This window comes from Phyllostomus hastatus, unplaced genomic scaffold (genome assembly GCF_019186645.2).
Source record: "Phyllostomus hastatus isolate PE091 unplaced genomic scaffold, TTU_PhHast_1.1 phas_contig_86, whole genome shotgun sequence".
Lineage (NCBI taxonomy): Eukaryota > Metazoa > Chordata > Mammalia > Chiroptera > Phyllostomidae > Phyllostomus > Phyllostomus hastatus.
The window spans coordinates 44,728,197-44,872,375 of NW_025333977.1; the positions used below are offsets into that span (position 1 = coordinate 44,728,197).

At 37.7% G+C, this 144,179-nt stretch overlaps 1 protein-coding gene, 3 non-coding genes and 1 pseudogene across 6 annotated transcripts; 3 read left to right on the plus strand and 2 right to left on the minus strand.

The window, feature by feature from the left end:
- Positions 1-19,056: 19,056 nt before the first annotated feature.
- On the minus strand, positions 19,057-109,612 carry PLOD2 (procollagen-lysine,2-oxoglutarate 5-dioxygenase 2). 3 transcript variants are annotated; one of them, XM_045851779.1, is made up of 21 exons: positions 109,310-109,612; positions 74,794-74,885; positions 71,367-71,503; positions 60,937-61,100; positions 56,195-56,307; positions 52,268-52,331; positions 50,751-50,848; positions 42,678-42,779; positions 38,254-38,379; positions 36,409-36,530; positions 34,873-34,977; positions 31,659-31,784; positions 29,046-29,187; positions 27,898-27,960; positions 27,137-27,187; positions 26,798-26,911; positions 23,930-23,995; positions 22,552-22,656; positions 20,859-21,005; positions 20,627-20,752; positions 19,057-20,463 (listed from the first exon to the last, which is right to left on the minus strand). In XM_045851779.1, exons 1-21 carry the CDS (start codon positions 109,416-109,418, stop codon positions 20,308-20,310), a joined length of 2,328 nt encoding a protein of 775 aa, XP_045707735.1. In that variant the 5' UTR covers positions 109,419-109,612; the 3' UTR covers positions 19,057-20,307. The 3 variants fall into 3 exon arrangements, with proteins under 3 accessions (XP_045707735.1, XP_045707736.1, XP_045707737.1); XM_045851780.1 differs by lacking the exon at positions 27,137-27,187; XM_045851781.1 differs by lacking the exons at positions 27,137-27,187; positions 27,898-27,960 and having other exon boundaries at positions 109,310-109,611.
- Positions 100,927-101,445, plus strand: LOC123826893 (annotated as a pseudogene).
- LOC123827602 lies at positions 104,626-104,727 on the plus strand. Its single transcript, XR_006787262.1, has one exon. It is a non-coding gene; the product is annotated as a U6 spliceosomal RNA (small nuclear RNA).
- Positions 109,613-118,826: 9,214 nt separating the features above from the next.
- LOC123827623 lies at positions 118,827-118,952 on the plus strand. Its single transcript, XR_006787281.1, has one exon. It is a non-coding gene; the product is annotated as a small nucleolar RNA SNORA31 (small nucleolar RNA).
- Positions 118,953-119,083: 131 nt separating this feature from the next.
- On the minus strand, positions 119,084-119,187 carry LOC123827579. Its single transcript, XR_006787243.1, has one exon. It is a non-coding gene; the product is annotated as a U6 spliceosomal RNA (small nuclear RNA).
- Positions 119,188-144,179: the final 24,992 nt, after the last annotated feature.

Genomic DNA, 144,179 nt, shown 5'->3' on the forward strand with positions numbered 1-144,179 from the left:
TCTCTGCCCTGTCCCTTAGAGGGATGAGAAGGCAGGATGGAGAAGGAAGAGGCAGACAGTGCTTAGGAAGGAACAGAGATGTGGAGAAGGGGCAGACATTAGTGGGGATAAGATGAAGGAAGAAGAAGAAGAAAAGGAAGAGGCAGAGAAGGGTGTATTGGGGTGAAAACTGAGGGAGGAGGCAGGTAGAGGAGAGATAGGAGGTAAGGATGGAGTAAGGAAAAGGTTGTTGATCTCTATTATTTCACTAAAGTATAAGATATCATTTTAAGAGTATTTGAGCTGGAGTTGGATAGATTTTCAAGCTATGGAACTGTGAGTTTTAAAGTTGCATACTTTGAGTGAAAAAAAAATAATTAGTTCTAAAGGCAGGAGGCCAAAATTTTTTTAAGTACATCATCTGATTATGAGTATATATGATGGTAAAAAGAAAGTCAGTGCCTTCAAAGGAAAATGTGGAAAGATACATGGTATAGAAAGTTGGCCACCTACAAGAAAATCTGGAGAAAACATTTCTGGTTATGTTAATTAAGGCTGGTCTTGTACTAAGGTTTTCCAGATTATTTGCCAGGCTGCTAAAATGGCAGTATATATAAGACGTAATTATTGGTTTGCCCATTGAGAATTACAGACCTTTGAGATAAAAGGAAACCATCAGAGAGATCACAGGTCTAAAATTCCTTAGTTCACAAACCCAAGTGCCTTCTGAGGTCAGGGACATGACTACATGCACAGCCCGGTGGGTACTGTGGCAACCAGGGGAGTGTGGGCGCCATGTGACGGGCACAGGGAGCACCCTTAGCTCCAGCTGGTTTTGTCATGCAAGACTCCAGGCACTGTATTGCCAGATCTTCTGATTTTTCATGAAAAATTAGAAACACAAATTTATACATAAAATAACCTAGTTTTGTGTTTAATTTGTTTTCATTACTTATTTTTAATAGGCTTTATTTTCAGCTTAGTTTTAGGTTCATGGTAAAACCGAATAGACGTTACGGAGAGGTCCCACATACTCCCTGGCCTCACACATGCAGATTCAAATAATGTCTGTCTAACTCCAAGCTCCATGTTATTTGCAGTGTTTCAAATGGCTTCTCAACTCTCACCCATGAACAATTATTTTAAATTAACAAACTTTACTTTTTAAAGCAATTTTAGATTTGTGGCAAAACTGAGCAGAAACAGAGTTCCCACATATACTCCCTACCCCTGCACATGAACAACCTACCCCACTATCAACGTCACCCACCAGAGCAGCACACTTCTTACAATAGGTAAATAAATCTACATGAATACATTGTTATTCCCCACACTCCACAGTTTACATTAAGGTTCACTCTTGGTGTTGCATTCTATGGGTTTGGACAAATGTATAATGAAATACAATTATAGGCAGAGAATATTTTCACTGCCCTAAAAATGCTCTGTGCTCTACTTATTCATCCCTCCTTCCCCACTAAACCTGGACAACCACTGATCTTTAAACTGTCCCCATAGTTTATCTTTTCAGAATGTAATATGGTTGGAATCATAGAATATGCAGTCTTTTCAGATTGTCTTCTTTCACTTAGTAATATGCAGTTAAGATTCCTCCGTGTTTTTCATGGCTAGATAGCTCATTTATTTTCGTACTGAATAATATTCCTTTTATAGATGTACCAGTTTATTTATTCATTCAACTATTGAAGGACATCTTGGTTGCTTCAATGTTTTGGAAATTGTGAATAAAGCTCCTATAAACATCCATGTACAGGTTTTTTGTGTGGACATAAGTTTTTATTTGGGGTAAACACCAAGGAGTATAATGACAAGAATGTGTTAAGTTTTGTAAAAAACCATCAAACTATCTTCCAAAGTGGTGGTACCATTTTGCAATCCCACCAATAATAAATGAGAGTTCCTGTTGTTCCAAATCCTCATCAGCATTTAGTATTGTCAGTATTCGAGATTTTGACCATTCTAATAGGTGCGTAGTGGTATCTTGTTGTTATTAGGAGCTCAAGACACTTTGATTAAAAGACCAAAAATACATTACTCAAAAGTCTGGCTTAATATAATTGAGAGAGAGAGAGAGAGAGAGAGAGAGAGAGAGAGGGAAGTGAGGAAGGAAGGAAAAAAGGAGGGAAGGAAGGAAGGAAGGGAGAGAGAGAGGGAGGGAGGGAGGGAGGGAAAAAGGGAGGAAGGAGAGAAAAGATGGAAAATGTGGTACTCACTTCCTCCCACAACCACACCAAAATTACAACTAAAATTATAGAACAACCATTACTCAGAATTGCCTGAAATCTGGTTGAATGGAAGTCCTAAAACCAATGATTTAAAGAATTAGCCACATCAAGACTGGTAGGAGGGGCAGAAATGTGGAAAAATCTTATCCCACAACCATTTGTGGCAGATAAAAATAGGGAGGGACATCTAGGCTACAGGGATCCTCCTAAGGAACAGGGTCACAGCACCACAGCAGGCCCCCAGCCCAGGATTCCAGTGCATGAAAGCGAAGTCCCCATAACTCTAGCTGTTAAATACCAGCCATCAGGAGATTGTTTGGCAGCTAATGCCAGGTGCAGTGGGTCCAAACACAGGCAGTTGCTGATCAGGAGACCTGCCTGGGTAGCTGAGTTGGTTGCAGCATTGTCCTGAAATGCCAAGGTTGCAGGTTTGATACCTGGTTAGGGCAATTACAAGAATCAACCAATAAATCATAAATAAGTGGAACAACAAATCCCTCTCCCTCTCTTTTCCTCTCTTTCTAAAAATATCCATTAAAAATTTTTTAAAAACCAGCAAGAATTGAAGTTGAGGGAGACAGAGCATTACTGGGGTCCCAGGCAATTCTTCTTAAGGGGCCATGCGAGAACTTCCTCGGACTCACTCCATATGAGCTTCAGCATTGGGCCAGTAGCTGGAAAGGCACCAGGGACATATGGGAAGAAACTGAATAGTTTGGTATCAGAACCAGAGCTGGAGGGATGGCTTTCTCCCAGACAGAAGTGTTGGTAGAAGCCATTGTTCCTTTAATAAACTCTTCCCCCACAGAGCTGATAGGCAGAAACCATATCTGAGACTCATTCAACTCTGCTCACATTTTTTGCCATACCCTGGTGATTCCCTGAGGCCCTGCCCCACCCCATTTTTGGATTCCTCCAACCTGTTTTCAGTGGCTTTTCCATGTGAATTTCCTGTCTGGACTCATGCTTCATATTTTCCTAAAATCCCTCTAGTAAAGATCATCTGACCTTGGTGTGCCCCATTCATTTTGCTAAGTGGCCCAAGCCTGGTATTAAGTGGCAGCTGACCTTGATTCAAAGCTTAACCTCACCTTGGCACCTCCAAGCCTAGCACAAGCAGCAGGCATCAGCAGATTGCTTCGTAGCCAATGCCAGGTGCAACGGGTCTGAACACAGGCGATTGTTGACTTTGACCTGCACCTCCTGGAGGCCCCAGAGTGAGTGCACCCACTGGGCAGTTTCAGACTACATTGAATCGCCACCAGCCAACCACCTGCACAAGTGACACTCGACAGGAGGACTCAGTGGGCACAAGAAACTCATTGAGGTAAATCCTGCTCTGTGGGATGGGCCGCTGCACAGCTGATCCTCCACAATGGTAAGACATTGGTGGTTGGTGGTTTCAGCCAGTCCTTGAAGCTGATCAGCCTGGGAGTAAATCAATCACAGTGACATACCAATAGCAATCAAAGCTCAACTATAAGAGGAGGGTGTATGCAGTCCACACGGTGGGCATATCTCCAAGGCCAAGCTTGGGTGATAGGGGAAGTTGTGCCATTGTACCCCACAAAACACCTAGTACATTAGGCCACTCTACCAAACCTAGGAGAGTTATAGCAGCTATACTTAATACACTGAAACAAACACAGGGAGGCTGCCAAAATGAGGAGACAAAAAAAAACTTGGTCCAAATGCAAGGACAGAGCAAAACTTCAGAAAAAGAATTAAACAAAATGGAGACAAGCAATCTACGAGATGCAGACTTCAAAACACTGGTTATAAGAATGTTCAATGAACTTAGTGAGGACCTCAACAGCATAAGAAAGATCCAGTCATAGATGGATCTTTCCATAGAATAGATCTATTCTATTTACAGTAGAATAGATGAAGCCAAATATCAAATCAGTGATCTGGAATATAAGGAAGAAAAACAAACAAATAAATAAATAAACACTCAATCAGAACAGTAAGAAGAAAAAGGAATCAAAAAATTAAGAATAGTAGAAGGAGCCTCTGGGACAACTCCAAATGTACCACCAACATTTGTATCATGGGGGTGCCCCGGAAGGAGAAAAGAGAGAGCAAGAAATTCAAAGCCCATTTGAAAAAATGATGAAAAAATTTCCTAACCCGAGGAAGGAAGTAGAGATATAAGGCCAGGAAATGCAGAGAGGCTCAAACAAGATAAACCCAAAATGGCCCACACCAAGATACATTATAATAAAAACGTCAAAATTTAAAGAAAAAAGGAGAATCTTAAAAGCAGCAAGAGGAAAATAGGTAGTTACCTACAAGGATGCTCCCAAAACAATGTCAGTTACTTTCTCAACAGAAACTCTGCATGCCAGAAAGGATTGGCAAGAAATATTTAAAGCGATGAAAATCAAGGACCTACCTACAGCCAAGATTACTCCACAAAACAAAGCCAAAGCTTCGATTCAAAATCAAAGGACATATAAATAGCCTCCCAGACAAGAAAACCTTAAGGAGTTTATCACCACAAAACCAGTATTATATGAAGTGTTAAAGGGTCTTCAAGAAGAAGAAAAAAAGATCAAAAGTATGAACAACAATTTGTTATTGATAAACAGAAATAATTTATTCCTCACAGTTCTGAAATCTGGGAAGTCCAGGATCAGAGTGCCAGCAGACTCAGTGTTTGGTGAAAGCCTACCTCCTGGTTCACAGAGACCATATGTTCGACGTCCTCACATGATGGAAGAGGATAACTACGATCTCTTCAGCCCCTAAGAGCTCCAGTCTCATTCATGAGGGCACCGTCTTCATGCCTAGTCATCTCCTAAAGCCTCAACTCCTCTTGCTATCACATTGTTAGATTTCCACAAATTAATTTGGGGGACAGAAAATTATTCAGTTTATGAAACATAATTAGAATTTCCTGAGATTTGCTGCTGTTTTATAAAATGGACATAGTCTTCCTCAGCCTCAGATTTCTGATTTCTTGGGAAGCTTCTGAAGTAAACTAAACCTGAAATGCAATAGTACTGTTCATCTGCTGCCCTAAAGAGTGAATTTAACACCCTGTACTCCTAGCTTCCTTTCTGATGCAGGCACTTACAAAAAATGTTATTGTTGTTCAATTACAGCTGTCCCCATTTCCCCCCTGTTGTTCTCCCCTACCCTGCCCACCCCTCCACATCTAATCCCCCCCACCGTTGTCCTTGTGCATGGGTCCTTTATGTACATGTTCCTTGACTTGACCCAGGTACTTTTTAAAATAGTTCATGTTCCATATCACAAGTGGTTACATTTTGGACAACTGTGTCTAATCAAAACTATATGAGATTTTAAAAACAGATGTAAAGTGGTTTTGTAAAAATTATGTATATTGATATATTGACTATCCCCCCAAAAATACAAACTTTTCTTGCTTACTTTAATGCAGAGTCTAAAACCCATACATTTTGTGCCGTAATACAGAAAAGCACAATTTTACTGGAATCCAAGGCAGCTCCACAATCTTTTAAAATTCCATTTTTCCAAAATATAGAGTTTCCATCCAGGAGCTAGTAATTTAGTTTTGATGTGAGGGCCCGCCCAGAGAAGGCTGCGAAATTGAATATTTCCACTTTCCAGTCTTGATAGTGGAAGGAGATGAGAACTTTGAATGGTTCATAGTGGCCAAAGTTCACATCTGCCCATAAGCACATTCTGAATGACTTGGGGAGGAAACAAATAAGGCAACAAAACTTAGTATCTAGAAATGAAATTCTTCTGCCCAGTGTGGAGTATAATAGCCTTTGTAACAGCCTTTACAAAATGTTGGCCCTGCTTAAAAACAACAAAACAAACAAACAAAAAAAACAGATGAACTATGTAAACTCTTTAAATAAAAATAAACTGAAGTGTTTGCAGAGTGCATTAAAATAGTGTCCATAAAATGTTGTTCTTTAGAGGACAGTTGATCTTTCAATAATGTAAGCCAGATGTTGACCAGATGCTGCATATATTGACTTCATCTCAAATGGGACTTTGTTGTTACTGTGGGTAAGCTCCAATAACTGCTCTCTATGCTTTATTTAACCTAGGCTTGTACACTTTCAAGTAATGTGCTCTCAAAAATGTATGTATGAAAACCTCAGGACTGTCTGCGTGGCACAGAGTACAAGCACGTGGGGCTGGTACGTTTCCCCAGGGACAGCCGTGGTGAACGAGGGCCATAATTAGAACCCAGTTACAATGTGATAAAATGCATAATGATTATCTTTTTAAATGTTTATTCTTGACCAAAGTTCAGGAATTTGTGAATGAAAATTATTGTATGTACTACTTTTTAAAGTACACATCAATAAAAAATAATAGATTGGCAATTCAATGACCCTTTTCTAGAATTATTTTTTTGTGCAATGAGTTTGAGATTCTAAACTGACTTTATCTTTCAATGAATATAAATTCTGCTTGCACTTTTTGTTTATATACAGACACAAAAAATTTATGCAAAAAAACCTAAATTGGAAGACAGAAATGATTATGAATTATGTCCAATTTTAACCTTTAAACATAGGAAACAATTTGGAGTTCAACAAGGAAAAGTAGGTTACATACATTAAGCTTATTATTTGGTTATGTTTCTAAATTCTAAAAATTATTTTTTAACTAAAAGCAGGAGATATAAACATATTAAGATTTAGGTAACATATTCTCTACCAGTTTCTCCTCCTAAAGGTTCCAAGTATATTACTCCAGCCCTCAATTTAGGTTCACCCAGATGACGTGCTTTGGCATAAGGATCAAGTGGAAGTGCTGATGGTCAGTTCCAGGCGTAGACTCCCAAGAGGCCTTCTGTGTTGCCACTTGCCTTCTTCTGCCCACATCTTTGCCAGTAAAACATGCTGGGGTTAGCCTATGAGGCCTGGCAGGGAAAGGGGAGGTTTGTAACAGAGAAAATCTCAATAAGCTGCCCCCAGGCAATTCATAGATACAGGAGATTAAATTAGTGTTATTTTAAGGCACTTGGTTTGGGAGTAGTTTGCTATGTAGCTTTTTGTGTGACAAAGGCTAACTGGTATCTGTGTACAGAGAAACTGCTCTCTAGCCCTGGCAGGACTCCAGTCTTGGGTAATAGCAATGACAGTCAAGATGTCTAGGAAGGTGTTCAGACAAAAGAAACAAGACAAATCCAGTTTTAGTCAATGGTGCATACAATTTCCCCATGGACTCAAAAGCAAACAAGCTTCAATACTATTTTGTTACTTGATGTACTTGGGACCCTTAAGCACAGAGAGGATTAGAACTGAGTGGAAAGCAAACAGGACTGAATCTCTAGATGAAGGTCTAATATATCCAGAAGTGGAAATAAATGATGGGCAGCTGGTAGTGAGAAGAATGCCTTAGTGGAGACTTAGAGAGGACGCTGCACAGTAGCCCAGGTGTCTCCTTTTGACTTGGCTCTCAAGAGAGTTTAGTGATAGTTTTGTGTGCAGTTACAACCGTCCTTATCTTCATTTAATGTTATTGGATTATCTCTAACTCATTTTAATGTCATTTGGACTACCTCTAACTCATTTTAAGTGGGCATGACACATACTATGAAACCTATGAACTAGTACCTTGAAAACTGTACATTATAATCAGCAGCAATGTACTTAATATACTAAGAATAATGGGGGATACTACATGAAGGGTCTCCTTGCATTTAAATAAAGGGCCAATAACATTTTTTAATGAAATTCTAATTTACTATAATACAACACTAGAACAATCTAACAGTTTTGAAAAAAATGCCTTTGCCAAATGACCCTGAGATGCAAGTTTAAGTAATTATAGTTATTCTAATTAACCCCTAATCAGGACCTGTGATTAATTTCAGAAGTGCTTGAATGAAAGTTTTTCTGCTAGCAAACTTTTTAAAACAACACTCTTTCCAATAACTGGAAGATAGCAAAAGTCAAGGAATAAAAAGTAGTTTAATTTGAATATGCTTTAAGACCCAGTATACCCTGGCTGGCATAGCTCAGTGGATTGAGCGCGGGCTGAGAAACAAAGTGTCGCAGGTTCGATTCCCAGTTAGGGTACATGCCTGGGTTGCAGGCCATGACCCCCAGCAACCACACATTGATGTTTCTCTCTCTCTCTCTCCCTCTCTCCCTCCCTTCCCTCTCTAAAAATAAATTTTAAAACTCTTTAAAAAATAAATAAATAAACTTATTAAAAGAAAAAAAAAGACCCAGTATATTAAATAAAAAGACAGCCACTAGCATAGGATTAATGCATATTTTATTTGGATAAACCTTGAATTTTGAAAGCCATGCTTCTGTATCCCAGTAAGCTGTATCCCATGCTTACTGAGCTAAGTCATTTGATATTGAGTACCATCCAAGTTTATTCATAGTATGATTTTAGGGTGCTTTTATATATAGTACATGTCAACCAAGTTATATTATGCATAAATCCAATATAAGACATGTTAAATTGAAATTAAACTTTATAATGTTTAAATATCCTTTTCAAAGTTTTCTAAACATTTTATAAAAATTAGTAGTAAATTCAATGTTTTTGTTGAAGATTGGCTTTTAAAAAATTACATTTGGAAATTCTGAAAATAATATTATCAGAGATAATTAAACTGGAACACAGAAAAAGTCTGATATTTGCATTCAGATTTTTTTAAAACTATATTTACATACAGTTCAGGAAAACTTCATTTAAGATCAAAGCTCATTTTATTAATTAGAATCACTGAGGCACTTAAAAATGTACCTTACCTGGGCCTTACCCCAGAGCTTCTGGGTTACTCGGTCAGGGATAGAACATGGGCAATAGTATTTTTTTAAAAATTCCCCAGGCGATTTTAATGTGCAGCCTGGTTTGAAAACCACTGATCTAGTGTATTTTTCTGGATCACTATGGTATGACTCCTATAAAAGGTGATGAAATCTTAAGTTTAATTTCTAGAAGTACAGTGGACCAAGCTGAAGAAGGAAAACAGAACCTGCAGTCATTGGGGAGTTGTGTCCTATTCCAGGGGACAAAGAAGAGAGAAGCAGGGAGTCACAGAGGACAGGATGATGAGATGGTGGTGAAAACCTGCAATGGTTGTCTTGGAGAACAGATGTAGAAAAGTTACAATCCACTTGCATTGCTAGCAGCACACTGAAAAAGGCATTCAGTTCAGTCTGTGCTCCTCCAAAAGGCAGAACTAGAGGCAACTGGGAGAAGTTAGGGAGTCACCTGACATCAGCTCAATATAAGGAAAAGCATTCTGATAACAAGAGCTTTTCAAACACAGATGAGCAATCTCCGAAATGCCCAACCAGAGGCCAGTCAGTGGTCTGTCATGGACATGGGAAGGAAGTTGGGCTATAGTATGATCTTTTTTTCACTTGTACAAATAACATGAATGAACATCTTGAAGCTTCATAAAATTTCTTAAAACTGTGCTAGTGTTTTTGGAGCTAAAGCAGAAGATATGCCTGACTGAGGAAATTCAAACTATTGGCTGGAACTAAGGCCGTCTACCATGAGCTGTTTCTTCATGTGATTGATTGTACTAGGTTTAACACTACTGCCTTAGCACTGGTCAAATCTGGATGTAGCATACCCTAGGGAGAAAATAGTTTTGTCTTTCAGTATAAACATTTTACGTGTAGATTTCACTTTGATTGCCATTAATGCTTGATCAGACATTTTCATTTAATATGGTTCCATTACTAGCAAAAAATTTTCATGCAATAAACTATGTTAAAAGTATTGTGTAGTGATAAAAAATAATCACTTCTCTGTTTAAAAAATTATTCAGTGACATGTGTTAAAGCTCAATAAAGCAAACTTTATCCAGGGCCATTGCAATAGGTATAGGAACCATTGTTGTGGAATTTTGCAGTAGGAGAGACTGGACTCAGAATACAGCATGGGCAAGTGAGAATTTACAGCCAAGGAGCAGGGTGGGGGCAGGATATCAAAATGCCTAAGAGAAAACATCTGTAGAAAGGAAGGATTCTAGGTGGACAGACCTAAGAGGATTCCTACTAAAGACAGACCACAGTGATCAGACATCACCTGGGGAATGTTGGAGGATGATGACCCCAATCATGTATCAAGCGTGGTCAGATGTTGAGGGCAGGGGTGTTCCTGGTAACCTGCCCAGAAATGGGCCTGGGAGAAGGTTCAGGAGCCTAACATTTGGCCAAGCAAAGAATCTTTGTCGCATTTAAAGGCTGAGCAAAGTCTGATCTTTCCAACTGTTGCTTCTTATTGGAAGCATTTAGGGGGCTTTTAAAAATAATTGATGACCTGGCCTCACTCCCAAAGCATGGAATTTAATAGGTCCATTAGAGGGTCACAGCGTTAAATGCTTTTAGAAACTCCCAAGTGATTCTAAGAGAAGGCCAAGGCTGAGAACCCCTAAAATATACAATCTCTAAGGAAATTCTCTAAAATTTCAGGATTCTATGTTTATTTTCATTTAACTGTAGATAAGAACATTGTTTGTTTAAAAAAGTAAAGTAAGAAATTCATGCCCATAATCAGCACTCTGACTAGCAAGTTCAACAGAGCTTAGTAGGCCATTTCAGTGTGGGCAGGACTCTCTACAGTGTCTTGTAAATTACCACGACCCAGTTGCTGAAGGTTTGCTCAACATTGGGGTGTCATGAATCAGGAGGAGAATGACAATATTATGTCAAGTGGAGAGAGTCAGCTTTCACACAGATTGCAACAAGCTAACACTGTAATTTCAAACTAATAAATGAAATTGCATTGAATAGCATTCTATACTTGAATCAATGAAAACAAAAAAGTCCCATAAAGTGAAGTCATGGCTCAATAGCTTCCCATGTGAAGGAAAATGAACTTTTACCTGATTGTAAATTGTGAGCAGTACAACACAGTGGCCCACTCCCACCAAAAGCAATTTGATATTAAACTGTATTAACAAAACTCTGAAGTGTGAGTATCCCTTTGTTTATATGCAACTTATATTTACTTAGCATATTGAATTTACATCTGACCACCACCATGAACATAGTGATAAATCACTCCAAGTGTCAGGGCAGTGCCTGAAGTGCTGAACTCTTTGTAAAATCGGCAAGCTGTGCTCAGCATGGTGGACCTTTCAAAGATGGTCATACAAGGACTAGTGACGAACCTGATATTTTAGGTGTGGAAATGATAATAGGGTGAGAGGCACAGGGGTGTGGAGGGAATGGTTATGATTAATGCTCTTACATATTTGAAAGATAGGCCCATGGCATTAATGTTTTCATATTATTCACAAGTATATAAGTAAAAATTTTAATAGAAGTTACAAAAGACAGATTTTTGCACAATTAAGGAAAAGCCTCACTGTCTCTAGGTCAGGATTCAGTGAACAGCTGTCCCCTGGATTATAATGAAGGATGATGTCTAAGTCATGACTGCAATTTCAGGTACAGGGATGGGCATGTAACAGATACTGAATAAGCATTCACAAAATGAAGTTTTCAGGCACAGTCTGGATGATCAATGACCAGAGAAGCTTGAAAAGGACTTGTTTAGGGTGGGAGTAGGACAGAGACTGGACAACCTAGCTTTTAGGACCACTTCCAATCTTGAAATTCTATTGTTGGGTGATGTAAATGAAATTGCTAAACCCTAAAATAACTATAGGTTTTTATTATCTTTAAAATCAATTCATACCTAAATCCAAATTGAATATATATTTTTTATCACGCACAATGATTTTTGCATTAGCTAAAAATAAGCTATCTTGCAACCTTTGAGACAGTGTCTTCGCTTGGCCTTGTGGTTATGTTTCAAGTGGGTGAACAATCCACATCACTTCTCTTAGGCCACTGGCCTAAAGGAGTTACACAACCCACCAAGCTGTGAGTGGGTGGGAAATCTGGGAAGCACATGGATACTCAGTGAAAACTCCATGAAACCTTCACAACAGTAAACCATTGCTAAAGACTGAGATCCTGGGCTACAAGCATCTCAGAGTAGATGGCAATGCATTATGTGACACAGACAAGAACATCTGCACTTCTTGCTCTGACCTCATTGCAGATCTTAAACAACAGTGTAACATCGGACTAACATTTGCAAGAAAGTCTGTGGGAAGATGAAACTGTGTAAACACCATGCCCACAACATGCCTCCTAAAAACAATGGAATCTTACATCTTAATGTCAAGACAAATGTCCCAGATTAGTAAATCTAACCCCTCTAATCAATGCCAAGTTTATGTCCATTTTTGGAACGTGGATTTGTATCCATTTTTTGAAATCTTACTTTAAAATATAATTAGTTTGATTATAACTTTCGAATCTCATACTCGGTCCCAAGTCATTACTACTTTTCATACTGGAGCTTACTTTGTTACCTTTTATATGTTTAAGATCTGCCAAATCTGTGACCAGTTTTAAACAGTTAATATAGCCTCTGTATTTACATTAAAATATTACTTCCCAAGTCGGTTCATTCAAACTCTTACATGCAGACAAAAAGATTCTAAGTTCTGAAGGATTTTTTGTTTGTTTTTCCTGACATCACCCCAGTTACAGCTCTCTTAAAGAATTCAGTTTTTGAACAGATTCACAAAGGTCCATGCTTTTGAAATTATAAAATTTTAATTCCATTACTTATCACATCTCTAGGACCATACTGAATAGATACTAAAACGATGTTTGGTTAAAAGTAACAAAGCACACCCAAAAAGCGGGGCCATCTGTAACCAGAGTAACAATAGTTCCAAAGAAAATACACACTGACGCCACACTCTCCACAACATTTGGAAATCCAGTTTTCACATTTCTAGTTTAAAATTGTTTTTAAGTTTAAAAATGGGATGATAAAATATACTTTTTAGTCAGTATATTGACATGATGCTTTTTAAAGCATTTTTTCTAAAAGCTGTTTTAAGATGCATAAAACCAAATCCATTCAATTCAAAAAACTTATTGAAAGTCTAATAAATATAGGGCCCTAACCCTAGCTGGCATAGCTCAGTGGATTGAGCGCGGGCTGAGAAACAAAGTGTCGCAGGTTCGATTCCCAGTTAGGGTGCATGCCTGGGTTGCAGGCCATGACCCCCAGCAACCACACATTGATGTTTCTCTCTCTCTATCTCCCTCTCTAAAAATAAATAAATAAATAAAATCTTAAAAAAAAAAATAGGGCCCTAAGTGAGTTACTCCCAAACTGACCAATCTTTGTCCCAGTCCTTCATCCCAGAATGTTGAGGGTTAACAGTGATATCAGTTTCTTTTCATAACATCTTAGCACATCATTCTATTCAGCTCAAGGCCACCTACACATACCTCTACTCAGGAATAAATGTATAAAATGTCTTAAGTAGTTACTTTATACATCATAACCAAAATACACATTGATTTATTTTTATTTTTGGTCCATATGCTAAACTCAAAACTCCTATTCCCTCCAGGCTATATACTAGGCTCTGAAATGGTACAGACTAAATAAGTTCCAGTGGCCCTACTGAGGAAAGGTAAATAAACAATCCACTCTGCTAAACGCTGAGAAAAGCAGACACAGTTAAAGAGGCAATATAGGCAACTCACCCTGTTTTAGGTATCTGTCTCAGAGTAACAAACTATGCAGAACTTCACGACTTAAAATGATGGTATCTTTATCTGTCATGGCTCTGTGGACTGACTGGGCTCAGCTAAGTGGTTCTCTTGGGGATTCACATGTGATTGCAGACAGAAGTCAACTGTGAGGACAACAGTCATCTGTAGGTTTGACTGGTTTGATGCCCAAATAATTCACTCACATCACAGGGTGACCAAGGAGACCAGGAGCTCACCTTCAGCTGTGCCAGAGGGCCTGTCCATGTGGCATGGGCTTTCCAGAGAAAGCGCCTTGGATTCTAGAGGGAGTGCTTTAACAGTGAACGCTCCAAGAGATGGAAGACACAAGGTCTCTCATGACTCAACCTGGAAGTTACTCAGAGTCACTTAACCAGCACTCTCTTGGTTATAGAAGGCCCACCCGGAATAAGCATGGGAGGGAGCAGTACAAGCATTCAACTCCTGGGAGGCATGGTTCATTGATGGCTATCTTTGGATACTTGCTATAGCAGGCACCCAGTCATTTAGGTCTCAGCAACACATACTTTTTAAAAATGTTCTCTCTTCTTGCCTCACAGATGGTCAATAGGGAAGCTGCCTTGAAACAATATAAAGTCGGTAAAGTCACTCCAGCGTTAGATGAGGGGCACCTGAATCCGTTCCAGCAGCCACGGCTCAAGGTGAACCACATGAGGGGAAGGTCCCAAGAAGGACATGTTGCCAACATTTGAATGTGCTAGAGGTGAAGTAAATTACAACTACTTAGTACACCTCCCTTCAGCAACTTCAGCAGGAACAAATTTTTTAAATCTTCAAAATGCCAAAACACAGGTTATTAATTTCACTGTGTGACTCAACTTTTTTATCACAGGAATCCTATCTTCATGACCATACTGACTAGTTCTGTGCTGATTATGAAGAAAAAAAATTACTGTGATTTACCTTTCCCAAAGAAATTTTTTAAAATATATTTGTTTTCACAAACGAATTCTCTGGAACTGCTCCAGTGTTACATAAATTATCTTGTTTACTTAAAACTAATTACTGAATCTGTTGTAATTGAGTCTGGCCACTTCTACACTAACTTTAGTACGAGTCCAGGCCCACATTCCCTAGTGAATATAAACTAGTTTACAAAGTACATAAAAAGCAGTAAACAAATTACTTCAGCGGTATGAAATGTAAACACACCAGCTATCTCTTATTTCAGAGTAAGGTGTCCCAATTCCTCCTTTCAAAATTATGTATTGGATACCACAAAAAAAAATTCTGAAAAAAATTATCCAATCTAATCATTTTCATTTATATTAGCCTTTAAGGAAAATTTTGAAAGCATACAGTTTTTAAAAAAAATATAAAGCTCTTGCTTTTTGCTGAAAATTTAGAACGTAGTAGTCACCTACATGAACCATAAAGTTAGACAATGATGGCACAATTTGGCAAGATTTGTAAAATACATCAACCATGTAAACACAGATGAAATGACTTAATAAAGATTAATAAGATAATGTCATTTTCCAAATATGTACTTTTTAAAATTAATCTATTATCTAATCATTAATGCTCAGAAGAAGAAAAAATATACTTTAATTTATCCATTTCTCACTTGGAAGACATTGAGCTTTGTCAAATGTAAAATTCCCCTGAGTAGGTGCAGAATTATACAACACAGTGTGATTATCTTAAAGATTCTTTCTACCATGTACAATAACATTCCTGAAGAAAAAGTTACTGAACATAAATTATTGTTAAGAATAATGTCTTTTAAAATTAATTTTAAAAATTATTTTATAATTAAACAGAGTTCACTCATTACAAATCAACATAAAAAATTTTCTCCTTCTCCATTCCTTAATTCCTTTTTCTTTGGTAGACTAATATTTTCTTTGGTTGAGGATGTTTTCAAAGAACAGCATTTTCTTATTTATGGCATGCATAATCTGTTCCATTTCATTTATTAAAACTATTACTTAAGTTGATTACTTGTGTTTTGTATTATTAAATAGGCAGAAATTCCTTTCTAACTTTCAGAAGAGCATACATATTCATATTTTTTAGTCAACCATTTCTCAGGAAAGACAAAATAGCATGCAAAAATAATGACTGTTACTTGATTTATCAAAATAATAAAAATTAAACACCACTACCTGAAAAAGCAACAAAACATACTTTTCCAAATGAATATTTTCTAATCTACTTTAATATATTAAGAGTAAAGACAAAATTTAATTTAAAATTAATCTTTAATTTTTTAAAACCTCTCAGGAAGATGTAAGATTTATAAAATCCACAAATCCCTAGTATGTATATTTACCTATCCAATTTTTCTAATTCCTTTTATTAGAATATTTTTTCTGCATAGTTCTTGCATTTTTAAAGCATGTACACATGTATTTTTCTACTGCCTTCATTACTTATTTTTTAGCATATTTCTCTTAAAATTTAATCCAAAATTTGTTGCTTTCATTAAATAACTTTATACATATCCCCGTTTTTCCTTACCTTTGGCTTTTTCTTAACAAAGTGTTTTTCTAAAAGAAGTCAGTTATTCTTAAAAAAAAAAAAAAAAGTCTTGCTATTCTAAAAGACCACAGGTAAACAGTCTTATTTGACAAAGGCTGCTTTCATAAAGTCTGAAAGACTTTAATTTTCCAAAAATAGTTAACATCTAGTCAAAGAGAGGTATTTACTGAAACTGACTTCTAAACTGTGACTAAAAGTTTTATTTGGTTTTCCTGCAACTTGAAGAGAGCTTTTGGACAGACCACTCCACATTCCAAATGAATGTCAGGTCCCCCAAATGTTATACAGGATGGGCTTTAGGGCTTAACAAGCAGGAAAAGTAAGTGCATACGACAGACAGGAAGATAGTAGTAAAGGAATATATAAAGAAAGTCTGTCATTAAGATGGACTACTCAATTCACATGTTGTTTTCCATTTTTTTAAGACTTTATTTATTTACTTATTTTTAGAGAGAGGGGAAGGGCAGGAGAAAGAGAGGGAGAGATATATCGATCGATTGCCCGTCATATGCCCCCAACTGGGGGCCTGGCCAACAACCCAAGCACGTGCCCTGACTGGGAATCAAACCAGTAATCTTTTGGTTCGCAGGCCTGAACTCAATCCACTGAGCTATTGTTTTCCATATTTTTATTCTGTAGAGGGGTAAAATTTGATCTCTTATGTAAGTTACCAATAAAGGTAAATTACTAGGTTTTTTTTTATAAAGTCAAATGGAAAAAACTAATATACTAGACCGCTACTAAAGTATCCATGTGAGGGGAAAATATTTATGCTGGTTCCTATTCACATTAGTAATTTGAAAAAAACTGCTGCCATGATGAGCATTTTAAAGCCTTTGGTAATGTACGCATGCACATGCGCACATGTGCAAATATAACTGGTTATCTTTGACATTGGTATACTTAATCAAATTAAATTAGTTATGGGAATTCTCTTTCTACTCTTTTTAAGTTAAACAATAATATGCAATTTATTTCCATAGAAAAAAGAATTCGTTTTCTCAAAAATAAAAAATAGCAATGATATAATCTAGGAATTCTACTTTTGGGTACCTAAAGAAACAAAATCATTATCTCAAAAAGACATCTGCAATCCTATGTTAATTGCAGCATTATTTATAATAACCAAGACATGGCAACAACCTAAAGTCACTGACAGGTGACTTGATAAAGAAGTTACACCCACATAGACACACAAAATGGAATATTTGTCAACCATAATAAAGAAGAAAACACTGCCATTTGTGACAGTATGGATGAGCTTTGAGGGAGTTAAGTGAAATAAGTCAGACAAGACTAATACTGTATGCTCTCACTTTTTTAGATTCTAAAAAACATGAACTCACAGAGAAGACAGATTGATGGTTGCCAGAGCTTAGCATGTTTCAACCTACTGCTTTCTCCATCCATCCAAACCTGTCTGTTTTCCACCTTTCAACTTCTCTGACCTACTTATGGGAATTTCTCATACTTTTCCTCACTAATCATGAAATTTTTTTTTAAAAAGTACATACAACATTTCATGAAATCTGGGATAAGGACAATAGAAGCTGTGCTCAGCTGAGTGCTTCAACCCAATTTCTGGAAACATGGAACATGGTTAATATAGTTATTCTAGGTGAGCATGCATGTACACCACAACCGAAACAAACTAAGATTCTGTAGACATCATTCCTCTGAGATGACAACAAGGGACAGTGAGCAGGTTCGCACTGGTGGAACTTCGCTTTTATAATAAGAGTCTGTTCCCATTAGTGGAATCCATGACATACCAGCTGTTACATATATGGAATACCAACCCTGAAATATACTAAATATAAACCACAAGTCGTTACTGAAATGTCTTCTCTGCCAACAATTGGACAGATAGTAGGAATTTACTCTGGGTATTAAGTGCCACTGAAGAGGAGAAAAAAGGTAGAGCCCCACTTCTTTATTTCCTAAGCCCACCTCCCAGTAATTATAACTTGTTCATTACCACATCCTCAATGCCTATAACAGTGCCTGGCCCACAGAAGAAACTTGAAAATCACTATTGAATAAATAAATTTATATTGAATAAAATTATGAATAAAATCAATAACATAAATATACTTCTACTTCCTTTATAGTCACTTTAAGATTGAAGATATTAATTCTACGTATAATTCCAGTTTTCATTAAGATATGATACCAGGGCCCTGGCTGATGTGGCTCAGTGGACTATACACCAGCCTGTGACCTAAAGGGTCGCTTGTTCGATTCCCGGTCAGGGCACGTACCTAGGTTGTAGGCTGAGTCCCCAGTGGGGGGCATGTGAGAGGCAACCACACATTGATGTTTCTCTCCCTTTCTTTCTCCCTCTCTTTCCCTCTGTCTAAAAATAAATAAATAAAATCTTTAAAAAAAAAACAAAAATAAAGATATGATACCAGGAAATATACCAAGCAAAATGAAAAAAGTATAACTTATTTTATCCAGATATTCAGCCTATTCCATTATAACTCCCTTATTTTTTTTAATCCTCACCTGAGGATATGTTTATTGATTTTAGAGAGAGAGGAATGGGTGGAGAGAGAGAGAAACATTGATGTGAGAGAGAAACATTGACTGGTTGCCTCTCATTCGCATGCAGACCGAGGATCAAACCCACCCAGGTATGTGTCCCAATCAGGAATCGAACCTGCAATCCTTTGTTGTATGAGACAACACTCCAACCAAATGAGCCACCTGGCTAGGGCTAATCCTCTTTTTAAGATAAATCACCAATAAGAGATCACCAATAAGAGAACAACACAAACTTATTTTAAATTATTTTATTTTTCATAATATTCTAACACATGGTGTTAGAAATATGAATTTTGGCACCATGACTCAGAACTTTTTTCAAGTTTAACCTATAAATTAAAAACAGTAGCTACAATAAGGATATTCAAACCTCACTGAGAGAATTGGTGAAAATCAAGGCACAAATTGTTTTGTGTAGGGAAATTATTTCCAAGTGGGATTTTAAAACATAATAAAAAGAGTAAGAAAGATAAAATGGAGACTATGCTGGGAAGACAAAAAAAAGTGAATAACCCTCCCTAAAAACAGTGTAAGGAGGGAGGCAAAGGGAAAAGGGGAAGAGAGGCTTGCCAACTTATTTTCCTGATAAAAAATTCAAGTACTTAAAAAAACTTTTTTAAATCATAAAATGCTGCTACTCATCTCCAAGAAAAATTAATCCTCATAATTTTCTAGAATTAAAGAAAAAACAACCACCTTCTTTGACATCTTAATGATCTTAGTCAATACTTAAGGAATTGAAAGTTTGAAAGCTTTTCTAAACCTAGTATCTACTTAATAGAATCTACCTTAGAAAATTCATCTGAAGGAATGAACACAGGGCTTTATTCCTAATACGAATGTAAAAAATCTGTCTAAAAATATAAACAAAAATGTTTTCAACTGGATATGCAACTCATTGTATTTTGCACTAAGTTCTTAACGGAAAACATTGTGTAATATTGTTCTTTGTATTCCACCAGGAACTACTAGAAAACACACCTACATAGGAGGTCAAAAAAGTACTTACACATTAACTGCACACAAATTCAGTTAGAATTGCAGGTTTCCAACATTTCAAAAATTGCCAATTTTCATTTATTTCCATTTTATCTAAATGTTGATAAATAAGATTCTTCCCAGGCTTTGTTAAATAAGAAAATATCACTAGTCTCATTTGTCACTTGTACACTTGTACCTGAATATTTCATCAACTGAAACAAAAATTCAGGAAACTGTCATTATTCTCAGAGACAATAAGGCAAAGAAATAAATATTCACTTTAGCTTTTTCTTTCTTCTTCGATCTGTGTTTTAAGGCTCAGAGCAGACATTAGGATATATCAAACAACTTTTTATGAAGTTTTTCAAATGTTTGGCCCAAAGTGAAGTTGTTCTGTTGAAGTTACTTAAATATTCCTCTCATCTTCTCAAGCACAACTTCAGACATGTTCATGCCAGTCATCCATTCCAAAAAAAACAACGATTCAAAAGAGAGTGAATAACTTAGGGGTCTATAAATGACACTGCAATGTATCTCGTTCCATTTTTAACAGGAAGTCCTTCATGCAGATGTGTGAGTCTCCCTGGATGCATGAAGCTCCAGCCTTTTCTGGGTGATTCAATAGAGCAATTGTACCTTAAAAATTTGCATCCACCTCCCTAAAAGAAATAAAACAAATCAATGCATTAGCCTACTATGTTTATTTTTTTTTATCAGTAGCAAATTCAAATTATGCCACAAAGCAGAATCTTTTTAAAAAAGGATAAAGGCCTTTTTGTAATGGCATATTTGAGAAATGTAAAAAATAAAAGCTGTAATTACCTGAAAATCTTCTCCCACGCTATTGAGCGCAATATTGATGGTAAACGTAGAAGCATCATGATGAGGACGAAGAGAACGCTGTCTATCTGGGGAGTATTTTACCACAAAATTCAATAATGCAAACCCCTAAAAGGCAAGGTAAACAAATAGATTTGTATTAATAAGAACATAAAATAGCATATTTGTATAAAAGCTAGTAGGAGGTAGGCAGGAGAAGCGGGAGAATAACTACCTTCGTATAATAGCCTGCAAAGACTTTCAGGGTAACCGGTGCAATAAACTCCCGGATAAAATGAAGCCATACGTTCTCCAGATCAACTTGCTTCATGTGGATATCATCAGTTGGGACATTTTCATAACCACCAGATATACGGCTATCCTAAAGAAAGCATTGACGACATCATAAAGTGTGGTCCACAAGCAATCCACATTTATACTACCTTGGTATTCTTTTCAGCCCTAAGACCATTATGAACAAACAAAATGAATAATGCAATTATGGTACACCATCTACTTTAACTGTAAAACTATATATAAAAAAAAACTTAGGTAACATGGCTTTGCAAGTATATCAATGAAGCAAAATACTGCAGAGTCAGTAGACTCCTTTCCAACTTATTTAATGCGTTAACCCAAAATTAAAAGGCCAAACTAAGAGGCAACAAGTATTTATGAGACGCAAAAGAATAGCTATTCAGAAAGCACTGGTGTAGGCAGAAACCCAGAGTGTTCACATTCGGAGACAAAGACAAGGGGTATTTATGGAAAAGGGAAGGGGAACAACTACTCTAAAAGACGGAAGATGCTTCTACAGGTACAGATAAGCTAGCACAGTGTTGCTAACACTAAGCAATGTTTTTAATTTTCAATGCAGGTAGACATGGTATCTTCTTTCTTGTCATCTTTGCACATAGTTTTTTGGGATACAATGCTGCTCTGGGGTCGAGTCCAAGGCCCTTTTGCCCTGTATCAACATTCTAAAGATTTGAGGAATAAGATGTGCAAGGCTCTGGGAGGGCAGCTCCAACTCCATTTTAAAGTGGCTCCATTTATTCAACGTATTATTTTTTACAAATGTGTATGTGAGGTCTGACTATAAAATAGATAAAAGTAATTTCCAAAGCCCTCCCAAGTCCCCCCCAAAATGAGTTTTTTACAGTTATCCTTCAGGCAGTCATAGCTACTCGATGGGCAAAGATCCTCTGGATTACCAACCATCAAAACCAGCCTTCCCGGCTCTGTTCCTCACATCCACTTTGCAGAGCCCAAAGTCCTTCCAAGATAGGTTCTCATTATTCTGCCTATAAACCACTGACTTCAAGTTCTTCATTGTTCTTTGAACTCCTATCTCCCTGCTCAGCTAACTTGCTGAAGTATGTAATTAGGCAGAGGCAGTAATATCCAAGAGTTTCCACTTAAATTTCTTGGTATTGTTAAGGAGCCGGCATATGTGAGTTCTCGGAGGAAAAGAAAAACACTGAACCACTGAGTAAGGCTCCCTGCCAAGTCTTTTTTACACTAACAGCATTCAAACAGGTTCTTCCTTTTTACGTTTTGTACAAAAAAAGAAATAGCTTAGACAATCAACTGGATAAACCTAGCATTTAGAACAAAAAGTAACCTTGAAGAACATCACAGAGTAAAGACATACATTAACCTTAACATTTCCAGCCTGGGGACACTGACTTTCAGGGACCATCCAGTGTAATTACATGTATAAATGAGAAACTGGGCCCCAGACAGATCAAATGTTAAACACTAATTAGTAGCAAAATTACACTTAAAAATAGCTTTCCTGACAGTCTTCCTTAGCCCATTCATTTCGGTCTACTCAGAGTTATACTCAGCTCTGAGTTCTCTAAATATCTTCCCCTCCTCCCGCCCCACAAACACATTTTAGTTTTCCATGTGAAATTCCAACTTACATGATGTTTCCCTCCAGACCACTGGCCATAATGCTCCATTTCTTCCACCAGCTCATCACAGGCTTTTTCAGAAAATATCGGAAACCAAAAGACATCTGGACAAGGCTACAAAACATGGCATCACCATTAAGAAAATAACATTTTGTGTCTTTTAACTAATAATGAGCATTTCAAAATTAACAGGACGTAATAGTCAATATTTATCTCCTGTAGATGTGCTTTTTAAGAAGTTTGTCCCATATTATTGGCTTTATTATTGTATTACAAATAATACTAGTGTGTATTGTTTTTTTAACACATTCTGAGACTTTTCAAAAAATATTTTAACATCAGTGAAATCACCATGTGTCTTAAAGCCAAGCAGCCATTGCAATGTAGTTTTAATGCCATGGTGCTTGGTCAAATAAACATTCATTCTGTCCTTACCCTGTGTGTACATGTTATGTGTATGTGTCTGTATACATACATGCATTTAGCTGGTGTTGCATTTGCTGAACTGAGTTGCCCTTTAAAATCTCTTTACATGATTTACACTATAATTTGCAACAGAAACAGAAAGTTATTGTATACACAGTACCTAGAACATGTAACATCTATGCCTTAGTAAGTCTAAAACAAGCCTTTAAACATGTATAAAATAAAAAATTCTAAATGACTAGAAAACATTGTCTCATAGTTTAATTGGCAGAGTTTTTCTTCTTTCTCACAGTAACAAAACAACACATCTCAGAATCAAAGACACCTTACACTCTCTGATATAAGGTATTAGCAATAGTGTGGAATACCACTCTAAAACAGTTCATCTGAAAAACCACCTCTGAGAAGAAAGTCTTGGGGCCCAATTTCTCTCAAAGGTAACCTGTCACTGAAGGAGATCTGCCAATGGCTCCTTATTTTGCATGGTTTGAAAAAGCTATGACATTGGGAGCGCACTTTAAAAACCCATAACCTTACATTTTTTTGTTCATCACCACATTCTACAGTTTTACAGCTATACGATGACCCTCAAGGTTATAAAATTGGGGATTAAGCCATTTGAATTTCGCCTAAATTAGGATAGTTCCTCCGCTTTCACAACATCCTCCACTAAAGCAGTACTGCAGTAATAATTTGCCTTTCTGGAAAATATATAACAAAAATACTCTATAAATCATAGTAATTATTTTTTTTACTCATTGTTTTATTTTTAGAGCAAGGGAAAGGGAGGGAGGAAGACAGGGAGGAAATACCAATCAGTTGCCTCTTGTACATGCCCCAACTGGGACTGAACCCAAAACCTAGACATGTGCCCTGACCAGAAATTGAACAAGCTTTGCTGGGCAATACTCAGCCAGCTATGCCACACCAGTCAAGGCTCATAGTAATTATTAATACGAACCTGTTCAACTATATTTTCAGTGAAAATCTTTGAATAATCACGGTTTATGTACTTTTCCTTCCAGTCCTACCAAAAAAAAAAAAAAATCAATTGCACAGATTAAAGCAAATAATTTTACAAAAACTGTAATAAAAACATAAAGTATATGCATTTTAGAAATTGCTCAAACAACTTATGAATGACTGTTTATTTTAGACAAAATAATTATCAGAAACTACATTCATGTTTTTTAATATTTGCCTGTTTCTCTGTTTGATCATATCTTTCTACAAAACACAAAAATTTTTATTTATGAAGTTTTATACCTTAGGATTTTAAAACTTAAGTAATCTACAGTGATTAGATTTATATGTTATAAATCTAACATATATATCTAACATATATATATGATATATATATGCATATATATCATATGCATATATACAGGGAAGATACATAGGTGTTTAAAAGTGAACAAAATCTATTAATAAATATTAGTAAATATTAATTAATGCATTAATTAATTCCTCTAAAATAATTCCTCTGAATAATTTCAATGTAAAATTTCCTCCTTCACTTCAATTTTTAATATTTATCGATGAATAATAATAGGGTTACTAACACTTCACTTCTTTTAGTTACTAAAATTAAGATATAGGACCATATATTAAAAAATAGGTCCTCTTCATGCTAACTCATGAAAAAGATTCTTCTCTTTAACCAATCGCACACATCAACCACACACTAAAATCTCTCAATCTTTGTCAACATCAGCTAAGGAGTCCTTTTCCTGGGTCAAGTGTTTCATTTAAAAACCCACTTATTTAAAGGATATATATAAAAATATTAAGTGATTTCTTATTCAAAAAGATCTCTTCTTAAAAGTATTTAGATAGTCGAACAAAGTTCTTAATTGTCTCTTTACACAGTACAAATTACAGGAGGCCAATGAGGAAGAATTGAGGTACGGATGTAAAGTAACTCCAATCAAAATTATGTTTCAAAAATATTTGTTTGAAGTATACCTTTTGAGACTAGGTTTCAGAGGAGTCGAGACAATTTATATCCTATTATTAGTTTTGCATATCTCTGCTTATATGTAGCTCAGATATTTTTGATAAAGAGAAGCAAAGCTATCTTCAAATTCTTTAATAAATTTTATTTGTAATACATAATTATAAGGATCAAATTATTATGTCATTATTCCTTCTAATATTGATTAGTTTTCTGATTCCCAAATATGAGAAAAAATTAGAAGTAAATAATAACTCATAACATTTCAGAATCTTTCTATATTCTTTCTTATGTATCATTACTGATTTTTAAAGTTAAAATAAAGCCCCTAAAATTTTACATTAATTTTTCACTTTAGACCACATTTCAAATCCCAGTGAACAAACTGTGACCTTACTAATTTCTAAGAAAGTCTGATAATGGGACAATCATTAAATATTTTGCTATGTATATCCCCCACAAAGCCATTAAGGCATATCCATAAGGCTAATTTCCAAAAACACCAAGTTTATAAAGCCATAGAAAGAAAAATGGTACCAAACTTCCTTGTGATATTATCATTGCATACTCTCCAAAGATTTGAATTTTTACACAAGTATCCACAATTCAGGATATAACTTGGAATATTTTTCCAGGAAGCTAATATTACCCAAGAAATCAAATAATTCTCTTTCTCAAATAACAAGACATTCAGTGCTAAAGTAAAATATGTAATTCTACCCTCACCATTTGAAAAAGCCTCTTCTCAAGTCTACTCCTGTGAAAGATGAAGATATGCAGCTAAAAGGGATTGAAAGTACTTTTACAATACAAAAATGCCGAAATACACTCTTTTTCTATTCAAGAGAGAATTCAGAGGCCATTAAATTCACTATTCACAGATGTCAACTACAAGAATACTGATTAAGATGAATTGAGTCTTTGTAATTTAAAACTTTTACTATTGGCAAGGGAAAACCATAAACAGTGGTATTACAAAGATGATTATTGAAGAAAGTACTTTCCCTTGAATAAATGTGCTGACTTGACTAAAAAGAGCAGGCCCCATTAAGACAAAAGAAAATTATTCAAAAAAGTTAATTCTGCCCTAGCTGGCGTAGCTCAGTGGATTGAGCTCGAGCTGCGAACCAAAGTGTCACAGGTTCGATTCCCATTCAGGGCACATGCCTGGGTTGCAGGCCACGGCCCCCAGCAACCGCACATTGATGTTTCTCTCTCTTTCTCCCTGCCTTCCCTCACCAAAAATAAATAAATAAAATCTTTAAAAAAAATAAAATAAAATAGATAACTTAAAAAAAAGTTAATTCCTGTATGATTTATATCTGTCTATAAAGAAATTATTTTAGACTTTAAAAGGAAATAGTTTCCTCAACTTAAGACTTTCTTTATATGCTGAATCCACTTATTCTGCATTTTTCTCTAGCTATCTTTGGTATGCATTCACAAAATTGTTATTAAAAAAAATAAAATGATAAAATAAAATGTATTTTCCCAAACTAACGAATTTTCTTCCTGAAAATCAAAATGTATTATTGTCATATGTTAGCTATTATAAGCATTGCTTATGAAATTGTGATTAAAAATTTGATAGTATTTTACAATACATAAGTAGAAATGCTGGTAGAAATTTAAAAAACTGCTAATTCCCTTCCCCAAACCCAATATATGTCTTATTTAAAAAAAAGTTCTTGGTCAGGTTTTGATCTACTCTAAAGGACATAAAATATATTTAATTGTAGCTTTTAAAAAGTCATATAATTAAAAAAACTTTTAAAGCCTCTTACCATATTTTCATATTTTTAACCCTATTTATTTTCATCCATTTAGAGTTACAGGAAAGTAAGTAATAAGTAAAGTTGAGTATGAAATACATACCACAGGATTCTCAAAAATTTGCCAAAGGTCATTGTTATAGTGGGAAGTATTGTAATTAGCAGTTGATAGTAGTCTTCCAAATTCGTGTCTGTTAGAAATGTACATAAATACACCCTATATGTCAAAAAATAAGAGTATTAACAATCTTAGAAGTACAAAAAATACAGTTAACCATACAAAATATATAACATTAATTTCAACTTTTATATTTTCATTCATGAACATGCATTTTTATTTTTCATCTAAAAACATGCATGAGTGAAAATGAGAGAAATAAAATCTTGATTCATTATGAATTCAGCCACCATACAAAACTAATTGCCAGCACTGACACTCAACTGAAAAACAGAAGCGGCAGAATGGACCGTTTGTGTCCCTTTCTCTTTGATCCTAGAGGTAGACATCGGGAAAAATATTCCTGTTTGAAAGCAGAAGTGTTTTTAAACATGCAAGTTCAATGAATTGATTGTACCTCTTTTGGCTTCTTTCCCTTTCAAAGAATATATCACATTTTTAAACAAGAATTCAAACGTTAATATTATTTCATCACTCTATTTTATTATTTTATTGTCCTAACATTTAAAAACCGGACACAGATATTGCTCATACTTATAAGGCAGCTAAAGAAAATTAGTCTTATATCCCTGTCCCAAACCAGATAAATGTGGCAACACCACTAACATAAAGTTGTTTCATTTTGTACCTGTTTTAATGGTAAAAGAGTATTAATAATACAAAAAAATGTGAAGAGTGCTTAAATCTCATTTTTATTGAGATGTATCTCATGCATACTCCTACTTCTTCTCTCCTTTAAAAAAAAAACAAAAACTAGTGAAACGGATTAATTGAGGTTTCATTTTCTCATCTGTCAACATAAAATGTAAATCAGCACAAGGAACCCAGAGCTGAACATCACGCAATGCCCACCCCCAGTACACGAAGTTTACAAGCCCATAAGCAGAGTCAGAACCAATGAATACCAAAAGTTTAACAAGCTAAATAGAAAGAAGACTCTTTAAAAAACTTTACTGTTAGGCAGTACACTATATCTTATATTAATTAAATCAACAAAAACAAATAAAAAGAAATAAAAATAACACCTTTGGGGGGCTGAGCATTTGGAATGTTTCCGGAGTAGGGGAGTCTTTTTCCCTTTGTAAAGTCTAAAATGAAGAGAAGCACTGGGTAAGTTGACCTGCACACCCACTCTCTCAGGTATTCTCAGGTAGTAAAATAGCAGCCCTTGATGAAAAGCTGACATTCTGAAATGTCCTTCATAGAAAACATGCAGAACAAGCAAAGCTTATAGTGCACACAAAGAAACCATTCCAGCCCTTTTTTTTTTTGATGAAACATAAATCCAAGCTCATTCCGTAGAATTTCCATTAGACATAAAGTCAAGACAAAGAAATAAATGTGTAAGAGAGGCCATTCCAGGATGCGCTGTTGAGTCAAATCAGCCAAACATGAGCACAAATTACAATTACAGAGACTGAGAATATTCAGTATAAACAATGCACACAGGTTTTGTAGGAGAAACAAACATATTCAAATAATACATGCCTTATTAAACTAATAAAAAATACTTGCCAACTCTTTTGATTTTTCCCAAAATTATATTTTACACAAATGTGAATAAAATAATTCAATCCTTTCTAAAACAGAAAATTGTATAAATACATTTTAAAAGATATTTATACACTTTGAAAAACAAATTCTTTTCTATAGTCATTTAAGTTATATAATGAAAGTAGAATAACAATGTATCATTAATTTTTTGGATAGATGAAATATACTCCATACCTCAAGCCTTCTCCTTGTTTAGTGGTAAGGAGTGTAGAGACATTCATTTTCAGATAAAAGTATATTCTTAACTGTGTAAATGATCATTTCACTCAGGCTCTACCTAATTAGTTTTAATTAGGTCAAGTTTTCAATACAGAATTTCAAATGGAAGGTGAATTTTTAAAAAATGAAAAGCTGATTTGTAACAAATTCATGCTGATTATTAAATTCCATTGTTGCTCATGAATTAGTGTAATCACCAGCCTAATTTTTCAAATGTCTCATAGGTAAACATTCACTAATTATTTTCCATAATTGTTCCTAATTCTTCAACACAGAACCAAAAAAATTGGCTAGTATTTACAAATCAGAAAGAAAAGGAACATCGAAAGACAACGGCACATCAACTGGGAAAGCAAGCCATTTTCTGACAGCATCCAGCAAGCCATCAGCATATCCTCACCATTTCTCTAGCATTTCGGCAAAAAGCCATGTCAGGATCCAGTCTATCCCGAACAAAATAGTTCCTTTCATTCATTTCTGATCGAAGAGTCTTTCCTTTAATTAAGTATACATTAGCCATGTATGGGACATTCCATAGCCCTCTGAAAGTAAAGAGAAGAAATTCCAAAATACTACAAATACAAAATACTTGAAGTTTTATTTTTGTTTTAAAAATAAATACCTTGTATGTTTCAAATTTTATCAAAATTATTGAAGCAAATTACATGGAAATGCAAATACATTTAATGATAGCTGACATATATACACACATGCATATAATTTATATGAGATTATTTGGCATACACTACATTTTTATGAGAGAAATCACTACCTCCCCTAAATAAATTTTACTCTAAAGTTGATATTGGCTTGACATTTTGGCTATCACCCCTCACTTAGTTGATAACAGTTAGAGTATGATATTCTATTGTACAGAAGGTGTTTCCATTTAAGATTAAGTAATTTGATAGAAAAAAATAATGACATACAACTGGTTTGCTAGAGCTAGTTTACACTGGTTCTCCAGAACTGACTTGTAACTTCACTTCGCATGTCTTATGCTATGTGACTTCACATCAGAAGCTTAAAATCAGCCATGGTAGAAGTATTTACACCATGGAAATTGGCAAACACTACAAGTCAGGACACCCTCCAACCCCAAGAACCAGCTGTTAGATATTTACCAGCACACCACTGAATACAGCCTAGAATTCTCCTAAAATACATTCTCTTGAAATTCATTAAGCCATCTCAAATTTTTATTTAAAAAGGGAAGGTATGAAGAAAGGTAGCCAGGAGAGCACGGGAGGCACATTATTTTGTCCGTCACTCTTCCCACAGACCCATCTCCTCACTCTGAACAGGCTCCCTTCCTAAGAACAGTAGAAGAAATTATTTGCCTGAAGGAATATATATGCCTGTAGCTTTTAGAGAACAGAAAGGGAGATCTTGATCAAAAAATATACATATTGACAAAAATATAATGCCATTTTGTCTTACTAGATGAGCCCCAAGATAAATGGTTATAAAAATGTATATATTGTATCATCTGAATTCATAAATTGATCACATAGTAGCATAAACAATAAATATAATTTAAAAAGAAATTAATCACTCTCAGAGTGTACAGTCTTTCAATTTTGAAAGAAAACACACAGGTCATAAGATGTCATTCCTTCAGGTAGATCAGAAACCCCTACCTTATTCTGACCCTCACATTTTAGACAATGACAGAAGGTTGGATGAAAATCACCAGTGCCTACGGCACTTAAATAAAACACGAATTCTCTATTCTACTTCTGTGAACCTTTATTTCTATTATACCCACAGTCAATATCAGCCGTATGGTCCATACAAATAATCCCAAAGACATATTATAAGTACTTTGAAACAACAGAATATATTTTGATAGTGTTTTCTCAGCTATCATGCTTCTTAGCTCCAACTAACAAAAGCCTTTATCATATTTATCTCTCTCAAATTTACTATTACTATTTTCACAAACAAAACACCTTTTTACTACTCAGCTGTGGAACAAGTGTGTGATTTTTTTTCTAAATTTAAGGGCACATATTTTAGTAATGAAAGAATGCTATCCTGTTGTTATTGGGTTGATGTATTTGAGAAACCAGGCCAAGCACTTAATGTCTCATTCACTCTGGTCTGTTATGCATATGAAAAAATGAATGGCAGTCTTCTGTGATATTACCTTAGCAAAAATCTACTACTTCAGTGGTCATTTTTTACTTTAAAAAATATCAGCTATTGTTTTTAAAATAAATATCAGTCATGCACACACTTAGTAACAAGTATATTCTTTTCTAATTCTAGAAATTGAAATCAGGCACTGATGAGGAAATTCATCTTTAAAGTAGAATATTAGTTATTTTACACAGAAAACACTTTGCAATAGAAAGTGTTGAAGGTTCTGATGCGGAGTGTTGTTTTTATTTGCTCATTTGTAAGTTTTAAAAGCTATCAAAACAACCTTCATCCTGGCCACTAACTTTTAACTACAGAATAATTACTCTGCTAATAATTGATCATAAGACTGCTACCCATGGTAACCATATATTATCTCTTAGTATGTCCTACAACAGTGAGTTTGTTCTTTTAAAGATTTAGAATTTAAAAAACTTTTTTTGTAAAATACTAGTTTATCGAGTATTTCAGGATCCCAAGTGGTCCTCAGGTTTTCAACTTGCCCTTAAACATAAAAAAAGATGCCCTGGACAGGTAGCTCAGTTGATTGAAGTGTTATCTCACGCACCAAAAGGTTGTGGGTTTGATTCCAGGTCAGGGCACATACCTAGATTATAGGTTTGATCCTTGGTCAGGGCATGTATGGGAGGCAACCACTGATGTTTCTCTCACATTGATGTTTCTATCTCTCTCTCTTTCTTCCTCCCACCCCCAAATCAACAAACATATCCTCAGGTGAGATTAAAAAAAAAGATAAATAGTAAAAAACAAAAAACAAAAAAACAAAAAAAAACCCCTCCAGTAATATTAATAAGACCCCATCTCTAGATCACAGTATGTTACATTAAAAAGATTAAATTAAGTAACTTACACTCTATTCCCTTGAACAATATCCACATAATCTTCAGATCGAGCATAATATCCATCAGGACTAAGTGCTCCCCAGAAGTTGGACCACAGCTTTCCATGGCGAGTTACAAGAGGAGCAATGATCTTTCTAAGGTGAAAGAAAAAAAAAATCCAGGTAACTATTTTTTCTTAAATGATCACACAATTATGTGTCTGGACTTCGCATGACACACAAAACAATAAAGTTCATTTAACACACATGCAGTTAGACCAAAAAACTAAAATAGAGAAATTTCTTCCCAACATTTTTTCTTAAGCACACTGCTGATTTTCAATGATATTTCTTTAAAAGACTACAAAACTAACTCAAAATGTGAATGAAAATATAAAAAGGTCTTTTAAAAGTCCTTTTTATACTTATGTCCAAAAAGTGAAACTACCTTAATTATTTCAAAAACTGTACTATATAAAATCAAATATTTTCACTGCCATTAGAGAAACATAATAATCCCTGGTGCATTCAGTTATCCAATAAATATCTGTTGAATAAAGACAGGAATGCTGATGGCCTACAATATCTGTAAATGAGCCAGTTTTCCTAAAGTCTCACTTTAGCATTTGTTTCCATTTTGTACAACTCTGAAAATGGGTTGTGCTAACCCTGGCAACACGGAACATCTGTCTGGTCCTCTAACTATTTCAGAAGACAAAAGAGACGATAACTGCCATAGCACGCCACCTCCCAGGAAATAGTCTGCTTGATATAATCACATGAGACAAGTCCAAAACATGTCATACATACTTCTTCTCAGGAAAATCTAATCTATAATGTGTCAACATTTTACAAATAAGGTAGCAAAATATGAAGTTCCTCTAGAATTACTTCTAAAATACAGTCCACTATAATGGTATCTCAGTTTTTAAGAAAAGCCCACAAAATTCCCCCAAGAGAAAGCTTATGGACAAACCACTCTCCACGAAAAAAACCTATTCAACAACATGCCAGTCTTGTGAAGACCAGGTGCACCCCTTCTCTTACCCGCGGAAAAGTGAGACAGTCTACAAAATGCATAACATGCAAAATAACAGTCTTGTTTTAATTTTTCCTGGTTCCTATTAAAATGAAATATTAACCAAAAACACATTTTGATTTGTTTAAGATACATAGATAACAAATTAGAATCTATATATTATGTTTAGTTAAGAAATGATAACTCAATGTCCATAATGGACAAGATTAAATATTTAATATAAAAAAATTTAAATCTCAGCTGCCTCCCAAAAATAGAAAAGTGAAAGAAATGTTGAAAATCAAAATCCATGTGTGGTGTGCCTACTGTTTCTGAGAATGAAAATATAAGAGTAACAGCTGGGGGTGATGACATGCACTAAACAATTCAAGGAGTAAAATTTGGGGCAAGGCAGGAAACAGCAGAGGTAGGAGGAGGAGAGGGAAAAGGGGACTAGATGAAATACTGGAAAGTCTCATGCCCTAAGATGTGACCCATCCCATGCTCCTCTAGCCTTCAGGCAAATCTACTGAATCTGCCAGAGTCTTGGTATATGTAAATGAGCTGCAGAAACTACATGCTTAGTTAAGTGCCACAATACGTGTAGTATCATGTGAACCTACAGGATTAGGTTCACACAATATTACAGGAGCATATCGTGTGAACCTAATCCTTTGAAAATTAACAGAAATTTATGAAACTGGAGAAAGAACCAAAGTTTTACTGAATCTTATGAAGGAAATTTTATACTTTGTAAGGTTTAAAATATTAGATTTTTAAACCTTGTAAAGGTTTGTAACCCTTTGTATGGGGGGATATACATTAAATGTAGAGTATGAATCCAGTAACAGTTCACTATAAGAATTAATGTGTCATATAATAAAACATCTAAATATTATTAGAAGATTATATATATTACAAGTATTGAATTTCAGTCAAATTAAGAGAAAATTAACATGGAAATTTCAAGAAAATATTACTGAATTCCACTGGTTTAAGAATTACAAATTGCAACTCTATTCATATGCTTTTCCTTGTACACTGATTAAAACCTTATATATATGACTTGAAAAATTACCTGAAATTTATACTTATCTTAGATAGATATGTATCTATTCATAATTATATAGTGGAGCTGTATATACAAATTAATACTGAGAAGTCTTAGATTTTGAAATAACTGAATTCTCAAATTCATTTACATATAGAGTGGGTTAGCAGAGAATAATAAATTTCTCACATATTTTATGCAGTAAAATAAAAACAGTAATATTTACTGCTAACTATTCTGTCATGAGAAATAATTGTGTTAATATATGTAAATATATTTAGAAAAACCCTGGCACTTAATAAGTACTTACTTAAAGGTGAGCCATTAGTACATGTGTTAATAATACCCTTATTAGTAGTAGCAGTAACATTAATAAGTGAAGATTTGCTATTATTATAAGCTGGTATAGATGGTGTCTTTGTCCCATTTCAATTCAGTTATATGAAAACAGGTATAGACCAGTAATAATTAGTTCAGTACTAAATAAAACCACAGATTTGGCTGTGAAAAAAATTGTACCTCTAAAATTTCAACTTCTAAGAACTACAACCCTCTTTATAACAACTTTTTAGGTCAAAAGTTTTATGAAATTCTACTTTAAAAATATCTACAGAGTAATGGCTGGTGTGGCTCAGTGGATTGAGTGCCGGCCTGCAAACCAAAGGGTCCCGAGTTTGATTCCCAGTCAGGGCACATGCCTGGGTTGTGGGACAGGTCCCCAGGGGGGGTGCCTGAGGGGTAACCACACATTGATGTTTCTCTCCCTCTCTTTCCCCTTCCTTTCTCCCCTCTAAAAATAAATAAAATCTTTAAAAAACATTATCTTAAAAAAAAGTTCTACAGAAAATTTTAAAATTCCAAATTTTACTTCTATCAGATATTTCACCTATCTTTAAACAGAAAATGTAAGGCAAATACATTCTGACAAATATCACATTTGTGATTGTAACTAATAATACTTCCAATTTTTATTAGATTATTTTCTACTTGACTTCTTTAAAAGAAAACTAATTAGAACGGAAAGTTTATAAGGTATAGAAAATACTTAGTGTGAGTTCCCTCAACTTGCTCCTTCCTGTTTGTTCCTTCCACAGATGTCTTTATAGTATGTCTACACCACGGAAGAAAAAGATCATTGTTTAAAATATAAATTGACATTGAATTTTATATAGTACCTGTTTTGTTCAATCAAAATCTTTAAAGTTCTTGGATTTGTCAAAACAACATCTGCATCCACACTAAGGTAATAATCACAGCTGTCATCCTGACGGCAAAAATCCCTGATATGGGAAAAAGAAATATGAATTAGAAAAAATAAATAGTTGCTGTTGAAAGATGTTAATATAAAGCTTATATATAAATTAAAGTTTCTCTAACATAGTTTTCTAATCAAAATAATGAGACAATATCCAAAAGGGTAAGTATTGTTTTGAATTTCAAAATGGTCAGTTTATCAACACAGATGTTCACAGGCAGATCCACACCAAAACTTTTAAACCAGATGAAATACGTTTTCAGCTAGTAAATATTTTAGAACATAAAACACATCAGAATGGCAATTTAGAATTTAGAATTAAATTCTCTCTGAAAGGGAAAAATAACTTCCCCAATGTATTTATCAACTTTTTTTTTCAAAAAATCAAAATGTTTTTGCACATGTGGACATGCACGCACACACACACACACACACACACACACACACACACGAATACACACTGCAAAATCTCGGCTATCCAGCAACTGAGGTTTCAGTGACTCTTGCAGATACAGGTCAACTCCTCTTTAGGTATTAGCTTTTTTAAAACTTGATTTGCATGCGATTTTTTCTAAGGTTGCTACTCCCTTGCATTTTACTGGGGACACTGACTGTAATGTTGCTTTTCTTGGTAAAATCTGCTGTGTTCTATCAGGACACCATGGAATGTACCACTTGAGATTCATGAAAATCTTCCCACTATCATGGTTTCTGCATTCCGGGTCCTTTCCTTCTGGGCTCCCAGTTATCTATCACTTTTAGCTATTGTCAGTTATGGAACCACTAGTAAAGACATTGGTTTGGTTTTCCAGAGACCTGTTTCCCCACATCCCCCTACCCCCCACCCCCAGCAGCATCCACCATGCTGAGCCCTCAGCTGTCACAACACAAAACAAGAAGTCACCATGACTGTTCATCCCTTATCAGCAATTAACCCACTGCCTGGAATATTCAACTACCATTTACTGAGTAAAGGACTGCTTTTACTATTACCAGAATTTTATTAGTAATCTCTCAGAAGTATTGAAAGGGTTAAACAAAGGACCTAAAATATTTCTTCTGATATCAGCAGGTAACCAGAATGCAGAAACATCCTTTTAAGCCTTAGTCTAAAACATTCATTTTTACCACACATAACCTTCACAGAGTAGACATTTAAATCACTGCTTATATATGTCATACTATACACTTGTCTGAGTAATTTTTAATCTTGATCTTAAGTTCAATTAATAGCTTGATTAAATACATGGACTCTTAGCCATTAAAATAAAAATGAAAATAACTTCTCCCCCCTTACACACAAATGCAGATAGTCTAATAGCAGAAGGTGCTCACACGTATGCACAACTCACATGCACACACAAATAACTGAGACATTCAAGGTAGGGTACAAACTTTTTTAAGGTTTTTTTCAAAGTTTCTTTAGTAGAAATTGTTTAAATTTATTAAAACATACATTCCCATGTTTCTGGCTTCGGCTTGACTTAGATCTTCTTCTGGTCCCACTATTTTTATAGTACTGATTTCATGTTTAGCTTTATCAAAAAATACCTTGATGTCCTTTTCATGATAAACTTCCTGTAAATTTTTTAAAAATAGAAAAGCAGTGAGAAAAATAAGGCAATAACATGACTGAAGGATTCATATGTGGGGACGGGTTCGCATTCACAGTGGTGAATGCCGTACTTTATTTACATCATCACACAATTACAGACAAAACAATGACCAAATTAAACTTATTTAAATATCACCTGTCATATATACAATCTAAAATAGACACATATTCATAGTTTTAAAGAGAAGATACTTTAATATTGCTGTAATATTTACTCCTAGACAGGTGATTACATAAATATTTAAATCCTGGGTGCTACGAAGTGTTTCCAAGTCGAGGTCGGGAGAAGGGTGAGGAAGTGGCTTATGGCCTGACAATAATAGACATGTGTTATCTAATAGACATATTAAATCTAATAAACATTAATCTAAGTTATAAATAATAATTTTATAAATAAATACCAGTGTTAAAGTATCTGTGACACCAGAGAGAAAACATAATGCTCATATATAAAACTGTGGTTTTACAAAAACAGTATTTAACAAAATTTTGTTGATGGGAAAACTATCAACACAAAGTCATCAAATTAGTTTCATTACACGGTGTTAAAACTTCAATTAAGATTATCTGTCTCCTTCAGAGCATTTCAGAGCTTTTTATGTATCAAGTCTCATTAAGTATTTTTAAAAACTTTTCATAGCTTATTAATATTTATCATATAAAGGCTACACAGAGCTAATTATAAATAAAAGAAGATAAAAATCTCTGCTATCAAAAGTTTTAGGTCCTATGAAAGGAAGAAAAGTACAATTAAAATACAATGCAGGCTGGGGCAAAACTAAGCTTAAGGTTGTTCATATGGAAAATAATACGATAATTAGTAATAACACAAAAATAAATTCTGTTTCGTGTACTCACAACTATAAACCTATTTTTGCCCAGCCCTGTATATAAAAAACAAAACACTTTATTGTAAGAACATACACTACAACACATTTTACAAAGCAAATAGTCAACAATTCACCCTTACTTTTGCTGCTTTTCTCTAAGTTTAAAACATTCCCTGGGAAAGGCAAATGATTAGCTGGCATGTACATTTGGAAACAAGAACAGTGGTGAAGAAAAAGTATTTGGATAGAGAGAGAAAATAGCATATTTCACAGATATGGAGTTTTTGTAGATGATGTTAAATACCAACTGTTTTAACAGGAAAGAGACAATTTCATAGCATATGTGAAAGGTGTTTGAGAGGCTCTGCATGTTTCTGAAGGAAATGATAATATCAAATCCTTTGGGGAAGAGCATGCAATTATGGGCTCTTGCATGGAATCAAACAATACTCTACCTAGAAGATATTTCAAGTGTTAATGTTATGGTATTACCATACACTAAAAACAATTAATGACAGGTTCTACAAAACAAAATGCCAGAACTAACCCAAAGGTACAGGAATATAAGACCCTCTGCCATCCCTTTATTATACATTAAGTTGATCCACAAAAAATGCCTGGTACTCAACCATTTTTGATCCACAAAAACTGTCAATTTGATGACGCTTATCCCAATATTATGATAGTAGTTTCTAGACTCTTATCCTTAAGTCTGAAAAAGGCAGGGAATTAATTACTCCAAAAATCCCCTATGTACTTTAACCCCTGGATTTTTTTCAGAAACAAATATAACAACTAGTTCCAAAGAAAATAAAAAACACATTTTACACAAAATATTCATTTATCAAATACTTACTTTGTTGTGAATAAATACTTTAAGTGCTTCCTTTGGGTAATCCAGGGTCAGTAATGTGTCCAGAAATCGAGGTAGGAAAGGGGTTGGTTGCTCAATAAAAACACCTATTGTTACATTTGGATAGACCTTTGTTTTACAACAAACATAAGAAAAAATTATCATTAGTGTGGTTTTATTTTAAATTCTATTAAAGTGTTAATCACAACAACATGAAATATATAGAATATAAATTCAATATAATCAGCTAAATTTGAATGGCCCTATGGCAATTCTCTAACATTGGAAATACATTTTTGTAGACCCCATCAAGGTGACTGACTTTACTCAATCACAACTCCTCACTGTGAATTAGGTTTGAAAGGAAATTCACTCTCATATTTATTATATGGATATAATTAAAGATACTGCCTACTCTAGCATACAACGCTCCCTTTATAGTAGTCCTTAAAGAAACATCTTTCAGATCAAAACTATTTTGATAGCTTTACCTAAAATTAGAAAGTTAATTTTGATTCCCCTTTTGTTTCCATGGCTTAAAAGTTCGGTGGTTACTTTGAAGCTCAAATAAAGAAATTAAGGAGGTCTTAAGCCTTTATTTCTATCCGTGGATGTCTCCTTTAATCTCATTTTATTATGTATAATCTAATTTTCCTATATATAATATTATAACAAAGTAAAATTAATTATTTTGGCTCATTATTTTATATATAGAAAAGCTATCTTCTTTTTAAGCATACTTTCTTTAAGTATATTTCATTATGCTATTACAATAGTCCCATATTTTTTCTCCCCTTTATTCTCCTCAGCCCTGCACACCCCTTCCCTCCAGTACTGCCCCTCTTAGTTCATGTCCATGGGTGTACATACAACTTCTTTGGTTTCTCCATTTTCTATACAATTCTGAACCTCCCCCTGTCTATTTTGTACCTGCCATTTATGGTACTTATTCCCTGTACCTTTGCTCCCTTTCTCCCCATTCCCCCTCTCCATTGATAACCCTCAATGTGATCTCCATTTCTATGATTCTGTTCCTGTTCTAGTTGTTTGCTTAGTTTGTTTTTGTTTTTTTTTAAGTTCAGTTGTTGATAGCTGTGAATTTGTTGTCATTTCACTGTTTACAGTTTTGATCTTCTTTTTCTTAGATAAGTCCCTTTAACATTTCATATGATAAGGGCTTGGTGATGATGAACTCCTTTAACTTGACCTTATCTGGGAAGTACTTTATCTGCCCTCCCATTCTAAATGATAGCTTTGCAGGATAGAATAGTCCTGGATGTAGGTCCTTGCCATTCACAATTTCAATACTTCCTTCGAGGCCTTCTTGCCTGCAAGGTTTCTTTTGAGAAATCAGCTGATAGTTTTACGGGAACTTCTTTGCAGGTAACCGTCTCCTTTTCTTTTGCTACTTTTAAGATTCTCTTATTTTTAATCTTATAATTTAATTATAATGTGCCTTGGTGTGTCCCTCCTTGAGCCCAGCTTTTTGGGGACTCTCTGGGCTTCCTGGACTCCCTGGAAATCTATTTCCTACTCCAGATTAGGGAAGTTCTCCTTCATTACTTTTTTCAAAAAGTTTTCAATTTCTTGCTCTTCCTCTTCTCCTTCTGGCACCCTTGATTCAGATGTTGGGACATTTAAAGTTGTCCCAGAGGTTCCTAAGCCTCTCCTCATTTTTTTGAATTCTTATTTCTTCATTCTGTTCCATTTGAATGTTTACTTCTTCCTTATGTTCCAAATCATTGATTTGAGTCCTAGTTTCCTTCCCTTCACTGCTGGTCCCCTGTATATTTTTCCATATTTCACTTTGCAAAGCCTTCACTTCCTCCTCTATTTTGTGACTGTACTCAATCATTTCTCTGAGTATCCTGATTACCAGTGTTTTGAACTCTGCATCTGATAGGTTGGCTATCTCCTTATCACTTAGTTCTATTTTTAGAGCTTTGATCTGTTCCTTCATTTGGGCCACATTTTTTTGTCTTGGCACACCTGTTACATAGTAAGGAGGCGGGGGCCTTAGGTATTCGCCAGGGTAGGGCAACCCACTTCACTGTGCTGTGATGCTATCTTTGGGGGAAGGGTCAGGGAAGGAACAATGCCACTAGCTTAGCTCTCACTCTACTTTCAGTAACTTTTCCCACTACCCACAAGCAAATTGGACCCCCCTGGCCCTGATTTCCCAGTGGGTGGGGTTGTGTACGTTCTAGAACCCTGTGGACCCCTCCAGTGAACTCTCCTGTGATCCTGGGAGTTTCTCCCACCACACCCCCCACAGATTTTTATAGCCAAAGGTTTTGAGGCTCTATTTCCCATGCCGGAACCCTGGGTTGTGTGGTCTGTCTCGTTCCCCAATTGTTCCTCCCGGTTTATCCACATCACATGAGAATGTGGGACTACCCAGTCCACCAGCTGCCACCTTGCTGCATGTCCTCCTTGCCCCAGCTGCCCATCTCTGCTCCTCTCTGCCCCCCTACCAGTCTGGATGATTGTTTCTTCTTTAACTCCTTGGTTGTTGGACTTCCATACAGTTCAGTTTTCTGTCAGTTCTGGTTGTTTTTTGTTTTTAAATTGGTTGTTGTCCTTCTTTTGATTGTGTGAGGAGGCAAAGTGTATCTACCTACACCTCCATCTTGGCCAAAAAAAACCCCTACTTTCTTTCACCAATACATTTTATCTTGTACCTTTTTTTATATACTTTCTCCAATACTCCAGGTATGTTTTAGAGGACAGTTTATCTTTCATTCATTGCATGTCAATTTCTGAATTATCTGTCAGTCCTTGTAATAAGCAACATTTAAAAAAAGAAATGAAACTTCCTTGCTTGAACTTTCATATGGTGATGAAGGGAGATTTTACTTTGGGTGGTAGGCACACCATGCAATATATAGATGGTGTATCATAAAATAAACCTATATAATTTTAATAGCTAATGTTACCCCCAATAAATTAAATTTAAAAAAAGAAAGCTTCTCAAGGAAGAATAAAAAATAAAGAAAATTAAAAGCTCCTAACTGTGCACAAGTTAATCTTTATTCTCGTTTCAGACAGTTATATGAACAGAATTGGGTAATATTTTACAGTGAGAGTGTTTTGTATTTGCATGGGTTCAGGAGTTACTGCAAATTTTATTTCCATCTATTCATTCTACTTATCTGGCATTCTGTAGATACTCAATAAACTTATGGTGAATGAAGGAAGGAATCAACCTCAATGACCAAAATCATCCCTAGAATCCATATACATAATAGACTTCCCAGTTACAAGAGCAATTTTTTGGAAGAAAACTAATACTATAGAATATCTTAAAACTGTGCTGGTATTGACAGAAGAATTCATAAAAATGTATTTCCAATAGATCATTTACCCTAAAGGTATAAATGATAAACTATAATATAATTCTCTATAAAATATCTACAGGGTAGGGCAAAAGTAGGTTTACAGTTGTAAGTATATGACACAGAATTTATTCTTGTACTGTTATATATGTTATTGCTTCATTTTCTTTTTTATTTTAAAGATTTTATTTAATTTTTTAGAGCGGAAGGGAAGGAGGAAGAGAGGGAAAGAAACATCAGTGTGTGGTTGCCTCTCACGCACCCCCTACTGAGGACCTTGCCTGCAACCCAGGCATGTGCCCTGACTGGAAATCAAAACAGTGACCCTTTGCTTCACAGGCCTGTGCGCAGCCCACTGAGCCACACCAGCCAGGGTTGCTTCATTTCCCATAAAAACAACTGTAAACCTACTTTTGCCTCACCCTATGTATATAAGTAACACTGTGCATGGCATATATGATGTATATAACATCCAGGCAAAATTACACAGTGATCAAGAATATAGGACCTGGAGCCAGACTGCCTAAATTTAAAGCCCACCTCCAACACAAAAATATTATATGCCCTTAAACGAGTTGCTTAATGTATATATGCTTCATTTTTCTCATCACAAAACATAGTCAATAGTACTATCTACTGAAAAAATTTTATGCAGTTTAAATAAGTTACTATATGTAAAATTCTTGAAATAGTTCTTAGTTATACAATAATATATTATTTTTAAATCAAATTTAAAATCAAACACAAATAAAATGAGTCAATAAAAATGCTGAAGCACTATAACTATTTTTTCCTCAATGCTTTTACCAGGTTAGCAGACTAATATTAAACAAGAATACCCAAACATAACAAGTTATTAAATATTAACAACCAAACCCCTTTTATTAGAGTCAATTATTACTTGGCATAGCTTTTAAAAATAGTTCAGATATACATAAATCTACCAATTTTCTTATTTATGTTTTAGCTTTATAAATCCAATACTATTTATTAAAACTATACAATAACATGACCCCCTTTTTTTTACAAATCACTATACTTCATGGCAACGTCTTTTTTCTTACTACATTTCACCAAGTTAACTCCACTTACATTTACCACAGACAAGTCAATTGTATCCAGTTCACAGAAAGTGCAGCCTTTGTCCTGTGTCCATGCATTAGGCACATAGTTCCCGAAATAATTCAGGAGAATCTAGTGAATGAAGGAGAATTGTGTTAACAAAAGTTATCCTCTGCTTTCAAGGTACTTTCATTCCATGTAGCTGGTACATGCGACTAGGTAGATTCCTTTAACAATTCTTTGAATATCTATCACTTAGAGGTCTGCACTGAACAACATTACCTCCAGAAAATGAATCATAAAGCAGGTCAAACTTTGTCTAGAAGTGCCAAAAAAATGCTTCATAAACCATAAAGGTCGTTTAATTTATTAGATAAGGAGTGATACCAGAAGAGACACAATTAAGGAAATACGTCAAACAATGAAACAACAGTTTTATTGGGCTAATAAGACTTATCAGAAAAACACCACGAATAATAGCAGTCACGTGAAGAGTAAGTTGGTATGAAGATGGATGTTTATAAGGATCAACACAGACAATTACAGAAAATGGGGGCAGTTTCAGGGTGACCTCTTACAAACCATCACCACGCAAAGCAAATGCTACAAAATGTATTACCAAAGGCACTAAAATATGCTGTCTACTATAAACTAGGCTTATGGGACACTGATATCAGTAAAAGAAAACTTGCAAATTAAAATAGATCTAAAATAAACTGCTAATTACAGCCACATCGCAGATCCTATCAACTACAAGCTCAAGTACAATACCACTTCTCCCATTTCAGACCTAGCAGAGCATCTCCTTTGTGACTCACCCTCTCCCCCACTCCTTAAGCACCTACTGGCTGGCATTCCTTTTTTCTACAAAGTCTGTGTCCTTGTGTGATCTGGATGAGGGAGCAGGTGAGAGAAGATGGATGGAAAAAACACATAAACACACTAAAATATGTGCTCAGCCCTCAGACAAATCTTGAATATCCGTAGATTTGAACATCTTAGGAAAAATTCTTCTGATTTACTTGAAAAAATTACTGTACTTTCTATTTCAATACTAATACTTACAGTGGTATGAACATCTGCAGATTTTTATTTAACTATTTCTTTTCACAAAGTACTTCACTTCAAGACAGTGGAACTGCAGCAAACTAGCTTTGGCTGTGACTTTACTTTTAACAGGAAGCACCTAAAATCCTTGTTATGCTATATAATCATTGACTTTTGACTGGAAAGGTGAGATGGACTCAAAAGAAAAAGATAGTGGTCAAAAACATACAGAACTGCCAAGTAAATTTTTCTAGCTTCCTAAGACCACAGAAAACATCTTAAGGTATAGAACAATTGAGGTAATTAGTCCAGTACCATTCTACAAAAATCCTCCAAAATATTTAAGATTCCATCCAAATATTCCTACTGAACTGCAACTGAAACATGCTGTTAAGACACACACAGTATTAATTACAGTGGGAAAATCTCTGTTAGATACGGCAGACCTAGTTACACTCAATCTGCACAGCAGACAGAGGACATGAACGGCAACTGACTCATTCACATTTCTTATGAACTGCATGGCATTTCAGGAAACGAATTACAAGGCAGGAAATATGTAGTTCTGGCATTTGTTAATGACATTTCAAGAGTCAGTGTGGTCACTTTAATGTGCCTCTGTAACAAAAAATAATTATTTGGCTGTTGTCAAAACACAGATGCAAACATTAATTTAATCATTCCTGTTCTGTACAAAATTATGGTTTTGAAGGAATAAAGCAATTCATGTGAAAATAAATTCTTTATTTAGCATTATGTGTGAAAGAGATTTTTAAGGCTAGTGGGAGATACACAGTTTTGTTTACAACATCCTGGAAAAGATTTTTTTTTTTTAGTAAGAAGAAAATCCCCCAAACAGCTGGCCATATCTAAAATTCCCATCTACATATACTTGGCTCAGAAATCTCAAAAAACATTAAATATTTATTTCATGAATTATTGATCCATCTACTAGATTCCCAATGTGAATATGAAAATGAGCCAATAGTTTCTGAAAAGGTCCGAGTATAAAAGGTGTTATCTTTAGTTCTCAAAATTTGAACTTCATAACCTTTCTACTTTTGCCTGGAAATCTCCCTCTTGGATTTCTCACCACACAGGCAGAGGTCATCCACTACTGCAGCCTTCCCTTTATGTCTGTTTTCTTCATCAAAAACCAGACATTTATGCTGGCAGCTTTGAAAAGTGCAGAAAACTGTTTATGTATTTAGGCTGTTCTGGGAAGTCCCTAGCTACTAGGTGGCAGTCCTGTCCTGATTCTCCTTTCACAATATCGAGATGTTGCCAAGTATAATGTCATTTCATTGGCAAAGAAACTTTTCCAGCTCCATCCTTTCTCTTTTTTTTTAATCATTCAATTAGTCAAGGTTATAGTAACCCAAGCATGGTAGTTTTTATGCAAAAAAATAAATTTTTATTGCAAATCTAAATAGTTTCAGAAATGACTTATCTTCATGTGTAAATTAGGTGACATGATCTAGTTCTGTTAAACTTCTGTTTATACAAAAATGCCACCACTTTTATAATGATTACTTTAAGATGTATATTATCTGATATTTAAAAGAAAAGGTTGGGCATTTCACCTTTTCTAATGGCTAAGTAGTAGTCTGTGTATATAGGGACCATATTTTAATCCAGTCATCTATCAAAGGACACGAGTTGTTGAAAACATGAATAATGATGCAGTGAACAGAAGGGTGCATATATCTTTGTGAATAAATGACTTGAAATTTTTCAGGTAGATACCAAGAAGAGTCATACGGTAACTCTATTCTTAATTTTTTGAGGAACCTCCATACTGTTTTCCATAGTGGCTACACCAGTTCACATTCCCACCAGCAGTGAATAAAGGTTCCTTTTTTCCCCATAATCTCTCCAACACTTGTTATTACTTGTCTTGTTAATAACAGACATTCTAACGGGTGTGAGGTGGTATCTTATTGTAGTTTTGATTTGCATTTCCCTAATAGCTAGTGAAGTTGAACATACCTGCAACATACCTGTTGGTCATTGTATGTCTTCTTGAGAGAAGTGCCTCTGCCCATTTTTTTAATTGGATTGTTTGTTTGTTTGGTGGTGAGGTGCATGCATTCTTTATATATTTTGGATATTAACCCTTTGTCAGAGCTGTTGCTCGCAAATATCTTCCCCCATTTGTAATAAAATAAACATCTTAGGAGCATGTGAGATCTTGCTCCCTGGCTTATGTCATCAGTTTGGCTCAAATAAACTCTTACAAAAGTTGTCCAAAAAAAGCATCTTAAAAAAAAGTGAAGCCCTGGCTGGTGTGACTCAGTGGATTCAGTTCTGGCCTGTGAACCAAAGGGTTACCAGTTCAAATCCCAGTCAGGGCATATGCCTGGGTTGCAGGCCAGGTCCCCAGTAAGGGGTGCACAAGAGGCAACCACACACTGATGTTTCTCTCCCTCTCTCTCTCCCTTTCTCTCTCTCTAAAAATAGATAAAATATAATCTTTATTAAAAAAAATATGAAAAGCAGACTGAAATGGCCTCAATAAAATAATCAAATGACTTATGTTTTTTGAAAAAGCAACTTATGATGTATTACTAATAATACATAAGCTCAAGAATAAAAAGTAAAGCTTTAAACCAGAAATCATAGTTTCTATCTAAAAACTGATCTATATTAGATTTTATCTAGATAAGGACAAAAATTACATTGAATACAGAAATCTATTTCAAATAAAATGCTACTTATAAAACACAAAACTGTTTATAAACCATTATGAAAACAAATGAAAAATAAGAATGGTCATAGATGTATACTGAAAAGACATAAAACGGAAAACAGCTATGAATGAAAACAATATGGGAGGCTAATGGGATTTTAAGTGATTTTTGTTTATAAATTGTTCTTCCTAATAATAGCATAATATTTAGAGAAAGTAACTAAGAAATAAACTCATTTTTATACACTTTAGTCTATAAACACACTACAAACAATTTATCATTTACAGCTTACACGTATACAGTAGTTCCCCATCAATCATGGCTTAACTCTCTGGGGTTTCGGTTATCCTGAACAACCTCAATCCAAAACAATAAAAGAAAAATTCCAGAATAATCAATCATAAGTTTTAAATTGTGCATTGTTCCAAGTTGCATAGCGAACTCTTGAGCTGCCCCACTCCTACCCAGGACATGAATCACCCCTTTGGTCCGGGTATCAAACCTGCTCCTGCTCCTCACCAGGCTAGTCACCTAGTGGTTGGTCATTGAGTAGCCTTCTCAGTTAGCAGGTCAGCTGTCATGGTATCACAGTAGTTGTGTTCAAGTAATTCTTATTTTACCTAATAGTGGCCCCAAAGTGCCAGAGTAGTGATGCTGACAATGTGTACGTGACAAAGAGAAGCGATAAGTGCTTCTTTAAGTAAAAAGATATATACATATAGGAAGAAACACTATATATAAGATTCTGTGTTAACTGCAGTTTCAGGCAACCATGGGTGGTCTTGGAACATATCCCCTGCAAATAAGGGTGGACACTGTATTACACAGCTTAGGTATTAGTGAGTTCAACATTATGGCACAAAAACCACTGGCATTATACTCACTCCTCACTAAATAATAACTAAAATTAACTTATAAAACCTCATATAAAAATCCTTTTAACTTTTATGATGAAGAAAAGAGTTTATATCTCAAGAGTAACCTGTTTTCTTTTCCTTTTAGCCTGGACACAGGGGAGAGTGTGATATATCCATGTACCTCTATTTAACATTAATGTAATATTATTAAATAAAGTATTAGCATTGATTGAATGCTTATTTATATAATCTTTTTTCAAATTTTTATATTGTACCAAATAACAAAAAGACTTACCATACTTTATGTTTTGTGGTCAAATAAAATTATAGAAAAATATGCTAGACAGGATCATGTCACAGAAAATATAGTACAATCATCACACTGTTTAAATTCCAGAATCAGTGATAGACCAAACTGAGAATGTTTCCCAGAAGATTTAAAATTCCTTAATGTTAGGTGAGGGCTCCATAGCTCAGGGGTTAGAGCACTGGTCTTGTAAAAATTCCCTAGTGCACATAAGTCTTTCTAAATGATTGAGGACTGGTGACCCTCTTTTGTAAGAAACCCATTAGTCACTTTGTAAAACTCGTCAGATTATCCTGGGAATTTGGAAGGAATTGTTGATCATATTAAAATCACTAAACCCGCAATAGCTAAATTCTCAGGACCAAGCTCCCTCTTTAAGGACTTTTAAATTACCAACAAGGAATAGGACACTATTTAGTTATAGGAGATGTCTGTTTATATAAACCTTTGCCTCAGGAACACTAAGACATCAGACAGAGGGCTAAAAAAGAAACTGCCACATGCCCACACACACACACACACACACACACACACACACACACAAACACACTGGAAAGGGCTGCAGAGACAAGATCTGTCTATTTATCAAATTTGCCTAAAGACGGTTATAGTGACCCACAGCAATTTTACGACTACTTTGTCCTGTCAGGAAAAAAAAGTCTTAACATCTTAAGTCTTAAAAGTCTTACTCCCAAGAATAATGCTAGATCATTAGCCTCTGTTATTCAAATCCCATTTACATAAAGGCTAATGTAGGCTACACCTGTGCTGAATGCCAGGGAAACAAAATGCAAATTCTCAGGGACAGGTGTGAGTTCTGTAATTTCTAGGCTAAAGGCCCAGTAAGTAAGAGAGACCAAAAAACAGGTAAACTCTACCACTGTCCTGTGTGTGGTATGTACTGTGAGGGACAAAGTTCCAGCTATTATAAAAGCATGCACAGGAGTAAAGATGAAGCTGACAGCTAAAAGGTGACAAGACTCAGCAGATGGGTACAGGAATGGGAATTAGGGGCAAAGGATTCTGGAATAAGTGAAATGCATGTACAAAAGACTTGAACACAGAGGAAACATGAAAACTTTTGTGAAGTTCAATGTAATTCAGTATGACAGGAGCTGAGGAAGAGAATGATTGACTACAAGAAATGGGTGAATGGATATTGTTGTGTCCAGAATTGGGGGATAGAGGATAGTAGATGGGTGGTCACTAAACAGGAGCAAAATTTAAAAAGAACCTTATGAGAAAAACTGAGAATTTGGAACTTCATACCTAAACACATGCACGGGTAAGCAATTAATAGGTTTTCTAGTTTCGTGCTACTGGTGGGAAACTGCTACTGGTGGGAGGTGGCAGGTGGTCTGAACTGAGGAAGTTGCCATGAGCACCGAGGAAATTAGATGTACCACCATACACAGCAGTTAGACAGCTCCTGGACTGGGAGTGAGAAGCAACTACAGCCAACAGAAAACTCAGGCTTTAGTTAATCAAGCAGATGGAAGAGGAAGCAGAGTTTAAGGTCCTGACCTCCAGGTCTCATATGACATGCAAATAAATCTACCAATTGGGCATTCATTCAGGCCTAGAGTTCAGGGAAGATAATAGGAGTTAGTTCAAGGATCTGAAAAATCATCAGCATTAAGAGGATTTGCTGATGTGGGAATGAAGCAGATTACCCAAGAACGTGAGTACGAGAAAAGGAAGATGTCTCAGATAGATACCTGGGGAACACTTAACTAAAACAGTACAGGATGAAGACCACTCCCCAAACACAACCCCCCAACACATACACAAAGGGTTACACTTTAAAAATATATAGGAAAAAAAAGAGAGAGAGAGCTTGAAGAGTAAAGGCCAGAAAATAGTAGACAAACCAGCAGAGCATTCATAGAAAATGGAAAGAGTATTTCAAGCAGGACCAAATGGGATCAACAATATCAAAAGTTATCTTTGAGTGAAGTAAAAATGGGGGCTGCTGAGTGTTTACTATTCAATGAAAATGCCGCAACCCACAAGACAACGGCAGGTGCACATCCTGGTGTGTGCAAAGGAGAACAATGGTGGCAGCGAGTGGCCTCTGCTTGAAGGAAGTGTGGCTGTGAAGGGAGAAGGCAGGCAAGCTGTAAGATGACTGAGGGGGATATTATAGTTTGTGTTGGTTCAGTCTTGTTTTGTTTAGAGGATGGAAGAGATTTGAGGGTCTGTAAATACTCATGAGAAGGAGAATGCTGCTAGGAACTACACAAAATACAGAAAGGAGTGTACATCATGGGAGAGCAAGAAGGGGATGAAAAGCGAAGCAGAAAGATTAACTAGAGGAGATGCAGAACCTACTTCCATCAGGATGTGGCAAATGCTGCCAACGTAGGTTTTCCCTGGAATTTCTTCCCATGCATGTGGCTTTTGTTGGAATTCAGACTACTCACTTCTCTGAAAAGCACACACCTCCCCATCTTGTTTTCCGCAATGCAAAGCTATATGTAATCTTTTCCAGATACTTGTGAGTAAACCAGTCAACTCAGTATCTCAGAACACTGTTTTAAGCATATATATACACACGTATACACTTAAATATATGTGTATATATGTATACATACATACATACACTGTGTGTGTGTGTATATATATATATACCCCCACACACAGAATTCATGTTCCATTTTAATTGGATATCAGCAACACAAACTTTACCAACTTATCTACAAATTTGCAGTCGATAAGATTTTCAGCAAGCTCAAATACATATATCTGAAAAGCATCCAAAATGTCATTAGTCAAGGTTATGTTTGTCAACTATAACCCAGATAGAAAATAAGTGCAAGAGGAAGTTTCTGTCCAATCTTAGCAGAACTGTTAATTCAGAATATGGGGATGAAGATGAAACAAATGATCCCTTAATGACCTCAAAGATTCATATTCAGAAGATATTGTATATGAAGGAAATGTGGCTCACTCTCCAGTTAGCTGTTATTACTAAATACTAAAGTGAAAGGTGTTACAAATAGAATAAAAAGTTATCACTCTGCTGAGAAAAAGTTATCAGTTAATCTGAATGAAACCATATCATACACCATGTAAAAGATAAAGCCCATAAATTGCTGGCACCAAAATAAAGCCTCTTAAAGATATTTTAAAAAGAAGATATTCTTCCTATTGCTCCATAGTCCATCTCCAAGAAGAAAACAGAAAAGCCACTGTGAATCACCTTGGTGGGTCCATTTCCATTAATCGCCACTGGTAATGTTTCATAAAATACATTCTTAGCTCTGGCTTTGCCATTTTCAAATTTCAAAACAACTTCATCTGAGTAAAAGAGAAAAATAGGTTTTAGTAATTTAAAATGTGTCTATTCATATATACATTCATACATATATTCTTGTTGTTTTAAAATTGTTCATGCATGCTATTCCATGTGCTACAACACTTTTAGTAACTTGGACTCCTCCTAGTAAGCAGACACCCAAATGACAGAATCCAATTCTGAGCACCTCACTTGCTCCAACCTGGCACCAGCAGACTGCGGTGCTGAGCCACTGAGGTGTCTGGCAGGAGGAGAGCCTTTCTGTAGTCCTGCCTCCGTCCCTTGATAGTGATGTGATCCTACAAGAGTTAAATTACAGTCTCAATTTATTCATCAGTAAAATGGGATCCTTGCCTGCTTTTCAAGATTATTATGAAGATAATATATGGACAGCAGATAGAACACTGCCAGGAACAATAACGAGTTTCCAGTTCTTGAAAATCACGCTTAATGTAAATTCCAAAAACATATACAAGTCAGATGGGAGTAGAAAGGTTTTTTGTTTGTTTGTTTGTTTGTTTTCAGGTTCCTTCCCTCACGTTTCCTGAGCATTCCACCCTAAACGCTTTCCATTCTGAGAATCCTGTTCCTCTATGTACTGCCTGGAGGAACTGTAGTGAATTGCAGTGTAGTTTTTAATTTTAAAGCATGATGCATTAACAAATTAATGTATGTTGACTTTTAACATATTGATCAATTTTAATATATTAATGTATTTTACCAGGATATATGTCTATTTAGGTAAACACACAGGTACACATGTGTGCATGCATGTAAGCACTTGCACACACACACACTCCACAGTAAAAGTGCCTAGTTACCAGGTACATTTCACCTAGGGGAAAACACTCTCATAGTCCACCATTCCAGAGTAATTCTCAATACAGAGAACTTATAATGAAACATATATAACAATAAGGTGTAATTAATTTAGAAATACATCTATAGTCCCCAGATGACGAGATACTGAATTCTAAGCTACCTAAGGCCAGAAGCTGATCCTTTTTGCATCAGTATCAGACAATGATTTTAACCAAGTGTATTTAACTATATCAATAAGCTCAAGTCCAATATTTTTTTAAAAGTTGCAGTATCTGCCCTGGCTGGCATGGCTCAGTGGATTGAGTGCTGGACTTCGAAGAAAAGTGTTGGCAGTTCAATTCCCAATCAGGACACCTGCCTGGGTTGCGGGCCAGGTCCCTGAGTAGTGGGCGCAGGAGGGGCAACCACACATTGATGTTTCTTTTCCTCTCTTTCTCCCTCCATTCCCCCTCTCTAAAAAATAAGTAAAATCTTTTTAAAAAGGTGCAATATCTACCAATAAACTTTAGTCATAGCCCGAAAATATAACAAAATGCAGACCGTTGAAAACACAGGTGTCCATTTGAATACATGAGCAACCCAGTGTTTAGGAAGCATACCTACAGCTCCATTTAAAGCCTGGAAAATTTTGCACTTGTGATCCAATGTGATGTTAAAAGCTTCCTAAAATAAGAACAAAGATGGTATTACAAATGACAACAAAAAACAATAAACAATACTATCATGTTAATGTAATTTTTTCTTTAAAATTTTTTAAAAACCTTGTGTAAATTATTCCAGCAGTATCCCTCAAAAAGACTGTGATTCTTTAGCTTATTAGAGAATAGAAAGTATGGGAAAGCATTTATGCTGTTCTCCAAGTATTTCCACTTCTCCACCCTCTGACTAATTCTAACCAGTGAAATTATTAGCAGAATTAAAATAAATCACTTCCAACCTAGAGATGTCATTACCAGTTCGAGACCCTAAGTATGCTCCCTCTGCCTGGCACATGAAGCAACAAGGTTGGAGATGGCTGCTCCATCAGCCAGGGCCCCAAAGTGACTACAATAAGCAGAAACACCCTGTGGACTGATAATGGACTTGTAGCAGAAGTAAACCTCTGTCGTGTTGAGCTACTGAGCCTGGGAGTTGTTACTACAGCATAAAACTGCCTGAATGCCACAATAGGTTGGTAATTAATCAATTCAATCATAAAGATTAATCTGCTTTACATACTTTATGATTCTCAATGCACCAGTTTTTCAGCTACATTGTTCTGTCACAATAATATTCCTAAAATTATATTTGCATGCTATTATGGACTGAATATCTGTGTCCCCTCAAAATTCATATGTGGAAGTCCTAACCCCACTGTGAAGATAGTTGTAGTGGGGGCCATTGGTAGATAATGAGGGTTAAATTCAGGTCATGAGAGTGGGGCCCTCATGGTGGAAATTTTGTCCTTATAAGAAGAAATAGGAGAGCTTGGGCACACAAGTGCTTGCTCTTTTTCACCCTCTGTTTATCTCCCCCTACGTGAGGACACAGCAGGAAGATGGACCTGTCCGAGCCAGGAAGAGAGTTCTCATCAGAAACTGACCATTCCAGCAAAGTTATCTCAGACTTCTAGACTCCAGAATTGTGAGAAATAAATTTCTATTGTTTAACAGTGTGCAGTCGGCGGTATGGTGTTGTGGCAATCACAGCATAGTAGGATATGATAACCAGATAAAAATCTTAGGTTAGAGGAAAACTAAAAACAGGATTTAGACAACCAAAAATATCACAAACCTAAAGACAACTACATAAGCCTCAAAGCACTTTCCCAGGTGGATTACACCAAGGAAAGGTGGGCAACACGTTGCCTGCACAAGCACTCTTGCCAGGCAGAGGCATCTTCTCCAGGTGAGACAGCAAGCCCTCGGGCCTGACATGTCAGGCACAAGAGGGAAAGTGAGAAACAGAGATGAAGAATATAAACAGTTTAGGAATAGGTTTCTTAAGTATCAAGGATCTATTTAAAACATTTGTCTAAGAAACAGAGACAGTTTTGGTTACAAATTCATTATAAAATGTACTTTAAAAGAATGTTTCCTAACGACAGCATCCACAAAGACCCAATTCAGTAAATTTAGAACTCTACTGGTCATATATAGTAAATTTATGAAATATTAACTTATATTATGTAAATTAAAATATTGTTGAATTAGAGTTTTTATATTTTTGTTTTAATGTTATTTTATTAATTATGTTGTTACAATTATCCCACTTTTTTACTCCCCTTTATTTCCCTCTGCCCTACACCCATCCACCCTTCAGCTTTACCCCCACTTAGTTGATGTCCATGGGTTGTACATATAAGTTCTTTGGCTTCTCCATTTCCCACACTATTCTTAATCTATCCCTGACTATTTTGTACCTACCATTTATGCTTCTTATTCCCTATACCTTTTCCTACATTCTCCCCTCTCGGTCTCCCCACTGATAACCCACCATGTAATCTCCATTTCTGTGATTCTGTTCTTGTTCCAGTTCTTCGCTTAGTTTGTTTCTGTTTTTTAAGCACTTATTATATGAAATGTTAAAGAGACTTATCTAAGAAAAAGAAGATCAAAACTATGAACAGTAAAATAACAATGAGCTCACAATTATCAACAGCTGAACCTAAAAAAATGCTTTTCATGACTTTGAATATTTCTTGCCAATCCTTTCTAGCCTGCAAAGTTTCTGTAGCAAAGCCAGCGGACAGGACAGTCTTATGGGAACTCCCCTGTAGGTAACTAACTGCTTTTCTCTTGCTTCTTTTAAGATTCTCTTTATCTTTAACTTTGGCATTTCAATTTTGATGTGTCTTGGATTTGGCCTCTTTGCATCCACCTTGTTTGGGACTCTGTGTGCTTCCTGGACTTGCATGTCTATTTCCTTCATCAAATTGGGGAAGTTTTCTTTCACTATTTTCTCAGATAGATTTCCAATTTCTTAAGCTTTCTCTTCTCCTTCTGGCACCCCTATGATGCAAATGTTGGAATTCTTGAAGTTGTCCCAGAGGCTGCTTATATTATCCTCATTTTTTTTGATTCTTGTTTCTTCTTGCTGTTCTGATTGGTTGTTTTTGCTTCCTTATGTTCCAAATTATTTGATTTGATTCTTGGCTTCATGCACTCTACTGTTGTTTCCCTGTAAATTGTTCTTTATTTCAATTAGTGAATCCTTCATTTCTGACTATATTCTTTTTTATGTAGCTGAGGTCCTCACTAAGTTCCTTGAGCATTCTTATAAGCAGGGTTTTGAACTCTGCATCTGATAGATTGCTTATCTCCATTTCGTTTACCACTCTTTCTGGAGCAAGGAAAGGTCAGCCCCCATCTGTGTTTTGCCCAGGGTTACCTGGCCTGACCTACAAAGCAACCTGAGATTGCTGCTACTTGGGTGGGCTTGGAGATTCCCAGGCAAAGCCAAGCTATGTATCTAGGCTGGCTGCTGCTAGTGCCAAGCCTGAGGATCACTAAGGACTGTTGATTGTTTGAGAGTATTTAGGAAGTTGTGAAATATCAGGGAAGTTCAGACATTCATATGGAAAACCAACTTGGGTGGGGACATAAGTTGGACAGAGCAGAGTCTCTGGTGATCTCCAAGGCAGGTCAAACAGTGTCAGCTGGGTTGATAGAGTCTCAGATTTGGCACCAGCTTGCCAGCTCTGTGGAGGGAAGGTTTAGGAACGAGACAATGGCCTCTGCTCACCTTAATGTCAGACACTTCAGGTTCTCCCTATATACCACAGGTATCTTTCAAGCTGCTACCCCAATATTGAGCTCCGAAGGAATCTGAGTAGGTGAATCCGTATGTGGGTTCTTCATGAGGAACTTTTTGGGATTTCAGAAGTTTCTTCCACAGACTCAATCCCTGCTGGTTTTTGCAGTCAGAGTTGTGGGAACTTACCTTCTTGGCACTGGAACCTGGGATGGGGACCTGATGTGGGCTGGGACTCCTCATCCCCGAGATATCCCTCCTGAAATTTTATACACTACACATGGGTGAAGGATCAGCTCATTCCATGCCAGTCTGGATGGATGTGGTTTCTTTAATCCCATAGTTGTCAGACTTCCATTCAACTCAATTTCCAACAGTTCTGAGTGTTGTAGGAAGAAGCAAGTCACATCTGTCTATGCTGCCATTTTGATCAGAAGTCCTGCTTTTATTTTTCTCCAAACTTTCATTCAAATCAATCTTAAGAGTGTTTTCTCTAGGGCCTGTGGCAGACTGGTATTGGCCCCAACATCCACGCCCCCACCTTAACTACAGGATTCAGGTTTCTAGGACATATGTACTTGAAATAAAGGACAACACTTCCTTTGCATGTTATATGTAGCCATATAAATATGTTATAGCAAAAGAAAAATGTTAGAAAGTATATTATGGGAACAAAGTTGAAAAAAATGAGACGGTCCCATAGTTACTACTTTGCTGCTAACTGCCCAGAATCTCCAGTAGCCAATAAGAAGAAGGCAGTCACAGTGCAAATGGAAGCAGGAGCCACTACATACCCTCTTCAGTGGATCAATGTAAATTTTAGTATAAAAGAGTTGATCATCATCATTATCCTGTAGATTCCACTGTTGAACTATACGGTTGATATATGGAGCATAACCAATAAATCCTGAAATACAACAGAGAACAGAGAATTTAGTATTCAAAGACCAAACTGACCTCTATGTTAATTCCATTAATTCCATTGACCCACTGCACATTGATAAACCTATTAGGTCTAATCCTTAGGCTGGAACCATCACAACTCACCATGAGAGAAATATGAGTTATTGACAGTCCTTTGGATTTTATATATAAATTACAATAGAGTGAGTTTTCATTCCAATTGCAAATCAAAGATTCTTCCAATAAACATATACCCAAAAATTAAGTAACACAAGATGGAGAACTAATAATACTTTCCAGGGCTCCTAAGGAAAATAGGTTACTAGTAAAAGAATAGAATAGTCAGAAGAATGTTCTTTCTGACCTTCTAAAATGCTCTTCTTGGCTCCTTTATAGAGGACTCTGTTTCTGAAAAAAGAAAACTTCTACTACAATGATTTGAACGTCGGTGCCAGATGCTAATGCAATCAAACGAATGTTGCATTTGTCACTGACTAAACATCCCAAAGAAATTTTATATCTAGCACATTTGGAGAATTTTCCCTTTACTTGAGCTAGTCATTATTGTACCTGCTAAACCATTTTCTGGCTAGCTTTTGTGTGTCATAGTCTGGAGAAAGGAAGTCTAAAATTGGATTGTTCCCCTTGGCCTGAGAACATAAGCATTAAGTTTGCCAACAACAGTTGTCTATAAAAAACACAGACAACAGGATCGTTTTTCCCTTGTTTGAGTCTTCCACTGAGTTTTAAAAATGAAGCCAAACTATGTTTCACTGACATGCAATACTTTTTAAAAGAGACCAATTTTACTCCTGTGAATTAAAGAGAAACCTAATGTTTTACCCTCAAAATTAAAATTCCCTTATAAAAATACAAAAATTAAAAGAAATAGGTCCAGATATATTACTGTTACATAGCAAAAATAAGACAAAATAAAAACATTGCTAAAGCCATTACCAGTTGCTCCTTTTTGTTATTTTTGCCAAATAAAAGCATCTTAAAACACTGAGAAATGAAATTTTTAATACTGTGACCAATCTACTCTGATGAAAAAAATATATGCAAGTAGACCATGACATTTTCAATGGATGTGTTGCTGTTTCTCAAAAATTACATTTCCTTATCTTTTTTATAAATCCCAAACATCCTTAAAAAAATAAAAGGAATTATAGTTCACCCTTGAATAACATGGGTTTGAACTACCTGGGTCTTCTTAGATGTGGATTTTTTTTTTCAACAAATATACAGTTAATTCTCAATACACATGGGTTTTCATTCTGTGGATTCAACCAGCTACAGGTCAAAAATGGTATTTTTGATCCAAGGTTAAGAATCCACAGATGTGGAAGGCCAACTTTACACGTTCTTTTATGCCATTTTACATGAGACTTGAGCACCCAAGGACTTTGCTATCTGCAGGGGATCCTGTAACCAATTTCTCTTGGGTACTGAGGGATACCAAAGCTTTGGGGAAGTAAAAAGTTATACATGAACTTTTGACTGCACGGGGACCAGTGCCCTTAACTCTTCATTGTCCAGTGGGCAAATATACATCTATTTTCACAGTACGTGATACATATTTTATATGATTTGTATTTTTTTATTAAACCACATTATTTCAAACCAATAAAGTTTCTTATACTCTGCAATTTTCCTTATAAGGAAACATATTCACTCTCCATATTTTTTAATTAAATGATATACCCCAAAACAAACTTATATCCCTTAAATAACTGTCAATATATCACTCATAAAATCACAAACTTTTATTGAACATAGTTAGATTTACTACCACCTCTTTAATTATTATACTACAAAAAGCATAAGCATTATGTTTTGATTTCTTGTATGATCTCTTTCTCACTTATAAATACCTTTTGCTTAACTAAACCTGCTCACAAAGGCACTCACTTGGTGTTTTTTTTTGCTATGTCTACAGTACTCTGCATTCTCTGAAATTAAATTCCTGAGTAGATATATCATGATTGAGATTAATTTACATACTTCATTATATATGCTTTGTTTGGAAAAATTAATATAAAATAAAACATACCAGAGTTGCACAGCTAAATGGTTTTTAATCTATCTAGGACTTAACGATAATTTGAAAGATTAGTCATACTGAGGGCCTGACAGTTTGAAAGCAGAAGGAGCAGCAATCTATGATTCAAGTGTTCAGACAAGAAGTCAAGAGTGGAAGTCTTCTTAGGGAGAAGCTTCGTCCATGCATGAACTGGAAATCTAAGGGAAAGGCTGCTAGCATAATGAGGACAGAATGACCAACATGACACACCCTAGATTCTGACTTGAATACAGAAGTAAGGTCCAAAGGTGGTAGGTAGAAGAAAAGAAAATGATCAAGAGATACCAGAAACCATGAAATGTCATTGTATTGAGATGGAGAGAAAAAGTGAGCTAAAGCTTGGCAGTACAAACTGCCATTTAAGGTTTTAGAAGTGTAATATTATTTACATGGCCTGGCAAAGTTTTATGGTACAACTTAACAGTGATTTACTTAGAAAAAGGTGCAGAAGAATAGAGCTGGAATTTGGGCATCTCAGATAATGTAAACCACTTGATAAGAGAGGTTTCTTTACGTAATCAGCTGAGCAAAGCCTAGAATTCAGACATGCTGCTCATTAAAGCAGCACTTATTTTTTTATCCTCACCCAAGGACATGCTTATGGATTTCTCAAGAGAACGGAAGGGAGGTAAATAGAGAGAGAGAAACATCAATGTGCAAAACACTGACTGGTTTTCTCTTGCATATGCCCCAACTGGGACTGAACCTGCAACCTAGGTATGTGCCTTGACCAGGGATCAAACCTATGACCTTTCTGTTTCCAGGACAACACTCCAACAAAGCCACACCAACCAGAGCAAAGTAGCACATATTTGAACTTGCCTGAATAGTATCAGTTGTATATATGCATGTGTAAATCACTCAAAAACATGTCCTCCCAGTGTGGTTTGCATGTCTAACATGTCCTCAGGCCCATCCTATTTGATTATAACTTATGGCCATATGTTTATATTAATCTCAGTCTAAAAAGAACATTCTAGAGTCATATTGATGACCAAAGTCAAATTTTACTTTATATTTTGAAGGGAGGGAAGAAATGTGACAATTTCTTCCTTTAATCCATGGTGGCATAACTAATGCAGCATTTGAAGTATACCAAACAGTGTATGTTGAATCTGTTTTAAAAATTTTTTATTCATTGTTTTTAGAGAGAAGGTAAGGAAGAGAGAGAAGTGGAGGGGAGGGGAAGGGGGAGGGGGAGGGGGAGGGGAGGGGGAGGGGAGGGGGAGGGGAGGGGAGGGGAGGGGAGGACACTGATGTGTTGTTCCACTTATATACACATTCACTGGTTGGTTCTTCTATGTGCCCTGACTGGGGATGGAACCCACAACCTTGGCATATGGAGACTGTGCTCTAATCAATTGCTACTAAGCCAGGGCTGCATGTTGAATCTTTTTGACAAGTGACTTCAAGACAAATTACTCATTTATTCTAGTATATTTAAAATACAGATTTTTTTTTATTTTAATCTTTGTTCAAGTACAGTTTTCTCCCTTTTACTCCCATTCCTGCCCACCCACGCAACCCTCTCCACTTCCCTCCCATTATCACCCTCCCCCTAGTTTTTGTCCATGTGTCCTTTAAATTTGTTCCTGCAAACCCTACCCATTCTCCCCTGAAATTCCCTCTTCTCTCCCCTCTGGTCACTGTCAGTCTGTCCTCTATTTCAGTGACTTTGTTTATATTTTGCTTTTTCTTTGCTTTGTTGTTTAGGTTCCTGTTAAAGGTGAGATCATATGGTATTTGTCTTTCACTGCCTGGCTTGTTTCGCTTAGCATAATGCTTTCCAGCTCCATCCAAGCTGTTGCAAAGGGCAGAAGCTCCTTCTTTCTTTCTGCTGCATAGAATTCCACTGTGTAAATGTACCATAGTTTTTTGATCCATTCATTTACTGATGGGCATCTAGGTTGCTTCCAGCATCTAGCTATTGTAAATTGTGCTGCTATGAACATCGGGGTGCAAAGGTTCTTTTGTATTGGTGTTTTGGTGTTCTGAGGATATAGTCCCAGCAATGGAATTGCTGGGTCAAAAGGCAGATCCATTTTTAGTTTTCTGGGGAAGTTCCATACTGCTTTCCATAGTGGTAAAATACACAAATAAAATTAATACCTATTTTTTTAAAGCTACATGATTACAGCTTACACTTTTTCCTAAGAGTTTACTAAATGCAATTCTGTCCTATAGCCAGAAAATTCTCAATACTATAATCAGAAGATCTGGATCCATACTGCCTTTCCTTTAACAATTGAATGTCTTCTGAAGAAATCACTTAAATTTGGGGAACATGGAATTTCTCACTCACAATTCTGAAATAATGACACACTATCTAGTGTTGTTAAGGGCATCACATGATATATAATACGTATGAGAAAATGCTCTGTCAGCTATACAATGCACTGTGGATTTTAAACTGATAAAGTTTGTTCAGAGTAATAAGATAGCAGTTATTTAAAAATACATGTCTATATTTATACATATCAAACAAGGTTGTTTCATTATTCATAATTTATTATAACTTACATTACACTTTTCTGTCGGTACCTTACCTACCTCCTGAATTCAGGTAGCGTTTCCCAATGTGCACAACGGGATACTTGTCTGCCAGTCTTTTATCTGGCCACAAAATCCCATCTGCTGCAAAGACCACTTTGTGATTTGACTTTTGGAACTTCCTTAGAACTTCTTCTGGACCACCAGCAAATATGACATCAAAGCTGTTTAGTGAGAGAGAAAAAAGTTTTAAAATACAAAAACAAAATAGACTTCTTAGAATTTAGACACACAAATCAAGAAGCAGTCTCTAATAAAAGTCAGAATTCAGAATCCAACACAAGATTAACACCAACTACTTACAGAATACACCAATATTCCCTCAATTTAAATTACATGAATTCTATTAAGTTATTAGTGTTTGTATTACATTGAAAAATGAAGTCCAAATAAAAGACAGATTTTCATTAGTACTAGTCTTACTATTTTTTTCAGTAATCACTTATTCACCTATCAAAATTCTAAAAGTCTTGAAATGTTAAAAAGTCAGTAACTTGCTATCTAATATAACAATCTAGACACAATCTTCAATAGAAGTTACCATTGTTAACTGCCTAATGTTTTGATTTAATTGGTAACCATCCATAATAATTTCTGAAGATTTCATTGCTTTAAAAAAATGTGGCCAACTACTAAGTGTCATCAATATTTGTATGTATTTCCATCACAATTTAGCCTGAAATCCTAAAATAAAGTGTATAGATAATTACATCATTTTAAAGCTCAATAAACTTAAAAAATGTAAAAATTGACACCTTAGTTTAATGTTTATAGTTCCACTGATCTTTCTGGAACCTTTATTCTTCATAGTCTATTCACAGAATCACATGACTTAACAAAATATGAAATATAAAAGCCATTATCTAATATATTTACATTCTATAATAAGTTCTATATTCTTGCTACAATGAAAGATTCTTCTGCATCATTTTTTTGGGGGGGTTGTTTTGTTTTTGTTTTTTGCATCAGAGTACCTCAAGACCAAAGGTTTTCAAATATGATAATGTAATAATTCAACACCCCAGGTAACAAACAATAAAACAAACTACTGCTCCTGAATTCAGCACCAGGTCTTCCTCACGTCAACAGTCCAGAGGTACTGCTGTGGCCTCTCATGAAAGAGTAGGGAGGCTGCTCCACAGGCCTCTCCCAGCCAGACTTGCTCTCCAGGAGCTTGTTAATACTCGAGGATAGTAGTGAAGCATTAAGCAACATTTAATAACTTTCTACATATGAACTATGTTATTAAGAAATTTACACTTTCTCATTTCCATAAGAGTAGAAACTCAATAAAATTGTTTAAAACTCCTTTAGCAAGAATAGTGTGAGTTTATATTGTATTAATACTTGTGGCAGAGATACAGGTACTCCCACCCACACCATATACATTCTCAAGCCTTTATTTTAATAACAGAATCTCTCGTGTTACCTGGGCACATGGCCATCCTGATAAAGACTACTCTGAAGCTAGCTATGGCCACATGACTATGTCTGTCCAGTGAACTATGAGTGGAACTGGTGTGCTCCCATAATCTCCACGTGCTTTAAAAAGGAAATTGCCTGCCTTCTGCTTCCTCTCTCTCTCTCCTTCCCCTTCATGGTGAACCAGACCTTACAAAATACGTGGCATACACACCCTCACCATATAGTCCACTTCTGAACTTAAAAAAAAATGAGGATAAAACGTTGTTCATGTGCAACTAAATGTAGTAATTATGCCTAGCCAATTTTTTCTTTAATAGTAAAAATAGGGCTGGGATCAGAGGCATTCACTATTCCTTTTTATTTTAAATTAAATTTCATTTAAAATTATTCTAAATGATTTAAATGTTATCATCATCTTTATTTCAGTTACAGAAAAATAGCAATTCAAAATTAAAACATATATATGTATTTATATTTTGATAAATAGTTTTTTCTTTATTCCAGGATCAACAGCCAAGAAATTATTAGTACTATTAAAACATAATCGTAAAGTGACCTGTGATATACAATTTGAAGTCTGCTGGATGAGTTTCTAATCCCAGCTCTGCCACTTGCTATCTAAGTAACCTTAGACAAGTTAGTTACTTAAATTCTTATCCTTTAGTTCTTTACGTATAAAATGGCAAAGAAAGTTGTACCTATCTTATTAAATTATTATAAAAAAATAAATAAAATTAAGAACAACATATTAAAACAATAAAGTTAACAAAAATTAATATTATTATTATTAGAAGAAAGGTACTGAAGTAAAAGGAGAAACAGGAGAAAAAGTTTCCTTTGAGTTTACACTAATCTATAATTTAAAATAATTTTATTTTTAGCCAGATACATGTTTTCAGACAAATTTTAAGTCAGTATAAATGTGTTCTAACTAAAACCTCAAACTAATTTTCCCTTTTTTTGTTTTTTTTTTTAAATCATCACCCAAGGACATGGTTCTGTTGATTTGAGAGAGACAGGAAGGGAGGGGGAAGAGAGAGAGAGAGAGAGAAACACAGATGTGAGAGAGAAACATCTATCAGCTGCCTCCTGCATGAGCCCCAATCGGGGCTGGGGCCTACAACCTAGATATGTGTCCTGACCAGGACTTGAACCTGCAACCTTTTGGTGTACAGGATGACACTCCAACCAACTGAGACACCCGACCAGGGCTTCCCTGACTGTTTACATAAAAAACTGATGAAAAAATAATATTTACATAAATATATTAAGTTTCTCTTTTTCTTAACAAGTGATTTCCTCAGCATGACCACTTCCAAATTCTCCCTAAGATAATCTTATCTTTTCTAACAAGAGAATTTTCCTCAAGACTCTAGTTGTTGACATATTTAATACTGAAGATTAGGAAACAGACCAGTTTTATGGGTAATTGAGCCGGCAGAGGCAAGGCAAACAAACCAAGCCATCTGGGACTGCGACTGCCAGATGGGCTGCAGCAGAACCCTTGACAGGTCGTCTGGAGCCAGAAAAAAAGAGCCAACTGTGTCAGAGAATCATACGATTGGAGACTGGAGCCAGCCAAACTGATTTAAAAATGTTGCAGGTAGCATCACGTTCAAAGTTATAAAAGCACATTTGAGAAATGAACGTTTTCTGTCTTTGTAACCCTAGTGAAGGACACAATATCTACACAGTCAGTATATCTCAAACTATTACCAGAAGTGAATGACCTAAAAAGGAGCAGTTGTGGCAACTTTCACAATGTAGTATTTCATAAGAATGCATTACCTGTATAACAAAAAGTGATGTTTTTAAAGCAAACCGTGAAGACAAAAATTTTCTTCACATAATTCAAGTGAGAATTTGATTTTTTAAGGTTGCTAAAATATTTCCATTTTATTATAGTGCTATTGTTATTTCTGTGTTTAGGTACTTCAGAAAATTTACTAGTATCAATTTAAAACTTTTCAAAGTTTTCCTACTTAAAGTTATTTTGAAAACAAAAACCCAAATTTTTTTTTTACACATAAAGGTCATAAAAATAATTCTCGTAGGAACTTAGTCCACCTAATATGAAGAACAAAATAAAACTTTCCACAGTTAACTGGCAAATATTCTGGGTCCTGCAAAACCCCTGAGGTTCCACCTCCTGTGGGATGTTGAGTTCTCCCCCAGATTGGTCAGTGTTCTATCTCCCACAGGTCATTGAAACTTTTGCAGCCATTTGTCATTAGGCCTTCCCTGTTTCCATAGCAACAGTAACCATGCAGTCATCCAAACTGCAAATCTTTCATGTAACCTTGATCAACCCTTTCCATGGCCTCCTCTCATCAAATCTTTAGCCAAATCATACTGATTCCATGCACTTAATCTATTTAGTATTCAACTCCTCTCCACTCCCGCTAGAAGACCCTGGACCAGCTCAATTCAGAAGGCTTCCACATTACCATCTCCTCCATCACTAGCAAGACTGCGACCTCTCCTGAAAACCATTCCGTGCCAGTCCCCAGACTGGATCAGTGGTTCTCAATGGGCTATGTGGTCTCTGTTGCAATGACTCAACTCTGCTCTTGTGACACAAAAACAGCCACAGGAAACACATAAGCAAATGGCGTAGCTGTGTTCCAGTAAAACTACTTACAAAAACAAGCACTGGGCCGGACCAGAGTTTACCCTCCCTGCCCTATAGAACAGGCTAAATGAATCAGCCTCACATTAAAAACTTCCAATTAAATGACCTGTTCAGAAGCCAAACTAAATTGTTTGATCTGTCACCATAGCTTTACTCATGTTGCTTCGTTTGCTGTACATTAGCACGTCTTTTCGAAGTCAGGTCCAAACCATTCAACCTCAGGTCAATTTGAAATGTCACCTCCTCTTCAAATCCATACTTCATCAGCATAAACGAAAAAGATCGCCTGCTTTCTCTTCATTCCCACAGCTCTTTTCCTCTCCCCTTTCATGAAACACTCTATTTTCTGCTTTTTGTGCTGAGACCAGGCCGCATGTTCTCCTTCTATACGCCAGACCCACACCTTTATTCCCCTGCGTGCCCCTCGGGCCTTGTATTTTGAAGACAGTCAATAGGTATTTGTTGAACAAGTGAATGAATAAGTGAATCCTAAGTTCCAACACTTTCTTCATCATCTCTGATATAAACTTAAGCTCATGTAAACTGTTAGTGGCTAGAGTTTAAAAGTTTATAGTCTAATGAAACTGAAGCACACAAGTAGCCACACACCCTATAATTCTGTCTTTAATCAAGTCTTCACCTTAAATACCTATCAATTGGGTTGGCCAAAAAGTTCATTTTGTTTCTTTCTGTAAAATACAATAAAAGACACATTTTTCATTTTCACCAATAATTTTATTGATTTGGATATTTTGAGAATGTCGGCTATCTTCTGCGTGGTATAATGTTGATTGTTCTCACTCAATATCTTGACTTGATCACAATCAACTTCAATTGGCCTACCCACCCCTGGAGCATAGTTCAGCGAGAAATCTCCAGCACAAAACTTCACAAACCACTTTTAACATGTTCAGATCAGTCACAGCACCATCTTCATATACTGCACAAATCTTTATTTGCATTTCAGTTGCATTTTTACCTTGCTTGAAATAATAAAACACAATATGCCAAAAACATCACTTATTTTCTTCCATCTTCAATATTAAAATGGCTACACAAAAATTCACCAATTTGGTGTTTTTTAAATGCACACTGATATGACATTTGCCACAATACATTTTAACAATATTGTTTCAATGAAGCTAAAGTCAACTAAGTGCTACAAGAGCCATCTTATGGGGAAAAAAATAAGTAAACTTTTTAGCCAACCCAATATTTCCATAAACTAATATTATGGAACTACCCCTACCCCAAAAAACAGTTGAAAATGTCCACCCAGTTGAACCTGAATAAATCACAATAAAATCACAATGGAAATGATTAGATTATTGTAGGGGTTTTGGAGGAAGCAGAAGGATATCAGCTTGTATAAAACAGCAACTATTTTTAAAATGAAATACTACTGGGAGGATTTTCCTCCAAATGGAATATAATCTTGTTTCTTGAATACAGAAGCCTTACAGGGGCCGAGAACAGGTAGAAGTTTAGGAGGACAGGGTCTAGTTGGAGGGCCATTTCCTGCAGACTGTTTTCTGAGAGTGGCCTAGTGTTGGCGTGACAGCCAGCAGAGCGGCAGCCAAGGAGAGAAGGGTGGGCAGACAGCAAACTGCAGCCCCGCTGGCTACCTGAGGGCTGTGAGTCATGTCCCCTGTTGCTGGGTTGGCCTCTTTATAAATAAATGGTTAATAGATGGTTAATTAATGAACATGTCCCCTTAGTTTTAAAATGATAGTTAAATTTAATCTCTGCAACATTAGTACTTTCAAATCTGACACATATTTAGTGCACAATAAGTATTCATTGAGTCAAGAAATCAAGAAACCTTTTTTAAATCTCCCAAATATATTATGATCTAGCCAAGCATTCCAGATAGCTCATATAGAAAGCTATGGATAGAAAAATGTATCCAGAGAGCAAGATTTCTATCTTAGTCAGCCCCCCATATTTTACACTTAATAGATACTTAATACATGTTTACTCAAAAAACTAAATTCATGGAGTAAACAATCTAGTTTTAGGGAAAAAATATATATACATATGTATGTATGTATATATACATACACACATAAAATAGACAAATTAATGTCATACAAGAGTACCCTATATCAATCTCCATATACAGAAACAACCAGTGTTTCTTGGGCATAAAATCTGTTTCTTCCTCATTTCAACATACCTACTAACACTCAATAAAATTATCAAGAACATTTGTACAATCTGAAAAGAGGCATCATTCATTTACTATATAATTTCTAAGCATATTTCACTATACTGAATGAGCCAAAAGGCAGTGCAATATATTTAAGTGACAGCTAATGACTCAATCTTTCATTCAAAAAAAATCAGTATAGAAATTGAGAACTTTGATATGTTTTGACTTTCTTTCATCCTAATATAACAAAATGTTATCCATCACCAGTGACTAGGTTCTTTAAATCTGCACACTTAAATTGCCATTACTGCCAGGATGTAGGAGTCCATCAAATAAACCTGCCACAGTTTGTTAAAATTACAGCCATCATACTTGAAAATCTCTGCTTTCAGAACATTTTTACTCTGCCTTTTGTATAGACAATGTAAAACAATATAAAATGTAGGCATACTGGGTATGTAATCTGAATTATGAAGGGCATAAAATGTTTATTTCCTAGAATAAAATAAGATAGGATTTGATTAGCTAAAGAATTAACCTATAAATTATAGTAGGACAATATCAAAATCATAAAAATATTTTCACAATTAGAAAAATGATGCAATAATCTTTCACAATATTCTACAAGTAACTCAAAAGAGATTATGCCAATATTCAAATTTTTGGAAAGCATACATCTTTCTTCTAAATTACATTTGTTCAGTTTTGTTTGCAACATTAGTACACTATGAGAATTCCTTGAGGGTGGGATCTGTGTTTACCTCATTTCCTGTAGTGTTAGGTTCAACACCTAGTTCACAGTGTGCGCTCAAGACACACACACCAAATACAAAGTGAGAAATCTGTTCCCTGGTCTCACTTCTCAAGCCAAGTAGCACTTAATTAGAAGCCAAAAGAAACAAGCATCAGCTCACATAAGAAAGAGCAGAACCAAGAGCACCATTTTCATAGTTTCTAATACAAATTCAATTTTTTAAATAACTTTAGTCTTTGAGACTTAGAAATTTTCAATGTTTTCCTGCTTTTGTGAGTCATTTCAATTCTCCAAATAAATGAAGAACAATCTTTTAAAACAGTTTCAAAGCATCCACCTTATTTCTCCCTCTTGAAAGTTCTGTTTCTCCCCCTTTTAATGCAATTTACTGTTACCTAATATTTACTGGTTCCTTGATAATTAATCTGACAACATGCAGCTTAGATATAGCTCCCAGATTCACTGTCTGAAATATACAATTATAATTCAATTTGATAAGTGAACAGAAGCTAGTAATAATGGATCCAAGTGAAAAGGCATACACACTAACAGCAAAGATTTGTGTGACTAAGATTTTCAACCAGTATTTATTTATCCTAGATCAGTCTCCCAAACTAGGGTCAACTATAAAACTACTCTAATAGTGGTTTTATTTCATAATCATGTTAATTCTACATTAACTTTTTTATTGTAATATTGACTACCATTGTAGTTTAAGTGACATTCTAGTGGTCTTTCTTACTGCTATCATTAGTTAGCAATAGCTATAAACTACAAAATCATTTTAGTCATGTTTAAATCATCTTTAAACATGTACCTAAATGTACCAGGAGTGTCTATATACCCAAATGGGTAGATGTTTTCATAAAGGAAATATGGCAACAATTTGGCTCATAGCCCGTGCTCAATCCACTGAGCTACACCAGCCAGGGCACAATAACCAAAGTTTTTATTAGACATTTATCTAATACCCAAAAGGTGTATTCCACATGTTTATTTTAGGATCTGAACTCTGCTAGTTTATATTTTTCTGTACTCATCACAGAATAAGTTTGTGGGGACATTCAGTATGCATCTGTTTACTCACAACTAGTCAAACACTGTTTGTTACACATTGGCCCACATGATTCTAAAAAAAAAAAAAAAGCTTTGTTGTTATATAATAATTAGGTCAATCAGTCATCAATGTGACTACAGTAAAAGAAATATATGTTTTGGAAGATAATTCTAAACAAATATGTATTTTAACAAATAAAATTGTGTTCAAATTAATTACAAAATCCTATGTAAATGAGTTAGAGGGATCATTCTGGGGTACTGGAAATATTTAAAAATTGAATACTGATGATAATTGCACAACTCTGTAAATTTACTAAAAATTATTAAATTTAACACTTAAGTGTATATCATGATATATAAATTATACCTCAATAAAGTTATTTTAAAGAAGCCTATGAAAGCCATTCAGTATATAAATTTTTGTATTTTTCTATATACTGAGAACCCATGCTTCCCTAAAACTATTACAGTTGACTGGTCCCTAAAAAATCACTTAAGAAATAGGAATTTGTTTGACTTATTAAAATTTATATATTCTGAATTCTAACCTTAACCAGATGTAAACTTAATTAGGAGATTAGCAATTCTGTATAGAATTCTGATAGATGGGTATCCTATTTCGAATAATTTACAAACAACCTAATTCATATCTCTATAATTTTCAATTGTATTGAACACTCTGCACATGATACTTGTTAAAAAGGGTGTTGTTTAAATAAAAAGAGGGGGGGGAATAAAGTTCTAAAGTGGCACCAGTTGTCCAACCCTCTTTTCCTTGGTTACTTTCTCGTTATCACTAGGTTTTTCCAGGACAGACAAGATGGGTGATAAAGAAAAGGTTAATGATTCGTCTAAGGAAAAGGCTTGGCAGAGGTTAGGCTGCATGTTTTCAGTTAGCTGACTGTTCTCTCAGAGGGAGTTGTCAGAAATTTTGTCTGTTTGGTTCACTGATATAGTGAACCAAACACTAACAGAGCCTGGCACATACTGGCCTACCATTAAAATTTCACCGCTGTCTTTTTTATCAAGCTGAGTCTTAAAGTATCATTTAAATACACAAATGCAACCTCAAGCAGTCTTCAGATATCTCTGTTTCTCTCTCTCCTCATTAGAAACAAATTGCCTCCTTATTAAACCAGTTTCTTCCAAGGCTAAATCTTAGATGAGGGTGTTAGGACAGGGCATGGATAAAGGTAGAGGGAAAGTTCTTCCTAAAACCATCACTGGCTAATATGCGTCAGGTAACTTTTACGAGGATAATCTGCCTCAAGGTCAAAATTAAAACCTACATGTGGTAAATTCAAACTGACCAAAATGACTGAAGTCCATAGTAATTTCAAACCTAAATGTACTTAATATTTAATCTAAACACTTCTTATAAACTTTCTACTATTTTAGCAAGGGTAAAAATATATTTAATAATAGAGCCTGTAGAAAAATTCTCAATACACAGCTAACCAGCTATACCACAACTCATATTTGCAAGAATAAGTAGCTAACTATAAGCAGAACTTACTTTTTTCTCATAGGATTTATAAGGAAAATTTTAGAGATGCAAGTATATGGACATTTTCAAAACTTTTTAAGTGTTGATGGCCCCAAGAATTTAAGTCTATTTTCATTTGAAAAGTTATGCCTTCATTATTTACAAATTTGCATAAAAAGGATTAATCTTATTTTCATCTGCAATAATGTATGGTTTTAGACTTTCAAACTGAGGGAGAGATATAAGGAAACTTTCCTACATTAGAGAAGAAAATGCAAGGGGATTTCAAATGAGCAATCAATGACCAGCACATAGAATTAAAAACGCAGAGAAATGGAAGAAGGCAGCAACCACTAGTGACTCATGACAACATGACATTATTAAAAACATGTCAGTAAAAGAGAGAAAACTGTACTTGAACAATGATTAAAAAAAATGTCAGAAGGTAAAGAAAGACAGCAGACACTCAAAGTTAAGTAGACGTAAGGTGGAGTAGTATACAAAAAGATATTTATACACTATAAAAGATATTTATATATCTTTCTTAATAAATACAGGTTTTCATATTTCTCACTTATAACTTTACATGATATATCTGCTCCTGGCTGAACAGAATCCTGAGTTACTCTCCTCAACAGGAAATCTCAACATGATCTTTACTCCATCTCTGAATCAAGATTAAAGAATTAATTTCAGAAATATATTAGTTCATGTCATGTTTTCTCATTGGTGGTTATGATAACTCATCAAAATTGATCACATTATATTACTATGTCAGAACGTGGTTTATGAGTAAAACTACTTTTAAAAATAATGATTTCTTGTGAATAATGTAATTTAATATATAACCTACATATATGAATTTCAACTCTTTTTAAAAATAATTAAATATAGATTTAAAAAGCCACAGGTTATCTCTTACCATTCAGTAAACAAGACAACCAGATCCTCTTGATTGGCATAATGTTCCATAACTTCCTTCATTAATCTCACTTTTTGGCCCCCTCCAATACTATTAATTCCATCGCCTCCTCTCCACTCTTCTCCTTGACCAAGGACCTATAAATAAAATCAACATTTCATCCCTGAGCAAAATTCAAGTGACAGTATCATAAAAACTGGAAGTCATCAGCAACTTGTAGAGTATTACACAGTAACCACCTTTAAACATTTCACTAAATCATAACACTAAAAAGAAGACAACTTGATACCTAGGTCAGGTCATAATTTTTAAATATTATCCACCCCATAAAATGCAGTTTCCAATGTTACCATTTCAAAAGTAGAGTCTAATCTGGCAGACGGCTGGGGGGAGAGGCAGTTGCAGAAAGTATTTCTCATATGTTACTTCTATTTGTTCAGATTAAAAAGAAAAGGAACAAAGTTTCCATAACACTTCCAATCTGATGGCAAATCTGTATGATGAACACTGAAAGCCCTGAAGGCTCAGTGACTCCTGATGGAGCCTTAAGCAATTTTCCTACTGAACCAAAATGGGTTGTTCAGGGAAACACAGGGAGCAGCAAGTCAAACATCACCTTCTTTACTTCATACACAACCCTCAAAAGCTTCATAGTAATTCATTCCATGCAAGAAACTGCCTAAGCACAATTAATTGGAACTAAACTTGGAGATGTTCTTATCACTGTCTACTTTCGTTCACCTCAGCATCTCCCACCTGAGTTAAAGGTATACGGTGACACACCTGCTGTGAGGGAGCAGGAAGCATATGTCCTCCACACCCAACATACAACTTGAATAACTGTTTCATCAGAAGAAAGTCTGAAGTTCCCGAAATAATGATATACTTGGAAATTTATAAAATTAAGCGACAATGAAACTAAAAATCATTAGAAATGGATAAAATAATCTTAGAAAATAAATTATTAGTTTCAATTTTTACTTAACACTGAACCAAACAGAAATCTGGCTGGCAAAGCCTACCTCTCCAGGTATCACTTCATGAAGGGTAGAAGAAAAGGCTAAGCATGGAAAGTCAAACTGATGTGAACCTGGATTCATAGTGGGGCTAGTCAGTAGGTATACTAGCTTTTGCCCTAAAAGTGGCCTCCTCTAGCCCTAGGATTTATTACACTTCCACTTCCATTTCACAACACTCCTGGACTTCTCCAATACTGCAGTAATACTGGGCCCAGGGCATCTGAGAGCCTTTCTGTACAGTGCACTATACTAGGCTCGATTCTCCATTTTCCTTGCATTTTTCTATCAGTGTGCCAAACTGGGGCTTGTATCTGAATCACACGGAGGGCTTGTTAAAACACAAGACTGCCGCATCTTGCTCCCAGAGCCTGTGATTCAGCAGGCCTGGGGTGGGGTCTGAGGATCTGCATTTCCATTTCCCAGATGATGCTGATGCATTTTGAGAGCCACTGAATTTTATAAGGGGAAGGTGGCAGGAGGATAAAAAATGCCAAGTGGTCCAATAGGACTGGGGTCCAAGAGTTCATGTTATAGCTCCGTACCCTGGGGCAAGTTTTCCTCACCGATAAACAAAGCAGCATCTTAATAGTTCATATAATGAATCAATAGTATACCATATATGAGGTCTGTCCAAAAGATATCCAGCCATATAATATGAAAAATAGAGAAATTTATTGAAGAAAGTACAAGAAACTTTATACATAGGACAATGATGCCTCAGTCTCCTTCAAAGTAGGCACCTTGGGACCTCACTCAGTTCTCTCACAGGCCTCAGCTGCCCGGCCATATCTTCCTGAATCTCATCACCAGTCTGAAATCTCTTCCCTTTCAAAGGTAATTTTAGTTTGGGGAAAACTCAGAAATCACAGAATAGTGCAAAATCTGTGCTGGAGCAGATCTGAGTCACCTGGGTGATTTGATGTTTCACCAAAAAACTGCATGAGGTGTGATGCATGAGCAGGCGTGTTGTGGCAATGAAGCTGCCTATCACCACTTGCCTATAGCTGTGGCCTTCTGAATCATTCAAATAGTTTCCGTGGAGGAATGTTCAAGGTTAATGCAAAATTTGATGCAGATTCATTGCTCTACTACCTCAGTCATTTTGTGATGACTGTGATGTGATGGCCACACAGTCCACATACTCACTCAATGGTGTCTACCACCCCCACTGACTAGTACAGCACAGTCATCATTGTTCACACATGCCCATTCCAGTCCACTCTCCTCGGCTGCCCGGTTTACATCCATGCCATGCAAACCGTTCTCATTATATTAACAAAGGCTGGACTTTTTCCAGACAGACCTCTATACCATATATAAAGTTCCTAACACAGTGACTCACACATAGGACACTCCTTGCTCTCCTCAGTCTGAACTCTAAAGACTGCCCTCATTGGATTTCAGCATTATTTTACCCTGATTTTTCTGTTACTCCCATTGTGCTTCCTGTCAGTGTATACTATTGTATTTCTCCTCTATCCTAACAAATTCATATTTTTCATTTATCCTGTATTAAACACCTAGTTGTTAACACTAGCTCTCTTTCCCAGCAAAGTTCAGCCTCTTTAATAGGTATTCTATCTTAACCTAGTCTTCCAGTGGTAGCAAATTCTACCTTCTTTCTATATTACATACTAGAACAGCTCAGTTTTTTCCTAGGCAAAGCTGCCCCCTACACCTCCACTTTGTAAGTTTTTTTTTTTTCCTGTAAATGGGTTAATTTGTGTGGTTTCCTATCTGGGATTCCTCCCTATTTTCTCTTATTTGTGGGGGGAAAAAAAACCCTTGCTGAAAGGCCCTCATTTATATTAAATAAATAAGCAAAAAAAAAAAAAAGCCTTTCACAGCTCACTTTACTAGCTCACCAAATTCCTCAGGTTTCTTCTGATCATTTACCAATGAGGTATTCCCCTAAAGATATCTTCTAAAACCTTTTTTATATTTTTGTGTTTCCAAACTCCTCTAAAACAAATAAAAAACAGGAAAAGCAATTCTCCCCAATGGGACAGAAAGACACCTCCTTCGTCACGTTTGCATTTCTCTGTAAGCAAAGTAACAGCACAGCAGACAAAAACGTTCCTGCCAAACCTCAGGTATGTTGTGCTCACACGCGACCCCCCGAAAGAAATATAAATATAAAAACACATAAATATATTTTTGTTATTTTATAAACATGTTTATACAAAGCATTAGCAAGTTTAAGAAAATATTGTCTGAGTGGCAGCATATTAATGAGGCCAAAATGTATCTTTAAAATGATCAAGTATATATAACTTGTAAAAGTAATTATGTAATCAAATTCACCTTCTTCTATGGATTGCAGATTGGGTTGCTATTGTTATTACTGTTATAAAAATGTACTTTAGGCACATATTTTAATATCTTCATGAATTAAAGATATGCCTTACCTTCACAGTATAATTGAAGTATTTGGCTGACTGCATAAACCGATGGAATCCATCACTTTCTTTTGTTGCTACAGTTATGACTAATAATTTATCTGCAAAGACAGAAGGAAATAATGCAAGATGGTTTCCCACGAAAGAAGTTAAATGCTCCCACTTTACAATCACCATGGTGATTCAAAACCTCATGCACTCATGGGAATACTCTGGTTTGTTAATATACACAAGGATAAACAAAGAGCTGCTGAAAAAACAGGCAATTCAACCTGGTGATACTACTGCCAAATGATGAACCACTGAATAAAAAATCATTTTATGGTAAGAAAATGCTTTTATGTTTTTGGAAAAGCATGCTCTCAACTAAAAGAAACACTTCCATAAAATACACAACATTTTTATCTGTAAAGATAGTCTCTCCTAGATATTATCTGATCAAGCAGCCTCGTTGCCACCTGTAAATAATCACTGATGCATTACACACATCGGTGAGGTCTGGGAGCACATTACACGTGCAAAAGAAAAGATCCAATCATGAGACTGGTCGTAGTTTTCTTAAAATAAACTATGATAAATTGGAAACAAGTATTTAAAAACACAATCCTAATTTCTTTCTCCCTATCAATGAATTGTTGTATAAGAAAAGTCTGTAAAAACAACATTTGCATCACTTCAGTGTTTTGTTTTTACTTGTAAAGAATAAAAGGAACCAAAATCCACACTGCCCTAGTAAATACACAGTTTTTGGTCACCATATTATTCTACTGGATTATTTTAAACCAACAAAATACTCCCTCTTAGTAGAGAAATAAATAGGTTTAAGGAGCCTTTTAAAAATACCTATAGAAGCTATCAAAGAGGATATTTATGAGGAAAAGACATGTTACAAACTGCATAAAAGAAACAACTGCATCAACAAATGTCAAAGATGCTAGGACTTCTTTTTTAACCTGAGGATACAGTAGGACCAGTGGACTAAGAAAGCAAAACTAACATTTTTTTTTTAATATTCTAGACACTGGCACTAAGCTACATGATTTGATTCTCATTTGCCAGTTGTAAATAAGAAAAAAGAATCCAGAAGGTCTTAAATGTCCCCTAAGCAATAGCCAATCATTGAATATAGCATTAATGGATTATAGGAATCAATTAAAAACAATTTCAAATAATCCAAAGTAATCATCAAAATTTGAAAATAATTAAAACTACAAAACATAAATATGTGCAGTACACATAGAGAAGTAATAAATTCAAACACTCATTAGTCAACCCAGAAAATGAAAACATTTCCATGAAGATAAACAACACTCTTAGATTTTTTTCTGTTAAGAGGGATTTCTTGCATAATATTCACCATTATGAAAAATATTCAAGGAAAATTAAGTCATTTTCATAAAGTTGTCAGACCCCAAGTAAGTATATTTTAAAAGTACTTTTTTCAATTAACTATTCTTTATTATTTAAAAAATTTTATTTGTAATTGGTTAATAGGGGTTAACAATTAAGAAAACCTGATGTGTTACCACTCACAAAAAAATTCAAAATAGTGAATGTCAGATTGTATTTATAAACTTAAAAACCATGCTTTATAAAGTATTTTTTTCTCTGTAATATAATGACCACTTAAAGGTAGATTTCTTATTTTTTTCTACATAAATCATAAGAATTAGCTACGAGTTTATATTTTAAGTGGATAGACTTTATGCTGACCATTTCCAGTATAAAATTAACAGCAAGGATTTCATCATCCTTAATAGGAAAAGTAATGTTGGCCAAACCCTCGGGCAGACATATACATGACCCAATCCAATGACTCAGAAGGTGGAACTAAAAATGTGTAGTCTGGCAATCTAAACAATTTTGTTAAATGAAGGTATGTTTAGTAACATTGTACTTATATAAACACCTTTTTCCTCTCATCTGCTAACCAGCATCATTTCTGTAATGAGAAATAAATCCTACTCAACTGGGGAACAAAGAAGAAGAAAACGCTGACAAGCACCACCCACGAGCTCTCTCCGACCAACTCAAGGGTCCAGCTTGCTCACCATTTATGAAGTGCTCTTATCAAATATTTAACCTACATTTGATACGTACTTTAGATTTCACTAAAATGTACACTACAAACTTACCTAAAATGAAAAGGAATGGCAACTGACCCATAGAATCAATGGCAAATAAGAAAAAAGGAACGAAAAGTGTTACACTATATTAACAGAATTAAGAAATAATTCAACCAAAGGTAAATCATGACCTCCAGTTGGATCTCGATTTGAAAAACTAATGGCAAAACAGGACATTTAGGAGAAAATCAAGCTATCTGAACACTAATTGGAAATTTGTTGATATTAAGAAATTAATAATTTTTTAACATGGTAATGACATTGTTTTTTAAAGAGTCCTTATGATTTAGAGACAGATACTAAAGTATTTTCATAATGACAGGCTAAAGGGTTTGTGATTTGTTTACAATTTATGAGGGGTTAGATATAAGGCAATGAAGGAGGAGGGGAAGGCAAATATTAAATAAGACTGGCCATGTATAATAACTATAAAAATTAGATTCCTTTTGCATGTTTAGAAATTCCTATAATTAAAAAAAGAAGTTCAACTTTATGCACAATCCCTTATCTTCCAACCAGAAAAATGACAAAAAATATTCAAAATGAAACTTCAACAGTCTAAATCACCCAAGGGAAGATGCCATAGATAGAAAACAGCAATCTTCTAAACAAACGAAGTTATAATTTAAACAGTTATGATTAGTACCTTATCTAGTGCATCCAGCTCAACTGAAATGACAAAGTGAGATGACAGGGGAATGGTTGAACAACAGGCACCCATCAAACACCACCAGCACCAATCTACAGTGGTTAGCAAACGGAAGTTCACCTGTGGCCCAATGCAACCTCCACAGCCACTGTCTGATTCTATTAGACAAGAGATTAATACAGTTTGCACAAAAAAGAAACATGCAATGCATCTAGAGTGTGGTAGATTAGAACAAACACTTACCCAAGAAAATCATGTCATAGAAAACAACAAAAAAAGACACTTCTGTGATCATCTTTACAAAGTCCCACAAAATGTCTATCAGTATAGTAAAATTTAATAAATATTGAAATGGCTAACTATTTAGCTCTCTACAAAAATTCAGATGAACTTTTCCAAAAGTCAATAAGTTAATTTATTAAGAAAGGTCAAAACATGCTATGTCTTTCATGAATGCACTCACAGATGTGGTAGGAAAATGCACTGTTAAATTCATTATTTTTTCTTCAAATATTTGTTGATATAAGAGCAGAATTTATCAGTCGATGGTGCTGATCTAACTTTTCGTTTGAAGACAAATGATGGATTTAAAACAGGAAGTTTTTCTGCTCATTTATCCTGCTAAATGCTAAATTGGCACATAAAAACCATCTGGAACTCAGTCTTAATGACAGGGATTACATTAAGTAACTCAGCCCTAGCCCAGCTGCCTTGGGTCCTGCCACTGAGGAATAAATTTCCTATCTTCCCAAGAAACATTCTCTACACAGAGTCAAACCAGTCCTTAATTATAAATTTGCAAATATCAAGAAAAATCATTCTACCACAGGAACTCTGAGTACACTGTTCTCAGTCTGCAACTCACTCATTTTACAACCAGACATGGCCTTCATCTGTAAAGATCAGTAGCTCTCAACTTTACTGAAGCACGTTTCCTTAAAATGGCCAGCAAGTACAGGGGCAGGAAACCCTTGCTGCAAAGAACGAATCGTAAATATTTTAGGCTTTGTTAGCCACATACACTTTCTGTCGCAATTCTTTTTTTCCTTTCTTCTTCTTTCAAACCCTTTAAAACTGTTTGTTTTCTTTTTCAGTTTTCTGGCTGTTTGTACAAAAAATAGCCATGGGCTGGATTCGCCCTAGTGTCATAGTGTGCCACTGTGTTTGGCTGTGTGAACATGAAGACAAACCACCCGAGTACAAACCCCAGCTCTACTACCATTTATTATTTGTCAGAAATTGGTCCATTAAACTTTGTGTCTTACCTGTTTCTCATCTTTAATATGTGTGTGTAATAATAGCACCTACCTGACAGGTTTGCTATGATAGTTAAGTTAGTTAATATATGCAATGTAACTAATACACTGTGAATTTGGTGTATTAAATAGTATCTTATCTTTCTCATTATTTCTACTCTAGATGCATGGAAAAGGGAGGTTGTAGTTGTGCAAATTTTAGCAGGTTGTATCTTTCTTTACCAGAATTATACACTCAAGAATCTAGTATCTCTTCCAACTCTCAATATTTTATGGTACTAGTAATGGTTTAAAAAAAAACCCACTATGTAAAAACAGTTCAGCTTGAAGTTGTTCATTCAAATAATTTAGCAAATAACTAAATTACACTTTCTCAAATCTTTACATCTCTCTTCAACTCCAAGCAAGTTATATAAAACTAACTCAAATTACAATCATTATTAGCCCAGGTTTCTGCAGTAGCCTCCTAAACCCACTTTCCCCACTCCAACCATATCCCTACAAAGCAGCCAGAGTGGTCTTTTCAAGAGGCTTATATATCTGATCATGTCACCCCACTGCTAAACACCCTTAAATGGCTTTCCATTGCTCTTCGGATGGTGGCTGGGATTCCTCAAAGTGGTTCTTAACTACCTGTGTCCTCTCCAGTCTCATCCATTACCTCTCTCCCTTTGCGCTCTCTGCTCCAACTGCACTGCCCCTTTTTGATTTTTCCAGCAATGCCTGCCCCATCCCACCAAATGAAAAGAGCCTGCGCAAGACCTTTACCTAATCCCTCCTGATCTCTTGATGTAGCTGCCACCTATTCAAATTTGAGAGTCTTACATATGTGCCATTTCCTCAAGACCTCCCCACACCCACTAGTATAGGTCAGTACTCATGATACATTTTTACTTCTCCTTCTACCTAGTGCACCTCCTACCTCTCTTTCAGTGCACTTGCCACAAATTGTTCATTGCTGTAACTGGATACTAATTTGCGTGGTTACTATTTGAGATTAAAGTCTCTCTCCCAAACTAAACTATAAATTGCAGAAAGGCGGAGAGTCTTTTGCTCAGCACTACGCTTCCTGGGCCTATCACAATGTTTATCATACAGTATGTTCTAAGTAAACATTTGTTTTCTATAAAACCCTTATGTAGTTAGCTTTATTATCTTCAATTCACGATGAAGAAGGTCGGATTTATAGAGGTTAAGCAATTTAGCCAAAGTCGCCCAACAAGTTAGGAGCAAAGCCAGGAATAGAACTTCCATTAATCCTCAAAGTCTACTTCTTTCCAATGTGTCATGTGGCTTTACTTGGTAGTGAGAAGCCAAGGGGCTAGGAGCAAACTCTGAGTTTCGTCACACGTGCAGAAGAGATAATGTCCCATGAAGATCTGCTTGCAGGGTGACTCCTTGGCTGGCAAATAGAAAGTTACATTTGAGGAGGGTTCCCATCATTCCCAGAGAAGAATGGTTAGCTATATCTAAATTGTACAGACAATATATGTATACTGAACACATGCTTTCCTTCTAGGAGTAGGAATTTTGGTGCAGGGGATGACTGTTTGAACAGCTCCCAATAATAACCTTGAGCACTAAGTATCTAATAAGCTTTCCTAACAAATGACATTTCATGAGCGTTGTCACTAGTTACTGAGGGAATTAAACAAATCCTGTGTAACCCTATCGGGAAGGACTGTCGAAAGCCATGTCTGGTTTCCCTCAACTTGGTCCATGGGCCCTCTCCCTTTGATGATTCTGCTTGGTATCCTTTCACTACACTAAATCCTAACCATGAATACGACTGTATGCTGAACCCTGAATCTTCCTAGTGAGTGGTTAAACCTGGGGATGGTCTGGAAAATGCCCTTCCCATTATGCTTCTAGCTACAGGCAGCAAGCGCAAGCTTTTGTCTCAAAGAGGTCATATGAGATTAATTGGTTCTGTGTCTGATAGAGGGTTGGGTATCAGGTTCTGGTCTCAAAGGCCAGGCCAGAGAGAGATCAGAAAAGCCTCCACACAGACTCCAGAAAAGAATTTTTTACATAAGGCAATGATACCCTGCTCACTACTGACGACAGTCATTTCACTTTAACATAAACTGTGGCCTCATGAACAGTCGTGCAAAGCCCGCTTCTTTTACAGAGTAGTAATCCAGGAAATAAAGGGGAAACAAGACTTGTCCAGGATCCTGCAGCGAGGTAGTGACCCACCTAGTGCTGAACTCAGGGTTCCCGATTACCAAAACTGTGGTTTCCCTAGGTCTTATGGCACAATTGTGTTGCTTTGTTAACTACTGAGTCATGTAAACACTATGACAAACTGAAGCTGGAGGACAAGAAAACAAATTTTATTTTATGGAACTGTTGAAAGAAATTCAAGACAGAAAATCCTCAAGAGCAATTCACCACCCCATTTCAATAAGGAAGTATCAAAGAGATATCAGAGGATTCTTCAGCATTTTTGCAAAGAAGGTTAAAAGGGGAATGTAACATTCAAGCACTAATGCTATATAGAGACCACTTTCACACATGTTAGCACTCAGATGGAAGCCTAAGCTTCCACAGTCCACTGTGGGCAGTCCACAGACACACAGCAAAAGATGCGCTAGGAGGCGGTGGGGAGGGGTGGTATGCAGGGTGACCAACTGCCAGTCTGCCCAGGACTAAGGAGGCTGCCAGAACACAGGCTCTTGGTTCTGAGACACGGAAAGTCCTGGGCAGACCAGGACGAGTTGGTCACCCCAGCAGTACAGGCAATAAGACAAGATAGGCGAGGATGGCCGGTTATGTATAAAAGACTGGATGAGAAACAGTCCAGGGATACAAATGGCAGAAGGGCAGTAAGTTAAGGATAAACTCTTCCAGAACCAGAATGTCACCCCCCACACCAGATATCAAATGAAGCAGGGCCAGATTAAGACCTCCAGAGGCCGTAGGCTCCTAGTACATCAAAGTGGACTGAAACCAAAGTGGAATGAAACCACCTCATAAGTACTTCAGTTCAAAATATACATTTCAAATAGAAAAAAAAATGCTGTACATGAGGTAAAATTTAATTAAATTAAATTTTTAATTAATTAAATTAAATTTTAATTTAATTTAATTTTTAATTTAATTTTTAGGTTTTCTGATTTTCTGTTTAGATACCCATGTTTTCTGATTATATATACACATGTTGAGTTTGCCTGTTGGGTAACCTAGTATTGAATGGGAGACACATTTCAAGACAGAGTCAAAGGGCTATTAATATTATGCTCAAGAATTCCTAGGAGTTAGGAATAGGTGAGGGATTAAAAATGTTTTCTATCTGAAAAAGAAAAAAAAAGATTCACCACTCCCCATCTCCTAATATTTGAAGAGAAAAAAATAGATTTCCTTTATCTTATTTCACAAGAAATAACTGGGGAAGAATAAATAGGGGAAGAATTAATGGAGCGGAGGCAGGTTTTGTCTTGACACTATGTTAATCCATTCGGACTGCTATAACAAAATAGCACAAACCAGGTGGCTTATAAAAACAGGAATATATTTCTCCCAGATGGTCAGGCAAAGCCTTCCTCCTGGTTCATAGCCAGTGCCTTCTTGCTGTTTCCTCATGTGGTTGAAGAGACTGGAGTCTCTTTGCTGCCTCTTTAATAAGACCACTAAATCAACTTGTGAAGATTCTACCCTCATGACTTAACCAAAGGCCCCATGTTCTGATACTATACTCTTGGGGTTAGGATTTCAACTTATGAGTTTGGGGGGTGGGGGCACAAATATGGACCACAGCAAATACAACGTACAAGTAAAAGAATGCAGAATGAATGGACTTGTCTTGGAGAATCAGTTTACTATCTTTATAAATATTAATACAAAGAGCATGAGACCATTTTCCAGGATTTATGAACTGAAGAGCACAATTCATCCTTTCAAAAGTTATGAAATCTATGCCTTGGATGTAATTTTAATGTCAAGGGAAAAGGGACCTGCCCCTTTTGAACACAGCAGACTTCAATATGTTAAATTCCATGGGTTCAAGGGTTGCAACCTCCAACACAGAAAGTTGTACCAGTAATGAAACCTCCTTTGAGTGACACTGTGTAACTTATCTGCCAGGCAAATGCTTTAGCAGAGACTATGAACTGTCGGCCAGAAATCTAGTCCCAAGGTTGTGTAGTTGATTCAGACAACTTTGATCTGTTGCTGCTTATTCCACATTTTATTTTTTTATTTAAATTATTTTAATTGTTGCTCAATTACAGTTGTCTGTATTTTCTCCCCACCCCTCCCCTCTACCCCTTCCAGACCCGCCTCCCTCCCTTGCTTCCACCCTCCCCCTGGGTTTTGTTCATGTGTCCTTTAACTAGAACATAATCGACAAAAGAAAAAAGCAAACAAAATATAACCAGAGTCATTGAAATTAAGAAAAATCTACTACTATTCCACATATTACAAAGACACTAAAATATTTCCCACACTCCTAAGCAAAGAGCAGAAATAGTAAAGCTAACGACCAGGACAAAACAGCAGGGGTTGAGTTAATATATTCCTGCTAATTTCCTACAAACCACAAAGAAGAGCTGCCCTGGGGCAGAGGCTACCTGGAGACAGAGGAGGAAGCCACGCCCCTGAGAAAAGTATAAGGGCAAGGTGCCTAAAATAAGGTGACTTTTACTTCTCCATTGTTATCTTTTTGAAGAAGTCTGCCTACCTAAAGGAATGAGAATAAATGAATTTGGGATACACAATTAAAAGCAGCATGGGCAATCACAAAATAAAAGGAAATACATTCACTATAAAAAGAATGGGTTCTGGTTGTACAACAGTGATAGTGCAAGGTGCTCTAACCCGAGTCTGCAGTGCTAAAGTCTGTTGAATCCTGACTAGATTTGTTACAACCTCTGCTATTCCCCTATACCTCTCTCATACAACTTACCTCATACCTCTCCCTCACCAATGTGCAAACAAAATGGGATAGTTTAAATGGCCATTTAATTATTGTGCATAATTTAAAAGTTCACGATTTAGTGTTCTAATGAAACATAATGCCATATAGGCCTCCCCTCCAATTTTTTTCAAATAAAAGTGGACCTGATAAAGTGTGGTATGGCTGAAAGGGAAACAGGAGAGGAAAAAAGTTGTAACTGTCACTCATCACATACAGCGAAGCATTTGCTTCTTCCACTTCACATTTCCATGAACACATAATACTTTTCAGAAGGGAACTTTTCTGTTATATCTATCTACCTTGCATCCATCCTCACAGTCTTGAGAGTTTTATGGCATCTACTTTGGCAACTCAGAATCCTCACCCACAACTTGCTGGTTCTCCATATTGTTCAATAAGCTGAAGTTGCCATATAAGAGATTACTTGAAAACTGAATCAGTATATTAATGGAGTTGTAAAATTAAATGTAGGTGATCTGATATCTACAACTATAGATATCTGCTACAGGATTACTACAAGACTCCAAAAAACTGGAGCTTTATTGTTCATTTTGGATTGTAAACTGTCATAAACTTTATGTAAGAGAAATGGGGTTTTTTTGAGTATATCCCATAAAACAGCAGAAGCATTCTAGCATTCACTGTACCAAGTCAGAAGATTTAAAAACATATGTTTATATATACACATGACTGATTTGTTTCCTTTGCCAGCCACTCTTCGTAACTTAATTTGTTGGACCAGGAGATAATGCAGAAAGCGATGTTCTTTCCCAGCCCTTTCTCCCAGACATCCAGCTGACTCTCCCTTGGAGATACTGATGATATTGCTCCTACGTTGGTTCAAGAAGTATGTTAATACATGTAAAAACAAATACTTTATACTCTATACCCATTTTTGCATGTTTTTAAAAATATTTACATATCTTTGAGATATTTTCAACTAAAACCCAGCTGCATCACATTCCATTAGATGGATGAGGCATAATTTAACCACCATAATAATGACAGATATTTACATTGTTTCTAATCCAATGCTGTACTTTGGTTTAATTTTATTATTTAAATATTTTATTGTTTATGCTATTACACTTGTCCCAATTTTTGCCCTTTGCCTCCCTCCACCCAGCCTGCCTCCCACTCCCAGTCAATCCACACACTGTTGTCCATGTTCATGGGTTATTCATACGTGTTCTTTAAAAGGTGAATCCCTTCACCTGCTTTCAACCAGTCCCCACCTCTCCCTTCCCTCTTACAGCTGTCAGTCTGTTCCCAAGCCTCTGGTTCTATTTTGCTCATTAGTTTATTTTGCTCATTAGATTCGTCTTATAAGTGAGATCATATGGTATTTGTCTTTCACCAACTGGCTTATTTCACTTAGCATGATAGTCTTCAGTTCTATCCATGCTGTAGGAAAACAGTTCCTTCTTTTTCTGCTGCATAGTATTCCATTTTGTAAATGTACCACCATGTTTTTATCCACTCATCTACTGGTGGGCACTTAGGTTGTTTCCACATCTTGGCTATTATAAATAGTGCTACTATGAACATAGGGGCGTATATATTCTTTTGGTGTTTTGGGGTTCTGATATCAAAAAATGGGCAAAGAACCTAAATAGACTCTTATCCAAGGAGGACATACTGATGACCCATACACATATGAAAAACTGCTCAACATCACTAGCCATCAGAGACATGCAAATTAAAACCACAGTGAGATATCATCTCACATCTGCCAAAATGGCTATCATCAATAAATCAACAAACAACAAGTACTGGAAAGGGTGTGGAGAAAATGGGAACCCTTTTGCACTGTTGGTGGGAATGCAGACTGGTGCAGCCACTGTGGAAAGTAGTATGGAGATACCTCAAAAAATTAAAGATCGAACTGCTTTTTTTTTTTTTTTTTAGTTCTCTTCCATTTTTTTTAAGATTTTATTTACTTATTTTTAGAAAGAGAATAAGGGAGACAGAGGAGAGAAACATCGATGTGTGAGAGAAACATCCACTGCTTGCCTCTGGCCTGCAACCCAGGCATGTGCCCTGACTGAGAATTGAATCACCAACCTTTTGGTTCTCAGGCTGACACTCAATGCACTGTGCCACACCAGCCAGGGCTGTAACTGCCTTTTGACCCAGTGATCCCAATGCTGTACTTAAAAAAACAAAAACAAAAACCCTACAACAGATAATGAGATATATATGTATGACTGCATTTGTAGAATAAATTGCAAGTACATGTTCTGAGTCAAATATTTTCCTCCCATTTACAATTTATCTTTGACTTTGTTTTGGCTACATGATTTCTGCCAGGCAGAATTTCTTTTTCTATCATCATTGTTCTAATGGCATTGTGTTTATCAACTATTAACTCTTACTTTTCTAGGTTTTGTATTATACTTTATAAAGGTCTTCCACATGCTGCAATTATAAAATGTCATACATAATAATTAATTGCTATAATATAATAAATATTATTCCATATTTTCTAGTACTTTTAGTTTTTCTACATTTATATTTTATCATATGGTTGATATTCAATAAATAAAATGATAAACTGATGAGAATTTATCTCATATTATTCCAAACAAAGAAAGCCTTAGGTTCTGTTCTGAATTACTAAAGCCTATGACAAATTAACATGTTAATGTTTTAATGAGAAATATTATTTATTTCAACTATGATTGCAAGGTGATTTTTTAAAAGACAGAATAGGCCAAAAGTATGCAACATATATTTGTATAAATTAAACAAATTCTGAAAATTAACAGGAGCACAATACTGTCCCACAATTTGTTTTTCTATGTAAAATTAGCTTTATAACAATATTTTGATTGGACATAAAAGCCCATATCAAAGGTTATCTATGTGCTCCCATCTGCTTCACTGACAAAAACTCCTCTGAAACGTAATAAGCTCTGATCCAATCAGCTTCCTGTTGTATAAGTGCCTGATTTTCCTGCCTTCTTATTTCTTCTCTCAGTTTTGAATAGTGACCTCCTTAAATTCTGCACCAGGTCATATGTGAAAAGACATACATGAATGATTCTCACTGGCAAGTCACTGTTGGACAAGTCTGGCCTGCATCTGATTTACTTCTGAAGATTACAAGTCTTGAAGGTCAGCAGCAACAGCAGCAGAAGTCAACATAATTGACCTTGGACCTTATTTCATGCAAAACAATGTAAATCCTAAACACGTTAACTTTTCTAAGTTTTGCAAGTGCAATACAAAGCTATTAGAAAAATTTGAGTAAAAGGATGACATAATAATTGCTAAAATACTACTACTACTATTATTAATATCTACCATGTAGCTACAATTAACTTATTTAATCCAAGTACAACTATTCCAACTATACACTTATGTTGCCCAAAATTAAATAGCCTATAAATGTCAGAGCCTAGATTTGAACCCAGAAAACCTGGCTCCAGAATCTGAACTCGTTACTGCTTTACAAATACTGTGACCCATGGTGTGACTAGAGTTTAACAGAATTACTCTGGTTTCTATGACTGGAAGTGCTCAAGGGTAAAATGAGGAAGCCTGGTGGGAAGTGATTACAACAATAATCTCAACTGGAAGCAATGGTGATGTGGAGCATTTGTTTGGTTTGGATCTGCATGAAGGTAGACTAAACAAACTGATTGACAGATTTAGATGCGGGGTTTGAGAAAAAAGAGTGAAGATGAATTCCAAAATATTTAAGAAGACTATAAAAGATTAGCCTGCTTCACAGGAAAAATGGTGAGATGTTTTTAATCAAAAGGATTCACTGGGACCTTCTAGATGATAAGACGTCTCAATGTCATATTCCCTGTCCTGAAGCAGTCCCTGATAGTTAGAGTCCCTGCAACTATCAAAGAACCTGATGTAGATTAAGTATTTTATCACTGTGCATAAGACAGGGTAATGACCAAGCTCATCTTAAAATAGAAACCTCCTCTGTGCCTTGTAATACTTCATTTAGATTTGCACTGGTTTTAGCAGAAATCGATATGTAGGGGTGTTTTTCTTTTTCTTTTTTAAAAACCTATTTGTAGAATAAGCAAGCCATAGTTGCACATTCCTATCACTTTAATAACAACTAAATGCAATCACCTTAAGTCATGAGCAAAAACGTGTTACAGCACTGGAATGTGTACATTGAAAAGCAACTGGGGAAAAGAGATATCAGTAGTCAGTAATGAACACTGTTGGAGGAAGGCCACTGTGAAAAAGTCGATCCCTCCCTCCCACTCTCTCCCCATCTCTAGCTGCAACAGTACAGAAATGAATAGTTCACCGACTGCTTCCTCAAGGAGAATAAAAACATAGCAAGTCATTAAGTCATCATAAACACAATACATATTTAAAACAGATATTTATAAAATAGCTCTTTTGAAAGTGATCTAATCTCAGCAGTTTAAATCCACATGGGGCAGGATGCTCCACTGCACTGGGTCAGGCTGTATCTGGACAAGTCAGCAGCTCACTCAGGGAACCTGTGTAACAGGAACCAGGTATCCTGGTGGGAAAGCTCAGCCAGTGTCACATGGGGCCAGATGCTGTGTAAATCCTCAAAAGTCCAAGGTCTCAAGAAGCCTCTGCACTCCAGAGCCAAAAGAGGAGACATCCCTGCTACTGGAAGGGATCCTGGCATTACTCATCAGAGAACTGATCCCCGGGGAGTCTGATTCCACTGTGACCTGGAAGGAGGGCTAAGTAAGCATTCAGTATTTTCTCAGTATGGATGACTCCAACACTCCCCACTGGCTCTTAGTTCCAGACTTTTTCAAAGTAAATGAAAATTCACAATAACGTCATACATCCATATATTGTTGAAAATATAGGTACCTCAAAGAACTGGAATTAAATTATACTATTTAGGTGTAGTTTTTCATAAATATACAGTATGACTTAAAAGAATATAAGAATATAAGAAATATAAGAATAAAAAAAATTCTTAAATTCAAACTATTTTGTTAGCACTTTTTATGCATGGAGCATTCCTGTCAGTTAAACACTGAGCCTCTGATCTTCCTCTTAACACTTTTTAATAAAAATCATTCTATAAAATACTATAATTAAGCAAAGACTACCAAACAAACATAACCTCTTCCTGATGTTTTATGACCCTTACTTACTGTTCTTTCCAGTGATACCACAGTTCCCCCAAACGCCCCTAACTCTAGAGAGCTATTTATCTTAGGAAGTGGCCCAAGAAAGAATGCTTTTTCACATGCTGTTTCTAATCTTTAATTTCCTGGAATCCATTCTGGTGTCTGAGTGTCAATATTCCTGCTTCTCCTATTTCTGCCCCCTTAAAATTTTTATATTATGTCCAGAGAGGTAGAAAACTCATTTGTTCAAACTGTGTATTAAATAAATGCAGTAAATGGTTTTCTTATCTTTAATAATAAGAAATATAAAGAAACAGATGTTTAGATAAATTACAAAAAGTACAAATTTAACGGTTAAAATTAAAACTGCTACATTTCATAAATTCGCCAATTATAAAATGATCACTACTACATGAAGTAGTTAGAAATTATTCTTGTATCTTAACTGTATACGCTCCCCACATGCAATTTACAAAAGAAGATCGATCAAAAGAAGATTAGGGAGATTCTAGTTTTCACTGAAAGAAAAGTCAGGCTGATGCAGTGAAAACTATCTCAGGCTTCCATGGTATTTGGTGAAAAATCATGTTGCTTTGATAATTATGAGAATGGCATGAAAAAAATTCCAAAACTCCTGGGAAAAGCAATATACAAACACACACACACACACATAACCTACCTACAAATTCTTCCGCCCAAATTAAACAAGTAGTGTTTGAACAGGAGAGAAGCCCCTAGACATAAATTCCATACTCTCCTTTCACTAGCATAATACTTTGGGGCCCTACATGACACTAAAGAGTTTTTTTTTTCTCCTATGCTCACTTGAGGACATTTTTTCAGTGCTTTTTCAGAGAGAGGAAGGGAGAAAGAGAAAAAACTGATGCAAGAAAGAAGTGAGAGAAGCACCAGCTGGTTGCCTCCCATATGCTCCCCAGACCTGGGATCGAAGACACCTGCACTGGGAACACATCCCCAACCTACGGTACGCGCCCTGACCGCGCCCTGACCGCGCCCTGACCGCGCCCTGACCGCGCCCTGACCGGAAATCAAACCCACAACCTTTCGATTACAAGAGGATGATCCAACCCTGCCACATGGGCCAGGGCCTAAAGAGCTTTTAAAAATACTGATGCCTAGGACCCACCTTACTCGGACCAAACTAATCATTCAGAATTGTGTTTCTGTATTTTCCATTTCAGGGAGGCAGATCACTGTGGTCAGACAGAAACGCTCGTGCAGCACACGGTAGCACCGAGGCAGGGGTACCTGGCAATGTCAGCCTGTGAAAGAGAAAAGGAGTCCCCAGCCTCAGGAGAAGTTTATATTCCTGAACTAATAATCCTCACTGGCTTCCATTTTCATTTCTTCAATAAATAGTTACTGACTGTTCTCGGGGAATCAGGGTCTGTGTGAAATGTTATAGAGGTTTAATGGTAAAAATGTAGGACAATGTAAATAAACTCCAGAACCTAATGCACCCCCAATTCCCAGATGACACATAGTAAGAATTCAATAAATATTTTGGGAAGGAAGGAAAGCACTCAATAAATACTTTTGGAAGAATCAATCACTGTCTTCATTGATCTTGTAATACAGCGGTGGCGGGTGGCAAAAAGTAAGCAAATAACTGCATGAACAGGTAAGTGGAAATTGTGGTGAATGCCAACAATAAATTCAAAGCAAGAAGGAGATGAGGGATTTTAACAGAAAAATCTGTTTTAAACTGAAAAGTTAGGGAAGAAGTCAGGAATTCCCATTAACACTAGGACCTGAAGGAAAGATAAGTTCAGATGAAGAAATGTGCTATTTGTATAAGGGGATGGAATTAAGTGTAGTCCAGTAATACTGATGTCTCAGGGGCCCTCTTTTTCCCAGTTATTCTTTTTTTTTCCCCATTTCTGTCCCTAGAGAGTTAGAGGATTGGAACAAATGTCCCTTTCTGTACCATTGACCAAACGTTCCTGTCAAAAAAGCAATTAACAAGCCCTGGCTGGCGTAGCTCAGTGGATTGAGCGCGGGCTGCGAACCAAAGTGTCACAGGTTCGATTCCCAGCCAGGGTACATGCCTGGGTTAAAGGCCATAACCCCCAGCAACCGAACATTGATGTTTCTCTCTCTCTCTCTCTCTCTCTCTCCCCCCCTCCCTTCCCTCTCTAAAATTAAATAAATTAAATATTTTTAAAAAAGCAATTAACAAGTTACAGTTTAGCACAATGTCTATCCTACTTTTCAAAAAGATGAAGAAAATACATATCCATTTGCAAGTAACTCTAAATCAGCCACAACTGAAGCCACTATCTACTGCTACTTATTGTCCTTTATTTAAAAAAACTAATTGTTCTATCAGATTTTTGTAGCCTAAATCAATGTGTGTACAGTATTTTCTTTTTTCAGCAAACAGAAAATTATGTAATTCAACAAATTACTGTTTGAGTCAATTAGCAAAACATCCAGTGTCCAATTCATTCACTGTCCAGCTGTATCAAACAATACCCTCCTGATTCTTCCCTATTTTTTCCTGCCAATTCATTTCCAGTGTCTTTTTCCAGTTTTTCTTCCTCCATCTGCTCCAGAAAATTAAGTAGCACTTCATAAGAATCACCCCAAACTTTGTTTTCCAACTGTAGGGTAGCTGCATTTTAGAATCACCCAAAACTTTGTTTTCCAACTGTAGGGTAGCTGCATTTTTATGCAAAGTATGGTCAGTAAAAATGCTATAAAACCCAAACCTCTAATGTTGTAATGTTCAATGGGAACGTTCTTCCCACTGAACAAAATCGAAACCAAAGAAGACAGGAGTAGCTTCCAGGCACATAAATCTCCCAGTGTGGCCTTTAAACATGATTTAAGGCTAATACATAATAAACAGTAAAAGCTAAATTCAAAACAAAGCTTTTAATTAATAATATACTGCATCAAATATAAGAGAAAGCCACCATCAGCACATTCCGATCCGTTAAATCAAACATGCTGATGCCTTGGTGCAAACAGCCAACAGGGACTCGTGGCAGCAGCCTTGACCTTATGGTCATGAAGCCAGATTCCCCCATCTGTTCCCCCCTCTCCTGGGTTTGGTCGTATGACAATCTCTGTAAACTTAAAAATCTGCTTCAAGCTGCTCTGTAATTTTTCATCACTTAAACATTTTCCATTCTCTCCCACACTCACAGCTCAGCAAACACAGAAGCTGCTTTGGCCTCCTTCCCACAGGCCTGTTTACAGCACTAGCACTCTACTACATAAATACTTGGATAACAACATTACAGACATAAACATACTAAAACTGTTAATAATGGCAATTATTAAAGTAACTGTAAAAGTGTCACCAAAGTCTCTTAAGAAACATGCAATCCATGTAAAACAAGAGTGAAAATAGGGAGAATGGCAGGTAGAGTGTATTCGTAACTGATGCACTTAGGCAAATTTAAACTATTAATATGAAAGTGTTTAACTCCTCTGTTCCTCTCACATTTCCCATCCAAATTCTCTCAGCATTACAGAATCCAGCCTTACCTAACCACCTTCTCTGTGACTGGCCCCACCACCTCCTCCCTGCACTACCGGAGTGGCCTCCCTGCATTGAGCCCTGCCCACTTCCCTTTGCCCTTTGCAGTGCCACCACTGTGACACATCTACACTCTAGCAGCTAAGCAGCTGCATGCACACAGCCACCAGAAAAGGGTCTAAACATAGAATGGGGCAGAAATCCAGCCTTCCTCCATTCAGAGGAGGTAACATTCTAATTCACCCAGATCTTGTCTCTTTTTTCCTCAGAATAGTCCAATGGTTTCCTTCTTGTTCTCAAATTCCAAGTCATTACCATAGTCTCCAAATCCCTCGGAGATCTGGACCTGACTGTCATCCTATTCTCTTCCACCACCGGCCCTTCTCTACCCCTACCTCAAGCTCCAGGGTCTCATCAAGCACATCCTGGGCTCAAGGCATTTCCACTGGTGACCCCTGCTTACTGCCCATAACGCTCTTTCTTCTCCCAGCAACAAGCCCTCCTTTCAAATCTCTGTTCATAGGTAACCAGTACGGAAAGCCTCCCTTGGAAACAGTACCTCAAACAACCTTTCCGATCTCAGCACTCTCACCCCTAATCCTATTTTATTTTTCTTCTTAGTACTTATATCTACAGAGTTCATCTATTGGTCGTCCTTTTTCACTCCTCTGGAACGTATGCTCGATTGCCATGAATGTGCAAGTTGCAGAAGAAAGAACAGTGGCCAAAAAGATGCTTTTTATTTTGACAAATGAATGAATCACTATGTATTTAAGAAATAAAAAAGGAGGGTAAAGAGAATTAAATCTTATTTCCCCCTAAAAATTAGAAGAGATTTTTTTTTAAAGCAATGCTGCTGAGATCATATAATAGACTACTCGGTACCCGATGGGTGGAGCAACTTGATAATATGTAACAGAAGATACTAGAGTTCATACCCTTTGATTTCTGTATTTTGTTTCTGGGACCCATTTGGTAAAAATGAAAACCAAACTCATTTTGAAGAAGATCCTTATATTTTGTTGGTACAAAATAGTGCTATATTCCAATAGTAGGATAATGGTTACACAAATTATGGTATAATAATCCAATGACAAATATGAACAGGTTACTTAAAAATCATGACATGAAGAGTATGTGAAGCCATGACAAAATACTTACAATATAGTGTTTTCTGAATAAGGTAGAATACAAATTATTTCTCTGTGCTTATCAGTAGGTATAGTATGCATCCTGGTTTTATAAAGAAAACATACAAAGCTACATGAACACATGAAAAAATGCTACTGCAATGCTTTACACTGTTTACTAATGATACTGAAATCAGGGACAAATTTAATTTATTCTTCTTAAATGTCTTCACTTTTAGTTATTACAAGTATTTTCTTATAACCAAAAATATAATTTTTAAATAAAGATATACCATCTTCATAACATCTATTCTATTTGAGTACTTAACTGATTCTTAATGATGCCCCAACATTCTTGCAAGAGACCTGTTATTTCTTATTATAGCATTCAGAATGATTTACAGATGAAAAACATTATCAGAAAGAGCTAAACTGACTGCATACTGGGCACATTATCTTATTGGGTACACGTCATCAAAAGAAAGCAAAGATCTGTTAAAACTACATATGCATATTAATCTAACCCATCCATTCCCAATCTAGTTGCGTTTATTCATTTTAATATTGAAGTATACGTACTTATCACATGCACTTGTCACCAACAATAAGCAAAATAAACATAATTTAAAAATAAATAGTCCTGGCTGGTGTGGCTCAGTGGACTGACCACCAACCTGAGAACCACGGCGTTGCTACTTAGATTCTCAAGCAGGGCACATCCCTGGGTTGCGGGCCAGGTCCCCAGTGGGGGTGCTTAAGAGGCAACCACACATTGATTCTCTCCCTCTCTTTCTCCCTCCCTTCTCCTCTCTCTAAAAATAAATAAATTATTATATAAATAAATAAATGCCACATGTGGCTGGGAAGAGCCTAGAAAATTCAAATAAAATGAACCAGCATTTGCATGTCCCAATTCCAAATAATTTTGAGAAAGACCAATATTCTAAATCTAATGCAAGATACCTTTCTGAAGATTTGCTCAGCAGTTTTGGCCACAAACTTAATTATAGTTTCTGCTATGGGCAAAGAAACTACAAAGGTAAAAAAAGAATTACATGAAAAGAAAACTTTCAGCCCCGACTGGGTAGCTCAGGTGGTTAAAGAGTCATCCTGTTGTGCTAAGGTTGTGGGTTCAATCCCCAGTCATGGCACATACAAAAATCAACCAATGAATGTGTGAATAAGTAGAACAATAAACCAATGTTTCTCTCTCTCCATCTCTTTCCTTTTCTCTCTCATTTTAGATACTATGTTCCATCTGCAGCTGGTTGACTCCATGGATTCAAAACCTAGGGATATGGAGGGCCAACTTATTCTCCAGAATTCATTGACAGTCTATACTTTTCTCCCCATCATCAATCAAGACACAAGAATTAATTCCATATACTCTTGGTTTCACTTTAGAATAATGCTAATTAGAAGTATACTGTTTAAAACAGTAGCACTTACTGAGCAATTTCTGTTTGCAGACCCTGTGCTAAGCTTTTTACTAGAATTGTCGTATTTAACCCTCCAATCAACTCTCAGAGGCAATCATCATCATAAAGAAACTATAATTCAGACAGGATAAGTAACTTGCTCCAAGGAGATCAGCAAATAACTGTTAGAGTTGGGATTTAGATTCAGGCTGGGTGATTCCAAAACCCCATCCCCTTAACCACTGCCCTGCACTGTCTCCCACGGAGCTCTTTCCTAATCAGCACACAAGCCGTTTATGAGCTTCTAGCCTTTATATAAGTCATGCACTCCAGGAAGCCAGCGAAGCTCACACAGACCTTTAATTCACAGTTAGAAGTTTCTAGCTCCTTTCCTGTATAGAGAGTCCCCTCTGGCTCCATCTGTAACAGAAAGCAAACACTCTTTTCTATACCATCTCTGCAGTTGCCCTAAAGTCTGAAGAGCAAAGTAGTATCTTCCTCAATTTCTTAGGAATATATTCAGGATAAAAGTGGGATCAATACAGCTTTCCAGATAATTCAAAGCACAATGGACTTGCACCTAAACTTAAAACACCAAGTGATGCAAAGTGAACCTCTTCTACCATGGAGCACATCCAGGGTTGGCATCACAGTCAGAGTCCATATTTATAAACCTCTGCTGATCACCAAGGCAACAAGCTAATCCCTTCAACCAGGTGAAAGCAAATCCAGTACCACACACTGTCTCAGTGTGCACATCCTGCCAGAGTCAACACACGCTGGACACAGGCTGAGAGTCACAGTACGGCAGGAATGACTGGGACATACTATTGATTATAGTTATGAAATGCTATGCCATCAGTTACTAACCCTGATTGATAAATCCCTAGCATGAGCTACTTAAAATGTTTTTCTGCTTGGGGCATGTCAATTTCACATGCGTAAAGTTCCCCTTTGCCAGCATTTGCAGCAGTGGCTACTAGTTCAGGTTTTCCTGAATTAATTGTCTGAACACATTTAGATCACAAATTTTATAATTTTCTAACAAGCTTATAAGCAATTTCACCCCAATCCCCATTTATCTTCTACCCTATCACCTCTTCAAACTGAATAAAATTCATTTTCAAAAGGATTTTTTACAATTCAAGTATGCTTGAAACTAATTTAAATGTGGACTTTTCTGAACTTATTAAGAAAAATTTATATTTTGCAACTACAAGAATTTCAACCCATTTATAGAAAAGGAGATGTAAGTGCTATTTACATTCATTTCTTAAGTTTATGTGTGTGGTTTAAAGTAAGCTTCTTAGTTTATCTTTTACCTCAAACTGAAAAAAATCTTAGCTATCCATTCAGCCCTAGAGGGTGACCACCACCCCCCTCACCCCCACCACCCCGCCACCGCCACGGTGCTGCTGGCTGCTGCTGGCTGTGGGGAAACAGAACCTTTCCCTGACTGGGTACGGAGAAGGGGCGCTTGGCTGCTCAGAACTGCACACCCATGATAAGGCCCTCAGGTGTAAACCTGAGAGACATAAAAACATCAACTACTTTTTGTTAAATAGTAATACAATGGTAAAAAACACACTTCCAAAAAATAAATTTTTCTTTAGCATTACTTACTCTACAGGAGAAATCACTGCTAACATTAACTTGCTTATTCAAGATATCACAGTTCATCTCCAAAAACAACACCCAGACTAAATGGTTCTGTGATTTCTAGTAGTCTTATACTTGTAAAAGTAACAACAGTTTATATTTTCAAAATTAAGCCACCCTCTTCCTCCTCCAATTGTATTATTTGAACTGCTTTCTTCATTTTACACACCTCTGCAAACAGCAGGGAAAAAATAAAAGCCAGGAGAAGGGGAAAGGCAGTGGGCACCACCAGCTCCTCCAAGAGCTGGGTCTAACTAAGACGGTATCACTCACGAGATGTGTCCCATTCTAGAAACACAAGCACTGGCGGAAACAATGCCACTGAGACAACACGGAGCAGGACATCAGAAAAAAGTGCCAATCAAAAGGCATTTCAACTCTCTGCTCTGTTCTTAAGGCCAAACAGTAATCTCCATGCTAGACACATTTGCTTGCACACACACTCATATACACACACACAAATGCTGCTTCTCTCCAATAAACTGATTTCATTTACCATGTCCCTAATTTACTAAATGTGACCACATTTTAAAGACATTTAATATAAGTAAAAGGTAAACCTATGAGATTTGATAACATTTTCAGAAACAATTTGGAGGAAGGACTAATTTTTTTATTGTTGCAGATTCATGTAAAAAATGATTTTAATTTCTAAAGAGTTACCAGCATCATTTTTGTTAACCAATATGACTTAGACAGTCAGGACAGAAACAAGAGAAATATAAATTTATTTCTTTAAGTTTATAATGTTTAAATGTACTAAGGAGTGCATGACTCCTCACAGAAAACAGAAAATAGCTTTGTGTAAACACCAGACTGTTTTCTCCTGTCATATTAGAACACTGGAATAATTTTAAATGTAAATTTAATTCTAGTTATTCTTGGCCTTACTTTCCTACCTCTAAATCAAAAGCTAATTAGGAACAAAGGAATACCAAAGTCTGCCCAAGTCCAGCTCTTGGAAGAATAACTAGAATATTAAAATATGAAAGAACTTTGTAGCTGCACTGCCTTTGACCTAACAAATTTATCAACAGGAAGTTTACTTAAGGCCTCTTTCCTCATGCCTGCAGCACATTATCTCTGCTACACATCCTAACACTTAGAATTCGAGGAACATCAAAGAACAGAGCTATGCAGATCATAAACTACAAAGAAGTCCGGAGAGACAAGGCGGTAACTGGCTGAAGGCTGGTGAGTGGAAGGGGGCTGGGCCTCAGACCCAGGTCTCCTGATGCGCAGAGGTCGGTGCTCCTCCCCCAGTGCTCGGCTGCTCCCCACAAGGGTCCCTCAGGCTCGTTCAGCTTTACATACTAGTGATTTCCCCTGTAAGCATCTCAGTTACAGTTTCCATGTGGAGCAGAAACTGGGCCTGGAGTGGTTTTTATTTGTCCTCTTTTGTTTTCCTATTTATCCTCCACGTAAGGCAATTCAGAACACGGACTAGTCATTAAATCAACACTTGCTGAACTACATTTTGAAATATTGTTACACTTCAGAGTATTACACAATGGAAATTATTCTTAGTACATATTTGTATCCAAGAAGTTAGGGCACTGTCAGTTACCTTTAGAGAGTAAATGGATTGTCAGCGAATTTTTGAAGTTTAACTAATGAAATAAATGTAGATTTATGAAAGTATAAAAATTCATGATAGTGAATGTAAATTACAGCTCAAAACCAAGAATTAAAGCAATACCAACAGGCTTATAAGCAAAAATACATAACAACAGCTTTCACCCACAAAACAAAACATTGTCTAATAGCTAGGGATATGCTGACAGGTCCCCACCAAAAGTATACAAACATCTAGTTCCCCTATGTCTAAGAAAACACTGTCAGGTTTCTCCTCCACTACTTACACACAATATTTCTGACAACAACACGGGTTGTTTCTTTTTCCCCAACACTGACCAGTTCTCCCACACTACTTGGGTGTCCTGCAATTCAATTCAATTCAACCAGAGTTAGTGCAGACCCCACAGGTTAAGGTCTCAGTCCCACAAAACTGCTCCTACTTCAAATGCCAATCACAAGTAGCAGGTCCTCAGTTATCCACAGCTTCTGTAAGACTTGGTTACAAATCAGAGATTCTCAAGAGCCCTTCTTCAGGTTCAATAATTAGCTGGAGAGGCTCACCAGGAGCCAGGAACAGTTTACTTACTATTAACTGTTTTATTACAAAGAATATTTTAAAAGATACAAATGAATAGCTATATGAAGAGATACATAGAGATCTGAAAGAGTCCTGAGTGCAGGAGCTTTTGACCCCATGGAGTTGGGGTGCACTATGCTCCTAGATTACAATTGCATTCAACACCCCAGAAGCTCTACATAACCCATACGTCATATATTTCTATAGAGGCTTCATCATGAGGGCATCAACAACTATTAACCTATTTTCTAACCCCTCTCCCTCTTCAGAAGATGGTGGGTAGGGCTGAAAGTTCCAAGCATCTAATGTTTCTAGTAAGCAATCCCCCTCCAAGAGCCTACCAACAGATGTCTCATTAGAACAAAACATGCTCCTATCACCCAAGAAATCACAAGGGTATCAGCCTGACCAGTGGGGATCAGTTGGTTGAACATCAACCCACAAAGTGAAAGGTCGCCCGTTTGATTCCTGGTCAGGGCACTTGATTCCTGGTCAGGAAGTCCAGTTCCCATGGACTTCCCAACACTAAGCCTGAATAAAGTGCTGTCTGTGTAAAAGAAAGTGGTGGGACATGAGGAGTGGGATGGAAGAAGGGGGGGAGAAAAGCTGAGCAGGACACAGAATCCATGAACTCCCCAGGATGCCAGATAGGCAGGTCTCTGTCTAAAGTCAGAGGAAAGTAAGAACTCTGTGTCCCTACTTTGTAAGCCTGTTCGTTTCTTTGCTTTGGTGGTTTTCCAGTTGCAAGGTTTTTGTTTTGCCCTTGGTTACCTAGTAAAGTCACTGTTTTAAAAATTCCAAACCTGTTTAAAGTAAATGAAGAAGAAAAGGAGAATTGTCCTTCTCTAGACATGGCTAACAGGAATTTCAGAAGGTCTGGACCAGAAGGGCACTCTGGTCACAGTTGTGGCACCGACTGCCGGCCAGGAAAGACCCAGCAAGGCTCGAGCAGGAGAGAGACGGCCTCTGAAGACAAGGAGCCTCAGAGCTGACTGGAAAATCCTGTCAAGGGACTGGGTTGCCCTCTGCGTAACAGCTCTTTAAGACCTCCCAGGTGATTGAATCGGGGCATTTTAGCCTGCCTCCAGATTGTTAGGTACCTTCTTAGTTTTTAAGAAATTATTTAAATTCTGTATTTGCTGAACTTTTTCTGAGATGCTAAAAGGGTTGCTGGTGTTTAGTACACTGCTAGAAGCAGGAAGAAAATGATTACATGTTTAAAGAACTAGTTAGAGAATACATTTAAAATACCTAAAAGTAACTGGCTCCCTTCTTAGCCCAGCATATTGCACCTGTAATTAGCACCCAAAGGCCGCATGAAAATTTGGCTTCAAACCTGCAAAACAGACCAGTCAATGCTGGCACCTTGCTGATGGGACACAGGCTCTGTGTTGAGTGGGGGCTGGCGGTCACTGGAATTAAGAAGTATAACTTCTGGGACATTTCCTGAACAGTGTCCCAGAATTAGAAACCCAAAAGCGCCAGGATTCTGCAAACGTCTTCCACTTGCTGCCGTGCCTGCAGAGGTGAAGCTGTGTGGCAAGATCTCCTTAGAGATTCAATATCTCCTTGGGGCCCTTGAGTGTCTGGGACTGACGGGAGGGTACTGGTGAGAGTGATAAAATGGCATGTGTTTGCAAGTCCCTTAGTGCCGTAAGATTCTTTACCAAATGGTGTCCATAGCACAGAGGGGCAGAACCACAGCACTTACATCAGAAGCAAACCCTCTGTTTCTCTCAGGAAGGAACTTTAAATCATAATAGAGGTAATCAGAAAAAACAATTGCTTTTACAATTTTGAGAATGTAACCCTAAAGAAAATGAGCAGAACAGCCACTAATGTAATAAACACCAGGATGTCTTACGCATAGAAAAATAAAAGCAATACTACAATCAACATGACAATCAAATGAAATTTAATTTTAACTGTGGCCCACTTTGGAATCTCAACCATGTTTGTTACAAACACTTTTGTTGACCATTTAGCCCCTCATTTTAACTCTAAAATGTCCTCCAAAACGCTTATTTGAATGTAAAGTTTATATAGTATGCTTACAGTAAAAAGCACGTTCATTAAATTACACTGAAATTTAAATGTGAGGGTTTTTTCTCATTTCTAGTGAAAACTTTGATTATAAATACAGCGGTAAATATGAGCCCGGGGAGACGCCATGCACCCAGGATCCGGAGCAGCACGGAGGCGGTGAGTAATAGCTCTTCAAGTCTGCAGTAAAAATGGCCTCCAATAAAACTGCATTGCGAAAAATGGGAAAGAAACAGAATGGGAAGAGTAAAAAAGCTGAAGAGGCAAAGCCTGAAGAATTTGTAGTGGAAAAAGTATTGGACCAACGAGTAGTGAATGGGAAGGTGGAGTATTTCCTGAAGTGGAAGGGACTCACTGATGCTGACGATACTTGGGCACCTGAAGAAAATTTAGATTGTCCAGAGTTAATTGAAGCATTGCTTCATTCTCAAATGGCTGATAAAGAGAAAGATGATACAAAAAGAAAGTCTTTATGTGACAGTGAATCCGGTGATAGCAAATCAAAGAAGAAAAGAGATGCTGCTGATAAACCCAGAGGCTTTGCCAGAGGTCTTGATCCTGACGAATAATTGGTGCTGCAGCCAGCAGTGGAGAGTGAATGTTGCTCATGACACGGAAAGACTCAGATGAGGCAGATTTGGTGCTGGCAAGAGAGGCAAATATGAAGGGTCCTCAAATTGTAAGACGAAGCCCAAAGTAATTGTTTATGTTGCTTTATATATATATGTATATATAAGCCTGGCTCTTGGATTTTTTTATTTATTAGCATGAAGAAATAACTACATTATAATAAAAATCAAGTCTGATAAAAAAATATAGATGAGCCCGGCTGAAAGAGAGGGGATAATCAGACACAGCAGACAACGCCTGTCTTTATGATGACGGAAGTGTCTGGGTCTCTCAGAAACTGGCACAGAAACGGTTACTTCCTTGTCAGAAGAGTAAAGGTCAAAAAGAACATTAACGGAAAAGATTTCACTGTTGACTGTGCTTGAAATAAAAGCAAAGATTGTCTGCTAACTATTTAAAGTTTTCTCCCTAATTAGCCCTGACTGCTGTGGCTGGGTTGGGCGTCCTCCCGCAAAGCTAAAGGTCACCAGGGATTCCCTTCTAGGATCACGTGCCTGGGTTGCAGGCCAGTCCCCAGCTGGGGTCCAAGCAAGAGGCAGCCGACCCAGGCTTCTCTCACACATCGATGTTCCTCTCCCTTGCTCCCTCATTTTCATCCTCCCTTCCCCTCTCTGAAAATAAGTAAAATCTTTTCAAAAAGTAATAAAATGATAAAGTTTTCTCCCTAATTAGACATTTAATTCTAAGCCTACACAAACAAAACTTTGGAGCAAATTTCTTGTAGCAAAATAGAAACAGTAACTAAAGTATATTTCTAACCTAACAAATCAAGCATTTTTCTCACTTAATTGCATCTCCTTTCAGAAATAAATCTAAGGAGATATATCCATATTTCAATGGGAATAAAAAATGATTGTTATTGTCCCAAAACTGCTACAATATGTTACTAATAAAATTAAGGCCTGAAAAATATTTATTAATCAATCTAATAATTAAATACGTAAATGTAGCAACCTGAATTGGATTTTTTAAATTAAGATTTACATTTGAAAACAAATTTCCCTCTCTAACACACAAAAGAAAATATGTAATGAAAATCTTTCCTCTAGATAGAAAAATAACATACCTCTGCTCTTTGACTTTTGTTTTAAAGTTGCCATGAATGGGAAACCTTGAAAGTTATTTGAAGTCACTGTGTTTTTTCATTATAAACAGCATTTTTTTGAAGGGGCATTCTTGTGACCCAGTTACGAGGATAGCGATCAGTTTTGTACTGCTAGACCATCCTCAGTAGCAGGACCACAAACTCAGGGGAAATAGACAGGCCTTAAGCTGGTAAGTAGTGTGAAGGCAACACCGTGACCACCGCTTACCATTCTACTGTTCGGGGTAACTATTTCTTGGCTAAAATCTCAAGAGCTCTAAAAATCAGTTCTTTTATTTCAGTAAGCACACAGCACATGCAAACTAGTAAAATATAATAGAAAAAATCTGTCACGTCAAAAGCAACCAATTTCTCAGTTTAGCATAATTTATAGCAAACGTTGAAGAATAAAAATACTCATTGATAAATGTGCTAAAAATTTCTTCCCAGGAACCTAGCCACAAATGTATAACCCAGTTACTAGATCAAATTTCTAGAACACACACAAGCTCTGAAGATGAAATACGCATCTCCTTTCCAAATGGCCATCAGAATGTTTTGTTCATTTTTTATCACAAGTACATTATTCACACCAAAGTACATGTCTACTTAGCAGTAAGCTCTGTGTTTGAAATGTTGTAACACAGAAGCTCTATATTTGAATTCAAAGGTCTAAAATGAAAAACAGACCTCTGCAAAAGGTACAACTTCACCAGGGATAACTACAGTTAACACTGCTGCATGATATACAGAAAAGCTGTTGAGAGAGTTAATCCTAAGAGCTCTCACCACAATGAGAAAATGTTTTCCTTTTTTTTTTTTCTTTTCTTTCTTTTCCTTTTGTCCTATCTATATGAGAACATAGATGTGAGCTGAACCTAATGTGGCAATCATTTCACACTACGTGTAAATCAAATCATCAGGCTGTGTACCTTACACTTTAAAAAATAAATCAATTAATAAAAGGCATGTCAAATGCCCAGGGCCAGCTGCTACTGCCCAGAGTCCGGCTCTTTCCAAAGGAGCAGCAGAGGTGCATGAGCCACAGCTTAAATGGGAATGTTATATCTTATGGCAGCGATTGGCAAAATTTTTCTGTACAGGGCCAGAGAGTAAACAATTTCAACTCTGAAGGTCATGCGGTCCCTGAAACTACTCAACTCTGCATTGTATCACCAAAGCAACCACAGCCAATATGTAAATGAATAAACGTGGCTGTAAGCCAATAAAACTTTATGGACCCTGAAAACTGAATTTCACATAATTTTCACATAACATAATATATTAGTTTTCTTTTGCTATTTTTTCAGCTATTTAAAAATGTAAAAACTGCCCTGGCTGGATAGCTCAGTTGGTTAAGAGTGCCATTAAGACACGCCAAGGTGTGGGTGCAGTCCAGGTCAGGGTACATACAAGAATCAACCAACGGCCCTCGCTGGTGTGGCTCCGGGGGTTGAATGTGCGAGCCTGCAAACTGAGGGGACACCAGTTCAGTTCCCTGTCAGGACACATGCCTGGGTTGCAGGCCAGGTCCCTGGTTGGTGGCCTGCAAGAAGCAGCTGATGGGTGTTTCTCTCGCACATGGATGTTTCTTCCCCTCTCTTCCTCCCTCCTTTCCTGTTTCTAAAAAACATAAATAAAGTCTTTTAAAGAATCAACCAATGAATGCATAAATAAGTGGAGCAAGTCGATATTTCTCTCTCTCTCTCTTCCTCTCCCTCTAAAATCAATAAACAAACTTCAAAAAAAAATGTAAAAACCATCAGCAGGAATGACCTGGGGGCCACAGTTTGTCTAAAATTTGTGCCTATCTCCCCACCCCTGACCATTTACATAAAGTTACAAAGTTTGTGCTTTCTCTTTTAGCAATACATTCTTTTTGCTTCTTTAGGTCTCAAATGACCAGTCTGTTTCTTTCCCATAGGTCCTAAAAGTGCAACAGAACAATGAAGAGGTCAAGAAAGATAAGGAGCACGGCTGGAAGAAAGGGCACAAACGCCTCTGGAGTAGCTTTGCAGCTATGTGATCTTCTGCAAGTTACGTAACCATTCCAAATCTCATTTCACCATGTATAAAAAGAGGATCATGGTATCCAACCACTGGAAGGCATTTCTGAAGGTGACTCAGAAATGAGCAAGAAAGGTAGAACGAAAACTAAAACATGGAGTGTTTGCTCCAGGAGTGCATATACTAAAACTGGAACAGAGAAGATTAATATGGTCCCTGTGCAAAGTTGAGACACAAATTTGTCAAGTATTCTGTATTTTCAAGCAAAATGTGTGTGTGTGTGTGTGTGTGTAAAACACACCATGGGAAAGAGTTGCCAACTACAGTTCAGAAACAAGGCCTTACCTGATGCTTCACTGTGAATTGCTAGATCATGGTAGTGTATAGGTCCCCAGGATAGAGAAAGAAAGCTCAGTGAACTTAATTAAAATCCTGGGAAAAGGAGCAGCTAGCAATCTCACTGACTGCATGCCACTTTTCATGTTTCTCTGAGTGGGTCAAAAACTCAAGAAAAATAAATTGAGACTCTTCTTTGTGTCCAAAAAACAGGGAAGGTACTGTGAAGAGCACAAGACGAATAAGACTCAGTCCTTCCTTCAAAGAATTTATAATTTATTAAACATAAACATCTATTATACAAAGCAGTTACGATTTGTATAAACCAACTGCCTCAAGAAGTTCAAAAGAGAGCCAAACAAAAGATAGTAAGAGGAAGAATTTCCTAGGAGCTAAATTTAAACAGAATTTCAAGAACAGGCACACAAAGAAATTTGAGAGCACAGTTGTCCCTCAAATCTGCAGGGAATTAGTTCCAGAACCCTCACAGACACCACAATCTGGGGATGCTCAAATCCCTTACATAGAATGGTGTGCGGCAATGTATGCAAACTATTTCCAAAAATTTGAAAATAAAATCAGTCTTTTCTTGTGAAACAAACAAAAAAATGTATGCAGTCAGCCCTCTGCATCCCTGCATTCCCACCTGCAGATCAAAAACAGTTTTCAGTCCACAGTCAGTTGATTCTGAGCATGCGGAACCCTTGGATATAGAACCCGTGGATATGGAGGGCTGACTGTACTATAGGATTGTAGGACACGGGGATTCTTAATGCCACTAGACGTTACTTAATTGTTCTCCAAAGATGTTGTCCTCTCAACAACAGTCCGAAAGTTCTCATCCTTACAACACTTAGTATAGCCAGAGTTCATTTTAAAATGCTTTAGCCAATATGATGGCTAGAAAAGGGTATCTCGCTTTAATTTTCATTTTCTATCCTAACATTGTCCAGAGCTGTTTCATATGTCTGTGTTTTTACTATGAAGTAAAAGGCACAATCTGTTTAAGGATAATAAGATGTGTGTGACTGGAGCCCAAGACAGAGAAAGTGCATGAAGGACAAACTCTCTCTTCCTTCCAGAGGTTTCTCCAGAACCTTGCTCTTTCTCTCCACCCCATAAATTGCCGGTTTACATCAGCAGATAGGGACAAACCTCTCCTTTTCTCCTTGAATGTGCCAGAGTAAATTAAAGAGTTTGTAAATGAACATGGCTGAAAAATACTGGTCTTGACAGAAACATCTGAAACCATTTCCTCCATTTTTGCCCAGAACTTGGTTTCTGCCCAATTTATATTATAAAATAGTCAAGGTGCCTTAGAAAACACACAAAAATGTTGATTCTGGTCTGGAGACCTGGTTGCAAATGCCTGGCAGGAATATAGCCACTCTTCTCCTCTCATCCGAAGGGTAGAAAAGTGCAGGAAAGATAAACCAAGGTATGAACCTGATTTTTTTGATACTCATTTAGGAGGGTGTTGCCACGAAAGCTCCCATGGGGATATAATTTTACGGTAAAATTCCTGTAAATAATTTTAGGAGAAAAATTATTGCTTTTTTCCAGAATCTCTTTTAGATTTTTTCCATGCTAAGAACAAAGTGGCAACCAAAAAGAAATGAAAACAGTATGCAGCAGAATCCTCAGTGAATATAACAAAAAGCAATGTTCTCAATTCTGGTCAATACATAGCATCAAAGTTAGGAAAGAACTATATTCCGAATTCTCATTAATGTGATTCAACAAGCACATTCCCCACTACAGCAGAAAAAAAGAAAATCACTATAAATATTTGCTTTCAAAAAAGAGTTGCTATTATCATTCTAATAATACTATAAGCTACATTGCTTCAAATACACATAGATTTGCCTCTTCCAGTCATTTTCAACCCCTCAGGGCATATCTGGCCAATTTTCATTTTAAGACAGTTTTTGTTCTCATACCTGGAGGATGGTGCTCCTAGCATGTTAGTGGGTTGAGGCCAAAGGTGCTGCTAAACACTTCCAATGCATAAGACAGCCCCACAACAAAGAATTATTTGGCCAAAATGTCAACAGTACCAAGAAACTTGAAAACTACTTTTGATATATTTGGTCAGTCACAACACCTTCTCCATATACTGCACAAATCCTTTTTTGTGTTTTTACCTTTCTTGGAATAATAAAGCATAATACACCAAAAATGTTGCATGGCTTCTTCCATCTTCAATATTAAAATGGCTGCGCAAAAATTCACCAATTTTGATTGTCTTCTTTAAATGCAGGCCAGTGTGACAGCTGTCACAATAAGGACCTAACAAAATTGTTTCGAATGAAGTTAAAGACAACTAAGCAACTAAGCTGACTCTAGTCAGCTACTAGAATAACTGACTTTTTGGCCAACCCAACACATAAATAAAAATTTCCAATTTAGTAGTTTTCACTTGAAATATTTTAGGGAGAAAGAATATAGTGCAGGATTCCTGCCATGTTATCAAACAGTGTTCCAACTATATTTATTAGCTTATCACAACTACCTACATAAAATTCATAATCAAACTGGCTACTGCTGGTTCCACCTATTACAAATTAATATTTTCCCTGCATTTTGGTGATAACTGATTTCCCCATGCCTACTCACCAAAAGCAACTAGTCCTCAGATTTCAGCAGTAGGTTTTACATAGTCATTTTCTAAGGAAATCATTCACATCTGAAATTCCCTTTCCTGATGTTACAGCCCATTAAAACTTGATTGTTCAGCTCCATGAAACTCAAAAGCCAAAGAGGGGAGGGAAAGATGATTTGGACTGTAAACTTAAAGGCAGTAAGGAAGAAATGCCTCCTATAAAAAGTAAAGGGTGTTGGTGATTAAGTGACATAAAATAGACAAAGGCTGAAGAGGTTCCTCTAAAAGTGCAAAGCTATCAGAGGTTACTTTATTTCCCACTAAGATGCCTTGGGTCTTTGGAAAATAAAGTCATTTTTCTGGTGAATTTTTTTTAAAGTCTCCATTTCTAAGTTTGTGGAAGGCATTTATTTACTTGTCTATGTTCTAGCTATTACACTAAAAGAAAACTTTAAAGTTATGGAAAAAATCAGTTCACATTTAAAAGAACCACACGGGGTTCAAAAATCCATTTCAGCCCTGGTCAGGTAGTTCAGTTGGTTAGAGCATCCTCCCAATACTCCAAGGTGGCAGATTCCATTTATGGTGAGGGAGGGCACATACAAGAAGCAACCAATGAATGCATAAATAATCGGAACAACAAATCTATGTTTCTCTCTCTCCCTAAAAAGAATAAATATTTTTAAAAAGAAATTCATTTGAAACCATCACATATATCTGAAATAAAGAAAAAGCATTGTGTTAACTAATAGAAATCCATCTGAATGCTGGTTTCTCAAGCTAACAAAGTAGGAATGTAGAGAGTTGGGCAGCTTAGCCACTGAAGTTTTCTGAGACGCTTGAAGATGTAGACAAAACTATTGCTACATGGATTAGTTACACTCTACACAAAAAGGTCAACTTTGGAGTGTAAGCCTGAAATAGAAATTTGTGTCTTTGTGTTAAGCAAAATTCAAGCAGAAAAGTGCCCTACGTACTTACCAAAAAAATGCCAAATGATCCTAATCTAAAAAAAAAAAAAGTATAGTAGGGCATTTATATGCAAGACAATTTCAGGTAATTGAGCACAGAGTTAAAAATACAAAAATGGAAAACTCCAAGGACACCTCATATGTGACAATTGGCAGCAAAATATGTTTAGACAAAACTGTGGTGAGACTGTCTTTAGGTAAATGTAAAAAGTTTTGTTTTACATGAACTTGACTAGACTATTAACTGCAGTTCCAGCTTCTGAAAACAAGAACCGGCACCAGGTTTAGGAAAAGAGTGGCTAAGGGAAGAATCTGTGTGTCTACAGCTTCCCCTCTAAATCCCCAAGGAGGAAAGCTGCTGCCTAAAGGTATTGGGTAACTAGGCAGCCTTACTGAAAACAACCAAGGTTCTGAGCGTTGTTTTTGGCAAGAGGTAAGTGTTACCGGCTACTTCCTGGGGCGCTTGGAAGGAATGTGTCACCATCAATCAGAAAGTACACTGAGCCCCGTGTTTAGGTCACAGAAGGAGTGCTGCCTCGTCCAACACGGATAAATCATGCCAACTCAAGGAGGAGAAAGGAGAGTTGCAGGAAAGGTGTTGTTACCCAGTGCCCTGCAAAACCAAACAGAAACCCGAACTTGTACAGTAAGAAAATTGCTGTGCTGTCAAGTTACAGAGAACTCCAGAGCCCGGGAGGTCCGGCGCTCCCACTCCCGTGGGGACCAGCACTGTGCTCCTCGGGCAGAGGGGCAGTCCAACCCACTCTCATCAGCGGGCTTGGGGACCGTCAAGTCCGCACTCACCTCTGCGATGCTGGGGAGGGACGAGCTCCCCACCTACTCTCTGGCAAGCCCCGCGCCCAGGGCTGAAGGATGGTCAACTGTCCCCTAGGGTGAGCCTCACGGGAGAGGGACGGGTCGCGGGAGTGCTCACCTGTGGGGATGCTGGAGGGCTTCTCCAGGTCTGCACCTAAGCAGGGTTTCCAGAGCTGGATGACCAGGACCAGCCATAGGAACTGAGGTTTCACTATGCACAACCCCATCTTCGGCCCCTGGAGGGCCCGCGCGGGCTAGGGCACCCTCAAGACCCTGCAGCTCCGAACTTCTCGCGAGAACCCGCAGAGCCCCCTGGTTCCGCCCCAGACGGAGACTGCGGAGATTGGGGCCGGAGGGAGCGAGTGAGCTAAGTGCGCGCTGCTAGCCCGCACCCAGAATCAGGCCGTCGGAGGCGCACTCGGCACTGCGAGCGAATTATAGGCTTCCCGAGTGGGAGGCGACAGGGCGGGCCGCGCCGCGCCCCAACTATTGGCCGCAGCTGACCCGGCGCGTCGCTGCGTGCGGCCCCGCGGTCGCCTCCGCTCGGCTTCGCTGCCCCACGTCTGGGTTTGTTTGCTCAGCGCCGGCCTTTTTAGGGAACTGTCTGCGGCTACGTGTGGAGGCTCACGCAGGGATCTGGCTGGAAGCGAGAAGCCTGTACTTCAGTTTGGGAGTGGGCCTGGGAGAGTGGGGAGGAGCCGCAGGCGTCTGCGGGCAGGCGGCGCTCCCCCTCGCTTACTTCTGCTGCCCCAGCCCCAGACGCTTTCTTTCCATTCGCCTCCAAGGGTGAGAAGTTTCCCTTCTCTGGGCTTGGATACTACCTTGTGAGAAGTGGCTGAAAATCCTCATCAATGTAGGCTGAGTGGCACCTAGCCAGACTCTGGCATTGAAATGGATCTCCCACCCCCACCCCTGTTAAACTCAGGGGTCACGTTTCTTCACCCAGCCAAACAAAGGCTCTGTTTTTGTTACTCTAAACTGAAAGTTTTTATTATCCCGTGAACACTTCTTCCTCTTCCTCCAGTGCCAGGAGAGTCATAGACTCTCTCCAGTAATGGCTTGTAAATCCTGCGAAATTGGAGCCCAGCGGTGTAACCTGGGGCTGTGCCTTACAAGATCGTCCTTCAGTCCACATGGAAAATTACTCCCGGAGATGTCTCAGCCATCTCTCGGCTCCTTGGCGCGTCCTCCCCTGCTTGCAGTTTTGACTCCTGTCTAAGCACATTTCATTTTTCCGTATTACTTCTCATAACATTTTAGCTAGTCCAGTGTTTAATCTGTTAGGGTGAGCAGGGCAAAATGCAAATTAAGGTGAAAGCGTGAAGATACTGCCTTATATATTTCATGACATGAGCTGTATTATGGGACAAAAAGAATCAGACTGGCAGTATGGCAGTATTTTGTATGTCATCTACTGATTTGAGCCAATACCATTTCCAACTCTGAACCTTTGAAGTGAAAAAAATTATTGAAAAATGAATGTTCCATTATAATCACATTTTGTCTACAATTAGCATGGTATCTAGATGAGAGGAGCACGAAATGGTTGCACAAAAAAACAGGTGGAAAAACCTGCAAAGAAATGTTCCCTGGGGTGTGACATTTTAGAAGAAGAATCATTTCCTGTGCTCAGAACTAAGCCAGTTGTTAACTGTTTTGAAGGTTTGGTCTCAATATTTTAAAAGGAAAATTGGAGAAAGTTCAGAGAGGAGTAACAAATAATTAGATGGAAAGTATGACCTGTGAGAAGAATGAAATGAGGTTTGTTCAGCCCAAAGAAGAAAAATCTAAGAGATGGATTCCTTCATAACATCTCCCAGTGTGTGGCTAGCACCACTCTTTAAAACTGGGCAGTAGGCAAATAACATTAGTCCTTTGAGGGCTCTGCTGCAAATGGCTGGTCTTTTGACCAGATCTCTGCCTCCAAAACTCCAAACTTGTCCACTGCACCCGAACTCTGCCAAACTCCTTGAACTGGACTTCTTGCTTCCCGGCTTGCCTGGTATCTTCAAGAACTTGCATGGTTAGAACGTAGCTTTCTGCCTTCCTTTCATGCCCTCATGCACATTTATAGCCTCTCCACATCACAAGTGTGTGTGTGCTTCTGCTGCAAAGTCTGCCAATCATTGCAGGTTACCATAACATTCACCCTTCTGTATTGAGTCACAGGTCAGGGCTGTAAGAATTGTATAAAGCAAGTTTTTCTTTGGGGTTTTCAAAATAGCCAGACATATGTATCACCATCTGAAAGAGCCCCAATTCTGAAATAAAATCCTTCCTACCTTCTTGTATTTCCAGCTGTCTGCTGAATATCTATCTCTCTTTGGACATTCCACTGGCACAAAGTCCAAATGTCTTTTAACTCATCAAATCCAAATCCCACTCAGTTTCCTCATCTCTATTAATGATACTGCTGCTCTCTGACTCACATGGCCCCGCTACACACAGAGCGTTAACACCAAATCCTGCCCTTTTTTCCCTTCACATTTTCTCTCCATCTGTTTCTTTCCATGCTCACTGCTACCTCACTAATGCACTTCTGAATATACCCTAACTGTGCTTTTTGAATTGTCTCCTTCCTGTATACTCTCCCTGCCCCCAGCAATATAACATTGGATACCACTGCTAGATTCATCCTACTCAGATATCCTTTTGATTACTTCATCCCCTGTGAGAGGCCGCTCTGCGTGGCATGGGCCCAGCTCCCACAGGGAGATGCACAGGACCCACGCCCACAGATAGGTTTTCCCATGGGGAATCAGGCCTGCAATGTACCTAGGCCACTATGAGTAGGTTTTCCCATGGGGAGTCAGGCCTGCAATGTACCTAGGCCACTATGAGTCTTCCTTTTTGCTAAAACTTCCTCACCCTGAATTGAGGACTTTAACTGCAAAGCAACTTCCTAAAATCCATGCTAAACCTTCCAAGGATGAGTGTAGCCGGTTCAACTACTTTTGCCTTTTCATTTGCAAATATCCCTCTTCTGTGATGTGATAACCAGCATCTTCCCCTTACTTTTCTGTATAAGGTAACCACCTAAAGCGAGCCTGTGCATAGTTAATGAGGACCTTCTTGTAATGTGAGCAGTAAGACAATAAAAGCTCATTGGAGGTAGAGCCAAGGTTTTGGCTCCCCTTGAGAGAAGAGCCATGCTGTCCCTTTTCCTCCACAGGACTTGGTAATCCACGTGAATGTTTCATATTCATCCATGATGATTCGGACCCCATGAGCCAGGGTCCACATCAATCCCCATACTCGAAGATTTCATGAGGAATTTGGAAAAAATTCAAATTCCTTAACGTAAAATTCAAATTCCTTTGCTATCAAACCTAATCACTGCTACCTATATCCTATATCCAGCCAAGCTGGTTTGTTTTTTAAATCTCCCAAAGGCTGCCATTTTTATTCCCTAGAGTTTGGGTAACAGTCACTGTCTTGAATTGGGTTCTTCCAGAGGCCAACCCTGAACTGAGACTTAAAGACCAGCAGTTTGTTGGGAGTTTGAAAGAAAAGGGTAGTTGAATATGAAGTGATAAAGAAAAGGAATGTTAGCTGGCAATGGGTGCCTTGTTAAATCTAACACAGTAGCTGACTAAAGTTTGCCTTGTTCATGTTATCTATCTAAAAAGCTTTTCGCCAAACCTCTCCTCCTTTTTTTCATTGGGCTAACTTAAGTCAGATACCGCCTCCTACAGGAAACCCAACTTGAGTGCCTCCCCCTGCGGCTGAGGCTGGCTTAGATGTCCATGTTCCATGCTTTCTAACTCTTTAAACAACCTCTTTAGTTTTTTAGCAGATTTTTGTTAGTTTGTTAATTAGAGGAGGGCAAGATCTATTTTTTTGCATCATTGTATACTAAATAACTGGCACATAGTAGCATGTATTCATCCATTTGTCCATTTAAAAAACATTGCATGCTTGTGGGGGTGGGGCTCCCTGTCGAGATTGCTGCATAGGCAGACATGTGTCGCCTCTTTGTACAACCACATCAAAATTACACCTAAAATATAGAACAACCATCACTCATCACTCAGAAACTTCAGAAATCAAGTTGAATGGAAGTCTGACAGCTATAGAATTAAAGAAACCACATCCATCAAGACTGGTAGGAGGGGCACAAAAAACAGCCTAAGCTGGTTTCTCACCACATACAGTGGCTGGTCACAGCCACCAACCGGCAGTGACCTCGGAATGCTACAGGTGGCTCATCGAAACATGAGAAAAAACACATACACAGAGACAACTGAGTCCTGTGGAGAAATAGGGACGAAACAGCCACTCTCTCTAGTGGGGAGCACCATGGCCAACCCCCCTAGGGGAGAGCGCCCCGTTCTCCAAACCCCACCCCCCACCAGCAGGCTTTTATTGGGTTCATTTACATAAGAATTCAAGTAAAGCTCATTACTCATTGCCAGGAAGTAAGGGTCAAACAATAGGTAACAAGGAAGTCTGAGGGCCTATTTTGAGTCAGGGTCAAAGAGCTGTAAAAACTTTAAGGAACAAACTTACTTCTTCCCTGAACCCTTATCATTCAACTGAGAGCATTCTAAACAAAACAGGTTTCACAGGCTTTTACATATTCTTTCTTAGTCCTGATCACCCGGGGAAGCCGCACTTTCCAGCAGAACTGCACCACCTTCTGTCATTGTTTCAGGCTTAGGTGGAGCAAGGGAAGTAAGGCAGCCAAGAGATTAGAGGATTTTCTGGCAGACAATGAAGACTCAGGCTATGTTAAAGCTGAGGGGCAAGGGTCCATCACCCCCTTTTGCTGTAGCCCCCAAAGTCCTTCCTTGAGGGCCTCCCACGTGACCGTGCCTGTCTTAGATCGTTCCCCCCTTGGGGAATTTTACCTGTCAGTGGCTAACCAACCAAGCATTGGGGGCCAGTTATGGATGAAGTAGCAGAAGCAGCGCTCCTGCCAGGGAGATAAGCCTGTCTCCTTGGTGGCTTATGGTTCCAAGGTCGTTCCCTCAGCCTTAGCCTTGGTGAGAGTTACAGCTTCTGATACCAGGCAGGGCAGTTCCCAGCATCGGCTGAAAATTTAGGAAGGAGCAAATAGTCCCAGCCCCACCCCAAGGCCCCTAGCCCAGGGTTCCAGTACCAGGAAGATCAGTCCCCACAACTCTGGCTGCAAAAACCAGTGGGATTGAGTAAGTGGAAGAAATTTCTGGAGCCCTAAGCAGTTCCTCTTAAAAAACAAAACAAAAAAACCCACACATGGACTCACCTACTCAGAGTCACTCCCTCTGAGCTCCAGCTCCAGGGTAGCAGCTTAAAGAGCATCAGAGGATACTGGGAGAGGCTGAAGTGTCTGACATTGGGGCAAACAGAGGCCATTGTCCCTTTTCTGAGTCCCCACAACAGAGGCAAAGTGCTAGCCGGCTGTTGCCATATTTGGGACGCCATCAACCTGGATAACACTGTTTGATCTGGATCCGTCTTAGAGATCCCCAGAGATTCCACCCCACTCAACTTATGGGCCCACCCAAGCTGTTTTTCCATATGAATAACTGGTCTTGTATCTTGCTTTACAGCTTCCTAAATACTATCAAGCAAGCAACAGATGGCTTCAGTGAGCTCTAGGCTGGGCACTAGCAGCAGCCAGATTAGTTTCACAGCTTGGCTTCAACTGGGAATCTCCAAGCCCAGCACAAGTAGCAGCCTTCTCAGATTGCTTTATAGCTCAGGAAGAGTGGCCCTGGGCAACACACAGATCGGGGCTGACCTTGGCCTGCACCACCCAGGAAACCCCAGGGCCAGTGCACCCAGTGGACAACTACAGACCACTACGGAGTACCACCACCCTGACCCTGCTCAGCTAATCCTCCTCGGAGGGTGAAAGTTGGTGGTCAGTGGTCACAGCCAGTCCTTGGAACTGACTGGCCTGAATAAATTCTTCCCATTGATCTGCCAACAACAACCAAGTCTCAACTACAAAAGGAGGGTATATTCAGTCCACACAAAGGTCACACCTCGAGTACCCAGCTTGGGTGATAGGGGAGGTTGTGCCACTGAACCCTACAGGACACCTACTACATTAGTCCACACTACCAAGACACAGAGTCAAATCAGCTCTACCTAATACATAGACACAAACACAGGGATACCACCAAAGTGAGGAGACACAAAAATGTGGCCCAAATGAAAGAACAGATCAAAACTCTAGAAAAAAAGCTAAACAAAACGGAGATAAGCAAACTATCAGATGCAGATTTTAAAACACTGGTAATGAGGGTGTTCATGAACTTAGTGAGGACCTCAGCAGCACAAAAAGGATCCAGTCAGAAACAAAGGATATACTAATTGAAATAAAGAACAATGTATAGGGAAACAACAATAGAATGGATGAAGTGGAGAATTAAATCAATGATTTGGAACATGAGGAAGCAATAAAACAAACAGCAGAACAACAAGAAGAAAAAAGCATCCAAAAATTGAGGCTACTATAAGCAGCCTCTGGGACAACTTCAAGAGGTTCAACACTCATATTGTAGGGGTACCAGAAGGAGAAGAGAAGAAACAAGTAATTAGAAGTCTATTTGAAAAAATAATGAAAGAAGACTTCTCTAATTTGAAGAAAGAAATAGACATGCAAGTCCAGGAAGCACAGAGAGTTCCAATCAAGTCGAACCCAAAGAGGACCATACCAAGACACATCACAATTAAAATGCCAAGGGTTAAAGATAAAGAGAAAGACTTACATGCAGCAAGAGAAAAACAAAGTTATCTACAAAGGAGTTCTCATAAGACCATCAGCTGATTTCTCAAAAGAAGCTTTTCAGGCAAGAAGGGGCTGGCAAGAAATATTCAAAGTGATGAAAAGCAAGGACCTACACCAAGATTTCTCTATCCAGCAAAGCTATCCTTTAGAATGGATGGACAGATAAAGGGCTTCCTAGACAAGGTAAAGCTAAAAGAATTCATCATCACCAAGCCCTTATTATATGAAATGTTGAAGGGACTTATTTAAGAAAAAGAAGATCAAAACTATGAACATTAAAATGACCATGAACTCACAACTATCAACAATTAAATCTAAAAAAAATTAAAATAGGCGTAGCTTGTATGGCTCAGTGGTTTGAATGCTGGCCTGTGAATTGAAAGGTCATCAGTTCAATTCCTGGTCAGGGCACATGCCTGGGTTGCGGGCCAGGCCCCCAGTAGAGGGCATGCAAGAGGGAGCCAATCAGTGTCTCTCTCCCTCTCTTTCTCCCTCTCTTCCCCATCTCTGAAAATAAATAAATAAAATATTGTATTAAAATATTCTTTTACAAAAAAGTAAATAAAAATCAAAACAAAAACTAAATAAATAACCAGAACAGGAACAGAATCATAGGTCTGGAGATCATTTGGAGGGTTATCAGCTAGGAGGGGGAAGGGAGAGAAGGAGGAAATGGTGTAGGGATCAAGAAGCAAAATTGGTAGGAACAAAATATGCAGGGGTATGTAAAGAATAGCACAGGAAAGGAAGAAGCCAAAGAACTTACACACATGACCCACAGCCATGAACTAAGGTGAAGGGGGAATGCTGGAGGGAAGGTGGGCACAGGGCAGAGGGGGGCCAAACAGGAAAAATAAATGGGACAACTGTAACAGCATAATCAATAAAACATGCTTAAAAATTAAAAAATAAAAAACATTGTGTGCCTACATGCATACTACATCTTAAGCACTGTTCTAGAGTCTGATAAAACAAATATATCAAAAAAACAAACATCTCTGTTTTTATAGAGCTTTCCCTCGTATATAATGAAAGATAAACATATAATGGTGAAAGTGGTAGAGAGAAAATAAGTCAGGAAAGTTAACTACAAAAAGCCAAGAAGAAGGTCACTGACACTTTGACTTGTGAGTCCAAAAGGCCTCACTGAGAAGGTGATGCTTAAACAAAGACCTGAAAGTGGTGAGGGAAAGAAGTGGTTTCTGAGGCCAGAATATACTGGGAGTGATGGAACTAGGCAAGGAGGAAATGAGCAGGAGTTCACTGCCCGTAAAATTAGCAGGAGATGAAACCAGGGAGGTAAAAAGAGGGGAGGGATAAACATATAGCAGTGTGATTCCAGTAGAGCCTGGTAACAACTCTGGCCGTGAGGACATTAGTCTAAGTGAAATAAGCCAGTCACAGAAGGACAAATACTACACGATTCCATTTATATCTAAAATGTTCAAACTAACTCATAAGAGCAAAAGATAGAATGGTGGTTGCCAGTGGCTGGTGGAAGGAAGGCAGAAGGAGCTACTAGTCAACAGGTACAAGATTTCCATTATGCCAGATGAATAAATTCTAGATCTGCTGTACAACAGTGTGTCTTTAGATAACAATAATGTATTAACAACACTTAAGAAGTTGTTCCTACCACAACTGAGAGAGAGAGAGAGAGAGAGAGAGAGAGAGCGCGCCATTGGGATGGTTGTAAGCAGAGAGCAGTGACTTGATCTCATGTAGTGTTTGAAAGGGTCACGCAGTCCAGATGCTGGGTTAGACTAAGACTAAGGGACATACATGGGAAAATTAAACACAAGACCTGATACCACCTTGGAGGTTAATGCAGTGGTCCAGAAGACAATGATGGTTTCATCCTGGTTGGTGGAAATAAAAGCAAGTCAGCTTCTACATAGATTTTGAATGTAGAGCCAACAAACTTTGTTGGAATGCATGTGGGTGTAAGAGTAAATATTCCATGAATATTTGTTGAATGAATGAGGGATAAAGACTTGGGAACATGTGTTAATAGTTCTGCAGATGTAAAGGGAGGGAGAGGTTAAATGAAATAGATAAGAAGGAAAGGCAAACAGCCAAGGGCTAAAACTAAGAGAAAACAGACCCTTGGGTTGTCAGGCTGCAGTGGAGGGAGGGAGTAGGGGCTGGAGGAGTCAGCAAAGCAGACTGATAAAGTCAGGCAAATAGAATTCTATAGAAGAGAGACTTAGGAAATAAGAGGAAGCACAAGAAAAGGCCATTGAGGATAAGGATTTGAGATCAAAGTCTTAGATGGGAGCAGAAACCACACAGCCTGTAAGATACAAACTAGAGAGAGGGTGTAGAGGACATTGTGAAGCAGAGCCTCCATTCTGCGACTCTTCCTTCTAAATCGGGCCTCTCCTGCCTCTGTCAGTGGGTGGCCTTTGAATTGCAGGTGAGGAAGTTTCCACCAAGAGGAAGGCACTGTCTACCCAAGAGTATGAGAGGCTAACAGCATTCTCTGTGAGTCTCAGCACTGTTTTCTTTACTCTTTTAAGCAGAATGTGAAGGAAACAATTTCCTAGGTGACTTTTTACAATAGTAGGATATCCAAACAAAATTGGTATGAGAAAATAAAAGTGAACTGCTTAACATAGTAAACAAAATATGTTTCTTCACCCAACTTATGCCAGGGTGGCAAAATCTCAAAATGCTCCCTAGGACAACAGTTTTCCAGCTTCTTCTATGCATTTGAAATTAAGGAAGGGATGTAAGGAAGAAAACAGAAGGGCAGGGTGGCAGCAAGGTGGGGACTGTATTGTAGGATAGATAAGATTGTGTGTTCCCTTGAGGATGGTTATGGGTTACCTCAAAGGTATGTTAATCTAGATGCACAGAAACAATGCACAGGGCTTGATTAAGGCATAGACAAACCTTTTACTAAAGAAGTTATCTGCATCCATTGATAGACTTTCAACAATCTGTCATTACCCTTTTAGTTTGCACTAGGATGTGAAAGAAAAAAAAATCACTGCTCTTTGTCTTTGCAGCAACCCAGATGGAACAGGGGACTACACCTGCAGAGAAAGGAGAAAAAAAAATGAGGGGGAAAAAAAAAAAGGTTATGTCTGGGGTGTGACTACCCACCATGACTTGCCTGCTTTCCGTAGAACCCCATTTTTCTTTTTTCCTTTTATTCTTTCTTCATTTAAAAATATGGAACACTTCACAAATTTTCATGTCATGTTTGTGCAGGGACCATGCAGATCTCTGTATTGTTTCAGTTTAAGTGTATGTGCTGCCAAAGTGAGCACTAGGACCCCCTTTTTTTTTGTTGCTGCTCACACTCCCTAGGTAGATCTGAATTGTGAAGCCCTGTACCTAACAAAATTATGTCAGTTGTACAACTAAATTCAGCCAGATCCAAAGTAAGAGTAAGCCAGGATAGTAACAAGAGCCAGAGTGAACAGAGTATTCCAAAGATGATCCTAACAGATGTTTTATGACTAGTTGCACTGATTTGGATAGAGCTGTCTAGTCCGTGAGTCACTCTAAAAGGTTAGCAGAAGTTTGTGGCTTCTGCGCTCAGTCTTCCAAACACATTTTACAGACGTTCCAAGCTATGACACATTTTACTGAAATTCCAAGCTATGACATATTTGTTGGTGTTAGAAATGCACAAGAAATAGAGGCAGGAGGGACCAGATGATCTGATCCAAGCGCCTTTATTTGATGCTGCGCTTACGGGAGGGATGATGGGTGGGCTGAGTCTGGATTGAATGTAGCCCCTGGGGAAGGCAAGAATGGGTTTTTTAAAAGAAAAATCATGGGGTTTGTAAGGGGATAAGAGAGGGGTTAGTCTCTTGTTCTTCTGGGCAGGTGCCTCAGCCTTCCAGGATGTGAGCCAGGACAACGGGTTAGGTAAAGGGCCAGGCGAGGCTGTTCTCAGGGTCAGTCTGACCACCATCCATTGTGGCTGGCTCCAGATGTCTGTTCTGTGCGGTGAGAGTTTCAATTAAGCCATGGGCTATCAGGGATCAGTGGGTTGTGTTCAGTGGGCTGGGAAATTGGTCTGACCCCTTTCAGTTGGCAAATGTGACACCAGTATAACATTATGATTAACCAAAATATAGTACTATCAGTGTAAGAAATGTCCAAACCTGTAACAATTTTTATGATTTTACCTGAGCCAAACTGACAAAAATTACTGGGAAGAAAAAACTCAGTGGATTGAGGAAATGCTTTAGAAAATGAAAATTTTGCACCTTATTTTATATATTACAATAAAAATGAAACCAGAAAAGACCAGCATTCATGCTGCCTGTCACATATCGAACCAAATAAGCAGAGATAGGGATTGAATCTTTATGGGTGCTTATTCAGATGGCCAATGATGCGGTGAGTTCATACCCTAATGGACCCTCTTACATTTTCTTTCAGACCAGCCTTTTTATAACAGAAAATAAAGTGCAGTAAGGGGTTTTGAAATTCAGGGAAAACTAAATTTAAAAAACTGCAGGATTTTTGCTCTGGGCAGTTAGCTGTCCCCAGGCAGGAGTCTGTCTTTCCCTGGAACACAATGGCTCCAGCTGTGCCCCAGGCAGTGGTCTTTAGCTGTGCCCCAGGAGGCTGCTCTGGGCAGTTAGCTGTCCCCAGGCAGGAGTCTGTCTTTCCCTGGAACACAATGGCTCCAGCTGTGACCCAGGCAGTGGTCTTTAGCTGTGCCCCAGGAGGCTGCTGTCTCTCCAGGAAGTGGTGGGCTTTATCTGAAGTTCCTGAAACAATAGCTTTAACATATGCATTACCTACTAAGCTTATTAACTATTTAGCTTAAACTAAAATTTTCCAATTCTTGACTCCTCTATCAAAAAGAGGAGGTATAATGGCCTTACATGAAACTCATTGGTAGTGGATTAGGGAGGTGGGAGAAAGCAAAGCGGAGGAAACCTCTGGGATTGGATAAAAAGGTAAAATGATAGACATCTACTTCTTATACAGAGTTGGGTATAGGATAGTTACCAGTCAACAATTAACCCAATAACAATGAGGGGATTTGTGTTCTCTGCTCTGGTGCAGTGGTCGCGTGAGGAGTCTGGAAAAGGGAAGTTACCTTGACATTCCAAAGGTATGTTATTATAGATGCAAAAAGACATTATATAGGCTCAATTAAGGTAAAGATTGACTTTTGTCAGGAAAGTTTCTAGCCTAGGAGATTACTACCTTACTCACCATAAACTGCTTTTAGTTAAAAACCTTTAATTTCACACAGTCCTATGTGGTTGTAACCACGCAAACTGGGGCTCAGCCACTTGGCACCTTGAATCTACATGACTCAGCAATTTGTGTTGAAGAAAACAGGATTTTATTAACAGGGTCCCAAACTTAGGAGTCTGAAAGCACTCCTGCTCAGAGCCTTCCTGTCCCACAAAACCAAGCACTTCCCTTGCTCCCCAAAAGACTACAAACCAAAACCATGCCCCATATCCTTATCTATCCATCAGCCAGTCACACATACAGATCTCCATCCTCTCTGGAATGTTCACTTCTGTGTTTCAGAGTCACCACCCTCTCACAGGGGCTCCCTTCTTGGGTGCACTGGTCTCAGTCTCCATGGAGAGGTTCAGGAAACCACGTGCCTTGTTACACTATCCCAGAAGCAAGACAGTGACTTCTGTGTACATCCTTCAGGAAAGCAGAAGTCTGCAGCTCTGCATTCCCAGTGACATTTCAGCTCCAAAAATCTCTCATGACTCTGGGTAGCCAGGCAGGTCCCCACAACTCCATCAGCTCTGTCTCCATCTTCTTCAGGCACACCTCTGGGCAGACTTTCAGGCAGGTAGAACTGGTGAAGACTGGCCTTCAGACTGAAATGGGCAAAGCCAGTTTTTGTGCTGCTTGTCATCTACCAGAACCAAGAAGTAGAGACAGGGATTGAATCTTTATGGGTGATTTATTCAAATGGCCGGTGACCTGAGAAGATGACAGTTTTGTACCATAACAGACCATCTTAAATTCCATTTTAAACTGGCCATTTTTATAAGAAGAAGAAAAGTATAGGTAAGGGGATTGGAATTCAGGGGAAAAGTTAATCAGATAAAAAGCTGCAGCATTCTTTTGTCTGTGTCCTGGGTGGTGGGCATCTCACCCTGGAGCACAATGGCTCAGATACCATCTTGATTGTTTGAGTCCTCCTGAGGCACAAAGTTAGACTGTTTATGGTCTCCTGGAGTCAAGGTGAGTCATACCTTTAGTTCCTGAAACAACTGGTTTTTACATACTTTAATTACTAAGCTTATTAGCTATTACCTGAAACTAAAATTTTTCCAACATTTGAGTCCCTCAATATATCTGCCACTCTAATTTTAAATGTTCAGCTTAGAACTTCCTGCATGACTTAATATCCAGCTCTTCCTATGGTGTGTTAGTGTCCACCACTTTTGTCAGCTCCCCAGTATCTTTGACTCTCTTTAGGCTGCCATCTGTGGTCAGGGCAAGAGTTCCCAAAAATGCATGAGCATCTAGGGAGGGAATCCTCCCTCACACAGTTTGCATAAGTGCTGTATGAGCTTCTGTATGAGCTTCTGTCCCCACCCACTAACTGTTGGGAACTGCCCTGCCTGGTATCAGAAGCTGTAACCCCCACCAAGGCTAAGGCTGAGGGAGTGGCTTTGGACCATAAACCAGCAAGGAAACAAAAGCTTATCTCCCTGGCAGGAGCGCTGCTTCTGCTGCTTCATTCATAACTGAATCCCAAAGCTTGGTTGGTTAGCCATGATAGGTAAGATTCCCCAAGGGGGAACGATCTAAGACAGGCACGATCACGTGGGAGGCCCCCAAGAAAGGACTTTGGGGGCTACAGCAAAAGGGGATAACGAACCCTCGCTCCTCGGCTTTGACATAGCCAGAGTCCTCCTCATCTGGGAGAAAATCTCCTTATCTCTTTGTTGCCTTAGTTCCCTTGCTCCACCTAAGCCTGAAACAATGACAGGGTGGTGCAGCTCTGTACTGGAAAGGGCGGGTTCCCCTGGTGATCAGGCCTAAGAAAGAATATGTAAGATCCTGTGAAACCTGCTTTGTTTAGAATGCTCTCAGTTGAATGATAAGGGTCCAAGGAAGAAGTAAGTTTGTTCTTTAAAGTTTTACAGTTCTTTGACCCTGACTCAAAATAGGCCCTCAGACTTTCTTGTTATCTAATGTTTGATCCTTACTTCCTAGCAATGAGTAATGAGCTTTTACCTGAATTCTTATTCAAATGAAACCAATAAAAAGCCTCTCCTGAGGGGAAACAGCGAGCTCTCCCCACCAGGGAGGGTGGCCTAGCGGCACGCTCCCCACGTGAGGAGTGGCCTTGCTGTTCCTATTCCCCCACAGGACCTAGTTGTCTCTGTGTATGTTTTTCTCGCGTGTTGACGAACATCCGCAGACGAGATGGATACTGCTGGCGGGTATTCTCCACAGCTAACCCCCTCCCCCAGGGCTATGTCATTGGTCACTGCAACTGCATGGTTTCACAGTCACTTACACAATTCTGATGAACCTTGCACAGGTTCTGAGATCTTCCTTTTGGAAAGGCGAGGGCTGTTAACCTGCCTTTGTTATGTAATGTACCTTAAAGCTATACTCCTCACTCTGTGGGCATTTCCCTCCTCACCCCCATCCTACTTCCCTGCAGGATTTGGGGGAATGGTGGGCCACCCCTCCCCCTGCCCTCAAGTGACCCATGCTCTGCATCCTATTACAACGTTACTTTAGGTCTCTGAGTTTGTGAGGTCGCCACACAGGACTCCCTGAGCTCGTTATGCTTAGTTGTGATCCTCTTTTGTCCACAATATAAAAAAAAAATTTTTGTTCAACAGTAGATTCTAATGATTTTTTAAAATATTTATTTATTTGTTTATTAGAGAGAGGAAAAGACAGGGAGAGAAACATCAATTTGAGCAAGAAACATCAATTGATTCCCCCTTGTACATGATCCAGCCAGACCAAACCTGCAAGGTAGGCATGTGTCCAGACCAAGAATCAAACCAGTAACCTTTTGTTCTGTGGGGACAAGGCCCAACCAACTGAGCAAAACCAGTCATGAGAGCAGATTCTCATGAAGATTCTAATGATTTTTTATGCCTTTTTGCCCTTATGGTTCCTCATTTCCCTGCTTTTCAGGACTATTCAACTCCTTTATCTGGAATCATCTCTGCCAAGAGTCAGATTTTCCCTAAACCTGAGAATGTTTAAGTGTCATTTCCTGTCATTTGCAAGAGACTTGGTGAATGTTGGGAGTGGTTGGGAGTTGTATAATATCTGAGGTTGGAAATGAAGCCAGGTTATAATGAAGAAAAATTACTGGAAAAATAACAAAAGAACAACAAAGAGAAAGAGAAAGAGGGAGAAAAAGAAAGAAAGAAAGAAAGAAAGAAAGAAAGAAAGAAAGAAAGAAGGAAAGAAAGAAAGAAGGAAAGAAAGAAAGAAAGAAAGAAAGAAAGAAAGAAAGAAAGAAAGAAAGAAAGAAAGAAAGAAAGAAAGAAAGACAAAGGAAGAGGGAGAGAGAGAGAGAGGGAGAAAGAGAAAGATTGATTGATTTTCTGAGAAAGCATTTTTAAGAAACTATCTAGGGATCTTAGGAAAAAGAGGCCTGAGCTCCAAGGACACAGTGAAGTATTAGATTTTATTTTCTTATCCTACATAAGTATATATTTCTTTCTTTTATATTGTTAACTCTAGTCATTTTTTCTTTAAAAAATTCTTTATATAACATAAACTTTAAGCCTCATTAAGCCTTAATTTGCTCTTTGCCTTACACCTAAAATCTTAATCCAGTTCTTTCCATTAGTATTGAGAATATAAGGAGTCCATAATCAACAATTCCTGGGCTCAGCATGGAGTTGGACTTTCCTGAGTCAACACTGAAACAGGAACCAAAAATAGTATTCTTTTTTAAAAAATATTTTACTTATTTATTTTTATAGAGGGGAAGGGAGGGAAAGAGAGAGAGAGAGAGAAACATCAATGTGGGGTTGCCTCTCATGCATCCCCCACCAGGGACCTGGCTCACAATCCAGGCATGTGCCCTAACTGGGAGTCAAACACTTTGGTTTGCAAGCCGGCACTCAATCTGCTGAACCACACCAGCGGGGGCCAAAAATAGTGTTCTTACCTTATTCCTCTATGATGCAGTGCTTTCTTATACAACTTATCTTGGATCCCTATCTGATATCCTAGTTCATGTCAGGCCAAGATCTTTCCTTGTCTTTTCATAATTTCCAGAGATCCCTGATTGGTGTGGCTCCTTGGTTGGGTATTGTCCCACAAAGAGAAAAGTCACTGGTTTGATTCCTGGTCAGAGCACATGTCTGGGTTGCAGGTTCAGTCCTTGGTTGGGGTGGGTATGAGAAGCAACTAATCAATGTTTCTCTTTTATATCACTGTTTCTCTTCTTCTCTCCCTCCCTTCCTCTTTCTCTAAAAATAAAATTTAAAAATCTATAAAAGAATAAACCTCTAGAGAATGGATTGCTTTAGCTTCCCTAACATCTGAACTTTCTCAAGACCACCTGCTGGCATTATCTTTCTGCCTATTATTGAATCCTTCCTTACATGCCCCCCAACCCACCCCATGACTGGCTGATATACTGGTTCTGGTCATCCCTGTTCTGGCAGAGCAGGCTGTGACAAAGATGAACTTAACATTGATTACAAGTATTAGATTCAACCAGAATAAGAGTTAAATAATTGTATTATAATGTCACTTGGTGAGATCTCCAAAAATACTGATTGGAAATAAAGCATAGCCTAACTAAGAACATAATCAGATCCATTATGTGATAAAATATATGTAAATAACACTAATATTAGATTTTATAAAAAAGAGCAGGGAAAAGGCTCAAATCCAAAATGGCAGCATAATAGGTGGATACTATCCATACTCACTTCCTCCAAGGACCACCTGGAATTATAGAACAATCAACCTGGAACCAATAGAAGACTAGCTGAAGAGAAGTCTTATAACCAAGGATTTATAAAAGAAGGCACAACCAGACTGGTAGGATGGCCAGAGATGGGAAAAGTGGGGGGGGGGGGGTTCTAACCCCATGGGTAGCAGCTGAGATTCCAGATGGATATCTCAGCTGCAAGGCATTTCCCCGAGAAGTGTGAGGTCTCACCCCAAGCTGGGCTCTCCAGCCCAGAACACTAAGAAGAGATGCCGCATAACATCTGGCTATGAAAAGCAGCAGGGATTCTATACAACAGGGAGAGAAGCAAGTCTACTAGAGACACAGGCACCCTTGTAAAGAGGCAATGCACTAACACTTCTTTGCAGCCACTTATCCTGGGCTCAGGTGAAGGGAGGGTGGAGTGGAATAGAGAAACGAGGACAGAGTTTAGTAGAGTTGCATGAGGACATTCTAAGGTTTGTGGCTTTGGGGAGAGAGCAGAAGGTATAGTCACCAGGATCCTTGAGCTGAGTTCCTCTCCCACATGGCAAAGAGTGGAGCCCCCCAGGGCCCTTCTGGGCCCTCCCCTCCCTGTGGTATCAGCCTGGGGGAAAGAATAGGCCCACTCTCTGGACTCCCTCTCATCCCACCCTGAAAAGCTTATATAACCTGCTGAGGAGCCAGCTACCTTGGCAGGGGGTCTGGGCAGACTCAGAGGATGTCAGTGACTGACTTTTATGGTTTTGGGGTGAGGACCATTCCTCCCACTTTCCTGTGAATCTCATTGATGTTTCTCCCTAACATCAATGGGAGATCCACAAGAACCACCTTCTGGACTCTAGAGGCCCCGTTTGCCCCACTCCTAGTGGCTCCACCCTTCCAAGGTTGAGGCATAATCCAGGACAGACTGAGTTGTGTGGCTCTGTGGTGGAGGCCACAGCCCCACCTTCTTCGTAACTTGACCAGCACCTACTCCTCACCAAAGATCCACTAGCCACAACCTCTCAACTCTGGCAGCTCCACCCTGCCAAACTCTGTCTCCTCCCAGAAAAATCTGGGACAAAGCTGTGTGACTCTAGGACTGGGGCCATTTTTCCTCACACCCTTGAATGGAGCAGAGCCCTCAATGTATACAGCCATAATTGATCTGTTTGGACCTGAAAAACTATGCATCCTCACCCTGGTGACTCCCTGAGTCCCTGCCAACAAACAAAATTGTGAGAACACCCAATGTTATATTCAGGGACATTTGCTGAGTGCCTCAGACCTGGTACTGGCACTGAGTGTGAACCTGTATCAGTCTTGTGAACACTACTTGCTCCTACCTGGTAATTCACTGTGAAGCTACTTCGTGCAAATTGAGTACCACCAGAGGCTCTTTTAGTGACTAAGCCCAAGAGGCAGCCAGCAGGTAGAGGGAGGAGGAGGCTTTTCTTGAGGTGCCTTGGGACTTTTGCAAACCTGCCCCTGGGCCTTTAGTTGGTAAAAGTCAATCTTATTGCACAACTTACTATTTCCCATGTGTGCCCAGGTTTAGCAGAGGGAGCCCCAAACTATAGATCACTTTTAACTCCAAACAGGTTGTCCAAGGAAAGTCAAGGGCAGTGTCTAAAATTGATCTGCACCAGAGCCCCTCACAAGAAGCCCAGAACCAACACACTGTGGCCATCTTAGGACAAGATCAGAGCAGGACCTAACAAGCTTCACAAGCAAAGGGAAATCTCAGCAGGCAACTGAGCGGCAGCTTGATTGCCATGGTCGGGTTGAGTTTCACAGTCAGCCAGCTGAGGGTCAATCACACACACACATGAGCCAGTAGAAATCAAGAATCAATCACAATAGGGTGGCCCCCAAATTTATATGGAACCATAAAAGCCCCTAAATAATTACAATAATCTTGAGAAAGAACAAAGTTGGAGGGATAACACTACCTGGCATCAAACTGTACATAAAGCCATAGAAATCCAAACAACACGGTACAGACATAAAAACAGACCTGTAGATCAATGGAACAGAATAGAAAGCCTGGAAGTAAACACACACCTCTATAATCAGTTCATATTTGATAAATGAGGCAAAAACACACAAAATGTTAAATATAGTCTATTCAATAAATGGTTTTGGAAAAATTGGACAGATATGTGCAAAAATGAAATTAGATCTCATTCTTACACCATACTTAAATGTTAGACTTGAAATCATAAAAATCCTAAAAGAAAACATAAGCAGTAAAATCTCAGACATTTCTTGTAGCAATATTTTTTCTTATATACCTCCTGGTGCAAGGGAAAGAAAAGAAAAAAAATAAACAAATGGGACTACCTCTATCTAAAAATGTTTTGCACAGCAAAGGAAACCGTCGACAAAATGAAAAGAAAACTCACTGAATAAGAGAACATATTTGCCAATGATACATCACATATGGGGTTAATATTTAAAATGTATAAAGAACTTGTAGGACTCAACACCAAAAACAATCTCATTAAAAAGTGAGCAAAGGACCTATACAGACACTTTTTCAAAGAGGACATACAGATAGCCAATAGACGTATGAAAAGCTGCCCAATGTCACTGATTATTAGAGAAATTCAAAATCAAACCACATTGAGATATCACCTTACAACTGCCAGAATGGCTGTCATCAATAAACCAACAAAATCAATTGTTGCAAGGATGAGGGGAAAAGAAAACCCTTATGCATTCTTGGTGGGAGTGCCAATTTGTGCAGCCACTATGGAAAGTAGTATGGAGTCACCTTAAAAAATTATACATGGAGCTGCCCTGTAACACAGCAATTCCACTTCTAGGAATTTACCTGAATAAATCCAAAACAGTAATTTGAAAGAATATATGCAACCCTACATATACTGCAGCATTATTTACAATAGCCCAGATTTGGAAGCAGCCCAAGTACCCATTAGTAGATGAGTGGATAAAAAAATATGTGGTACATTTATACAGTGAAATGCTACTCAGCTGCAAAAATGAAAATCTTTCCCTTTGTGACAGCTTGGGCCTAGAGAGTATTATGCTAAGTGTAATAAGCAAGCCAGAGAAAGAGAAGTACCATGTGATTTAGGTAGTATGTGGAATCTAATGAGCAAAATAAAGTAATGAAAACATAGAAACAGACTCCTAGACAAAGGAGAGTTTGCCAGCTGCCTGGTGGGAGTGGGGTTGTGGGACTATGTGAAAAAGGTGAAGGGAAAGAGAAGGAAGAAAAGGAAGGAAGGAAGGAAGGAAGGAAGGAAGGAAGGAAGGAAGGAAGGGTCGGTCATAGACACAGACAACTGTGTGTGTTCATAGGGGGTGGGGGAAGGTAGAAAAGGGCATAGGGGGGATAAATGATGATAAAGGGAGACTTAAGTTGGGTTGGTGAACATAAAATACAATGCAGAGATGATATATTATAGAATGGTACACCTGAAGCCTATGCAATTTTATTAACCAATGTAATACCAATAACTTCAAAATAATAAAAGAAAGAAAGAAAAAAAGAATAGGGAGGATAAAACAATAGAAAAATCTAAAGCTTTGATTTGAGAGAAATGGATATTATTCAGATACATGCTATAAAAAGTACTACTACTATTTTTAATTCATCATTTCTGAAATCAGGAGAGTAAATGCTGTAACAGACACTGAAGGAAATATTTTTCTATATAACCAAAGGGAAGGAGAATTTACTTTAAAGGGTGTGCCAATAGAGAAAAGCATGGCAGTGCCAACTTGCCATGCCACTCCCAGTCTGCCTGCTGCACCCAGAATTATAAGTGTTGTCTCCTTTAAAGTATTTTCCATTACAGGTTTCCAAAAGGGGTGGTTTGCATCAGATATAATTTTCTGTACTATAGACACATCACAATACACGGAGCCTCTTCATACTTTTTGAAACTAGCCATAATGATTATGCGGCACATTTGCTGACTGCTTTCAAGGCTCTTTGTATCCTGAGACAATGTTCAGTGAATTCCCTGTAGACATCAGGTTTTGCAGAGTTCTCTGACATCATAACACCACTCTGGTATTGAAAGTAGCCATTTGGTGACTGCCCTCTAATTTCTTTAACTTCAATCATAGTGTTTTTCTTAATTACTGCTCTAATGTTGCTTTGTTAATGTGTGGCCTTCTAATTTTTTTTCCATTTAAAATTATTCTTAAAAATCAAAATTAGAGATAATTAATGCCAATTTTAATTCAAAGTAAAAACACTATTTATGTGGAAAGGATTGTTAGTATTTAAAAAATGTTTTAGGTATAGACTATCAAAGACAAATAATCACTTAAAGAACAAGTTTTAAGTAAGAATTATTTTTTTCCTTAAAATTTAAAATATCTCTCATTATGAGAAATCTCAAATCAACTACTCTTGTCATTATAAGGCCCTACAGAGAATTTTATAAAAACTTATTTAAACCAAAAGGAAGATACACCTTGAAGCAAATTTCAATAGACTGAAATACATGTTCTCGGGGGAAAAAAACAATTTTGCAGTTTCTTTTATGCGTTTGAAATTAAAGAGGAAAAATAAGAAAGATTACATGGAAGTGAGAGAAAGCAAGGAGGGACTGGAGTACAAGATAGTAATAACGGTATCTGCTCTCTTGAGGGTAGTGATAGTTTATTTTTAAGGCTTCTTCATCTGGAAGCACAGAAACAATGGATAGGTCTTGTTTAAGGCAAAGATAACCCTTTTACTAAAGAAGTTATGTGCCTGGGGTGTGACTGCACTTCTTGACCTGCCCAGTTAGAAATTTATGATCAGATCATCCAGTGAGGTTGCTTTCCATAGAACTCCTTTTTCCCTTCACACTCTACTGTGTCCCTTTGGATTCTTCCATTTTTTAATAACTATGACTTAATGCCTAAATCAAAATAAACATTACTAGTATCCACACAGCAAAATTGTCCCAAATAAATCACAAAAGTAGAAAATCCCTTTTTCTCTTTATACCACCCATGGTTTCCTTAAAGTGGGTGTACAATTGTTCATTCACTCAGTCAACAAGGAATCAATGAGCAGGTACCATGTTCCAGACACTGTTTTGTCTTCAAGATTCTAAGATAAATTAGACACTTCTCTCACTTTGGGTACTTCCATGCATGTTTAAATTATTGTTCTAAAGAGTAAACTAAATCCTGTTTTTCTTTTTTTTAATATATTTTATTGATTATGCTATTACATTTGTCCCATTTCCCCCCTTCCCTCCCCTCCACCCTGTACACCCTCTCCCACCCACATTCCCCCCCTTTAGTTCACGTCCATGTGTCATTCTTATGAGTTCTTTAGCTTCCACCTTTCCCGTACTATTCTTGCCCTCCCCCTATCTATTTTCAACCTACATTCTATGCTACTTATTCTCTATACCTTTTCCCCCCCTCCCCTCCTCCCACCCCCCCCCCTGCTGCTAGCCCTCCATGTGCCCTCCATTTCTGTGGTTCTGTTCCTGTTCTAGTTGTTTACTTAGTTTCTTTTGGTTTTGCTTTAGGTGTGGTTGTTAATAATTGTGAGTTTGCTGTCCTTTTACTATACATGTTTTTTTCTTTATCTTCTTTTCTTAGATAAGTCCCTTTAGCATTTCATAAAATAAGGGCTTGGTGATGATGAACTCCTTTAATTTGACCTTATCTGAAAAGCACTTTATCTTCCCTTCCATTCTAAATGAGAGCTTTGCTGGATAGAGCAATCTGGGATGTAGGTCCTTGTCTTTCATGACTTGGAATATTTCTTTCCAGCCCCTTCTTGCCTATAAGGTCTCTTTGGAGAAATCAGCTGACAGTCTGATGGGAACTCCTTTGTAAGTTACTGTCCCCTTATCTCTTGCTGCTTCTAGGATTCTCTCCTTCGTTTTTACCTTGGCTAATGTAATTATGATGTGCCTTGGTGTGTTTCTTCTTGGGTCCAACTTCTTTGGGGCTCTCTGAGCTTCTTGGATTTCTTGGAAGACTGTTCCCTTTGCCAGATCAGGGAAGTTCTCCTTTATTATTTGTTCAAATAACTTTTCCACTTGTTGCTCCTCCCCTTCTGGTACCCCTATAATTCAGATGTTGGAACGTTTAAAGGTGTTCTGGATGCTCCCAAGGCTCTCCTCAATTTTTTGAATTCTTATTTCATCATGCTTTCCTGCTTGGTTGATTCTATCTTCCTTCTGGTCCACTGTATTGTTTTGAGACTCAGATTCCTTCCTTTCTCTATTGGCTCTCCTCCGCGTATCTTCCTGCATCTCTTTTATGGTAACCTGCATCCTTTCATCTAAATTGTGCCCAAAATCAACCAATTCCGTGTGCTTTCTGATCACCAGCATTTTGAACTGTGCATCTGATAGATTGGCTATTTCTTAGTCACTCAAAAGGATGAGTCCTGGGGGACTGATCTGCTCTGTTGTACACATGTCTTATGTCTTTCCCTGTCTCTCCTATTTTTTTTTTTCCCGGTCTGGTCGCTCTTGTTACGGTGGGGGGCGGAGCCTTAGGTGTTCACCAGGGCTGGGCGCCCTAGTCGCTGGATTGTGACGTTATATGTGGGGGCGGGGGCGGGAGCGGGACAGGAGGGAATCAATGGCGGCAGTTCAGTTCTCCTGGGCCCAGACCCTTCCCTGGGCTCCTGGGCTGCGAGCTCTGCTCTAGTCCACAATCGCTGCCCCACTGGGTCCGCCAGCCGCAGCTTGCGTACTCAGGGATCACCGCTGTGTTCTTGCGCCCCGGATGGCTGTCGCGCTGATTCCGCGCCAAACTTTTTCCAACCTTCGCGCGCCTCCGACCCGCGCCAGCCCCGCGCCCACTAGGCGCGTTGTCTCCTACCAGTCTGGATGAACGGGTCTACTTCAACTTCTTGGCTGTCCAACTTCCATTCAGATAAATCCTCTGTCAGTTCTGTGTGTTATGCTGACCGTAATTTATTGTTGTTCTAATCTTGGTTGTGCGAGGAGGTACGGTGCGTCCACCTATTCCTCCATCTTGCCGGACGATTTGAGTGAGTCTAAATCCTGTTTTTCTTTACACTACAATGTATCTAAATAAAATTTTGTTAAAGAAAAATAAATGTTCTAAGTATTGGATACTACATTATTTTGGACATATTTTAACATCCCAGGTAAAAAATTTTAAATTATCCTTTCAAGATAATGGTTTTTTTTGTCATTTCTTGTTTTATAAGAATAAGTTATCTTGATTTTGGCATATATTTAAATAATAGGAGTATAAAATGTTATGTGCCTTCCTGTCTCTTTTGTCCATGTTTATTCTCAGTATCAGTCCTTTTGGAAGGTACAGTGCAAACCAAGAAAATAATTTTGATATTTCAGTTACAAAAAAAAAGACCAAATATGCCTTTATTTTTAAAAATAAAACTATGAAATGCAGGTTCTTAGGGTTTTAATGTGGTCTTTAGTCTTGACTAACAGGGCATGCCACCTAACTTTCATATGCCCTAAATTTTTTCTCTGCCACAAAATTGATTTCCCTTTTTAAAGTATTCTCTGAAGATAAGTGAATAATAGCAATGTTGCAGATGGAGATGGGCTCAGGCTCTTGATGGTCACGAGCAGAGAATTGGACTGACCATACAGATGTTGTAAAAGCAAAGCAAGAGGGAAATTTATTAAGGAAAGTATACACTCCCCAAGAAGTGGGAGCAGGCCATCTCTGGCCAGGGAAAGTCTCCCTTAGATTATTTTTTAAGATTCTATTTATTTACTTTTTTAGAGAGAGGGAAAGGGAGATAGAAAAGGAGAGAAACAGCAATATGTGGTTACCTCTCATGCACCCTCTCCCCAAAGGACATCTGGTCCACAACCCAGGCATGTGTCCTAACTGGGAATTGAACCAGCAACGCTTTGGTTTGCAGGCTGGCACTCAATCCACTGAGCCACACCAACCAGGGGTAGCATCCTTCTACTGAAGGGTTATAGATTACAGGGTTTTTACTTAAGCTTCTACACATGCACTTTCCCACAATCCTTCTTGATCGTCCACTTGGGGAGGAAACCACAATGCTAATTAATATCAGGTGTCACAAGGTGATTTTCGGAAATCAAGATGCTGACTGATGACAACTGCCGAGTCTCAGGGTTTACTATTCTATCTCTTGCCTCAGCAATATGGCATTATGGTTATCTCAAATCTTTGATTCAGACTAACCTGGGTTCCAATCCTAATTCTACCACTTAATACCTGTGAGACCTTGGCCTGGTTTTATTACTGGAAGCTTGGTTCTTTTCACCAGCCCAGTAGAAAATTACAGATCAGACAGATGAAAGTGGATGAGTAAGGGTTTTATTAATATATGCTCGAAGGAGACAATGGCTTGCCAAGCATGGCAAGAAAAGGCTTAGCACAGGAGAAGCAACAGGAGAGCCTAGGCTGGGCTGCCTTAGCTCACTGGGAAGTCAGAGAAAAGGAGCCTTAGGGATGGGTTCAGGGGATAAGCCTGGGACAAGCTGTTAGTTGCCCATTTCCATAGAGTTTAGGAGCTGCATGCCTACAAAGAAGTTGGGTGAGGGATAAGAGAGGAAAGGGAATGAATGGCAGGGCTGTTCCTGGCTGTTCCCCAGAGGGAGAACACGGGAGAGCTGGGTCCTTTGTCTTGAAGCTTTCTTCTCTTTCTTGCAAGCAGGAATCTTAGGGGAGGTCTCGGGTAGGGGAGTTTCAGTGGAATATTCATCTGTTTTCCAGGTTTGCCCTTTCAGGGTCATGGTCTCCTCTGATAGGTTGGTGGTAGGGCAGGAGGTCATTAGTTACTGCAGTTAGTTCTGGTTTCACCTACCTGGTTTTGCTGCTTTGCGGCCTGGAACTGAAACACAACTGAGACCTAGACGTTATCTCTAGGGAGGTGACTTTTGTATCTGGCTATAAATTGCTCAGCCATTGTGTTCAGCTCTCTCAGGTTCCCTATTCCACTTGCCAAGGAATTTTCCTAGCTTCTCACTATCCTGTCTCAGTTTCTTAATCTCTTGAACTGGCTAAGATTCTAAGAAATTTACTATTGCACATCCAGAAATAGGGAGGTCTCAGATTTGGTATGTTAGATGTCTGGCTCTATTTCTTTCTGATGCCCTTGGCTTTCCCTACTCTGCATAGTTCTTGAACTGATAGCACAACTTGAATTGACAAGTGTGCTCTAGTCCTGTTATGTTAACAGGAAGATATCTAGAAAGAAATAGAGAAAGAAAAAGAAACTGCCTTTTTTTTATGTCTTTGCTTAGAAGCTGTTTGAAAAACATGTCAAAAAGTTTCCTGTCATGTCATTGGCCAGAATTCGTCATGTGGTCATTCCTAAACCAATAAGGGTGGGAAAAAGGATTGTCACCCATATTTAGTTGGTCAGACTCTTTCCCTGGAGCCAGGCACAGAGTCAGGTTTCTCTGACTCACATGGCAGGGAGTCTGTTTTAGAAATGTTAACAAAATTATGGTTCCATTAGGAAGAATGAGTACATGGTTGACAGCCAACAGAGGTCATTTACTTTGGTTTCCTTGCCTTTCTTGTATGCTTCCTGCTTTAACTGAAATTAATAATTACATTTTTAAAAATCTAATGTCAATGTGGTATTTTGTATCATATTTATGTGATATGGGTCCCTGAGTCCATGCCCTTCTGTTTCATGCTCTGCAGGAACTGAATCTCCATGCTGCTGGGGAGGAGGAAAGGGAGAAATCAAGAGAGGAATAGTTTTCTGACCATGCCAGGTTGGACAGGGCATGTGAGGCTTATATACTTCCTGTACAGACCTTAACTAAATCCTTTCATTGTGGCCCTACCACTTACTTTCATTCCAAAGTATTTGATAGGTCCAAATTATGAGCCTTTCTCATTTTATTTCTCATGGGAATCGCTGTCTGCAGGCACTCAGGGTTCAGCTTCCTCTTACATGCTCTATCTTTCCATAATTTTGTGATATTATCCACTCCCATCTTACTTATTTTACCTTTTAGGTTTACCTGTTTGGATTTTATCCCATCAATTACATTTTAGCAGGCTTTCTGGAGAAAGACAAAATGCTTGTGTTTAATCTGCTATGTGTAACTATGTGTCTGTTCCTTAATTACACAAACTTCTATTTCCCCATCAATAAAATAAGAATGTTAATAATACCTGTCTTATGGTATGATTGATGTGTTAAGGGAATAAAACATTAAAATTGCTAGTATATTGCCTAACATGCAGTAAACATCAACTTAATATTAATTATTACTATTATTATTAAGGTTATACAACAAATATAAATACATTTATACCCACAAATAATGCATATAAAAATATATTTGATTCTCTCTGTTTTACATTAAAAATTCCATAAGAATAAAAATATTGCCTGCCTTATTTATTATTGATTACTATATATTTTTAATTAAATAGAATTGAATTTTTAATAATTGCATTATGAGATCTGACTAATTAAGTAAAGAAACATCTTTGCTACTAAAATTATATGTTTCATAGTTACAGACATGTTGGCCTACTAGGCTCTAATCATAACAGAAGTTCAGAGACCCCATTGATATCGTTAAACATTGATGACCCTCCTGTCCACACCCCACCAGCAAAGAATTATCTCTTGGTTTTAAATAACTATTTTTGCAATTATTTGCTAAAGGGAAACTGTTGGTTTTAATAAAATAATTTAGAGTAGGAGATGAATATTAGGTCTTGAAAATAGATTTACAAGTATGTCTAATATTTCTAATTCTGAAGTTAATTTATCCAAAATTGAGGGACTTCCATAGGTTTGTCTGATAGAAATCGTCATCACTAAAGGATGCAGAAAGTCCAAGTGATCAACATATCATTAAAGGCATGTTCTTTAAGAAGTATAGCATCAAGATGAATTCAGCCACTAAAAATGAACTTAGTACTGCCTGGACATTCCATTTAAAAAGGGACACAGTTAATCATTTTATCACTGAAGGGCTCCTTTGATCTCTGCAGATGCAAATGCTCCCTTCCTCTCTCCCTGCCTGGAATTTCATCTGCAACCCTTTATCACACTTGCTGACTTAGCTTTCTTCTTCTTCTTCTATTTTTTTCCAAATTGTAAGAGAAAGTTTATTTAGAAAGTTACAGAGATAGCAGAAGTAAGCCAACTGGGCTGCGTAGACTCAGAAAACAAGTTACAGAAGCGAAAGAAGGGTCCTTGGAGCTTAGGGGACAAAAAGGCATAGGTCGGGACCAGAGGGGAAGAAGAGGGAGAGGGGAGAGGCACGGGCAAGTGCTTGAGAGGGAGAGGGCTCAGAGTGTTCTTATACTTCTTCACACAGTATAGTAAGTATTTTTCTTTGAGGCAAGGGCTGTGCCTGACCCATGTTTGTATCCCCCAAAGCCCTGGCATGAGGCCTTAAAAACTGCAGACAGGCAACAAATGTCCGATGAATGAATGCATTTACTTTTCCCCCTTTCTCTTGCATATAAAGACCAAATTCACTGGTTCCCTTTTTCTAACCAGGGTTTCAATAATTGACAGACACTTATTTTACTTACTAGGCTGGGATTAATACAACAGGATATTGATTCATCCTGTAATTTAAACCACCCTCCTTCCACTCTTTATCTGAAAGCTATTATAATTTTACTTTCTTGCTGCCAATTGCTCTTCTTTTTTGTATCATTATATTTGAATTTCCCCTTCTTTGTGTTCAGATGCTACAATGCTGATGTTAAGCCTGTCATCATGTGGTATCATTTTGGGAAGACTGACATTTGGATATTTTACCTTTTCAGTCCAGTGGGTATAACTTATTTATTGTCAAATTTTAAACTTTTACCATACATGCAAAATCATGTTAGCATTCTTACATTGTGACTTGTGAATCTTATAAAAAAACTGGCATTAAAAAATATTTAAAAACAAATATGTTGTATTATCAGGTACAAAATAACAACATATAGTAAGGACCAAAATGTTTTCTATGGGAGCACCTCTGCCACTTGGGAGTAGAAGTCAATAGGCAACATGCAAGAAGCAACAACGTACAGTCAAGTTTACAAAACCATACCTGGTTGACAAAATCTTTTCTGCATTTTATATAATATGTGCCAGTACTTTGTAAAATCAGCCGATCCTGACTGGGCATCATTAATAACATGATGTCATGATGAATTTTTTATGACATTCGGTGTTAAATTAACTGTATACTATAAAATATTTGTCATTTCTCCAAAGTTTTGAATTACGAATGTTTTAAGGCCAATAGGTTATTTGTATTTTGAGGGACTAAGCAAAGTTTAATGTTGGGCTGTGGAAGTTTATTTAAACATGCACTTACTTTCCTATTGTATAGATAAGCAGGTTTTGGTGAGCCTTGAGTGGTCATTGCACGTGTGATGATATAATTCATTTCAATCATGGGGCTAGAAGTTGCAAAAAATGAGTACAGTCTGTAGGGTTAAATTTGAAAGAATAAAAAGTATTCAAAGGGACAAAGTTTAAATTAACCATGTTTCTTGTATTTTTAAAATAGTTTTTCCCCAGGTACATGTCTCTAAAGCCTGTGGTCTATAGAAATGTAATCAGCATGTGCTCTTCTGTGTCTGGCTTCTTTCTCTCAACAGAATATTTTCCAGATTCATCCATGTGGCTGCTTTTATCATGGCTCCTTCTGCTGAGTAATAGTCTATTAGCCACAGAAACCAGAACAGTGGTTGTTGCTGGGAAAGGAGGGGGCTGACTGGAAATTGACAGGAGAGAATTTTCTGCGGCAATGGAAATGTTCTGTATCTTCCTTGGTGTGCTCTTTCCATAGGTTTTTATATACAAGAAAGGACAACCCCCAAAATGGTACTTATTTATAAAAAATTGTGTATTTATTCTTACATGTTTAAATTTCAATTAAAGCACTTTGCATTTGATACAACACACCTATTAAGACCTTTTTCCACTGCTCAAAACAATTTTTGAACTCTTTTGATTTTGATGTCTTTTAGTGCTTCTGCCATTTTTTTTTTTTCAGCTCTTCCACATTGGCAAAATGTTTACCTTTAAGGTCATTTTTTCATCCAGGAAAACAAACAATAAAAGTCACTCAGGGGAGATCAGATAAATAGCAAATAGGAGGCTCATGGGTCATGTCGTTTTTGGTCAAAAACTGCTGAACACAGAGCGGTATGGGCAAGTGTGTTTGTAATTCACCCATCATGATATGGGACACCACACTGAAAGAGTCTTCAAAAAAAATTTACGGAAGCTGAACACAGCCTTTCATAACAATGCCAGCTGGTACACTGACACAGATGGGTTCCTAGGACACTCACCTTGTGGGGGATGCCTGTACTACAAGGAGCTTGACTTTCAGAAGATAATTCCACTGGGGCAGAGTGAGGGGACAGCATCCCCTCTTCATATTTGATAACATATATGATTTGTGCATTTGACTGTATCTATGTAATTATACCTCAATAAAATTTAAACTTGATCTAAAGGAACACAGTTATCTGGAGAGAAATTTTTAAGAAGTTTTTATAGATAGCATATACTTGTTTTATCTGACAATAGAAACATATTTCTATTGGTCCCAACTAAACTGTGCATGTTTCCCCTTAAAAAACAATTTGATAAAGATGTTTTAAAAATGTAGCTTAAAGGGTCCAAATGAAAACATCCACTGTTAAAACCATTTTGATGCTTTATTAAATAGCAAATGTATTAATTGATTTGGAAACCTTTGGACATTTTGTACATCCCAAGTCCTGGGAGAAGAGTGTGTTGAACTAAACAGACACAGTCCCAGTCCTCCTGGAACAGAAGGAACTACAAACATGCTGGCTGTCATGAAGGGGAGCACAAAGTGACTGGAGGCAGTTGAGTGGAGGGCTCACCTAACAGGGAAGGTTCTGATGAGAAATTGTTTAAACAAATTCCTGAAGGGTGAGTGGGGTTTCACTAGATGAAGGAGGTGGGAATGAGGTATTCTGGGGCTGTGACGGTCACAAGCAGGAGAGCAACACAAATTGCTGACCAGTAGTGAGCAAGGGTTGTGTGAGAGCAGTTGGGGCTAGAGAGGAAGAGTGGAGTTTGAGGGGGGAGGTTGTCCTGGCACAGGGGACTACAGGGAGCATTAAAGGCTGAAGGGTAAATTTGACTTTTGGTTTTTGGTCACCATCAAGGCAAGCCAAGTTGATATTGGACCTTCTTTTAAAATATATATATATATATATATTAATTTTTATTCTAGAGAGAGAGGAAAATACAGAGAGAGAGAGATGTGTGAAACAAACATTGATCAGTTGCCTCCCATAGGGGCCACCACCCGGGACCAAACCAGCAACCTAGGAATGTGCCTTCACAGGAAATTAAGCCTGTGACCTTATGGTTTCCAGAACAGCACTCCAACCAATTGAGTCACAATGGCCAGGGCAATATTACACCTTCTTGTCAATTGTTGCTGAGACTTTCACATGTTCATCTACGTGGCTTTTTGCTGCACCATTTGAAAAATGTTTTAGTCTCATGACAGTGTAAAGAGGTTGTCATTGAACATGAGACATAGGTTTCACATTTCCCTGAATCTTCACAAGAATCTGCTAACAGTTTGGCATCATGGATGGTATTACTGTGCGGTTCAGCAATAAAACACTTAGACCCTTTGAAGGATGTAGCTAATTGTAAAAGAAGGATGATCCCATACAGATGTGCAGTCACCTTTTGTCCTCAAGATCTTCTGCTTCTCTAGTGAATTCTCACCAGAAAGTTCCTTCTCCCACTTGCCAGTGCTCTGACACAAGGCAGGTCTGAAGTTACATCAAGGTTTTCCACCTGCCTTGCTGCCTGAACTCACTCCCAACGACCTTCCACCACGGAAACATTTGTAGTCATTCTGAAGTATGAATTGAGTTCAGACAGCATTTTTAATACTTTTATAGAATCACTTGAGAGATAGATAATTTGTCTTGGGTCGTGACAATAACAAGAGCCCACCTCCTATTTTTAAAGTAATATCAATGCAATTCCTTTTTAGGGAAACTTTGAAGGCTAGTTCTAGGAAGAGGTGTTTTTTTTTTTAATCAAGTGTGAATTTTCAACCTTACAAATGGTATAACTCTTGCCCTATCTTTTAAAGCCACAAACTAAATTTTAAATAGTTACATTGATTTTAACCTGTAGTGGACATGCAAGAAGAACATGATCAGTGACTTTTCTAAAACAGAAAAAAAAAAACCCTTTCATTTGTTGTTCAGTTTAATAAAATGTCTAACTTTAAGATATTATTTTATAAGACCCATTTTTTCATTATTTATTTTTTACATGAGCAAAGGATAATATGAATGAACTATATTCAATAACAACAAAAATTTTAAGTTCTTCTAGGGAAAGTTTCAGGAGTTCAAAAATTCATCTTTGATTGTTTGCCAGTATAAGGCTGCATGCTTCTAAGAACCCTTCCCGCCTATTTCTTTAATGGTTAGTAGAGATCTTTACTTCTTTGATTAAGATCCAACCCAAAATCCTTTTTTTAAGACTTTATTTATTTGTATATTTAGAGAGAGGATATGGGAGGGAGAAAGGGAGAGAAACATCAATGTGTGGTTGCCTCTCACGCTCCCCTACTGGGGACCTGGCCTGCAGCCCAGGCATGTGCCCTGATGGGGAATCAAACCAGTGACCCTTTCATTCGCAGGCCTGTGCTCAATCCACTGAGCCACACCAGCTAGGGCTTCAACTCAAAATTTTAATCTCAAAGAATTTTTTGTTTTCTACTTAATAAGAAAGTGGAGGCCATGAGTATAAAGGTTTGAGCAAACTTCCCTTCTTACTCCCAGGGCTCCAGCTGTAGATGCACCTGCACTCACTGCACTCACTGCACTCACTGCACTCACAGATCCTCCCAGTCAGGCTTCTCCACCTGTGCTCTGGGTCAAGTCACTTCAACTTACTCATGTACTGAACCCAGTGGTCATCTCTCCTGTACCTTCAATGCCTCTCTCACTGTGCACTTTCTTAAAAGTACTTGTGCACACTACACATTCTATTATAATAAAATATAATAAAATGAAAACACCCACTTCTTTGGACCTACAAATCCATCCACCCAATTTCTGGGCCAGAGATTCTTAAACTTTGGAACACTTTTCATCCTTAAAAATTATTAAAGATCCTGTGGTATACTGAATGTTTGCCCCCCTCCCAAACTCATTTGTCCATATGCCAGAGCCCCAATCCCCAATGTGATGGTATTTGGAGATGGAGCCTCTGGTAGGTAATTAGAGTTAGATGAGTTCAGGAGAGTGGAGCCTGCATGATGAGTGAATGCTTTGTAAAGAAGTCCTCTCTGATCTTCTGTCAAGTGAAGATACAACAAAAGGACAGCCATCTGCAAAATAGGAAGAGGCCTTCACCAAACACGAAATCTGTCGGCGCCTTGATTTTGGACTTGCCAGCCTTGAAAACTGAGAGAAATAAATATTTACTGTTTAAGCTACGTAGTCTAAGATATTTTGTTATAGCAGCATGAGCTGTCTAAAACAAACCCCAAAATATTTTGTTTATGTGGGTAATATTCATTGACATTTGTCATATTTAAAATTTAAGCAGACTTTTTATTAATATTTATTTACTACTTTGACTTACGCTAAAATGACACAATACATGCAATATACTGGCACAGAGTAAATAATGCAGAATGATCATTCTTTTTACATTTCCTTTAGTTCCTTTTGTTCCCTGTGATTTTAATTTCTATTCACGCTCTTTACTTTTATTTTGCCTCCTCTTCTGATCTCTGACCTCTAGGGTATATGGGGCCTTGGGTCAAGCCTGAAGAAAATTTTCAGAGAGTATCATCTTCAGCTAAATCCAAAATGGAGGACCAGAAGACAGGCTAGTGCATGCTTTTTAAAAAGTAAGAAGATTTCTAGAATTTGGAAAACAAAGAAAATTAGTCCTTAAATCCCAAGGAGCCAAAAGTTTCACAGGTGAAGGATAAAATTTATTAAGGATATTTTCTTGCTAAGGATAAGACATGGTTCATTAAAAAGATGTCCTCCTTGGGCATCTCTGTAACAGGAAGCAGAGTTTTTCCCAAGTTGCTGGGACACTTGGGAAAGCATTTTGTCAAACTGAGGAGAATGATTGCATTTGGCTCCCTGGCCATAGAAAAATAGCTGACTTCAGCCCTTTGTCAAAAGTCTGACTCAAGTTGTGTTTAAGTTTCCAGTTTTGTGGCTACTGCTGTGTAACAAATTACCCCCAAATTTGGCAGTGCAGTTCACAAAAACCATTTCATTAAGCTCACAGATCGTGCCATCAGAACTTCAGACAGAGCACAATATGATCCACTTTTCCACATTGGGGCCTCAGCCAGGAAGATTGGAAGTCTGGGGAAACCCTACAGAGTTGACATTATCTGGAGGCTGATTTACTCATTGTTGGGTTAAGCACCTGCATGTGGTCTTTCCATGAGGCTGAGGCTACCTCACAACATGACAGCCTCAAGGTCGCTGGTGGCTTAGGGCTCCACGTGCGAGTATTCCAGAAAACAAGCTAGAAATGGCACTGCCTTTCTTGGGCCAGATCCATAAGTCACAGTATCACTGCCACCATACTGAATTAGGTGAAACAGCTTGTCAAAACACTGCCTATATTTAAGGGGAGAGGATAAAGACTCCACTACTTAAAAAGAGTAGTGTCAAAGAATTTTTAGGTCATGTTTTAAAATCACCTGAGTTCCAGACAAGGAAGCTATTCTCAGGAGCTTAATGTAAAGAAGAGTCTAACCCTGTGAACCCAGGAATGCAGAATAAACAGGAAGGGCAGCCAAGGCTTTAGAACACAATGAGTTGTAAGGAGATTTGGACGGTTAGGGACTTGGCTGGATTGGGCTTGAGCAGGCTCAAGGGTTCTTTAGTTTCAGACCTGGGCATGAAGAGGATGAATGAGAAAGCTTGGCAAGAAAATTGGGAAAATAAAGTAAAAGTAAACAAAATAAAATCACTCATAATTCGACCACCCAGAAATAATCAGTTTACATTTTGATGTTTCTTTCAGTGTTGCGTCTGCATGTGTGTGAGTGAGAATGTTTACATGTGAGTATGTGTGCCTATGTGTGTGAGAGCACACATGTGAAACAACATTTTAACCACAACATATAATCAGTTTTATGTCCTGTCTTTCAATCCAAGAATTGGTTTGCTTCTTGTAGGCACTTGCTCTGAGCAGATTTATATTTTGGCTTTATTTACTTCTGTTATTTCAACTAAGTTAGTCTTGATAGAGTTTCCTTGTGCTTAAGACTCTGTGTCCATGCCACTACCCTGCTGCTGAGTTTGGTTGTTGTTGTTGTATAAGTATTTAGCAATTTGAAGAAGCCTTTCCAACCTAGAAGTGAACAAAGTCACTAATAACTTTTCCAGAAACGTAAGGGCTAAGGTTCAACACAAAGAAGTTTCTGC

Excerpts from the sequence above, each read along its gene's own strand:
- PLOD2 (XM_045851779.1), bottom strand. The coding sequence starts at position 109,418 with ATGGGGTTGTGCATAGTGAAACCTCAGTTCCTATGGCTGGTCCTGGTC. Across the intron at positions 71,504-74,793 it reads ACTTCAATTATACTGTGAAG|GTCCTTGGTCAAGGAGAAGA; the intron begins GTAAGGCATATC and ends TTTTATTTATAG. Across the intron at positions 22,657-23,929 it reads CTGAAAATATAGTTGAACAG|CCTTGTCCAGATGTCTTTTG; the intron begins GTTCGTATTAAT and ends CATGTTTTGTAG.